The sequence below is a fragment of the Anopheles ziemanni genome, chromosome 3, assembly GCF_943734765.1.
Source record: "Anopheles ziemanni chromosome 3, idAnoZiCoDA_A2_x.2, whole genome shotgun sequence".
NCBI classification, from domain to species: domain Eukaryota; kingdom Metazoa; phylum Arthropoda; class Insecta; order Diptera; family Culicidae; genus Anopheles; species Anopheles ziemanni.
Window position 1 is genome coordinate 82,690,106 of NC_080706.1, and position 144,179 is coordinate 82,834,284.

Genomic DNA, 144,179 nt, shown 5'->3' on the forward strand with positions numbered 1-144,179 from the left:
AGATATAAGTATTGGATTAGTTAAGCAATTTGCAGCAAAAATAAGCAAAACAATAAAAAAAATTGTCAAAGTCGAAAATGAATAATTTATGTATGACTCCTTTCATAAAATACATGTTGCATTTCTGATCAACTTTAGTAGTTTTAATTTTCTAGTTCATCTTTTTCCGATTTTTAATCTATTATTTTTTATTAATTTTCATCTCTTCTTCTTTTTCAGATTTGTTTCTTCAAATCTCCTATGAAGGCATATCAAATGCTGCCAAAACCTTGAGCCTGCCAACATCAACAGTACCCTAACGTCTTCTGCGGCCCCTGCTCATTATGGGACTGTAAATTGAATAAAACCACCCTTGTGCATGTGCGTGTGTTTGTGTGTAGGAAGTGGCTGGTGCGAATGTTCGCTGTTTAAGTTGCAACCGCCCTCGAATTCCACTGCAAGAGTGCGAAGATACACGGTCGGTGTTGTAATTAAATTTTAATTCGCATCTCTCCATGCGGGTGAGGCCACCATATGAAAAAAAAAAATGGGAAAAGCTCCGGTGTTGCGGCGGAAAGTGTTACCATAATTTTGATCCAGCAGCCCATAAGTTACACCAACCGGCGAGAAACTTATTGAAACAACACACGAACCGATGGCGGTGACGTGAGTAGTGCACACAGGTAGTGTGGCCAAAAGAAACCGTGGAAAGCCCCAACAGCATCGTTCGGTTCGGAAGTGCTGCGGTTTGGAAAAGCTGCGGACAGTAAAAATTGCCTACGATCGTAAAACACACTGTGTATCGCCTTCCCAGGAAAGGCGTAGCAAAACGCCGGCTGCCCGCGAGAGAAAGGGTCAATGCGGTGGAAGCGATATTTAATTCGTCGAAATGACTGTTATTTTGAAAAGTGAATCAGTTTTCCACCGGAACCTACACCCTCGGTTGACCAGGGTCGACCACTGCTAACCTAGATTTCCGTCCACGTGCCCACGACGGCACACGTACTACACACATACACACAGAGAGAGACTCCAATGTCGTCGAGTGGTACACGATTGGTCAGTTTTGAGGTTAACATCGTTTGACAGCTTCATTAAGGAGAAGAAAACAGAACGCTTTAGGAAAATGCAGAAAATGAAAACGAAAAATACTTGACAATGGAAAACAAATAGAAGAACTAATCCTTGTTTTCATTTGCAATTTCTCGAACGCAAGAGGGAAAGTTATTGACATTTCATATGAATCATATCTTTTATGGTTCAAGACCAATTTGGATAACTGTTTAGCCCTATCTAGTTTAAGATAACTTTAAAGCCAGTTTCATATCCTTGGAATCCTACAGTTTAAATTTTTCCTTTTTCTTATCATCCTCGAAATGGGGTTTGCATTCTTGTGTTCACTTTTTGGATATCCCTTCCGTTCCTATCTCTGTTCCGACTAACGTTATCTTTCCAATCGCCGTTCGGCAAAACTCTGACGTTTCGGTCCGGTGGTTTTTCCATTTTTCCACAGCATCTGGCACCCGTGATCTTCCATCAAGAACAGCATCTCCGCCGGGCTGAGGTGTGGTGTGATCGATCGAGAGTGATGTGCGCGGTGTACTGAACGCCCTCACCCATTACCCCCTCCCTGCAAAATTCTACCCTACCTGATGCGGCCGGCTGCCGCACCGAAAGTGCCCAAGCGGTGGAAAGCGGTGGAAAACGCTACAGTAGTGTGTGCGCGGTGAGGGCAATGCGCAAGTGAAGCGGTGTACAACTCCCCCGACGCGTGTGTGTGTACGGCGTCAACAGTGGCGAATTCGGTGTGGATCGAGGCCAAAACGGGAGTTGGTTTTCCACCCACAGCTTTTGGGGGGATTTGGGGGAAACCGGGTGCGGGGTCGAGTCGGTGTGGAAAATAAAATATAATTGGTAAATGCAGCCTCGTTGTGGGCGAACCTTACCTTCGCAGCCGTTACCACCTACACCGAGTGCAGATGGAATCGAGTGAAAAGTGCCCCATGAAAAGCCGCACCATAGAAGTGTTGTTATAATTTGTTGGTGCCCGTGTACGTGTGTGTAGGTGCATGTGTTTATTTTTTATTCTGCGCGGGTAGTTTGCGGTTTCGGTTCTTTTTTTTTCGCTAATTGAAACCTACTCGGCGGATATTCCATACTACGAACTGATCTCTCCCGGCCCAGCTTAGATTGCTGGAACATTCTTCGAAGGAACCGGAACATCATCAAACCGGCAAGGTAAGAACCCTAGCGATAGTGCTTTCGCTCATTCGAGATTTTGTTACATGAGATGAAACTTCAATTTCAATTTTACGATATAAACATTTCTCTGCTTCGGTGAATGAATGACGTCAACGCTACTAAATTATCAATATTACCAAATCAATAAAGATGCGAAACTCATGCTACGGGTCACTTCAGATGTTGGAAAAACGAATATAACTCTGTTATGCAAGATGCTTTTAATCAAATAATCCTTAAAATATAAAATTGATTTTAATTATTTATTATTTCCAATTTTCTCCTAACGAATACCGTAGGATGGAAACATCTCCATGTGTTTCTCTATTGCGTCATTTTGAAGGTAAATGGTAATGTGTTAAATCATTGGCCAGGAAATGATGACGTTTGAGAGCGTAAAACCTACGATGAATATAATGAAAATTTCCTCCAGCGAGTTAGTTTATCATTAGTTAGATAAAATTAGTTTAGTGACAAACATCAATGGTAGGTTATGTCACATGTTGTTGTATGGAATCAGTTCAGATCCAGACTAGGGAGTGTCTTCGGTAACGAACGGTTAGCGGTTCTTCCTGTTTTCGCTCCAAAGGGTACACCCTTCCCAGCTCGTTTGTTCATCCATTCGTTCTATGTATGTATGTGCGTGTGTGTGATGTGGTTGACCATGGATTTCCCTATTGTGTTTGCGATGTAGTTGCACTTTGACCGAAATGCAGTTGTACGGTGCTTTCTGAGCGCAAGTGGAACATCATAGAACACGGCCGGTTGAGGTGCGGTCTCGAATACAATGTCCCCGATACAGTGATTGATGGTCGTGGGATGGTAGCATACGATGTTGACCCATTCAGTGTCACCGACGATTTGATAAACCAGAAAGGAGGAGTTAACATTGCCCATCGAATTGAACCTGGTAATTGAACTCAACGAAGAGAGCAATCGTGGTCGAAGCGGAGATGTAGCGATTCGAGTTGACCAGCATCAATTCATCGATGTTGAAATAAATCTGATTAACATTTGATGTCATCTGTGACCGTCGTTGTGTTAGTACAACCTATTACACACTTTGTTTGATTTTACGTATGATTGTTTTTTGATATAGAAACATAACTTCGATAAAATTTTCGTTAAAAACAGAGGTAACATAAACCATCTTGCAGTATTGTTGACTTTTTTAAGGGGTGAAAGAGGCCAAACGGCTCAAAGTCGCTATAATCCTTTACTACTATTGTTTACTTTTAGATGGTAAATCTTAAAAGAACCGAATGAAACTGTGTGTTGGATGTGTATATTTCTGTCACATTCTCCTAAAGCCATTATTCTACAGACACATGCAAATTAGAATAAGCAAACGATGTGGTCGGGCAAGATCATCGAAATCATTGAAGGTCACAAACATAACGTAAAAAACTCGTTGGCAACACAGCGATAGCGAGAAAACCACGTTTGATCAAATCGGAGGCAAGAAACCGTCTTCGGAAATGTTAAACACCATTGTGGCGCCAACGAGTTGGACATTACAGGCAGCCAGAGTGTCTTTCCTAGAGACTTGCAAAACGTGTCTCGTCTCCTCCATTTCATTGTGGCTCCTCTCTCCTCTTCGCCGTGGCCTGGTCTTGGCTTGGTTTCGCGTGCAACTTTTCGACACCGTGTCCCATCGCTCAAACTGGCTCGAGGTCAGTTGATGGTCCACCCGGATTGTGCAATCGGTCCATCCGGTTGTGCCGGGTTGGCTGGGTCCACTGGTGTTAGTGACAAGGTTAGTGTTTCCAAACAACCGTCGGAACTCTGGTTATGGCTGCGGGAGAGTTGAATTATGTGTTGAACAGTGCAGTCAAAACAGTGAAGATGGATCATAATCTGCCCGGAATTTTGTTTTACGCTCGTTACATCCAACCATTCACCAAGCGACTGTTTTTCACTTTCGTTGAAGTTGACAAGGTTGGCAAGACGAAAGGCTGAACATAAAGATTAGTTATTTTTAAAAGATTGCGAACATCGCGGAATTAAAACAGTGCACAGAAATACAGCTTATAAATCTCTGAATTAATTAACCTAGTACACGATTGCCTTTGACCCCCATCGAATACTGTTTGACGCGAAATGTGTGGAATGATAAATCTCATGTGGGCTTGATGGTTAGTTTGACGAAATCTTTGATCTTGATTCATCTATTTCGCATTAGTACTGCTACATGAGTCGATATTTGAGAAGCCTAAATTACATTTTAATACCTTCAGACAAAGGTTTTACTAACAAATTTTCAAAATCATTTTTTAATGCTACATTTTTTCCCTATTCGGTTGTTGGGGAAGCTTTACATAGGAAGCTTAGCATAGAACTACACAGTGTATGATAAATCCTGTATTGTGACTGATCTACGATCCAAGGATGAGACACAGGATTAAAAGAGATCGATTTTGCAGAAAACGATGCATTGACCCATTTGAAATTAGTTTATTTCAGTAAATTTAAGTACATTTAACATTTTCCATACTCCAAAATTATGGAAATAAATTAGACTAGCAAAAAAATCTATTCGATGTATGTATCGTTTAGTCAAAGTTCCCGAGTGCCTCGAAAACGGTCATGTAATGAACATTTTCAGTAATTCTCCAATCAAACCAGCTTTTTTTACTTTTGAAAGTTATGCATCGATGGAAAGTTTGATTCACCTGGATCTTTCAAATTTCAACGAAATTGTGAAACTTCTACTACTAGACAAGAACTGGCTAACCGAGCTAAATCTTTCCATCATTTCTGTGGAGTTGTTAGAGGTAGATGTAGCGCATAATCTGATTGCTCACTTTGATGTAAACATCACATCTTCAAACGTTAGCAAATTCTTTGGTTGGTAAGTAAATTGGCACCTCATACCAAAATGGTTGAGTCGATTTTCTTGCTTGTTGGCTTAATTTTACACTTTTCATAATATTAAAATAGATCATGTTTTTGCTAAATTAATAGTTAACTAGAGAAACAGATTGAAAATTCTATCTATTTTCAGCTATATTTTACTGAACTATATTATTGCAAATGAAATGTGTTCTTGAGAGCACAGCAATTGATTTTCTATGACTAATAGATCATTGATATGGTCAGGAATAGGATACTACTCCATCAAGATAGCTAAGCTTTCATTGGTACGGTTTACTTTAAAAGTTAAAGCATATCTTATCTCTGGTTTTGTCAAATTAAGCATTTTCGGGTTTTCTCCGTGCGTTTTTCTTTTGTTTTGTCTATTGTAAACTGCGACTTTTGTAGATCATTGGGCCAACCCCTGAGTCATGGTGCCACTGTGTAGATCCGATTTGCATTTTCTCACGGAACACATTTTCTTTGTCAATAATGCGCGCGTTGGCCCACGCACAATAAACCCCCTTTTGTCTGGCCTTCGAGGAAGGTGGTGCCGGTGGGAATCATCAGCTCTTTTTTATCACCTTCCCCCTGTGCGTGTGTGCGAAGGGCACGCATTTAAAACTGCTTAAGAAACCGTAAGCACAACAAGCACACACATATACTCACACACTCACAACCAACACGAGAAGCAACATTATCTTACCCGATTGTGCAATTGTGTCTGTCTGTTCCTCCCGGCTCGAGAATGCAACCTTCTGCATCGCATGGATTATGCGAAATAATAAAAGTGAGATATAGGTAAGCGGAAAAGCCTACAACCGTCAATTCCCTGCAGCCCGCAAACACCGATGACGGAACGACAGAGCAATTATTCGATCATTATTTCCTGGCTGGCAATTTACGTTCGTGAAGGATGAATGCTGGGCTCGGTGAGGTTTTTTTTTATGCTTCGTGGTCAGTGGTCGATTTGCTCCGTCATGCTACTCAAACCGGCTGCTGCATGTTGGGTTGGCGTCTAGCCGGAGTGATGTCTGTATGTGAAGCAGACCGGGAGGTGTTGGCCTTTTGAGGAAAAGCTTCCAAGGTCGTCACGAACGGTGGCTTGCGGAAGGTGGAAAATTCTACCTCAAGAGGCACAAGAACAGAAAGAAGTTAAACCAAATGAAGACAAAAAAAGAGTCGAAGACATAAAATCACATTCCTCCGAAATGGCGGCTCGAAGGGAAGGAAACCTAAATCACCACTTCAAAAAGCCGGCCAGTTGTAACATAAGTTTATTCGCTTCGTTTTGTTTATGTTGCTGTTGTGGCTTTGGTTTATTCGGTTCATTTTTACTTCATCGTTTTGACTTTTCAACCCTCTTATGAAACGGTGGAAAACAAACATTCGACCACCGTCAGAATCGTTCCACTGTTGCGTCCAACCCGCATCCCGTACCGTTCAGGAAGAACTCAATCGGTGGGGAATTATTTTTCGATTTGAAGCTGCTGCTCATCTGGCAAGCCTATCGGGTTCGGCTGCTTCTAATGCGTGTAAAATCGTACCGCCGCCAGCGGAAGTGAGTCGCAGAACATCGTTGGTACAGGTGCGTTCGCCCGTTGAGCCGGATGTGGTGGTGCCGAACCGGGGGCTGAGTGCTGCTGGGACTGGTATGTTTCTATGCTGTAATTTTTTTTTGCTTCGGCCAATAAACCAAACCAAACTTTTCCCACCGACATTTAGGTGCGGTATGTGCCAATGAAGCAGCATGGAAATACAGAATGACTTTCGATTTCCAAGGGCACCCGGCAACAAGTGGCGGCTGGATGTTTTGACGAAACCCTCCAACCATGCTCGGTGGGTTCCTGTACATCTTTAATTACACATCACTTGACCGGAATGTTGAAAACAAAACAGTTTTTATTTCTTTTAGTCTGAAATACGATGGATTTCAATATTCGAAACATAGTTACCATCAAGGAGATCTGGAATAATATCCAACAGTTGTTGTATGCACAGCACAACGCTGGTTGTAAACATTTATATAATGTATAGACATAATATGCTATGTTGAGCGAATGCAATCCAAAATGTACAAGGAACAAAAATAAAAAAAAGTTGGTAAATGATTGATTCGCGTCTTTGTTGCTATCTTTGAATACCAGTAAGAAGGCCAGACTTTTTATTTCTGATCTAATATAACCTGGAGGAAATAAGAATAGTACCACCCTGGTTTTTTCCAATTTTTTTTTAAATTTCCATAAAATTTGACCTTTCTCCAGTTTGAAACGTTATTACTATCAGTTTCACAACTTTCCTGTGGATTACGATCGTATTAATGTGGACTAGTATCGTTAAAGTCAAATGAATCATAAAAACGGGGAGGAAATAAAAATAGCTCAATCACTTATGTTTTGGTACCGATGTATCAATTAAATGACTCACAATTTCATAACTTAATATTCCTTACTTATTTAAATTTTCGTATAGTTTCGAAAAAAGCGTGAAATTTATGTCTAATGCTTTCTGTTTTTTCTTATAAGTTCAGTAGTTCAGTTACAAGCTAATATTTGGTTTTGGCCGTCCAAATATAGGTATAAAAAAAAAAATATTTGGTTTGCTGAATTATCTCGGTTTAAAATACAAACAAACCCGCGTCAAATTATACATAACATAAATCGTAATAATTGGAAAACGATTGGTGGAAACGATTGGCCATGTCAGCATGACCGTGAGCTGGTCAGAATAGAAATCATAATAATATATGAAGATGGGTAGGAAAAAATATAGAATAAGAAAAGCTGTCTTCATCAACGTTTTAAACGACTTGGAAATTTCTTATATCTTATCTTTCTTATCAATTTAAATAATTTTAAAAATTACTTTTCAAACCCTTCAATTTAACACCCATGCACGCAATAGATCGTTTCTAATAATCACCTTTAAGTCTCTTCAACTGATACTTTCCATCCATCCAGCTAACTGTTTGATTTTTTCCCCAATTTTCGATTGAGTTAACATTAATTGCTTAATATTGACGTATTACCGCGGCGCAACTCAATTTTCACGTCGTGCCAAACAGGCAGCAAGTTGAGCAACACCATTAACGGTACCGAAATGAGTAGAAAAAAAAATAAACCATCCCTCAAAATGCTTCGCTTCACTCAACTGAACATTGACACTCCCAATCGCAACGTGCCAAAGCCGTCCATAGTACAGTAGCGCACCTCCTCCTCCCCACTGAACCGGAATCCAAAATGTTTCCGGTGCCGGACTTACTCTACCCCATCAGCTTCAAATCGATCTTCGTCGCTGCACCTTTCGCACGCACGCTTTGCCGATAGTGACGATTTTCACGTCAAGCAACGTACCACTCAACTGTTTGGGGTCTGTTTGGAAGCGACGTGTGAACCTCATTACTCGGCCCAAAACAACGATCTTAATCGGCAATCCGTGGTTGCTGGTGGGGAGATGAAGACGAAACGGCGAAGATGACGATCATTTCGCGAGAGGGGTGTGTTACTTGCGGCTAAACGAAATTTCACGGCTTTCTACGATCGTTTGATTGTCTGCTCGTTCGCTTGGTGTTGGCAACACTTGTGCACAAACTACTTTGTTATGGTTTTCCGTTAGCTGCTGTTTGATCTGCAGTAATCTCGTTCGGCGTTAGTATCAATTCTATCGATTTACAAACACAACAATACGCGTTTTACTTTCCTTGATTTGTGTAGATTGATCGCGCTGGTGCGGGGGGAAAAGTAGCTGGACGAAAGTGCTATTCGAAATTTCCCTCTTTATTCATGTATCACGATAAACAAATCAAACTTTATCAGAGTCAATCAATGGCGATGGTGAGTTCAACAATTGGGGGTATTTTGTTAAAATTTCCACCAGCGGTTTTGGTTTCCCTTTTTCTTGAAATTAAACCGATGAAAGATAACAACGCTTTTCGGTTGTTCGGGAGTTCATAAAATACAAACATTGGTCTTCGATGAACTGTGGAAGAATAAAACGCTACGGTTTTGTCTCTCCACCGTGGCTCGACCACTGCTTCGTTAGCGCTGGAAAGATCCTCGCCAGGCGTTAATCGGCCCTAATCAGCTTTCACCCGGTGCTCTATAGCGTGCTGCAGCGCGTTCCGTACGTTCGTGCGTGCCCGCGACGCGCCGATCTCTTACTTGGAAAACTCCTTCACGGCGCAAGGGAGAGATGCGATCGCGATCGGTCCGTGGTAACGTTTTCCCTCCCGAAGAAAGACAGTGGACAGTGGAACGGAGTGGAGGGAGTAGGTCGCGCTTCCCTAATTGGCGCCATCTGCCGAGACAGCTAAGACGTGCGCGTTTGAGTGCGTTTGCTGCCGAAGGGAATTTGCAAAGCCGGACGCAGCCCTCGAGGCTCGAGAGTGGATTGGTAAAAGCAAGGCAAAAAAAAAAAAGAACAACAAACGAATGCGTCTTATAAAATCTCCCCAAAGGCCAAACCGAAGGAAGGGAAAATCAAGCAATCGAGCGGGGACGAGGAAACCCCCTATGAACTGGGCAAGATGGAAGCAGTCGTCGAAATGCGAATCAGTCACGTTCATAATCCGGTGTCCGTTACTCCCGTAGCCTTGAGTCTGTCGGTTGGTTTCGTCTGCGCGTTTAAGGGGGAAACCGACGTGCTGTGCCTGATCTGTATCAAAGTTTGCCAGCTGGAGAAGAAGTTACAGCGAATGGCGACCACCAAAGTGAAAGCCTTCCTGCATCGATTGCTGAATCGAACCCGATCGCAAAAATGTCGAAGTGAATCGAGAATCACGAGAATCGAGTCCACGTAGCGAACCGGGGGCTACTGCTTCAATGGAGGTTTATTAATTGACCTAATTTAATCAAAAACATCGCTACGGGTCAATGTTGGCCCGATGGTGGAGTAAAAGCGGGAAGGGAAATCCATCGACAGCACCACCGGATCGGAAAGTAATACAACTCCGCCAAACCGAGCGATCCAGGGTCGCCAGCTCAGGTCTTGTTTAATTTTTTCGTTTTGGAAGGAACGGGTTCGTCCTGGTTCGTCGTCGCGCCATGGCCCGTTTTCGACCACCGACTCACCACCGGACACCTCTCTCCGGTGTGGAGGGCCTTCTTGGGCCGGCAGCTTGCGAGGCACGGTTTTCTGGGTCAAGTCGCCCGGTCAAGCAACGAGATGAAAGAATAGGAGCGCAAGAGCAAGAAGCGGAATGACATCATTTCAACCAGACGGGAACCGGTTGCGCATGTTGTTCGCGGTCGTCGTAGTGGACGATCTTAAACAACAGTTTATACACATTGCATCGCTACTGGACATCGTTTAGAACTGCACACGTTATTATCATAAACAAATGTTTAGGTACAACACATTGAAGCAATTCAACAGGCAAGACTTGTAAAACGACGAAACGCTCAAAAGATTTCTTTGAACGGTTCAAGATTAAACGCAAACATTAAACTAAGTGAATTAGGATTTGTTAACTCTTTTCCTCCTGCTGCACCAAACACTCGACGAGAAACACAAACCAACAAAATAACTATAACAACGGCTAAGCGGGTCTACGCTATTTTAAAACTAGATAATTCACGCTTGTTTCTGTTTTTCTCTTTACTGCGAATGAAACATCGCTCATCTTTGTTTTATTTTTTTTTTTGAATAATTTAATTATCGCACATCTTTGTTTGGTTTTAGTTTTTGAATTACTTATTTATTTTGTACTTCTTTGTTTGGTTTTATTTTGTATCAATAATGATTATTTCTCAAAATACATTACAATAATTTAACTTCCATTGCTTATTCGTTTTGTTGATTATTCTTTATTGTAAATAATAATAAACAAATGTTGTTTCAAGTGCAATTCATCCTTGTTGACGATCTGGTCATGTTGCAATTTCGTACTCAAAAAAACACATGGATTTAACCACTTTACCACTTTGCTTCACTTCACGCCGCGTCATTCCGTTTCGAACGGTTTGCGGTAATTTTTGCCGACTGTGCGTGTTGCATCAAGCATTCCCTCCAGCTGAGATCCATCCGACGCGCGCATCATTGGCGAGAAATGACGAAAAGCGAATCTACGCGCATACACCACCCGCAAATGCATTGCTAAATTTTGCCAATCATCTCGCACCGCAAGAAAAAGGAGAGTCGGTGTCTGGCACACATGCAACTGCATCATGATTTCAATTTCGCAGCCAAACCTTTACGATCGAAACCGAAACTCATTCACCGACCCTCCAAATTGGAACACAAACTCACACACGCGGTAAGCAGATATTCGGCAAACGAAAATGATTCCGAAAGTGGCAGATCGCATAATGTGCGATCGGGCGAACAAGCGATCAATGGTTGCTCCGTTATGTCTCAAGGTTTCTTGCCCAAAACCTGCTAGGGCTAACGTTTTTTGGTTGGGTTTAAATATTGGACCACAGCAGCATGCGCAGACAACGTCATTCGAGTGTGTCTGGCGTAAATTTTCTTTGCTCCCAATTTCATCCCTGGTTAGGTGTCGTTGCGTGTTGCTCAAACGGTTGTCGTCTTTTTTTAGCCGTAAACCATCCTATTATCCAAGTGTCAGCAGAAGTTGCTAAATTAATTAATTTTTGGAATAAAAGGAACAGCAAGAAACGCCTTCCTATGGCGTGTAATGAGCTATTTCATGTGAGTCAACTGTTGTTTCTGAGTGCCTATCTATACTTCAACTAACTTCAGTGAAGCATAAAGAGATTTTAAGATTTTTTAAATTTCATTCAATCACTTGAACGAGCAAAAACACTTTAAGAAAATTATAAAGCTATGGAATGATTTAAAAAAAAGTTGTGTAATTGTTTCATTTATTCAAACCTTCTATAATGAACCTCCAATATTTGTTTTGGTTGAAAAGAAGACATTCTGAGAAAAGATTTCTCTTCTTCTTCTTCTTCTTCTTCTTCTTCTTCTTCTTCTTCTTCTTCTTCTTCTTGGCGTAACGACCTCTTGGTCATGCCTGCCCGTTAAGGGCTTACGAGGCTTGTTTCCCTGTTGTACGTGGATAGTCAGTCCTCTCGTACAGGGGAGGGTACGATCTCGGTTGGGATTCGAACCCACGCCGTCGAGGTGGTGAGCCCCGGCGCTCATGGGCCGATTTTCTAACCGGCTCTACCGGTCGGCTGTCGCGGACTCCCCAGATAATTTTCTTTTAGCTTTATTTTCTTTTCGCTTGGATTTAGATTACTTACTTAACAATAAATTATATTTTTGAAGTTTGAATCACCCAAAGTATGCTTTTAACTTTAGAAGTTCCGTCGTAAAAGTAAAAAATACATTTCAGGTGTCATATCTATCGTACAGATTTCAAATCAAATGTTAAATTTGTTTGTAAGGCCGAAAGCAGAGATGAAGGGTAGATATTCTTTGTATTGATTAAAACTGCAAGTTAAAATAATATTTTTAGCATTCTTGCATGCAGGTACTGTGTATATAAAAATGGGGACATTGTAGTAAATTGACGGTAGAATTTTTCATTCGATACTTGTTTTTTGCGCCTTCGTTCTTGGAGTGCGTTTATGTTTACGTCGAGCTTACACCGCTTTAAAATATGACGTTGGGAAGTTGTGAGTCGAGGCCAGCCAGATTGCGGCAGTAATCTAACGTCACTAGCAAACTACGTGGAGTCGTTTGGTTGTACGGCTTCCCGGGTGAAGCACACACCTGCTGGGCGCCCATAATCAACTTGGAGGACGTCACACCCGCAGCGCTCCCACCGCTTGAAGCCTTCTCGTTGATCGGTTTAGAAGAATTGTGAATCATGGCGTTCCACAGCCATACAAACTGACACACACACACACACCCCATCCGAAGGAGTGACGCTTTCGGGTTGGTGGCATTTTGCAAATGCACAATCGAGGCACCAAGCATCGACGAACCGTGAGCACATATGGCCCATGTACTGTAGCGATCCCACCAAGTACTAACAGTGCTAAAACTTCATTGCCATCCTGGGGCGCGGGTTTGCACGACTGCCTTGACGGGCCGCGACTTACGTAATAACTATCTTCGTTGCATTTTATTACTCCCCCGTCTCCCGGACGACTTCGCCCGATGCGAGATGGCTGTAGTTTTTCATTTGAATTTCCTCCTCGTTTGCGATAACGGAACGCGCCCGGTTTCTTTCATCCGGGAACGGGTGTTTCAAGCTCACGATAAGGGGCAAAGGCAACGAGCAGCAGGTTAGAGAAAATATTGGAACGGGAGATTAGCATGTTGGTTTTCGCGGCGACCCGTGTTCACATTTTCCCACTCTGTACCGTTGCCCGCACCAGCACGCCCTTTTTGGCCGGTGGAGTTTATGGGAGCTGGTGTGTAGGTGCAACACGACGTTGGAAGGAATACCCGTTTGGGTGTACTTTCGATTTTAAACATGCTGTACAGTTTTCCTACCCGGTGATGGAATGGAGCAGGGGCTAAACAGGAAGGAATTATAGTTCTATTTTTAAATTTATTTATTTTGCACAAAAACCTCTATGCACCAGCAAGAGTTGCATCCGGTTTGGATGTTGCGACATTTATTTAGTGGAAACTTTCTATCCCTCTGTAGGCGAATTGCAGAAAATAAAAGATAAACAACAAATGGGGGATATGAATTATTACAGTATTACAGTTGAATGTCAAAATAACGCATGATCGGTGAAAACCCTATCAACAATTTACAAAACTTGTATTAGAAATATTTTCAGAGAACAATACGGCAATATCCGTAATATCATAACAAATATTATTTGTTGGGTTTTCTCTTCTACAAAAAACTAATAGTTAAAGTATTTCATAACGAAAATGACATTTTTGGTGATTTTCAATGACTTTTATTTTTTAATATCACGTGTTTTTATTGATTTTAGTTTTATAATTCTCAATAACATGGCCTCCAGCTTATGAATACTAGAAAATATAAGCAAATTAATTGTAAAATTAACTACCATTCATGCTTTTTTAGTGGCACCGTTAAATTAGCTTCTGCTGCAAACGCTAACCTTTTTCTCTTGTGCTTCCTTTGGTCGACTGTTTGAATCCTGGTGCCAAATGGCGTCTCGTTGGAAAGAGTTCCTGTTCCAGCCCCGCGGTTGCTAATGCACAAAAATGGAAGTTCATGTTCAGTTTTCATGTGTTTATTTTTAACCATAAAGAGGCGGGGGAGGAAAAACGTTAAATGAAAGAGAAAACGGACGTGCAAGTTACACAATCCGTGAATCCGTAGAGATAGCTAGGATTAAACACGGCGTTCGGGTGTCCCGGGATCGCTCGTTGCGCGAGATGTAGCTTGTACGTGCCTTTTTGCCCGCATGTTCGCTCCGTGCGGATGCTAGCAAAAGTGTGAGGTTCACCTACCTAAAGCTAAATGCCGCCCGGGTCCGGTTTAGCGGTTTCATTCGCGAAATGAACCATTACGTTTTTTGCTGCTCTCCGACGAACTCCAACAGCGAAACCCACCGGAGGCAAGATGCAGAGACCCTTACCACCCCCACTCGCCTCGCCGGTAATACTAGTGATGATAAATTGCCGATAGACTAACTGGTGCATGCGCCCACCGAATGGGCAACCTTTTCCTAGTTCACACCGTCGGCAGAGATGGAACCGGCTGTCCTGTGGTAAGGAAAAATTAACTCGACACTCCCTTGAGGGGTGGGAGGGAGTGGCTTACCATCGGTCCTGTCGTGTACCGCAAGTCATTGGCGCCATGTTGGTGAAAGGTCAACCGCGCCAGGTATGGTAATGTGCGATAGTTGTGTCTTCGCAAATTGATTAGCAGATACTCCCCTTTCACCGTAAATGACGATATGGACGAGTTCTGTTGTTTGATGCAGTGTGAAATTGATGATTTGTAATGTATTTACTTTTTCGAGTGACATTAAACGTTAAACTGAATTCAAATAATGTTGCAATATTAGTTTACAACAAACGTACATCAAAAATAAAACTGTAAAAAATTCACCACAAATTGGCAAATTTTCATCGGCCATAGATACAAATTTAGCAAAATAATTGGTTAAAGTCAAATTTGTGTAAAGCTATATCACTTCAATCATTTAAACAAATATTAGAACGACCTTTGATTGTAGTGGCTTTTAGTTTGTCATGTTTTTTGGCTTTTTTGTGATCTTCATGATAAAAACGAATGTTGTTTTTTTGCTTTTAAAATTGTTCGAATAGATCCTACGTTTAAGGTTTCTTCATTGCTTTTCGATTGGTCATTGGCAGGGTGAGCAGTTCTTGGCGTATCAATAGTATTTGACCGGTTCATCTCTTCTGATGATCTTTCCTGATTAAATGTGGCCAGATATGCCTAAAATATTATACACTCTTTATGATGATTTCCGAGACAGTTAGCCACTGTCGCAACGCAATACGTACTATTTATTTCTCCATACACCGCAAACCTAAAATAAAATTATCAGAGACTTGCCTTTGGAGTTGCCTTTCACTGATTGTCAGTCACGTTATGATATTCTCTGGAAATTAAGGGTCCCAAAGAGATGCAAAGCGCCATGATGGTCGAATTTTCCGTAAACATGTTCCTCCAGAACTTTCATCCGTTACTTTTAGGTGGCTGTTCTAAATCGACGCTTATGTATAATAATGTCCGTCTTTCCTAAGTTTTTCTTAACTATTTTACCAGTTTGTGGTAAAATCCGCCCGACGAACGGAATGATTAATCGTTTTTTAATACTTCTGTCGGTTGCTTCGATCTACACTTTTGGGTCCCGAAGCACGATCCGCGGCCAGAATTGGATCTCCAAATGAATTTTTAATCTTTCTCCATAAGTAATCGAATATTCCACATTAGTCTAGTTGAGTGGACCCGAAGTGTCTCACACTATCAAAATATTTTATTGAGCGATATAGCTGGAAGTGCGAACACTTAATCAAACGTAGTTGGTAAGCTGTTAAACCGATAAAGCTCTAAAACTTGTTCTGAATGCAGAACCAATGCTGCCTTTGACGATACTTCCTAAATAAAGTCGCTTGCGTTTTTCGTTTTGGCATAAACATTTTTTGAAATTTGTCCAATTCTATTTAATATCACCTATGTTAAACATGTAATTCATTGTTTTATTAAAATGTTTAACAGGTTCTAGTACAACAATATGATGAAATAACCGAAAATAAGTATTCCCAGTAAAAATAGATCTAAGTTTTATTAGTAAGCATTCGAATATCGTAAATAATGATTAATTTCAACAACCAAAACTTTCTGTTAAGTTCGTTTAATAATTTATTTGTTTCTCTATTCAATCGATACAATTTCTTTACATTTGTTGTGCAACTTTTTTTCAATAATAATTTTCAATATTGGTTTCCCGCTCCGTTGCTTCAACTTTTCGATGCGGCAAGCCGATGCGTTCTCGTAATAGCACCAAATTGATAACTTTACCAATTTTCTAATAAAGAAGGCCTCTGTTCAGCTTCAGTTACCAATCGGATTAACTTTAATCATCACATCGGATTGGCACATTTAACACGCGAATCGCTCGCGCGCCGACAGTCGGAAAACCGATCCGACCATTTAACATTACTTCGCTCCGCCTCGCAAACCTCCCTCCCCTGCCATTCGGCTGCTCGGTGCCGGTTTCGGTCCCCTGACGATCGGTCCCAACCTGGCTTCAACCTTTACCGCACCCCCAGCATTCGAGCGACTCTTTATCGAAGTGCATCCGTGAAAAATGTGTGTGCGTGAAAAGCTGATGCATTGGGAGGGAAGGGAAGAAGAAGTAAAAAAACACAAATCGGAACGAAATACGATACCACACCCACCCGGAGATAGAAACTGGAGCGGAAAACTATGGTTACCTACTGATCTCTACCACCTCGGTTTAATTGGTGGTTCAGTTTTCACTGTCAATTGTACTGCTTTCTCGGTTGATCCGATGGTACTTCTTCTTGCTTTTTATTCCTGCTGTTGAATGCAGATTTTGTTATGTTATTATCTCATTTGCCATCGAAATTAATTACCAGACGTCATTACATCAAAACCAACTGAGAGGTTACCATATGTTTTGGGAGGTTTCTTATCGGTGAGGTGCAAACGCACACTAATTAACGCTTGTATTCTGCTCTTTTCCGTCTACTTTCAGGTAACCATTGCTTTCTCCAGCGTTGTGCATGAACGAGCGCTCGAAGACCTACCGGTGAAGTAAGATAAAACCTCCGAAAGGAGGTGGATAAACCATAGCTCGAACACACGAACACACAGTCTAATAAGGTTAAGTGTTTATGACACCTTCCCACCCACTCTTCCACTAACTTTCAATTGGCGGTGTAAAGATAACCTTGATACTGTTCGTACTCTCTTAATATCTCTACCCCTTTTTCTCTTTATCTAATCCTTTCTTTACATGCTTCTGTGTCTAAACAAAACTCTCTGCGTGAGTACTTAACATCAAATATGTTTACACGGTTTTCTCAATTCGTTCTGTTCTTCCTGAATGTTTTTAGTACGTTATTTTCAAGTTCTAGTTGGTTTATGTTACCAAAAATGTAAAGCGGTTTTTTAATTGAAACTTAAGTATTTCATCATCTCAAAATTAAGTTGCGTCGTTCTGTGCAATGATTCAAATTTTATTTTTTCAATCGATTGGCTAACGAAACAATTCTCAAACAATAGTAGTGTTGAAACTTTTTGTACCTACATTCTTTTTTTCCTCTATATCCATGTGGTGCAGTGGTAGTTTCGTTTAAAATTCTTTTCCATCAATCAGTTTTCTTATCTAAATTTCTCATTAATTTCAAGTTCTAGTTGGTGTATGTTACCAAAAGTGTTAATTTGTTTTTTGAATGAGATTTAAGTATTTCATCATCTCAAAATTTGCAGTGTGTTATTTTTATTCAAACTATTAAATTAAATTGCGTCGTTCTGTGCAATGATTCAAATTTTCATTTTTCAATCGATTGGCTTCGAAATAGTTTTCAAATAATAGTATTGTTCAAGCTTTTTGCACCTATATTCTTATTTAATTTTCCCTATCGTCATATGGTGCAGTGGTAGTTTTGTTTCAAATAGTTTTGTTTCAAATAATCACTTTCCTTATCTAAAATTCTCCATGTTGGTTTCGGTGAGCACATTCGACCGGCCATTAAAAAAATGTCGTCAACAAGTAGACTCTTTAGCATGTTGTTATCATAAATGCATTTCCTTGTTTCCATTTGCCACAGCACCGCACTTGCTTACCCATGATTGTCCTTGTTTAAGCATGAAGATCAAAAATCAAAACACTGCTGACCAAAGCATGTTTCTTTTGTTTTGGTGTAACATGGACAGCGGCGGCCAGCCGTACACTCATATCAATCAAATGCATGCATGTCTGCCTTTCCAAATTGGCTCACCCCTTCCTTCCAAGAAACCTTGCCAAGCAATCAGAGACGATGACCGACGCCGGGAGTCGCCTCTAGCAGCGAGTAGCGATACCACGCACAACCGGGAGTTTCGTTCTAAATTGACCTTATCAATCAACGGCAGCGAATGTGCGCTGCACTTGCAACTAGCTGCATGACGCATACACCCAAGAACAACACTCTTTCAGCATCCGGTCGTCGGCATTTCTGTTGCGCCACTTCTTTCCTTTATACCCTCCTTTTGCCAGTAACACTGACAGTTTTTCCCTTTGTTTTTCGTTTTCTCTTTCCTTTCTTCAAACAGATGTCAGCGGGGTTGATGTCGTGTGTGCGCGAAAATTCGCCACCACTGGAAAACACCATCGCACAAGTGCAGGATACACCAATAACGATCACCACTCCAGAAACTGCAGGTGAGATTTGCTTGAACGTCACCGTTTTTGTTCCGCGAATACTAGTTTGGTGGCAGTATAAGTTAAAGACTTACGGTAGTACAACAAACCTCTTGCAATCGAGTAAAAATGCTTTGCTCTGTTAAAAATAACCTGATCAACTGTCCAGTTGAACACGAGAAATCACATTGCTTTGTTCGCCCCTCGTAGATTGAGTAAGCCCCTAAAGGTATGCTATCCGCATAGCACAACGCAACGAATGTGTCATGTAGCTTGCATACATTGAGGGGTTTATCAACGTCGCTATGGATAGTGATGGGTAAGGTAGCACAGTCCGATGATTCCGGAGTGAGTGAGTTGTTCGCTCAGTGGACTGTGGCACATGATTGATGTAACGGGAGTCATTGTCGTTTTTTCAAAAGAATTTTAGTTGTTTCATTCATTAACACTTGATAAATCAAAAGTCAATAGTCTGATATTATAAAGTCTCACAGAATAATAAAAAATTAATAATTAATAGTATAATAAGGTCCAAACGAGCTTAACCATTTTTGACAAGATAGAACATTTTTTTCAAAAACGTTGCTTCCGCAAAACTAAAAGTAATATTCATTCCTATGCTTTATCCTGATTCATTCAATTTTGTTTTTTTTTGCTTTCTTGTGTACTCTTCAATGGCCAAAGCATGAAGCCTTAGAAAACAACGTTTTTGAAGCACCTCTCATTGCCAAACGCATGTTACTTGCTTTCGTCATGCTTGCTACGCGCCAACTTTACGGTACGTTGAAAAGCGAGCAAAATGGCGAGAGGGAAACCCAAAACGTGTAGTAAACTATATCAGCACGTGCGTCTGCAACTGGAGCAGTTTTCAATTTAACTTGGCGCAATGGGAGGGCGGAAAGGGCTTTTAATTCCAAAAAAAAAACAAACAAACCGCGATGTTAAACGGATGATTTTGAGCGCACAAACACACTCATGTTCCGTACATGTCATAATTTGGATAACGGTTCTGTAAAGCTTAAGTTGGCTTCACGGTAGATATTCGTTGGGGGTTTTTTTCCGCATCTATACCGCATGGCGGCGCTTGGTTCACGAATTTGGTTTCTTATCCTCACATGTTCGGTCCGGTTTGGACAGTGTTTTGAAGTTTCTTGTCTAGAAAAAAAACGTTTGAGCAAAGTTTAACACTACATATGAAATACAATGATTGAAAGAGAGAGAAAGGCTAGGAAAATTGGAGCACGCTTGATAGTTTTATTGGACACTTTCTCAACGCCGAACCCCGAACATATTGTTCGCAATGTGTGTTCGATAAAACCCATTCGAGCGCGAAGGGCATTTTGCAAAACTGGAGTAAGAAACAGGTGAACGATCGGTTTGCCAAAACCCGTCAGTTGGTCAGTTGGCACAATGGCGAAATCTTCGCACGCCAAAAGAAACGAAAAAGAAATCCCAACAGTGGAAGCGAGGACAGTGGAACTTGTCAGCTAGCTGCATCCGGTTTGGGAGTAATTATAGGAGCAAACTCTCTCACTCCTCGTATTGGTTCCGATTACGTCAGCACGCATCGTAATCGTTGCGTTAAACGGAAACGGAAGCTGCAGCACAAAATCGCAGTACACGCAGCGTCTGGATGTGCGTGAACCACGATAAGACTTTCTTCGGTCATCTCGAAAGGCCAAAATCGGTGAGCGGTCATTGCTTTCCCGCGGCGTGACGTTCCGGGGCGTCTGCAGGAGGTGTGAACGTCCGCCGAAGTTTTTCGTTTAAAAGTGAGAAGCATTTTCGCTGACGCTGATGAGCTCGGCCAGAAGAAATGGGAGGAATCGAAGAGAAAAAACACAGCTGATTCAAAATTATTTCTGCCTCTCATCACGAGCTGCCTAAATGAGGTGTAATTATTTCGATCTTAATGGGCTGGTCAGGCGTGTTCCGGGTTTATTGGGTGTTTCTTATGCTTATTTTCTACAGTTTCCTCTGCGAAGTATTTGTTGAATTCTCGCGATGCTTTTTTCCAATTTCCGATCAGCCTCAACAAGAGCATATCAAACGTCCGCTGGCAACGTGCCACGGTTTTCGAGCCGAACGTCACCTGAAAGCTTTCCCCTCGCATCTGTTTTTCTTTGTGTTTCTAATTTTTCCCTCACGCCGGTCAAATTTTTGCATACATTCCTGCAAAAAGCTCACCGATAGCATGCAGCAACCTGCGAAGGGGGCGAAGCAAAGTAAACGAAAGACACTGCAAAACCTTTCGCTCAGTTCCGCCGTTTGATGGTTTTGCATTAGCCATTAGCATCAGCCGGCGATATGCTCATGCCGGGGGGAAATGCACCGGCAGCTATCGACAGTTTTCCACATCGTTTCAACGCCAGATGAGTGTGCTATTCGGGGCTAGGTTTCTACGCTTTTCGTTCGGGGCAGGAAAGGTCAACGGTGAAGGCCTCAAAATCAATTCCATTGCGCGAAAATTTCAATTACAATTAACAAACAGAGATGTACTTTCAAGTGCGTAATGATGGTTTCAAGTGAAAGTTTGTGAAGCAGACGAAGATGCGATCACGAAGAAGAAATGGATAATCTTGTTTATGCATTTTGATAGATGACTTTATTCTAGAAAGCAGTTATTTTATCTGGTGTTTATCTTCTTTAAATGTTGCTCAGCTACAATTTTAGCATTTTATTAGTGTTTTATGATATAATCTATTTGTTTGCATCCATTGGATATGCTATTGCTGCATTTGTGGTTGTTATACAACACGAAATAATGTATATTTAATCATTTTGTTTATTATATACTTTTGTTTTTAAATGTTCATTGATTCCAGATTAAAGATCCAGATTGGTTCGTATTACTATTATCCGTTTTAATAAACCAAACAAATAGAATAAAAAAAGTCTCAAAATAAACTAACCCACAAATATTTGCGACGATACTGAAATCCTTTATTAAGCATCCGATTTAGGAAATAAGTAGTCGTGTCAGAACAAGATTGTAATTTTCCTTTGACCGTATTCTCAATGCCTGTCTCATAGCTGTTCAATACGTTTTCATAGTAAGGCTTCGTTGTTCATTAGTACCCATTAGTTTTATTCTTTGTTGTCCAATGTTTCAATTAAACATCAATTAAAATTGTCATTTTGTTTGTTTAACAATATTTATTGTTATTTTTCTTCGTCTGATTTTTTAAAACAAAATATGAGATAAATATTGGAAGGCTCTAATATTTTTGGTAAACGATATTCAACTAAATGTTTTCAAAAGGTATAATAAAAATTTGAATTGTAGACTATCATGTCATGGTCATGTAGACTATCAATTATGATATAATTTAACAACAATATAATAGATTTTATAAAATTAAAAGTGAATAGCCATTGTTTAACCACTTTTATACGATATTTCCACATGTCAATTCTGGGTTGTTGCTAATTTTCAACGTTTGCTCACATCGTTCTGCATGATCAATCTTTTGATATATTAGTCCCAGCGATAATTTAAATATCAAGCATAAAGCAGAAAAGTAAAAGCTTCGCATCAATTTGAATACAAACATGATTTTGTTTGGCTCGAATGCAATTAGGAACCATTTACACACGCGTGCGGTGGCGGCACGGGGTGCGAATCATTTTGCTTGCATAAATAATTGTTCGTTTAATGCACCCGAAACGCCACGGAATCTGCTTCCCAGAGGCGAACTTTAGCGCAGTAGTTTTACGGTGAGAACTATTACAGGCGTAAAAGTCGCGTAGCCGCATCGGGACACGATCGACAAAGATGATCTCACCCCGCTGGCTGGCAGAAGGGGTTGTGGGCAGCCTTAAGCCGACGCCGATAGGATTGTGCGCCAAGGCGGCCACCGCGTCACGGTCGCGTATCGCGCGAACTTCCACCTACGAGAACCAACCATCATAGCACAAGCCTTCCCAACACCCATCGGAAAGGGGAGCAAACAACGTCGAAGCGAAAAAAAAAGGCAGACTGCGGTGCCACCACCACCTTGGACGACCCTCTAATGGGGCTCCATCACATCTGGTCGTGTGTTGTTGGAGTGGCGGGTTCGGCTGATGGCGAACCGCGAGTTGTTGGAGTTCGCGTGCCATCGCTCGCCTTCGCCACGCTCATTGCCGTTCGATTGCTTGCGTGTAGCGGACGTGCTGCCGGTTGTTCGCGGGACTCGCGCGCGTGTGTGTGTGTGCTTTTCCACACTTCCAAAAACGAAGATCGCGATCAAGGTTTTCTTATCGGTGTAGCACCTACTCCCAGCCTCAGTGCGGCAGTGTTTCCACTCCGTTAGCCATTTCGGCAGCTTCGTTCTAAGTGTGACCCACCCGACCCGGTGTTGATTTTTTTTTGTTTATTGCTCACTCAAAAGCACAGCTCCCCACAGCTTGCTTGAGTGTTCCAGTTCAGTGGTTCAGTGCATCACGCAGCCCGACGAACGACGACAGCTGTCAGAGTTTGGGCAGAACGGGCGAACCAAACGTGCGGATCGGAACCGTTAAGGGAGATTTTCCCTTTCCAGCCCCCGGGGCGGAAGAAAATTGGAAATTGGCTGATTAGTTGTGGTTGACAGCGTTCAATTTGTGGTTAGTAGTAATATGCCGAGGCTTTTTCGTTATTATTGTTATTGTATATTGTTGAATGATTAGCGGTGTGTTTGTGTGTGAGAGAGTGTTCTTGTTGTTGTTTTTGCTTCCCGTGAAGCGTATCGTCTTTGACGAGCAGCTGCTCAAACGTGGAAAACCCACGGTGTGAAGTATGTGCCTCATGGTGTTGTCGTTTAAAGCAGGCACTATCTTATGCGTGTGTGTACGTGCTAGTATGTTTATCTTGTTCGTGGGTGCACCCTTTTGAAGGTTTGATTTTCCCATGTGAAGCCTACGAGAAAGTAATGCAAACTGTGGTCGTGCTTAATTGTTTATGCTCGTATGTGTTACTTGTTACAGATTCAATTGTTTGTGTTATTTTTAGCCATTTCTAAGTTTCTAGATATACAACTTTGAAATATTTGCTTCAACTCCTAAACTTCTGTATAATCCCCTATCTGTTGAGTTGACGGATGGATCGAGCGTCACGAAGAAGGTCAAATGGGAAACTCGTTAGCCGCGGAACCATTCTGCGTCGCTATATTCCCGGTCACGCCGGGCAAAGATTAATTAATCAGCTGAGATTTTGGGCTTTGCGGGGCTCAACGTCGAGCAGCGAAAATAAGTTTCCCCACTCTCAACTCAAAGACGGTGCGCCATGATCGAGTTTCCCTACGCATCAGGTCGACATCGAGGGCTTTTCCTAGCCAACCGCTTCTCGCGTCTCGAAAGCGTGCGTCTTTTGTTGTTGGCTTCTACGACGCAGTCAAACTGTGCCGCTCCAGACTGAAGACGCCTGGAGGCTGAAGAGAACGCACAAAGGAAATCAACAACACAAAAAAAAAATGGGTAGAAAGGTTACACTGACAGGCAGAATGACAAAGGGAAAACACCTCGGATGCCTCGGTCGAATCTCGAGAAAGAGGCTGAGGGTGAGCAAATTACAAAGAAAATGAATAAATTCGCCTTCCCTTTCCGCTCTTCCACCGTCGGGGCTTCCGCGTGCTTCCAAACCACGGAGTGGAAGCCATCGGAAGAAAGTGTGCCATCCGGCCATCATTCAATGGTAATGATGTGAAAAGTTCCCAAAACAGTCTTCGCGGTCGCCGGTGGAAAAACTCTTGACCGGCTTCTCGTGATTCTCTCCCACGTGGGAGCCTTTTGTCGCCGGAGGGGGGGGTGGGTGGAAAAATGAAAAGTGTGAGTGAACAAAATGCGATTGTGTGGGGGGCTCTGAACGCTGAAAGGGAGATTCCGTCCGAAACCCCCTTTAGTCAACTAATTGCCCGCATGTCTATTCTGCGGGCTCAGTTTGTGTGCGGGCCTGTTTGCGTTTTTCGGAATTAATAAAAGGAATAAAGTGTTTAAATCTCGGCTTGACAGCGACGAGACTAGGGCGGGCGGATAGCGAGCGATAAGAGAAGCAAAAAAAATGAAAGATGCATATCTTAACCCAATCTGTTGGAAACCCGGGGGAAACCCTGCCAAATGGGAGTTCATATTTAAAACGAAACTATTCGAGGTTGCTCAAACTAGGCCTGGGGCAAGAGAGGGAGTAATAAGAAGGGGGGGGGGGGGGGGGGGGGGGGGGAAACGTGAGCAGTGCACTAATGTCGGTAAAGTGCACGAAAATGGTTACAAAGTGCGGCTCGGTTTCGGTTCAGCTCGTCATAGCAAAAACACGAAAAAAAAAGAGATAACAATAACCTACAAAGTCAAGCTCCCTAAGTGGAGCTCCCAAATCTTCCTTCCCACCCGTGTTTTTCCGGCCAATGAACGTCCCGGTTGGAGGCAAACCGAAAAAAACGCCAGAAACAAACGGAAAAATCACCACCAGGAAGCTGAGAAATGATTTAGCGTAATGGTTCATGGACCCATCTCTTCGTCTTCGTTTCGGTTTTTTGTTACCTTTTCGCGGTAAATACATTTCGCATACAAACTTGCCCCCCGGAATCGGGAGGTGGAGGGATGCGGTGGGGGGATACGCGCCTCCGTATGATAATGAGCGGTGGAAGAGATAAAAACCGGGAAAACAGGAGCACCACCCGGTAGCGTTCGCTACGCCCATGAAGGCGAAAAAGGTTAAGGTTTTCGCGCGAAAAAGTGTGCCGCCGAGGGAGAAAAGCGTAGCTTTAAGATTTGCGGGCAGCTTTTCGGACACACAACAAGTCAGAAAACCAGCTGGTTTTGTTTGGGGGTACTTTGCGTTATTGTTTGTCGTTCGGGGAGGAGTCACACGCGGACCTGATTTACCACCCCAAACTGGGTCTATGTTGGGCTTTGGAAAGGATCATAAAAGAAAAAGCAAACCCTTTTGCGATCGAACGCCAGTCACGGGGCGTTGGAGAACTCCGAATTGAAAAACCTCTTCTCTCCCGCGAGGTTCGGATCGGGGTGCGCCCATAATCCCGCATAGCCCACTTTTTCTGGCGCCTTTTTGGGGAGGAAGGCGAGAAAAGTTTCTCGCTGATCGTTGTTTGACGTGCGCGCGATATAAAAGGCAGGGTGTATAAACGTATGCGGCTCAAAACGGTAACGGCGGGTGGCTAGGGGGGCTTTGCGATATAATGCAAGGCTGCTTGGCACCAGTTGCTTCAAGGTCGAACGCCGCCTCCAGATTTATGGTGTGTGCGATGTTGTGCCGCACCCTCGCCCAGTGTTGAATTGATCGACCAGGGAATGCTGATCGCGTAGCGAACGGTATTTGAACGGTGAGGTAATTGTACCGAACGGCTGGATACGCAAGCTAGGTATGAAGGCCATTAATTTGGTTCGAATTATATCTGTGTTTGCAAGCACAGTTGTGCGTTCATATAGAAAACGTAGTATTTTCGGGTGCTCAACATTATCAAAATATTTTTGACCTAATCTGCTGAAGATGTTTTGTTTGGAGTACCTAGATTGATTCTGAAATTGTCTTGATTTGATCAAATATTTTAAGAGAAAGTCTCGTAAAACGAACCAGCACGTTTTTATCAGAATTAAGTCATTTAAACAAAATGGCATTATAGAATATGTTCATTACAGTGTCTAATATACCCTACGTGCATTTATTTCACAACTCAAAAAATTTACTATAGAAAACAGGATAAAACTGATTATGCCTGAAATAATCAAAGGTTTCTCTACAATAGTTTAAACTATTGGAATTGTTACGAAATAATGGATTCATAATCCTTGCATTCTGGTTGGGAAGACAAAATTAAAATTATCCGCATCATGGGGTAATATGCTTAAGTGCGACAGAAGAGTTTTCCTATATCCAATTTGAATATTCTTTTCGCTTTTAGAAGCTAAATTGATACTCTTACCACTGTTTTGCTAATTCCCACTTTCATCGTTATGAATTCATTTTCAACTTCAGTCAATTTTACTTATTCAACCTTAACTTTTCAAACTTTTCAATTGCTTGATTTCACACTTTTATATGATTTGACAATATTTTTCAATGTCTTACAACCATTTGCGTCTGATCTAAGATAAATTTTAAAATATTTAATCGTTGATGATGATAATGGTGTTGTAATCGAGAGATTAAAGTATTTTATCATTTACCTGGCGTTAACAAACTCCTGAAATTAACTTTTTCCATGCTTCTAATCATTATATTATTAAAATTATATTATATAAATTACTAACATGTACTAGAAACCCCACACGGTTTCTTGCTTTGATTTAGAGGGATAATTTTATCGACCGTCCGCATTTAGAACTTCGAGAATTTTTCCTTACCTAACTCGAGTACAGTACGTTGTGTTTCTTCCAATTGCTTTGTTTAGCAAGTTAAAAGCGGAAAGCAACCCTTTTTCTAGCCCTCTGCTAGCCTAAGTTGTTTCTTTCTTCAGCGAACACGCTTTATATGTTCGCCTTTACAACTGCGCCCGCTTTCTTACGTCAAACCTCTGGCGCCATGTGATTGCCGTACGAAGGTTGGCAGTATGGCGATAGGTTTGGCCTCGTGCCGGACCGTTCGGCACGTGCACGAAATGAACGGATTGTGGCCACCGACGCTTGGAAGGCAAGAGAGCAACAAGGCGAGCGAGGCGTCTTGAATCAGATAGCGAAATCTAATCTAACATCATTGTTTTTATTTCACCTGCCCTGCAATTGCACTTGCTTTGCTTCGTTTTTTGGTTTTGTGTTTGTCTTATTTCGCTTGGAAATTGTCTTGTTGTTTGTTATCAATTGCAGGTGTTCAACATGTGTTTCGACAAAATTATTTTGTAACAGTTGAAGTTCTTAAAACGCTTAAGTGATTGCTCGAGTCGACACTATGGACGTGGAAGGAAAAGGAAATGAAAGCATTCTATTAATAAAACATTCGACATCTTTAAACAAAAAACAGAATTCACCTCGTAAAAACCATAAACGCTCACGTGGGCCTCCGAAACGGTCCACATATGCACGAACTCACGCAATTGTCATCGTATTCGAGCTGAATTTAAGATGCTGTCAACTGCCGCATCCCGTGACTGATGGGTCGACTGCATTACGGTTACTTTTTAATCGTTCACTTTGACTGACATGATTTATCGGGAGTAAGGAAACGCTCGGTTTTTTCCTGAACGATTGTACCTCTATGGGGTGAGAGCTGATAAACGTCACACTTGTTATGCGTTGAGGATCCATCAAATGTGTTTATATTAGACTTGTAACGATATCCGTTCGTTATCAAATCTTCCACAAATTGGGCTTTTATATAATTCCGCTCGTTGCGAAACGTGGCCAAGGTGCGAACTTTCGTTCAGAAACCGCACCGGATGGTTCTTTTAAAGGCGTGTTTGGTTTTTTTTTGTTTTGTTACACTCCCTTGACGTGCGTGTGGCGCAGATAATTTCTCCGAAAACTTGAATTTGAATGTTCGCCTTGCGAGTTGGTTGGTAATCATGCTGGAAGGAGGAGACCCGATAGAAAATTGGACAATTTTGACGAGGCTGAGGCTGTGATGCCGCCGCCACCTCAACGAGCCACTCGTGTACATTAATCAAGATATTAAACAACGGCGCAAAAGTTTCTCTCCGGCTGCGGAAATGCGGTTTAATATCGTGGTTCGGCGTCATTACCCGAAACGTCTTCGGGTACTGCAATAAAAGGAAAACAAAAGGCGGCACACGTGTGTTCGAGTGTGTGTGTATGTGTTGCCGGAAGAAGGTCGGCCAAGATGGTCGCTACCGAGGCACACCGGGTGGTTCGGCGGTCATTGCGTCGGCGAAGTTAATAAAACTTAATAACAATAATGTAAATAATTAACTCCCTCCCCCCTTCCCTCGACAACAACCTCTCTGTCCCTTCCGTTTCGTCCACGTGCCATTCGATGTACGCACGGGTTGTGATAAGAAAACCCCCCCGGGTGGGACCGGAGAGTCATTGGCCGTTTTATATCGTGACTTCCAACCCTGGTGGCTTCGGTACGCGTTAAATCCGAATTGGATTCGCTTACGATACCCTCCGACATGGGCCCATGTGGATCGTAAGGTTGATTTTGCATAATTACACCATTTTTTGGTTGGGAATTGTAAAAGAAAACAACAAAAAACAAACATCCTCCACCACGCCATTCATATACGTTAGGGTTTGTTTGAATCCACCGTAAAAACACCGTCTGCCATCTTTGGTGCGCTTCAGATTGAAAATGAAGATAGTATTGCGGCTTCGAAAAATATAAATATGGACACTCAAAGCACACCGTCGTGTTGGTGGGTTTTTTTACCCTTCTATTTATTCCTCATTTAACCCCCATAAAATGTGGAATATGAATGAATTTCTCACTTGTCTTTCGATTCGCTTTTAGAAACGTTTTTCTTCACGTTTGGACGTACGTGCGGCTTCAAGAGTGTCGGCAGCAAAACCGAACCCAACTGACCGGTAACGGTTACCGACTCGACCGGAATCGATGATCGTTAGCCGACAAAGCTTGGACGCTTGGTAGTTCATTTATTTTCTATTTTGTTTTGTTGACATGTGCCCTTTCGTGAAGCCCCATTTCTTGTGGACGCAAGGATGCAAACAAAGCACACCCACATCAGGATCGCCAGAAGATCGGAGCGTTTTTAGTTTATTGACCATATTTTTAACACCCACCAGAAGCTTGATCCGGAGATCCGAACGCGGCGGAGGTCATTTGAAATATTTATTTCAGCTCGATCAGCTCGATTCCATTGTCGGTACGACACCTCTTCGTGTGACACGTGTGTGGTTGGTGATGACTCTCCTCGCGAGGTCGGTGAGTCAATCGGATCGGATCAAATAGCCGCCCCGTCCTCCCCCTCGCCCTCCCTATCGTCGTCGATGACATGTTGTTTGACAGCTGATGTCATGATGCGTGATCACATCACGGAAGGTGTGAGCGTTTGCTCGGTAACTTAGAAGGTTATTGCGGTGTAGAACGGCTTTACATTAGTCTGATCGATGCGGTGCGATGTGATGCGATGCGATGGTTACATGTTTACCGCTTGTTGGTTGTTCGCACATTTACGAAATTGAAACTGTCAACAGCAGGTTCGATGGATATTGGTAGACACAATGAACGGCACGGTAGATATTGTTTTTCTTCCATTTGATATATGGAATATTCGAGTGTCTTTTCTTTTCTTCATATTTTGAAATCTGACCCGATCGTCAGGAGGAAAAATGAAAAACTATAAGATTCAAATATTTATTTCGAGCGGGATTCGAGCCCCTTACCTTCACCTCATTATCGTATGGATAAACATATCAAAAAAAAAACCTCCACACGACGAGTGTGGTATGACAATATTAAGTCCACCTGACGTAATGTTTGTTGACTCAACTGGTGCTACGCCAGCGCTAGAACAAACGGCATTTTGCGTCACTCTCTTGAACAAACCACTCGCAAAGCCTAGGGGTCGGTAGCGTACAACGGAAGCAAAGATGCGATGCACAACAGCCCGGTCCGCCCTCAATGCATACAATTGGAACAGATTGTTTGCCAATAGGGTAGCCACGCTTATAGCCATAGCATAATGGCACGGCATATTTGCATCGGTTAATCTTTCGAGCTGCTTATCGCACCACCAAACACCGCTAGAACGGTGCAATAAATGCAATAAAACACCATAATAACCATCACAATATCAACCGATAAGCCAATGATAACAGGGTTCAAGATAAAACGTTACCTATCTCGTGTGGTAAATATAACTCACATCTACTTGTTTTATTTTCAGATTATGAATATATTATCTTTATCTTTTCGAAAACAAAACTCCCTTTTACACACAACGAATGAAGCGAGTTTTGGGGGTAATTGGGTACAGTTTGTAAATGAAGATAATCCACATACAATGTTGCTATATTGATTCTGTTGGTTAAGTAATGGAGAAGTGTTAAAATTAAAAAAATGCATATAGATGTCAAGGAAAAAATGATTTTTAAGCCAATTTTGTTTTTCAACACATAAAACATTAAATTTAAAGGAAAATGTACTTTAAAACATTAAAAATGGAAATTCACGTTGAGGCGGTTTGAATACATACAACAATTTTTTAAATAAAAAACACAAAGAATTAAGATTGAGGTTGAAGTAAAATTTTTCAACACGATGATTAAAAACTGTTTAAAATATCAAATAGACCAAATATTTAGAGGAACAGTTATCTTGCTTTTGGTTAAAAATACATGACAGAACACTTCTAATATTAATCTATAAAATTCTATAAAAAAAATGTTCTACTCAAACTAACTTAAATAAATAGAAAAACGAAGAAAAAGGTGTAGATTCCAATCTGCAACTCATTTTAGGGGAATCGATTCGAAAAGTTAATTAATGAGAGCTTTTTGCGATGGTACAGGAAACAAAACATATTTACCCATCCCGAAACCCCGTTACAAGTACCTTCGGTAAACGACGCATTGAATTTGGCGTACAACCAATCAATTGAAACCGACAAGACTGAGAAACGATTACCTTAAAAGGCAAAGTCGGCCTCAAATAACGCGGCGACGACGTGTGCTTCTTATCTATCACCCAGAGCCCCAATCACTTATATTGTATGTTTGGTTTCCTCTCTTCCCGCTAGCACCAGCGAACGCCGCCGACACCACCAAACGGAAACGGTTCCACCCGCTGCGCAACCTCCGCCGTATCTTCCGCCGGCGAACCGTCGCCTCGGCCGACCGCGCGCCCGGCCAGCTCGGTGCCAAAGGGCAACAGACGCACATCCACTTCGCCACACCCGGCTGCTCGACGACCGATGCGACGCTTCCGCGCACCGGCTACGGTCTCCCGATCACGATCCGCGCTGGTGGCCCCGAGTCGGCGGGAGCGGTGCCGGGCACCTCGCAGGCCGCTGGGGGCGGTGGAGCGCCGGGCGGGTACTTCAAGCGCGAAACCTACCGGCTGCGGAACTCCGATGATCTAGACAAGGAGATGTCCGACTACCAGCGCAGTCTCAGCGAAGGTCGACTGGTCGATAGGTAAGTGGTCGTCCTCCCGCGATAAAGGCGCATCGCCCGGGTGGGGATTCCTCGTAAATCCCAGTCACTTTGCGCCGATTGATTTTCTTCCCACCTATCTTATCGCGCCCATATGGCCCGAATGACAATCGTTACGTGGAGCAGGAGTTCGTGCCATGCCGACCGTAGAGGCACCACCCTTGCTTTCAATCCGCGCGATAACTGCGAATGCGCAACACTCCGGCGAACTTCCCGAGCGATTGTTTTCTCTGCCTTCTCCTTTGGAAATCCATTCGAAACGCGAAGGTATATTCCCTAAAGCAACCGAGGTGCCTAGGTTAGTCTTATCGGAGCAATCAAAGCGTCCAGTCGGATTTACGCGTATGGCCAATCGAACCGGTCAACAATGATCCTTCAGGTCGATAAAGTGTCACCCGCTCAACGGTACCGAACGTTGATAAGATCGACTTTAATAGCGTAGGTGGTTCTTCTTCATGTACCATGTGTGGCTGTTGTGTATCGTATTCTAATGTTAAACACGCTGATTCTATTGGGAAAACATGATTTTCGAACGCATTTTAGATAGTTCGCTGTCAAGTGGAATTGCTTGTACACATGTGCTAAACTGTTTCTTATCGTTAGCGAAACTTTGTACAGACATTCTGTTGTGTATAAACACATGTAGCAAAGTGTTCTATAACCCTCAAAGAAGAGGAGTTCGCTAAGAGCCGCAAATGAAAGATCGACATTGTTTCTTTTTTACTTTACGTGAACGAATATTTCACGGGTTTTCTGAGTGATTGAAGGATCAAATATCGAACAACAGCAATAAGCAAATAAAAAGGGTCACGTGTAGCGTGTTAAAAAGTGTAATTTCGAACAAAACCATATCTTTTCAATCATGAACAAAGGTACACACGATGCCAAGCCGTAGTCTTTTTGATTTGATCAAACATTGGACTTTTGCTCATGTGGTTCAGTTTTACCGTTTTGTTTAACCTAATATCTGAATTACTGATCAAGGAGTTGGTTTAGAACATGCTTTAAAATGTTTTAATGTCGAATTAGAGAATGATCAAAGGGTACACATTTTTATTAATTGACTTTGATCGTAACAAAGTTTAGTTTCAATAAATTCTCTTCAAATTTATAGGAAAAGCGTTTAGAGGCAAAAAGATTAATTTGCTGTTTCATTACTGTTGAACAGAGATTCAATTTAATTTGTCCATAGTGTTAGTGTTCATAGTACTATACTAAGCGCCTTTAATAAAGTTCGCAATCGGCTTTGAACCAATCTCCAATGTGAATCCAGCTTAACCCGAAATCCAACTCCCATAACCCTAGTTGCCGTAAATGCAACTAGACCATCACTTATAAGGCTTCTTTTCCTCTCCCTCCGATCCTCTTCATAGTGACATCAGCCGGGATGGGCTTTCGCAGTCACACGATAGCGTTTTCTCCGAATCAGCCGGCACTGCCAGCAGCTTATCGATTACACTGAAGGTAAGGTTCCGTTACAAATCTGGAGCGAGTTGAGTTGGCGTTCATGAACCTTATGCTTCTCTGTTTCGTCTGCACAGAATGAATTAGCAGACGTACTACGAAAGCGGAGAAAGGATCGCCAGGAGGAGGTCTCGGACGAAGATCTCGGGTTGCCGTTAAGCCCGATCACGCCGCAGCGTAAGGATCGCGGGATGAACAAGAGCGAAGGATCGCTCAGCATACTGAGCATGACCAGCTCCGATATGGACGATGACCGGTCGGCGTCCAACATGAGCGGACACAATCTGCTCCGGCTCGAGTCGTCCACTTCCGGTTCGGTCGGCATGAACCGGTCCGACAATATGGATGAAAGTGGTAAGAAGTGTTGTCTTCGGTTGAACAAGAACTTTGTATTTAAATAGCGTTTCCTTTTTCCGCTTCAGGTGACTCCTCGAAACTTTGCCATTCCGCAGCGAAACACAAACTTGCCGTACGACCAAAGAAGAAGGGCCCAACCAGGGCACGAGCTCGCCCAAGAGAGGTACGGGTGGAAGTCCCCGGGTACAGTTGCGAGTTTCGCTTCAATCTCATCAATCCACTCTACTCTTACAGACCACTCTTTTGCCAGCGACACCGGAAGTCAACGAGGAGTCGTTGAAACTCTCGTCCACCAACATCGCGGATTATTCGCCGACGAAGGAAGCGGAAGAGAAGGCTCACTCGTTGCCGTACGGTATACTGCCGACCGTGGTGAGCACACCGCTCTCGGCCCACCATGGACCGGTGTCGAAAGCATCCTCCAAAGAACTCATCTCCTCCTCCTCCTCGAAGCTGATGTCGGTGAGCGTTGGCGATGCTTCGCTCGGTGCGTCATCCGTGTACGTCAACAAGAACATTTCCAAGAGCCACGAGTTCGAGCGCACGTCCGAGCATCTGCTTGCGGCACCGGACGGTGCGGGTGGCCCTGCCCGCAAGGAGGATGATGGGTTCTTCAAACGAATCCTAAATTATAGCTTCAAGAAGAAGAAACACGAATCGGTCGGTGGTGGTGGTGGTGCCGGGAAGGATGAATCGCATCCGGTCACGCCAAAGAAGGAGGACAACAACACTAGCAGTGTTTATATCACGGCCGGGGAACCAACGGCGACCGCCGACGCTGGGCCGACGGAACAAATCATGAAACTGTCGCTCGTGGTTGGTGATTCCGAGCTCAGCGAGCTGAGTGGCTATAAGAAGATCAAATCGGGTCCGGCCGCCCGGCAGCGCATTTTCCCGAAGGAAATTTTCACGGGCGACGAGCAACGCGAACGGGAAATTGCGACTCCAGCCCGATACTCCTCGAACGTGGAAGTGAACCGGCAGTCGATCGCATCGTCTGGAAGCGCGCATTCGCTAGCGATCGGTGCAGCGGAATACAAGGCACCACCATTGCACAAGAGTGAAGAGTACTTGGTAGCGAAGGCACGCAAGTTCTCCGAGCGTAGTGTGGACGGCGGTGAAGGTGATGACGAGGAGAGCGATGGGCGGAAGTATGTGAGCCATGGTGAGCGGATGAAGAGCCCGAAGGCGTACGGTACACACGGAACGTCGTACCAACAGAAGGCGGCAAAGGTGTCCAACGGGGGACAACACCCGGTACTACAGGTGGGACTGCAGGAAAGTCCGACCAAGCGAACGAAGGCGGTGGAAAAATCGAAAAGCTTCCGCACGTATACCGACAACGTATCGAACAATTTGCAGGCGGGTGGAGGCGGCCATCATCACCATCACCATCAGCTGCCGAGTCTGCCCAACCTTAGCTCGTCGCTGTCGGTGGGTAATTTCAGCCAGAGCAACAGTTTCCTCGAGACGGAACACAAGTTCTTCAGCATGACGGAGAACATGAACACGGGCAAGCAGCGGGTGTTTAAGGATTACATTAGCAACGCCGATGAGGAGGTGGTGGATGCACGGTTGCTTTCATCGAGTGCGTCATTGCAAAAGTTCGAAATTAACGACAACAACCTGTTGAACCCGCGCGAGGAGTACGTCGATCACCAACCGAAGAGTATCGTGCTGACGACGAACACACTGACGCCACCGGAGCCGACGAGCATCCTGAACAAGTCGAACCAGAACATCTCGCAAATTGAGGAGAACATCGATAAGCTCGTGTCGTCGCAATTTGTCAGCATCATCCGGAGCTCGGACGAGGGCAGTAGCAACGAGCGGCTGGATGATATTGGCCACGCGGGCACCGTGCCAGAGTTTATGAAAATCCAACTGAACCGCGTCGATGCCGCAACGGCGGCGATGGCGATGGGCCCGACGTCTCGTCCGACCATGAAGACGAGCAGCAGCATCGTGCTGACGACCTCACCGACACCGGCCCCACCAACGTCGCCCGCCGTCGCTAGTCCCACTGCTTCCGCCGGGCAGTATCCGGTTCCGCCGGCGGACGATGCCATAAAGATGCGCCGGTTCAGCAACGAGAACATCGAGATAACGGAGTCGAAACCACCGCTCCCGCCGTCGGTGGTGGCTCGCACCAGCCTTGTACTGGATGGGCCACCGAAGAGTCCGCCCGTGTTCCGAAAGCAACACGGGGGCAGTGGAGGCGACATCAACGCCGCCGGTGCCGGTTCGAAGCGCAACTCGATGAATCTCTCGCAGGACCTTAGCGACGACCGGAAGGTGATCCTCCAGCGCCGTACGTCCGTGACGGAGGAGAAGATCAAGTACGAGCGACGGATATCGTCCTCGTCCGAGGATATAAAGTTCGAGAAGAAAAAATCCACCTCCGAAGAGGTGCTGGAGAAACGCGGCAGTACCGGGAGCAATGCGGCCACCAACTACAACAGTGGCTCGAGCAGTGGCGACGAGCTGGTGGTACTGCGGAAGAAGCTCGTGCCCGATAAGGAACCGAAGGACAAGGATGGTACGCCCGAGCTGATGAAGGTGTTTGCCAGGCGATCGCTAAAGTTGCGCTCCGACGATGACTACAAGGTGCCCGGTACGGACGCTGGTGGGAAGCCACTGTGCAGCATCGACAGCGACAAGGAGAACCAATCGAGCGAAGAAAAGTTGGACAAGGTGGGCGCTCCACAGCAGCAGCAGCAGCAGCCGCAACAACAACAACAGCAAGATCTCTCTGCTGCGATCGTGCAACCAGCATCGATACCAGCACCTCCATTGAAAAGTAGTGCCGCTGCGCCTCCACCACCGTCCGAGGTAAAAAGTAATGGCACCGTGGAAAGCAACGGAACGAGCCAAACGATCACGGTTGATCCGTTGATCGTGCGGAAAAGTGTCACCAGTAAGCCGTTTGGTGTACCGAACAGATTCGGTACGGCAGCCAACGGGCAGACACGAAATACCACTTCGTTCGTAGACGTCCGCAAGACGCTCCTGCCCAACTCGGCCGCGGTTGTGGCCCAGGTGAACAACAACTTTGTAAAGCCGGACATCGCGTCGGGCGTCGGAGAGAATCAAACCGTAGTCAACAATAACAACAATAACAACAGCATTAACAATGGCACTGGTAACGCTACCAATCGCCATACGATCGCGTCGTTGAATCAGCTCAACAGCGCCAATGGGGGCATTGGTGGTGGGGCAAACAACAACGCTACCATCATCGAGGCCGCCGGTGGCAATGGGGAAATCAACGAGTTCAAGGGCATACTGCAACGCCGGGCGGAGTGGGAAAAGCGAGCCAAGGAAGGATTCAAGTAGATCGTGAGCTCTTATGGTGTGACACGTAGCTTTGCAGTGTTGCAGTAGAGACACAGGCAGATAGAGAGAGATAGATGAAGGTCCTGCAGTAGTCAAGGCTCCTTATCTTCTCAGCCCCACCGAGAAAATTTCACTCCATTCCATTCCCGCAAATTCCGCGCAAGGCGAAAGACCCACTCGGCAAAGTGGCGGTAGATGAACCCCAGATAGGAGGCCAACAGCATTCCTTTCGCTTTTACGGCGCACTAGAATGCGCACTAGGACCCAGTTATGACAACATACTTCCGGAGGAAGCTATGCTTTTAATTTGAGATCACTCCGAGTAAACGACGCCTTTATTGGTACGGATTGCCGAAATCCCATTCAAAAAGAGTGACCGACCGTACCGGGATGCTAAACAACCAAGTTTATATTTCCTTATGTACGGACTTTGACAAGCCGCGTGCGTCGAGGAAAGGCATCATTTACTTGGACTGCCCTCAATTATCTCCGTGTTCTTTTGCGACCATTGGTCGGACGATTTCGAACGGACCGCAACGTAGTGTGGTCCAGTGATTGATTACTACAAAATTATCATGTAATGCAAACACCACCAACAACCACCATCATCACCACGTGCATAGATAGGACAACCTGAGTCGTTAGGACAACCCCGAAACTACGTGTTATAGAACGCCTTACCAACTACTAATTATCGTTACAAAAGCGACGGGTCGTTCCCACGTTATGTTTGCGTGGTTAGGATGAAAATTCGTTGTTGCAATATATATATATATTTTTTACAATGCTGACGACATCTTTTGTGGCCGTTGAAAGAGGCGTTATTTTTATGATTCGTTGAGCGAAGCGTCAGCCACAGTTACTTCTTCTACGGACTCTCGGAAAGGTTATGCGATGAGGCATCTGTACGGGCCGATCGCAAGCCGCAACCAGATTCCGGCGAGCGATTCCAAATGTGATAGAAAGTGTATGATAAATAAAGCAAACAAATATTAATGGAAATCGAGCGGGATGCGGAATACTTTTGCAAATGGAGAACATGGAAATGCCACGGCGTAGAAATTGAGCACGCAACGGATGGCTGAGAGGCTTGGGTGAAAGAGATTGTTCTGTTGTAGAATTGTTTCCTTTTTGGATGAAGAAGATCATTTAGCTGACCGTCTGTGGATTGATACTCACTGGAAGAAATAGCTTTCTCGTTGGCGCCGCACTTGTGTGTATGTGTGTTATAACCTATAGCATCTTTTAAGGAAGTTTTGTTTGTTTACCGTTGCTATACTTTACCAGAAAAAAAGAGGTAAAATCAACATCATCCCCCGTTGATTATGCATTTTCCTGTAAATAAATCGTTGATCTTCCTAAATTACCAAACTTGGCTGTAGTTAGTTCGCTTCTCAAGCGCTTCTCCGACGCGAGTAGCGATCGGCAAATAAAGCTTTTCGGTATCGTCCGCTTTGAACCCCCTTCTATTATACCCGACATAGCCGTAGAGTTTAGATTTGATACTGACCGCGTGACAGCATTCCCCGGAGGACGTTCTAACGTCATAAGGGACGAGGGCTTACGGTCAGCCTTCATTCGTTAGAGGTTAACGTTAATGAACAGATTCGCCAGCATTCTACGGAGCATTCATTCAGGATTCATATACTCTCGCTTTCGCTATGACTAGATCCTGCCGCAACCCGGACATCTATTATCAACCACGCTAAAAATTGACGGATTCAAATCGTAGGGTAGCGCCGTCGCAAAACCGTGCATCGTCGTATCTGTGTAACGGATGGGCGATTAGTATGTTTACATATACTTATATCATCAATGAGATACATTAAATGATGTCGTTTAAGTCAGCTCAACCGAAACCGAAATCAAAAAAACAGTTTATTGCTAATTCGAGGCGAAACGAAATCAACGTTATAACAAGTATATTGAAGAGATGAAGATCGTTAATATTTTGTCAGCGTAGCCTGAACGATATTTTATATAGGCAAACAACAACAAAAATAAATAAAAAGTACCGAAACGTATTTCTGCTGCCCTTTTTGTTACTTTTTTTAATGGTTAAGAATTTAAGAAGCGAGAAACTCGCTCAAACGGACGTTACGTGAAACTATGTATTACTTATGGTTGGGCAATTGCGAGACGGATCTCGGATAGCTTCCGATCCTTGGAGGAGATTGAGATTAGAGTGCGGAAAGAGAGAAAGATAGAGAGAATCAAATCAAACTTTTTTCGAAATTTGATGTATCTGTAGCACTCTGAAGTGAAATAAATGCAACTTCCTGAACGTAAATCCAATAAAATGTGTATGTTTCTTAAAAAATCGTCCAGAATGATGACTTCAAAATCTCATTGTCTAAAACAAGTGTAAATTTTCTCAAAATTTACGTATAATTTTTGAAAAACATGAATGAAAAATGAAATTCCTCTCAGTTATGGACAATTCTATTGAAAGTAACGCAACAGGCATTATACAAATGGCAACCTGAAGTCAGTTCTGTTTTCTTTCCTTGATTTATTTAACAGTTCTTTGATGATATGTGATAGGATCCTATAACCTTTGCTTGCTATATGCTAACCAATTCCGAGAACCAATTATTTCCATTTATTCAATATTAAATCGAGATATTTCTAAATTTTTGCATACATACTACATATGTTGTCGATTTTCTATGCTTTATCTTTGAAACGCTATCTTAATAAAAAATCAAATATTATATAAATCGTAATAAAATTGCTAATCAAAATAGCATGATGGCACTTTAATGCTGATTTAAATGATGTTTGCTTTGTCCCTTCTAATGAGAAAAATTTATATTGAGATAGTAAAATTTACTCGCTCTTTAGATATGTCTGTTTGCAAAACAAATCGGTTGCCTCAAAATACAATCTACTGCAAACAAACTTCGGCAGCGCACGTTCAGAAGTATTGATGACATCGTCCGACATGATAAACCACTCACCGGAGTTTCCGTGGAGGCGCATTCCGGGACGCATTTTGTCGCGGTCCACGCACTAATGGACATTTTCCCTCCCACCGAGATGTCACCGACCCTTCGAACGGAGGTGTCCTAAAAATAACATGGTCCGCTGTAGAATTCCCTTCGAACCTTCGTGGCCCAAGTGAGGGAATCGGTTTTCCACACACCCGAAACATGTCCAACCGCGCGTAATTAGTGCGTTACGGTTCAGTTTTCTTCCGTTGGCGATCTGCGAGGAAGTTGGAGCTCCACGGCCGATCGAAACTCATAAGCCGATGATCAAGCATGAGTCTGAGGGCGCGACCATTTGGGTGTCTTGCCGTTCCTTCCGAGGAAAAGTGTGACCCAGTGATATTATTACACCCTTCGCGCGATGTTCGGTCTGCTTCGACTGACTGAGTCACCCACAGCATAGGACAGTTGGAAAATCTATGAATGGGTAGCGGGCATGTGCTTCAGCAGGAACGGCGAAAAAGAAATGGTTCGGTCGCTATTTGTGGCGGGTGAGTTAAGCGAATTTTCCAGTGCACTTACGCGTCTGGTGGACGAAACTGAGACCATCTTGATCGCCGATTCTATTTTTGCTGATGTCCGTGCTACAAATGCAAGGAAAGTGTCATTTGTGGTACGTGACGATTTTTGCACGACCCAAACGGGCTTAATAGAAGGTGACGAAGTTTTTCTTAAACGTTATGACGATGTCTTCCTTGGTGTTTTGTAAATAGGATTAACTTGTCAAACATCGTGACTAAACCCCGTTTGTGCCGAAGGAGGCAGCAAACAAATTAATAAAGTAATTTCGTACGAACGATTACTATCCAATCTACCGTTTTACTTTCGGCCAAAACTTTACATCGTCAAAATTATCAATGATTCTTTTAGCCAGTTTTTACCTTCAGTAATACACAAAAAAAAAGCTAGTAGAACGTAGTGGCAGACAACGTTCGGATCCATTACATGTTGGATAAGGGCCAAAAAATTGTACAAATGAAATGAATCAGCTCGAGCTAGCTATTTACGGTACTTAAATTGGTCGTGATATGCATCGATGAAAATGTGGCGAATCGTTGGGTAGCATTTCTAATCTTCTTTTCATATTTTAGTTACAAAAATTCAATACATGTATTGTTTTTGAAGCAGGTTTTAAAATATGTTGATACCATTTAAAAAAACGTTAAAATCTTTAGTACAAGCATCATTATATTGGTTCACAAAGGGAGCAAATTTTGCCGAAATAATTACTTTTTATATTAATTTATATCTTTTTAATTTAATTTAATTCGTTCCGTGAATAGATGAAAAAAATGGAGATTTTCATTACTATCACATCAATAACAAAAAGATATATTTTTTGTCGATATAATCGAATAATCGATTGCATAAAGTTGTTTTGCAATTTTCGGTTTATGTTTAAATATTTCGGATTTCATACAAATCACCTAGTAGAACTACACCCTTACCGTAACCGAGGTAACGCGTTGAGTTTGTTTTTTTCCGGCGTGTCGCAAAAAAACGCGTATTTGCGCTTGGCCAAACTCCCCGAACGGCTCGGCAGCTGCTGCATGGTGGTTGCAATGGCGATGGCGCACCGGCATTTCTTTGGCCGTGGAACCAGACGCGTGAGGGAAACTCCGATGCTTTTCCTTTTCTTTCCAGCATGTCTTGCCTTTCGCTGCAGAAGAAAAGTTTACGCGGCGTGGCGCGACCCCTTCGGCACGGAACCCTTTTTGGAAAGACCTCAAATTACAATGTACCGCGAAGGGTCTGACAAGACAATTGCGGAAAGGGGGGGGTCAGGATCGTAGCCGGAAGAAGGGAGTGTCGACCAGCGGGGGGAGGTCAGTAGAAGATTCAGATCTCTGAGCTAGAGAGAGATGGGGAAATTGCTAGCGGAGAGTGTAAACCAGTTGCTGCGGTAAAAGAACGACGTCATCATATGAACGCATGGTCGCCGTATTTGCTCATAGTTAAACGTAAATGTTTAATTTTTGTTTTCCTGCACTGTGGTCTAAAAGTTGAGTATAGTTACAAATTACAAAGTGTAGTTTGAACATTTGTTAATAAATTAAATAGACTTAAACATAAAGAAATGAAAATTACGGAAGATTTCCGTGATTTTCTTAATATTTTAAATTGCATCACTAGCTAAATTTCACACTAGCGTACTGTTTATTTATTAAATATTCGATAAAATATGTATACAAATAACACATGCAAAGAATTAACACTTTATTCCTAACATTGATAATATTTTTTCATAATCTTGAAAAAATGTTGAAAGGCTACATGTACACATTGAAAGGCTGCAGAACTTTGTTCATTTGAAAAATTAAGTTTTCTTTTTAGCACCAGTTTAGTGACAATTTGATGTTTTCATTTATCTGATACTTTTGTGATTTAACCTTTTCTTTCGTTATTCGCTTCTTTTATGAAACTTGGCATGTATCTTATAGAATGAAGCTAAAATAGATTCTTAATTCTCCGACCGGTTGGATGTATGTCATTTAGCATAAACATTTATAAACTTCTGTAAAGGTAAAGAAAAACATGAAAACCTCTTTCAATGATTGTTACATTTTTAAAGTATGTTGATTCATCACAACCATGTTAAAGAAGTAAACTATTTTCTAATTTATTTTGATTTCGCATATGGTCTATGCCTATGCGCACTGTCTTAAATATGATGTTTAATTTTAATCATGTCCCCCGACGCGCACCGCACAAGACCACCGTGCGGCCGGCTGATCCCTGACTCGTAGCGGCCCATCTCTCGGCCGTGCTCTCGCGAAATCTGCTCTCAGTCAACCTTTAACCGGCATTGGTGACGGACCTTTTTGGCTCGCTGTAAAGCGCTGCTCCGGGCATCCTCGAGAGGGCACGGCCACGGTCTACCGGCTGGCGTCGTACGTTCGGTGGAAAGTGAAATCATACCCAGTCCAGCGACGGTGCCCACGACGGGAGTCTTTTCTCCAACGTGTTCAAGTGAATTGGTAATTTTAATGATGCTCGATGGAAGTACGCGGAAGTGTCGTTTATGGTAGCGATCTGTGGAAGTGTAGAAGAAAATCAATCATCAGGAACGATCACCAGTGATCGAAGGCCAGGTGGTGTTTGTTACTGTAACGATACGAACGGTCAGATAAGTGACAGTGGCTCGCTCGACAATGCGAGTAAAATCAAAACGATCTCCATCTGAACCGATTACGGTGGCGTTTCCATTTGTGGAGCATGATTCGTTGTCAGACAGCACTAGCTTTTCCATTGGTTTACATTTCATCTCGAGCCAATTATTTCTACCGACCTGCTTCATTTAACTCAACGGAAAAGAATGCGGGCTTTAAGGTGATCGTCCTGACGAGCCACACAAAGCATTGCAAATTAGAAGATCAAAGTATAAGTAAGGTAAACAATAAATGTATGAAGATGAAAAAAGAGAAATAGCGCCCTTTACTTCCTTAGAAATTCCTTGCATTTTTAATTCAACCAGTTAATTCTCACAAATGAATTTTACTCACGTTATTTGGTTATTTGGTTTTGACTTAGTTGTTCGTATCTTTGAAAGCAATATCCCGCTTATGTTCAACTCAAACGTACATTACTCATCTCGCTTTTGGATTGAAAACCATCATTACACATTTCACACAGTCTTGGGCACAGAATAGTGCTTCCATTCGCCGTTTTCTCGTTACGCCTGGGCAAAGAAGGATAATTCACGCTCAACCATCGGAATGCCGAGCATTTGCAGGGCGCATAGTTGGCCACATATTTGCCCCTTAGACACTGCAACCGTCCGTTCAGATGCCCGGCAGTAAATAAAATATCGATCCAGTCCGGATTCGGATTATTCACCTCGACGACCCTGCGAACGAAGGCAAATGTAAGACGATGCTGTGCGAATGATGTGCTGCTGTGGATGTCGCTCACGATTTCGATATGAATTGGCAAACGAAAAGAGACAATTTCTCCACTAACAAGTCGTAAGTTGTTACTGCTGTTGAAAACAGTCGAATGCTATAAAAGCGTCTCTAAAGTTTAAGCATTTTTTTCTTTAAATAAAATCGAATTCTATTGATCGCTTTCTTGTTGCTGCAAGTGCGTAGGTAATTGTACCCTTCTACAATAAAGTTTTGTTTGGTTTGAACTTACTGGCCAGGGAATTTTAAATCAGTGGACTAATTTGTAGAACAACATTAGCAGAAAAAAGTTATTAATGTGCTTTTTTTATGGTGAACGAAATCAAATTTTTCCATAAAAAAACACAAAATGGACTTTTCACTTCTTCTTTTTGGCGTAACGACCTCTTGGTCATGCCTGCCCGTTAAGGGCTTACGAGACTTGTTTCCCTGTTGTACGTGGATAGTCAGTCCTCTCGTACAGGGGAGGGTCCGGTCTCGGTTGGGATTCGAACCCACGGATTTTTCACTTATTACTCACAATATTCGTTTAAAAAAAATGTTTTTTATTTTGGCTCCGATGTTTGATTAGTTTTATTTGAGATGTTGTTAAACCGAACTGACGAAAACAAACATGGGACAATAAACAATTATTTACAAATCAAATCAAGATTATGATTATACAAGAAAATGGTTTCAAAAGTTAGCTCAATGTGTTTTGTTTGGATATGAACTACAAGCCCTAACATGATGTTTCTTGACGTAAATGTCTTAGCCGAAGGGGCACTCGTGGGATTAACTTTCCTAGCCCTTAGCACCATCCGGATGGAACAATTAATCAGCCGGGACGAATGTAAAAAAGTTCTAAAAACGACGCGGTGTAGAAATGAGTCGAGAGTATAATAATAACGGAAAGTCTAAAAAAAATAAGGAGATGCACACATGCAGAAGAGAAGAAAAACAATCGCGCAATAGTGGAAGGGAGTCATAAAAAATAAGAAAAATGCTCAATAGGTGAAAAATTCCCATTAACGACGCGCGTTCGGCCGTTATTTGACAGTTGCGTTAATTGTACACGCATTCTCTGCCGCGAGAAATGGCCGAACGAACAGCTTTTTGGGTTCGTTTAGATGTTTCCCGTATTTTCGAGCAGAGTAAAATAGGTAGAAAAGAAAAACAACACTTCTGCCCGAGAAACATCCCACACTTTGTGGTAGAGAGGTGACTGTGGGCCGGCTCTGTTGATGCATTTTCACTGTCATAATGGTTGTGTTTTTCCCCAGTGACCAGGAACGGGCGGATGGGGGCGGAAAATGCGGTGACCGAAAAGCTGGTGGCATACGCGGGCGTTATTGATAGATTGTGGCCAAGTGTGTCGCCCCGAGGGGGTTTCCGTGGGCCGTGTTTTCCGAGTGTGCCGCCCTCGGTTGCATCAGTGCGTGTGGAAAATCGGTGAAAAACACCGACCAACTAATTCTCGGCGGCTGGACAAAAGTGTATTAAAGTTGTACGCGCCGCCAACGGAAAGATTGAATGGGAAAAAACCAACGAAGGTGAAAGTGATTCGATGTTTGCCAATTTCTGAAGTTCGTGAAAAGTGTCCTCCGGAGCGAAGCAAAGACGCTCGAAGGCGTGAATTTTCTTGGGAGATAATTTTAGAAAACAACCCAACCAGACGTTTGTTTCGCAATCGTGCTTTCTCTCGTGCGTGAAGATAATTCCTCTTGCAAAACGCGGGTAAACCTAATAAACGGATGGCGCCGAAGGCGACCGCGTGATATGTTTTCGAAGGTGAGGAGAAAGATTCAGGCGGCAGTTCGTGGAAAGTGTTTCATTAGCTGGCTCTAAGTGCGCCATCGTCAAGGACATCCGGTGGACGTCTGTCGAAACGTAATAAAAGTATATCAAGTCGTCAAACTCTTCCGCGAAAAAAATGACCCAAGCATCCGAAGCGTCGAAGACACCTCCGGCGACCGGGGTAGGGGCCGGAAGTGCGGCTACCGGACGGCCACGCATCACCATGCCCCCCGTCTACGTGCCACCGGCGGCGGCCGGCCATCCACAGGCCAAATATTCCCCGGCCCACTACTTCCAACAGCTTCACCATCAGCAACAGCAGCAGCAGCAACTTCTGCTCCAGAACCCGCTGTACGTTCCCGGATCGGCGGCCATTCCGGTGACGCCCGGTTCGCCGACCAGGATCTCGCTCGGAGCTGACGGCACGGTCGAGGCGCCCGACTACACCGACTACTACTCGATGTACCCGGCCAAGGCGGGCGAGTTCATGTTCAAGCAGTTCGAGGGCTTTCGCGACTTCACGGTGAACACGGCCAAGTCGGGCCTGGGCGTCGGCGAGAAGTCCGTCTTCTGGATGTACACCAAGATCACCCGCTGGTCCCGGAAGTGGTTTACGCACTTCTTCCTCTTCCTCATGCTGTTTCTCTACTCGGTGGCCGGGGCGGCATTATTTATCGCGGTGGAAGGTAGGTCATGCCGATGGTCTCGAAGGGTTTGTAAAATTGGCAAGGATTCCTGTCGAGTCTGGGGTTTTTTGTCTATCACTTTTTGCTTATCTCACATCTCGGATGAGCTCATCCTTCGAGAAGTTAAATATCGGTTAGGTTAGAGCAAAAGTAAAGATGGAAAATTGTTAATTAAGACTAGGATTTTTATGACAGTTCTGCATTTTATTCAACTTTTTTTTACATACCAACATTCAATCGGTTGATTTGAAAATGATGTATGTTTATAATAAAACTTTAAATATGTAATCATTATGCAAAAAATCTCGTTCTCTTGCACGATAATGTGGTCTCAAAACTAACGACAGTTATCTACAAATACTAAAAAAACGTTCTAACAGATCTGTTAGGAATTTGATTAGAGAGATGGGACCAGAATGGGTCATCAAATTAATAGAATAAATATATTAATTCTTTAGTCAATATAAACCAATGTTACTTTTCCCAAATTTTCGAGGAGAAAGATTTGTCACTATTTTGTTTTAATTTAATCGAAAAGAATTGATACTGATTTTTGGATGTTCGATGAGTTTCCACGAATGAATAAGATGATATTTTAAATTAGTTTTTCTTATATTCATTCTCTTCTATGAAGCGCTCTTTTTTTAAGTGTGTAAGTGTTAGTTATCCCTCATTTTCTTATTTTCCTACTTTGCAATTGTCTAAATAACGTGTTCCAAGAGAACTACGTATGGAGCTTTTCTTAGTCATTATTTTAAAAAATGGTAGCAATTACTGTAACATAATTACAGCTTTTTAATTTGTTTAGTTGTGAGGAGTTGTATTACATCATGCGATGTGATTGGATTACATTTTTAAACGGCGCTCTCTATCGCTTCGATAGTGAACGTGAGAAGAACGATTGAATGAATTTATTAAACATCATTATGATGTTTATGGATGACACCGTCGTTTCGTAAATATTTTGATCTCAAAATCATCCGACATCAATCGACTGTTGACACTTTCGCATCTAGTGGCCTTTTGCTCCAACCTTACCGTTCTCGTCGAGCAGCTCGAATGACGACACACACGCCGTCATCGTCTCCATCGTCATCAACATCAGCATTTGCCGCAGCACATCACGTTGAATATCACCGCGTTTGAAAACCACCGTTTCTGGTGGTTTTCTTTTCGTACTCGGTCTATGTCCGTGTGTTTGACGCTCTTTTTAAATGCTTTTATTCATTCGTAATCCTGCAATCTTGCATGCTCGTACACGGCGCCGTGTGGCCACGTTCGTACCGGTTCTGCCTTCTTACCCTACATAAATCCCTGCCGATCTTTAGTCTCTCCGAATCCGCCGGCGGCCGGCCGAACTAAACACAACAACGGTTGGCCATCATCATCCCAGATGTGTCCGAAGGAAAACAACGGGAGCGCGAGAAGGCAAAACCCCAACCCCATCGCCGAAATCGACTGTCGTTAGCGCAGTGCGCGGTCGCATTTATTTATTTTTATTTTCCCCTAATATTTTTCCGTTAATCATCCGCTAAAATTATCTTCACCCGGCGTGTCCGAAGGGGTCACCATGGTTGCCCCCCACCACCCTCCCCCCTATCATTGAACGTTCGGAGAGGTCTTGTCTGCTGGTGTCATTATTTTTCCGATGCGCTTTTCTTGTTCCAATCTCACCACCTCATGCAGACCGACGGAATGGTTTTCCATTTTCCACACCATTGCGTAGCTCGTGTTCCCATTTCTTTTCGCGACCCGAGGAATTCCGCGCTGTCCGCTGTCAAATGTCATCGCTGATCCGATGACGGACGCCCAGTGTGGTGACAAACGAATCGAATGACGCAGGATGTGCTCCGTGGGGCAAAAAGGATTCGCTCCGAGACGAACGGACGCGCAGGTGGTTTTCATTTACGATCGCGATCGCAAAGTGGACCTGTGCGCGTCTGGTCGCGGTGTTTCCCCCGAACGCCCAGTTTCGTTTATTTTATGTACGGAATGGACTCTTCGGGCAGCTCGCTAAACATGGGTCGTTCGTAAACTAAAGGCAGTAAAAAAGAGGTCTTAGATCGGAGATTACGTTTCAAAGCGCGGCTTTTACACGCCCTCATCTTTAAACGGGATGATGGTTTCTTTGATATCGTTGAAAGGAATGTGATGCGTGAATGCGTTGGATTATGAACATGTGTTACGTTCTTTCTAATGACTGTTCTATTTTCCATGAGTTGGGGGAAATTTGAAGGATATTTTTAAATTTTGATGTCCAATGCGCAAACAAACATCCTTTTTTTTAACGATCGTCTCCAGTAAATAGGCTCTAGAAAAGTTTAGCTACTTTTCATTCGAATACTTCCAGCTAAATTAATAATATGAGTAAAGGTAGAGTTAGTAAAAATATTAAATTTCAAATTATTCTCATCATTCTCATATGTACGGTCAAACACAAGATTGACACAGTATAAATGTCACAAAAAAGAGAATAAATTTATTTACTTTTAATTTGTTTTATGAAACCTCTTTTTGATGCAGTTGTTCATATAATTTTTATAACACTCAAAGTTGCATCAAAACAACCAGTTATTTCAGTTTTAATGTAAATAGATTGAATTTGTTCACTTTGATTTATAGGTATAGTTTTTATTTATTTTATTTTTGTTCTAATCTCATCGGTTGTAACAATCATTGTTTGATCTTGCGAACTTGTTACAACAAGTTTAAAAAAAAACAATTGATTGAAATTAGTAGAATTGTTTGACACTTCTAAAGAAAATGAAACTTTAGTCTTCGTACTTCAAAATTAAACCGCTACAGTTATTTAAAAATAAAATTGGCTCTTCAATCTCAACTTGATAATCAATTATTTGATCTCACTATAATTTTCAAGTAAATTAAAACCACATAACGAAAAATTGCCCCAACTAAATAGTTTTTCGTAATATGGGTATTCGGTTATATTACTTATTAGCTCATGCAGAGATAGTAGCAAGCTCTTGATCGCCTTTCATAAGCTAACAACATTAATATTATGTCTCCACATTTTCCTGCGTTATGCAATCTCCCACTCATTAATTTAGGCTTCCCATCTTCTGCTTCGATATGTAATGCGAATTTTATAAATCTTTATAAGCTAGCTGCCGTCATGTAGCTTTCTCCGTACCTCCCACAATTATGCATACCCCGACCATGCAGCTTTGAACTTTCTCACTTTCATTAAAGTGAGTGAACTTTCACACTTAAAATAAAGCTTTGATAACTTATCCATAATACATCAGAATGCTTATTACGAAATCGAGCCCGCTAATATATTAGTCCTATATCACTGCCTTGCGGGCGAACGGTGACTCGTAACTTGTTGCGTTAACCTTCGGTGGAGCGCCAGAGACTAAACATTACGATTATTCCGCCATCCGCAACGCCGTCTGGCTTAGGTGAGGCCGACAATCAGCCGGAAGTAGATGTTGCTAATACCGTCGGCATCAATGATGCTGCTGCTAGTACTACTACTGCTGCTGCTGCCGCTGCCGCCGCCGCTACGACTACTACCATCGCCGCTGTCAATATCAGCTTTGAACCGGGGCCGGCTAGCGCCTTTGGTAAGTTAGCCATTCCGTTAGCACTTCATCTAGAACCGGTCCGGGAAATGTTGTTTATTAATCGATCGTTCCCATTGCCGCGTCACGGAAGATCTACGCTGGTGATAAATTAGTTGTGCGAGCACTGCAACTCCAGCACCGGAACTTTGATCGTGATTTTCCAACGTTTTTAGTTGGTTGATTTCAAACTCCGTTTTTTTTTTCTTTTCCCTCTTTCGCGGAGATGATTAAGGAGGGTGTAGATTGTGTGAATGGTTTTGATTTTGGGTTTTACTAACTGCTTGCTAATGGCCACTAATGAACGCATTAGACTCCATTTCGATCGGTGTAATATTATGGTTTATCCTTTAGGTCACGTATCGGATTGCTCCTGATTCACACTTTCTGCTTTCCGAAGGCAAATGAATGCGATCGGCTAACCCAGTGATGTCAAACTCAGTTTACCTCGCTGCATTTCGTCGCCAAAATAGGTTTGCGGGTAAAAACGTCACATTTGTTGGATTTATGAAAATAGGTTCTTATTAGTATGCTTTTAACTTAAACTTAAATTTTTTTTTCGGGGTATTATATTAGTTCTCATAAATTTGCTATCAATTATATATAACTTTTCATTATTGCGGTGAAAAAAAACAAAGGTTTTACACATATGTTTTGAGACAAAAAAATAAGTAGTGTTCATGGAAAACGAAGCTGACGAACTGCATACTCGTTCTAAATTAAATTACAGATGTCCAGCAGTCAGTTGTCTGTAGTAATTATGCACTTTTACTTATCTAAACTCACTACCAAAAAGCACAATAGTGTTGATTTGCAAAATATGTTTAAAAAAATATTTCGTCAGAATTTGGAAACCAATTGCTTACAATGGAGTCCTAGGAGAAGTTTATATAAGCTGGTTGAAGTGCATTCTATAAAAAAATTATTCTGAATAATTCCAACTTGACTTAAATCGCCACAAATATTTCATCAATTTTTGTTACAGCTTTTTTTCTCGCGCAATTTAAAAAAAATCATAGATCACCAACGATCATATTTGTTGTAAAGAACACAGATTGAATATTTAAAACGCGCGAACTGGGATTTGGTATCACTTGGATGTCACGTTTTAAAGAACGCGGTCTTTATTCTCCGTTACAACAGTGGTAAAAAAAGAAGGTAATCAGAAAAACAAGAGCAAAAGCACGCTAAAACACATTAATTATGAAAATATATCTGTTCTGATCGACTTTCTGCAATTCATTTCAATTGTAAAGTTGAGGCAATTCAAGACGCATTCTCTTAATCTCAATAATTCAGGTTTTTGAAACGTTGCTGATTATCACAGTTTACGCCATTCTTTCGTTTATAATCATTTACACTGCTACACATCTGTAATTTAATTGCGAAAACTTTTGTAGATTTTTTCGCTTTTCTTGAAAAATCTGTGTAAACCCCTTACTCATGTCCACTACCAAATGTATGTCCTTACTCATGTCCTCGTGCTCGTATGAAATTCACAGCACGTGGAAGCACGTTCACAACTTTTTGCCATTCAAACGAAAGCCAATAAAACTCTCCATGTATTGTTTCAAAGGAGTCACCGACTGCATCCAACGTTCTTCCGGGCCTCATGTTTGACATCCCTGGTCTAACCGATCGTGTCCTCCCATCACTTTCGCAACACTTTCCTCCTGTCCCAAGCAAAGGGGTATGCTCAAATCAACTTCCACCTGCTCGGAAAGTAGCTCGAATTTCATTACCACCCACCACCCATGGGTGGGTGCTGTTGTGATAGATTTCGTTTTTCTTTACTGGTTGGTGTTCCTTTCCCCTTCTTGTTGTTTACGGGTAGGAAATAGGCTTAAAAATAAATTTCCACCCTCTTGCGAGACGCTTTTCGTTTCACTGACGTTGGAAAGACGGGCTCAACGCGAAACGTCATCGATTCGGAGACGGACGCACGTGTATGTGTTTGTGTATGTTTATGTGTGTTTGGTGTGATATGGTTTTCTTTGTTGATTCGCAGATCATCGTTTTCCTCGGGCGGGATTTATTACGATCTTCTTGCTCCCGACCGATATCCCCGCCTGGGGGAAACGCAACGCCAGCTGACGGAAAAATCCACCGCAAGAGTGGCGAGTTTTCCAACCGGCCGTACGGGGGCTTCTAGCTAGAAAAGAACCGACCGAAACCATTACGTCACTGTGCGTCGGTGGGATTTGATAGTCGTGCGTTTTATGAGCTAGCCTCGTTTATTGTTAAACAAATAGTGCAATCTCGTTGGCTGGGATCGGGTTGATTTAGAGATGTTTTTTTCGTTTTTGTTCATTCTGCCATCGATAATTCCCTCGGAAAACCCCTCCCCCTGCACCAGTTATCCCAAGGGTGGTGGGACATCAGTTTGTTTTGTTGTTGAAATCTCTTCTTCAAACCGTCATCCGTCCGATCGCTGTTCGATCGCGTACGAGGAAGAGTCGTACGCCTGTTGAACGGCGTTTGTGTGTTTATAATATTCGTACGACGGAACGATGGACGCACATTTTGGTACTTTGCGGAAATGTGCGGCCACTGTTTACTCGCTTCCAGCGTGCGGAAATATTAATTCCCGGTTGCTCTTTTATTGTTTCCTCCTTGTTGTAATAAAACGTAAAAATCACACACAAACACACACCCGCACATCCTAACAAACCATCTCCGGCACCATCCCCGATAACACGCTGCTTCCGGTTGAGGCTCGCTAGGAACGCACGAGAAGCTGATGGAAACCAACGTGAACCACGCGAAGCGAGAGCTGGCGAAAAATTTACGCATCTTAGCGATGGATCGTGAAAAGTTGGAGGTTTGTAAAATGCACGCTGTTGAACATTTGGCCACATTGTAAATTGAACTTTGTTGTTTTTTTTTGGTAGAATCCGGATCAGGACCTTTGGGAGGGGCAAGCCATCAACCTGGTCGAGCAGTACAGTGCCGTTTTGTACCAGTCGTTCAAGGAGGGCTCGTTTGAGAGCAAGCAGACGAAGAAGACGTGGTCCTTCTGGAATGCGGTGTTCTACTGTGGCACGATCTACACCACTATAGGTAAGGAATGGTAGTGCGGTAACATTCTAAAGTTTGTCAAAAAGTAAACTGAGCCAAAGAAAGCGTGCTACTGTGGCACCTCAAGTGGCGGAAGCCGGGAAGTAAAAGTTTTAGTAGTTATAGTAACTAATAACGATATAATCATTAAAATTGCAGACCTGTACTGCTACCTTCGTTAAATGTCTTACAATAGAAATTGAACGTTCAAAACTCACCCCGCACATGTAACTATAGCACCGGTTGACCGATTGACAAGGCCTGGAATCCATACAACAACAAAAAATGCCAAGTTGTTTTTTTTTATATCAATGCATAGCGTTTATTATAAAAATAGCTTTTAACTAAATATTATTCCTTGGCTCAATTTAATTTTGGACAAACTTTATAGAATTTTGTACACTAAATATGAATTTAGTAGTGTTAAGTAACAAGCGCTTAACTCTCGAATTTATATAAAGTTTTACAACAGTCAAGTGCAACAAGTAGTTCCTGGGCATTCTGAGGCAATTAATACACATAATTTTAATAAGTAATCTATTGAATTTTCAATCTGTCAAGCATTTTTGTTTTAAACTTAACACTGCCAGCTTAAGCCAAAAAGAAAGTATCAGTTTTTGTTCAACAGGTGGAGTAATGCTGGAGAAAATAAGCATGATTTGGGAAAAGTTACAAGACACATGCCTTTTCTCCATGAATATTCTCCTTCTACAAGAAGTTTTAGCTAAATATCAGTTACACGACATTATTTTCAAACGAAACCTTATGAATCCGTTTGGTTTTGTGGCTTGTTGTAAGTATAGGTACTATGAATTTCTAAAAAGCTATTATGATTCAAAAATCAAATTTACTTAACACTGCTTAGTGCACCTTCCGAATTCCATTTAAAAACACAACATCTTTTGATAGAAAATCATCATTGTCAATTAACCAACGAAAAGAAATAATTTAAATTGCGAATGATTGCAACAAAATGCGAAAGATTTCAAATTTGCTCATTGATATTTGTTGGGAGTTGTTGCTTGTATGAAAGTAAGGTTTTCGTTAAAAAGGATTATTTAATCTGTAATAATGCAAACTATCGTCCGTACTGCTTTCAATTGAATTATATTGAATCGATTGTAGTTAAAATCAATCAATTGAATTGAATTGATAAATTTGAAGACCTGGCATTGTCAAATTTTCCATCTGAACTTCATGTTCAATACTGAAAGTTGTTAGCCTGCAAAAATAAAACCTTAAATCCGTGTACCATCCCCACACTTAATCGAATGCCCACTCGTGTGGGAAAATGTCACGCAACACAGTTTTCCCTCATCCGTCGTGGAAAATTGCACTGCGACATAACTTACCCTTCCGAGAGGCAGATGTTTGTTTGTTGCAGGCCCATGTTCTCCTACGGCCAGTGGAGGTAGTGGTCGGTAGTAGTGTTAGTAATCGTGTCGGTTGCCGACCGTTCGTGTGTTCGGAAAATATCTGCATTCGTGCAGGTCGGCACCGCGCGGGTTGCACATTTGCGATGCGTACATTTTCCAGGATGCGCATTACGGTGACGTGTGCGGTGTTGTTTTTCACGTAGGTGGAGATCGTAGGAGAAAAATAAAGTTTTTCTACCATCTAAAGTCAGCTGCTTGAATGTTTCACAAGAATGTTTGTTTAACTGACTTTTTTATAAAGGCAGGAAAAGTGAAGGCTTCGTGAAAACAGCTGATTTTCCGTCGTTTCGCCTTTCGTCGCCACTTTCGAGCATATATCGAATCAAAACTGCCGGTGAAGATGATCTGTTCGTGATGATTGGCGAAACACTCACACCCTAGGTTCGTCTCGACCACACACACAAATGGAACGACCCCGCACGAAGGAAAACCTATGGCCGTGTTGCGTGACCGACCGACCGTGTTCGATGTGGTTTCGCTTATTTTTAGCCCCAATTCTGACCAACCAGAATACCAGAACACACCGAGCGGCCGTCCCGAACGGTTCACCAAGGCGGGCACGTTTTTCCGTACGCGCGAGTGGAACGATTTTCCACCGGACACCTGGCGTTGCGAGTGCTTTTTCCCGTTTATTAACGCAAGTGATTATTCGATAATTGCTGTCAGCTGATAAGTGAGCGTTCCCGGGTGGCGGTATCCGTTTTCCACCCGGTTGGAAATGTGGTGCACGAAGTGAAAACGGGGTCATATTTCAGCGCGAACGTCGGGGAAGTGCTTCGGACGAGGGAAAGCGTGGAAAATTATTTTTACCATCGACGGATCGTTTTATTTCTGTGAGTGAGTTAGTGACACGCGCGAACCAACACCATCCCGGGCGTGTTAGCGATGGAGGCGAATAAAACGGCTGGCCAGCCGGGTGCGGGTGCGGGTGCGGTGCCGGTGGTGGCCCGACGGCGCCGGCGGGTGGCTCGCCAGCTGCGCGAATCGACACCGGATCCGGCCCGCGACGGCAGCGTCGGAAGCCGGTCGAACTCGTGCGACGACCAGAGCGGCTCGGACGAGACGCGCGGCACCGGCCGGAGCACGGTCGAGAGCAGCCCGTCCTCGTCCAAGAAGAGCCTGATCGAGCGGGCGATCGAGTACGGGAGCGCGCACCGGAACAAAATCCTGGCCCGCAAGGACAAGAAGCTGACCATCGTGGCGCCCCGCAGCCGGTCGGTGCCGCGCGACGAAACCGAGGTGCCGAGCAGTCCGGAAATATTCTCCCTGCTGCGACGAGCCAAGCGGAGCATCTCGACGGCACGGTAAGTTTGGCACCGGTTCATTTAGCGGCATGACAGATTGCATTGATTTTCGTTTTGCTATTGTGTTTAATTTTTATTTATAACAGCAGACCCCTTTCTAACTACGATTTATTACTGAGGTCAAATATTCAAATATGTTAATTGATTATTGAGGATATTCAATAACCGAAGACCTAATTTTTATGCTTGCGCTTATCAATGCTAGCAATCAATTTTAGTTCTTCATAGATATAGATTAATTTACCTTATTGATCTTTGATTTGAAACAAAGATATTTATCATCCCTAATCCATGCCATAAGAGCATTTGTACACAATGCTCGTGGGTTTGTAACAATTTTCTGTCACTTTAGAACTTCTAAATAAAAATCTAGGCTAGTTTGAACAAGGTTTTAGATCGATAAATTTTTTACAAAAAAAATTACATAGTTGAAAATTTGTGATAGTGATAAACAAAAAATAACATGGAATATGCTTGTATAAATAATATTTATGAAATGCAAATCGCGGACATATAAAAGCCGGATGGAAAATGTGCTGTTATAAACATCATGCAATAAGATCTAGAGGATGATGGTTTTAATGTCTAACGATTAATATTTTGTTTGAAACATTTGTTGACCTATTTTTTTATTATTTATGATAATTCCTCCTTATAAAAATATTGGGTTCTTTCACAGGAGATTTTTCGCCACATTAAGATTGTTGTAAAAATTGTTATGCTCCTGATGAACACAGCAAGTTATCAGCAATCGTTAATATCGATAAAGATTCATCTTAACCCCTTCACAGTCTCAGTGTTTTTTTTTAATTTTTGTTGTGATTTAGATCAGTACTGTGTTAAATTTTGTTTAATTTCATCGATTAGTATCGCATAAATAAGTTAAAATGTACAAACATGTAATGACATGTTTTTGAAACAGGTGTACTTAGAATCAACGTCACACAACGAAAATAGAAACAGAACAGGCGACAAAAACTGTCAGGCTCGGGCAAAACTGTGAAGGAGTTAATATTAAAAGTTTCGTATCGGTTTGAATAATACAATCCATTCTCCAAATGCTTTCTTTAATGTTTTGAGTTTGAAGTTAAATATTTATAGATTTTACAAAATTCTTCAATATGTTTTTGGAGGTTAAACATACAAATGCTCTTTGCATAAGTGTTAAAAATACGAGATAACAAAATAAGAAGCTATACAATGTCAAAAATGTAATCGATTTTCTAACACATCAAGTGCATAGTTTAATGTAAATTTTAAGTCTTAAATGTTAATGAAAAAGCTCACTCAAAGTGTGGAAGAATTAATACAAGAAAATCAATTTTGTTTTCAACTTCTATCCACAGCAAACCAAAAACCGATGATTCCAGCGACGGTGGGCGCATCTCGGACACGGAAGTGCGCCAGCGTCGCGAGCGCATCGAACGCTTCCGAAGTGAGCGGGCGGGGGAGGGCGGTGCCGAAGGAAAGCCGGCCGGTCCCCAGCAGGCCAACCTGCAGCGCTTCAACGAGGAGCGCCGCCGGTTCGAGCTGGAAAAGCTAAAGTTCCTGCAGGAGAAGCGCGAACTCGACCGGATGCGGCTGCGACGGTTCGAGAAGTACCGCGAGGAGATGCTGGAGGAGCAGAGCCGCAAACTACAGGCCAAACTGCAGCAGGAGCGGGCGCGAAGTATCGAGGCAACGCCGATGCCCCCGATGGCCCCGTCGGCCGCACACCGCAGCAAAACGCCGACCCGGGCGGACACACTGTCGCCGCCGACCACGAAGAAGAAAATTCTGATCGTTCCAAAGGCTCCACACCGTACGTCCAGCCATTCCGCGTCGAGCAGCGAGGACGAGGGTCGGCTGTCGTCCGACGAGGAGAAGAAGGCACAAATGACCGTGCGGCGTCGCTTTTCGCCCCGGAAGCCCCCGAAGCGGCCCCGTTCGACGAAGATCGAGCCGATGAAACCGATCCCCGCACCGGACACGGGCATAACGTCTCCGGAGTCCGAGCTTCCCTCCGATTTTCAGCCCGAAGAACCGGAGGCTGGGACCAAACCGAGTCAAGAGCAGCAGGAAAAGGTCGAAAAGGAACCGGAGATGGTGCTTACGCAAAGACGCGTTGCTGGCAAGGAGCAGGGAGACAAAACTGAGGAGAAAAATGAAATGATGGAACGGTCGAAAGAGATGGAGTCGAAAGGTGAAGCGAATCCTGTGGAAACCATCGACTCAAAGGACGCTACGGCGATCGTGAAGGACGTTAAAGGAAAGTTACGACGCAGGCCACTCGTGCCGTACGTGGAAAAGCCGGGCGAAGTGTTCGGCTGGGGCGAGATTGGCAAAGAGATGGTCGACCTGTGGCGGGACTTTCTGGACGATCATCCGGAGGATATCGTTCGGATGCGGGTGCAGGTGAACCACTGCCTGTTCTACTTCGGCGTAATGGTGTTGCTCTGCGGCATCGGCGGCATCGTGTTCCGGCTGACGGAGGGAACATTCGAGTCGCAGTACAAATGTGGCGTTAAGCGCGTGAAGCGGGAGTTCATCGATCACCTGTGGCTTTCCAGCCACAATCAACGGTAAGGGCGCGTGCTCTGGACTCGTGTTTGTCAATGATGGATGGATGTAGTTTAACAATCTCTTCACTCTATGTGTCCATTGCCCGAAGGGAAGAGGACTGGAAACTCTCTGCTCGCAATCGTTTGCGTAAGTTCGAGGAGGAACTCCAGATCGCGTTCGAGGCCGGCATGAAGTCGTACAGCGGCAACACGGCGTGGAATTTCATCAACGGCGTCATCTATTCGCTCACGGTGGTGTCCACGATTGGTAAAGCGCACTCACACAACGAATTCCATTTTCTGAACAATAAAAATCCATTCTCTTGTTTTTCTTGGTTGATGTTTTATTGATAGCGATAGTGATAATTATTACGCTTGGAGAATTGAATGAAGCAATTAATAAGATGTCTCCTTACTTTCTTTTCTAGGTTACGGACACATATCTCCATCTACCACGACGGGACGAGCGTTGACGATTCTGTACGCGATCATTGGCATACCGATCTTCCTGATCGTGTTGGCAGACTTCGGTAAGCTGTTTACACGGGGTATAAAGTTCGTTTGGTCCTATGTGCGTCGTCTGTACTACACTGGATCGTTCCGGAAGGTTCGAAAAACAGCCCAGGTTCAGGTGAGTAGCGGTGGAAGGACGACGTCGTTCGGTGGCTTACGACTAAAATGCGACTCAATTGCAGGAAGTGATGAAGGGATTAAATGTCGTGTACGATATGGTGAGGCGACCGAGTGCGGACAATGAGCTGCAGGGAGCTACGACGACGACGGCTACCACCATCCCTCAGCCGCCAACCGCTCCGAGCCAAACGTATCGAACGCAGGCCGAAAGCCAGCCGGGTGCAGCAACGGGAGGGGGAATTGAGACGGTTCCGGTACCGGAAACACCTACCACGCCGATCCCAGAGACGTTCGAGATCGACGATGAGTTTAACCTACCGATCTCGCTCGCGATCGTCATCCTGGTCGGGTACATGCTGTTCGGAGCAACGATCTACTGCACCTGGGAGAACTGGAGCTTCTTCGAGGCGTTCTACTTCGTGTTCATCTCAATCTCGACGATCGGCTTCGGTGACTACGTGCCACAGCATCCGATCTACATGATGTGCAGCATCCTGTACCTGATCTTCGGTCTCGCACTGACCTCGATGTGCATCAACGTGGTGCAGCTGAAGCTGAGCGATAGTTTCCGGCAGGCCAGCGCAAAGATCGGTGCCACCATCGGGCTGCAGATGGCCGAAGCGGAGATGGCCTCCCAGCATCACTCGCCGGTGCAGACACCGATCGAGATGGCCGGTGTCCACACGTCCACTCCGACCAGTGCCGCCAACGTCAGTCTCAACGGTACCGTCTTGAGCACTCCGGCCCTACCAGCCCGTCCGTCCAGCTCCGTATCAAAACCGGAAAAGAAGGAATGATCGATGTCCTGCGCGCGAACGAGGCGACGATCGCTTCCGCGAACTCGTTCACCGTCCATCCAGGGGTCGGAACGATATGCTCTGGATGAGGTTCCCCTCGGGGCGAAGAAACTGCGCTGCACGCTTACAACCACTGAACGCACAATCGGTTACACGTTCGGTGCCGGGACGGCTCGTGGACGGATGTCGACGGACACGGAAACCGCTCTTTCGATGCATCTCTACTAGCTAGGTTTTACAAGAACTATATAGTTACTAAATTATACGCCGACTCAGTCAAAAGGTCGCTCATGAACGTAATGAACGGAGAAGATTGTTATTTAATGCTGTAAGTTTAAGGACGATTGGCTAGAATGGCCAAGCCAGGCGAACACCGAACGCGGGTGTGGCTATCCGTGGCCGTAAGGGTTGCGAAATACTTTATAATGCGCTTCAAGCAAGGAGCTTCCAGCTGTGCTACTGCAAGACACAACAAATGGTACATCAAACAAAAAAACTGTTTCAACTGTTCAGAATATGTATGATCGAAATAAAAGCTAATATATATTTTTAAACAATAACATAAATTTTTAATTTACTAGTTTAAAATGCCTAATTAGTGGAATGCACAAAGAAATTGCAGAACGTGTTCATTGAGGGTGAGCATGGCACCGTTGCTGCTTTTAGTTTCTTATAGGTAATCGCTTAAATTCTCCTACAATACATTTTCTATCGTAACTCGAGTAAACATTAGCATAATGCAATATTTTAAACGTACTGCAGCGATGTGCTATAAAGTTCAATGGCAGTTGGTTCAATGGCAGCATGCAGTTCAGCGAAACCGTCGAGGACAAAATGGGTTATTTGAACATTCCGAAACATGACCAATAACCTATCGTTAAGAAATTAATCTTACTTTGTCATTACTGTCTCCAGCAGGACAACGATTTAAACCTCACTTAGTACTCTATTCGGTTCTGATATCGTAAAATGTCTTTGTAATCCCCCAGTTTTGGTCTTAGATTGTATGCACAGTATTGTATACTCAACTTTGCGTTGATGAATAAGACCTTTTTTCACAAATTATCGTATTTTAAAGAAGGTAAAACAAGCTATGCAAAAAGGAATTGTATATTAGTTTTGTCTGATAAATAAAAAATTAAATTTGGTTATTGTTTGAGGCGAGTTAATAAAGAAAAACCAACGCTCCTTTAGGTGTACGCTTTTAACAACAATTTTGATTTTTTTTTCTCCAGATTATGCTTCACTACTGCAATATCTCGCAGTATCCTGAGTGAACTCAGGAAATAATTCTCTTTCTTTCTATTTTATCCAACATCGCCATGTTTCAAACAAAATCGGAATAAACTTTCCTTATGTTTTTGCACGTGGATTCGCACTTGAACAGTTTTTGAGATTCAAATGACTTGTACCTCCTGGCAGCATGTTTTTTCGATATCAAAAGAACGATTAACGGTTTTCTTTGTCAAAAATTCAAACGTAACACGTGTAACACGTCCATGAACTCAATCCGCACAATGCGCTATGGTGGATAAACGAAACTTCCCTAGCAGATGGACAAAAAAGCTTTGAACCACTTGTTTGTACAGCCAACAAACTTTCTGTGTTTTTATTGTGTGTACACCAACGTCACACGTTAGAAAGATATGAAAGGACAGCATGATAAACAGAACGTTAGAACTGCAACGCGGCGAAAAGAGAGAAGCTCAAATCAGGAGAATCCCGCACCCGAATGTCCTTAAGGGCCTTCCCCATCTGCCCTCCGGCACATGCGCAGTCCGTGAAAAACAAACTGTCGATGGCTCGAGCACGGTTGGGGAAAATTTGTTGTGATTTTTTATTCCCCAAATATCCACAAACCTCCCCCTTTTCCGTTGCCCCCAGCCCATCGGTCATCGGGGCTTCAGTCAAAAGTGAGCGCTGCCAACCATGCGGCAACGATGGGACACCAGCCTAATCGATATTTGTGTCAGTGTGGGGCGACTCGCTGGCACTTGGTTCAGCCGTTTTCTGGTGAGGCTGCAGATTGTGTGTCGTCGCGGGTAGTGTTTTTCCTGGTCGGTCAGGAAAACGGTCGAAAAGGCTTCCCAAAAAGTCCCTTTCCGTTGGGGGACCGGATTCTGGGTGGAAAGAAAATTTAGAAATAGCGTGAAAGTGTCCGGAAAGCAGTGGGAATTGATGGGAAAAATCCTGTTCAGTTGAAATCCTGCGTGGAAGTCCTTGTCCAACGACGTTGACATGGGCGTGTGCGTGTTTGTTGTGTAGTGTGCGGCCGTCTCGCCGTGTGTCCGTCGCGTCCGCTGTGTGAGTGCTGGCAGGTGTGCGAAAAAGAGAGCGAGTTGGTGTGGGGGACTACTTTTCTGTCCGATCACCGTCCCACATACCCATTACGGGAGCAGTAGTGCCAAAGGATACGTACCTACCGCAAAAACACACACACGGGGAAGCGTGTGGGCAGGCGAGTTTTCAAGGCGAAAGCAGCCCAGTTTCGGTTCGGTGCGGTGCAATTGTTTGTTGCCAACTGCGGAGTCAAGTTCTAGGTCTGCTCGACACCCCGTCAATGATGTGGGGAACGCTCCAGCACCGACGGATATGGATTACGACGAGGACATCGGTGGCAGTTTCCTGCTGGTGCGAGGATTGATGGGTTCCGTCACCAGCCAGCCTCCGTGGGCGACCGTGCGTGCGTTCGTGCGTGCGTCCGTACCTACTCCTCCATGGCTCCGTGCAGCCATTGGGACCGTACGACATTCCGGGGTGTGTTTATTTTAGCAAGCTTAGCCATTTTGGATAACAGTAATCCCAAGCACTGCCTCGATGCTCAGAAACTGTACAGTGGAAAATCGAAGTAGCCATCGGAGCCATTCGTTGTGGAGGACAATCGAGGTTTGGAAACGCAAGGGCATCACACTCGCTCACACTCACTACGTTCGGTAAGGATGGCGGAACATGCGAGTCTACAGCTGCTGCCTCTGCTAACTGCTGGCTAGTGGTCACGGATGGTGTTTAGTGCAATTTTTATGTTAGTCAAATTGAATCCTGATCTCAATCCGGAACGTTACGAGTAAGGAAGGGTGAATCGTAGTAGGCTAGCACAATTCGGGAGGAGAAAAACAACCGCGCCGTACCTTGAAGGATCGATTTTTGTCGTCGCTTGCATTGCGCTTGAAACCCCTATGGGCGCATGAGTTGGTCGCCTGCTTTTAGTCAAATAGAAGAAAGCAAGACGCGTTGTTAGGGAAAAGAAAAAGAAACCGAAGCGTATCCTCGTAGTTTCAATCGACCTCTAGTTCTATTTTGTCGAAACCCTCGCCTCAAGTTAGGTCGTATTAGCAGGTTATCAAAACTGCACGAGCAGGAAGGGAGGAGTTGCACTTGGTCGAATCGAGAGGCATCAGTTGAGCGTCCCCCTGTGTTGTTGATCGGAATTGATGCACTCGGTTGGTGCAAGTTTCACACACGGAAGGTATGAGCCGTAGCCGGCGGTCTTCGTTTGGCCATCAGCACTACCAGCAGCAGTTCAGCGTCACCTCCACTATCAACTACGACGATGGACTGTGCGACGGGTCCGGACCGAGCGGTGGAGCGGGCGTGGTGCAGACCGGGGGTGCCACGTCTTCGCCCTCGCGCTTCAGCGAATCGTCCTACTCGAACCTGGGATCCCGCCTGACGGCGTATGTGGCCGGGCAGGGTACACTGACATTGCCGCCACCGCCATCACTGTCATCCCATCCACCCACACTGCCCGCCTCATCCTCGTCCTCCGTGTCCTCCGTAACGGACCGGTACGGACCGGGTGAGGAGACACCCTTGCGACCTTGCTGCATCTCTCCGGCGTCCGCCTCGACGGTCTCCAACGGTCATGCCGTCTCTTCCGCCAGTGATCGCTACTCGACCAGCTCCGCTCCCAACTCCATCATGTATCCGGAGGCGCGCAATGGACCACACCATCGATCTATGTCGCCGGGATCCAGGTTAGTTCAAAAGGACATCAAGAATCATATACGGAATCAAGAAAAGTAATCTGGATATGTTTGGTACTCCAATACCAATGGTTTGTAATTAAAGACCCAATTCCTAACACTCGATTGGAGAATACGACAAATAGACAAAACATTAAATAAATAATGTTAAACTGTGGAATCATTGTGGATTATCCTCAATTCTTCAATAAAATTCTTTGGTAGTAACTCTGTTTTTAAAGGGGTCTTGGTAAAGTTCGAATTAGACTATGGAATATTTCCAAGGCACTCTTGATAAATCATGAAAATGACAGATTCAATCTACCCATTCTTTTTCTTACCTTTTGTAGGACCCGATATCCTGTTCCGGAGCGTTTTCGCGACCCGCCTGCGTCGGCACCTCCACAGCAAACTGCCCCGTCGAAGGTAGACCAGTTCGGGAACTATCTGATGAGCAATGCGCCCCTTCTGACGACGTCCGAGAGTTACAACTATCTCACATCGACCGTGCATACCCCGGTGAAACGGTACATCCCGACGCCGCCGCCACCGGAGAGCTTCCAGCACGAGCCGACCCCGCTCGGGCCCACCCTGATGGCCGGTCTGATGGCATCCGGCGGAGGGATCAACATCATCAACCACTCACAGACGAGTGCGTCCTCTGGACCGGCGTTGCTCAAAACGCTTCAGCCGTACCGGTTGAAGACGAAGCCGGACGGAGGCGTTGGAATGATGGGGGATGTTGACACCACAGACCATTACGCCACACCGCCCCGGGCACGCCCTGTCACCGGGGCAAAGTGTCAGCAGCAGCCGATCTGCACCTTCTCCGGGCAAACGACGGGCACCCTCGGACGTCAATCGTTACAACCGGAGTACACCATGTTACGCGCGACCACTCCAGTTAGCATCATGAGCGAACCGATGGTCCTCGGCCAGCAGGTATCATCGGACGAGGAACAATGCTATCAGTGCAACAGCTTGCGCCAGGCTACCGGTGTCCACCAGACCACACAAACATCCGGAGGGCCCATTAGCCCTCAGCCACTGTCGATTTCCTCCGTGTCGATGTCGGACATGGAACGCCAGTCACCTCTCAGCCCACCGTCACTTGTGTCACACGCGTCATATACCCACCATCATCATCACCATCATCATCATCAGCATCATCATCAGCAGCAGCAGCAACCGCAGCAACACTACACACTGGCAACTCCGGGCGACGACGGTCGAAATGGACAGCAGTCGCTTATCATTGCTCAGTCACATACGCTTAACAGCTCCTGCAGTAATCCATCGATCATCATCCAATACCAACATCAGCAACACATCCAAGCGCATCAGCAGATCCAGCAGCAACCATTGTATCAGCAGCTGCAGCAACTACAACAGCAACATGCCCAGCATCAGCAACAGCAACAGCAGCAGCAGCTGCAAATGCAACACGCTCAACAACAAGCTCAACAGCAGGCTCAACAGCAGGTGCAGCATCAGGCTCAACAGCAACAACAGCAGCAGCAGCAGCAACAACAACAACAACAGTTGCAGCATATGCACCTCCCAAGACTACAGCCAGACTCGACACCCTCGACGCTGCAGCGCAATGTTCAGGCGATACGTCAGCAACGACTGTCCCACAAGCAGCGTCTCAAGGAGTATCTACGACGCAGCACATCCCAGTTCTTCGGCGTCGATCAGATGAACGAAGAGTACGAGCAGCAAAAGTGGGAAGATCGACAGAAGCGGTTCGCGGTTCGTCGCTTCGGATCGCTCAAGGACGAACTACCTGCCGTCGCCCGTCCGAACGAACCACATGCCGACATTCCGCATGATCATCTCACGCACAGCGATCGACCGGATGTGTTACCGGCACAAAGCCAGGATGAGCCCGAAACGGAGCAGAACCGGCGTCAGCGATTCAACCCCTACTATCGGCATGATGGTTCCGAGGAGCACTTGGTCGAACGGAAGCCGTCCGTCTCGCGCATGATGGCCAACGGGTTGGTGTTTGTGGTGCAGAGTTTACGCAATCGTGTGCCACGGCGGCAGAAGCAGTGGTCCCGTAGCTTCGCCCCGGCCCATGTTGCCCTCAACAACGATGACAACGATATCTACGATGGGCTGACACCGGTGCAGGAGGACGAGATGTTCTTTGACATACTGGGAACGGGTCCCGGTCAGCAGCAGCCGGGCCAACAGCAGCAACAGATGCAACAGCAACAGCCGGAGCAGGACCTGGGAGGCATCGACAATTCACATCAGATTTACATGCTCGAGACGGACCGGGCGATGGTCAGTAACGGTGGGTGGAGGACACGAACTGCCGAACAGCAGCTACTACACCTTCAACTGCAGGACCGAGATGGTGTAGCTGGCCGGGGACGTCACGCAATGTTCCAGTTCTTCTACGGGCAGCGAATCCCCGGGTCGATCCTGGAAAGTGTGCTCGATAACTCCCGTCGGCCACCGCGACATTGTATTAAACTGTTGCGTCCAAATGCACTCGACGAACGGTACGACTATAGACCGTTCTTTACGTACTGGGTGAATACAACGCAGATATTGGTACTGCTGTTGACCCTGTTGTGCTACGGTGTAGGTCCAATCGGTATAGGAAATGAACAGAAAAGCAGCCAGGTGTTGGTCACCAGCTTGAGCTTACAAACGGTTAGTCTGTGGCGAGTTCTATAACGCACCTTGCTTTTGCTAATGCATGTCTTCTTTACGTTAGGTTCAACATTATGAGCAGCGAAATATCTGGATAGGACCAAGACGTGACGATCTGGTGCATCTGGGGTCCAAGTATGGCCCGTGCATGCGACGAGACGCAAGGATTATGGATCAGATAGCGAAAACGCGTAAACAAGAGCGTGAAACGGCCTGCTGCATCCGAAACGATGACTCCGGTTGCGTTCAGAGTTCCCAGGCGGACTGTTCCGTACGTGGTTTATGGCCTACGGTAATTCAAATCAGGTTTTTCGGTGGCTATATCCCTAACAAACTTATATGAATCTTTCTTCTTTCGCAACTCCATCACGCTTCAGACCATTTCGACGTGGAAAAAATGGTCCCCCGGTGACTCTGGACCGGGCGGGCGCATCTCCGGCAGTGTCTGCGGACTCGATCCGAAGTACTGCGATGCACCTGCCTCGGTGGCACCGCACGAGTGGCCGGACGACATCACCAAGTGGCCTATCTGTCGGAAGAACAATCAGTTCACCCAACGATTCCGCTTCAAGGACCACACGGCCGAGCATATGGTCTGCGAGGTGATCGGCCATCCGTGCTGCATGGGCATCTCGGGCGAGTGCCGCATCACAACCCGCGAGTACTGTGACTTCGTTCGGGGTTACTTTCACGACGAAGCTTCCTTGTGTTCACAGGTAAGTTGGTGCGGAGAATTTCCAACTGTAAAATCGAAACGATTTCATAGTCTCAGAGAAGAGTTAAAGTGCCTTATAAACACTCTTGGAATCTCCGAAAAGTATGATAGGGAAATGTTTTCGTACTTCAATCCAATCTTATTCGTTCCACCTTCTTCCAATAGGTTTCCTGCTTGAACGATGTGTGCGGTATGTTTCCATTCATCGTCACCGACCTGCCCGATCAGTTCTACCGGCTATTCACGTCGCTCTACATCCACGCCGGTATCGTTCATCTCATAATCACTGTTGCCTTTCAACACATTCTCCTTGCGGATCTGGAGCGTTTGTTGGGATCCCTGCGGACGGCGATAGTCTACATTGGATCGGGCATCGTTGGCAACCTTACCAGTGCCATTTTCGTACCCTACAAGGCCGAGGTTTGGCATTCTACATTGCGAATAGCCTCCCTAGCGTATGGAACAACAAGCTTAAATCGTACCGTTCCGTTGCTCTTGTCTTCTTCAGGTTGGTCCGCTACCATCGTTGGCGGGTACCTTGTCATCGCTACTCGTACTACTCATCCTGTGCCACTGGCGAAACCTGAAGAAGCCACAGTACGCCATGCTGAAGATGCTCTTCCTCGGCTGCCTGCTCTTCGGCATGGGGACGCTACCGTGGCAGCAGAACTTTACCGGACTGATATCGGGACTACTCTTTGGCACCACGTTTACCCTAGCTCTTACCCCATACCTCAGCTTTACCAAGTACAGTAGGAAAGGCAAGGTAAGATCGGAACGTGGGACCGTACTCTGGTTTCGGAACCACCTGTGTACTAATAAGTGCCCTTTCCTCTGTTTTCTCGTCCAGATAAAACTAGTGTGGACCTGCTTCGTGTTGCACTTCGTGATGTACGCGTTCATATTTCTGGTGTTCTATCTGTTTCCGACCATCTTCTCGCTCAACTTTCTCGACGGTAATCAAATCGCTAGCATTAACGACAACAATGGTATGCACGATCACTTCAATCCGTACGATACCTTTAACTACTTTAACGGTAAGCACCCGGACGGTGGTTCGGCACTGCCGGGCAGCGATGGTGGTAGGCACGGTGTTGGTGGGGGAGATGTAGGTGGCGGGGGCGGCCGGATCAAGGAGTATGATCGAGGCGGAGGTGGAGGAGCAGGGGGTACCGGGGGAGGTAGTGGAAATCGATACGGTGGTAACGGAGGAGGTGGGGGTGGCGGCGGCGGCGGAGGTGCTATTAGCATGTCGGGCGGCACGATAAAAGCCATTAATCCCAAATACAATAATATAAATAGTAACGGTAATCTTAACGCTAAATCCAATATTCATAGTTATAAGATGGTAGCTATATGTGAGAAGGGACAGTGCAATCCGCGTCCGAACGCATGACGTCGATGTATTTTATGCTCGGTTACCACATCAATGCAATTGATTTCTGTATTATTCATCCCTATCACAATTATTGTACCGTTACTCGATAACGAATATATACCGATATACCCCATATACTACGTGAAAAATGTGAACAGATGCAGGACATAGTAAAACTCGAAGGAGAAAAACCAAACGAACAAAAAAAAAAAATCATTACCAAAACTTTAGGCAAATCGTCTGCGGAAACAGGGCAAAATCGTCTACACGTGTCAGTGGAACGCTGGAAAGGAAACGCTAAGGATGAGCGCATGGAAAATCGCAAAAAAAAATACGAAAATTGAATGAAATATATAATGAAGAACGCATGGTGTTTCATTTCCATACAATGCTTTAAGACTTTTTTGACGAAAGAAACCATCCACCATTTGAGGCTGCTGGTTCTGATAGGACATGGGTAATTTTAAAGTAATCATCTGACTGAAGTTATCTTACACGGAAAAGTGTTGCATGATTTTAGCTTATTTAGCCGCATGCGGCCCGCGAGACCCTCTCCTCCTTGGGTAAATGTGGCCTAACGCCATATTCCACCCAATGCGGCCCGCGTTAAAAAAAGTTTGGAGACCCCTGACATAGATGAATAGGTCTTTCATATGGTAGGTGTATAACCCCTTGATGGAGTCTTAATACACTTATTAGACGAGAGCTTTTACTGTCATTTTTGCCTAGAATTTTACTGCCAAAATAGGCTGCTGCATCCGAAACGATGACTCCGGTTGCGTTCAGAGTTCCCAGGCGGACTGTTCCGTACGTGGTTTATGGCCTACGGTAATTCAAATCAGGTTTTTCGGTGGCTATATCCCTAACAAACTTATATGAATCTTTCTTCTTTCGCAACTCCATCACGCTTCAGACCATTTCGACGTGGAAAAAATGGTCCCCCGGTGACTCTGGACCGGGCGGGCGCATCTCCGGCAGTGTCTGCGGACTCGATCCGAAGTACTGCGATGCACCTGCCTCGGTGGCACCGCACGAGTGGCCGGACGACATCACCAAGTGGCCTATCTGTCGGAAGAACAATCAGTTCACCCAACGATTCCGCTTCAAGGACCACACGGCCGAGCATATGGTCTGCGAGGTGATCGGCCATCCGTGCTGCATGGGCATCTCGGGCGAGTGCCGCATCACAACCCGCGAGTACTGTGACTTCGTTCGGGGTTACTTTCACGACGAAGCTTCCTTGTGTTCACAGGTAAGTTGGTGCGGAGAATTTCCAACTGTAAAATCGAAACGATTTCATAGTCTCAGAGAAGAGTTAAAGTGCCTTATAAACACTCTTGGAATCTCCGAAAAGTATGATAGGGAAATGTTTTCGTACTTCAATCCAATCTTATTCGTTCCACCTTCTTCCAATAGGTTTCCTGCTTGAACGATGTGTGCGGTATGTTTCCATTCATCGTCACCGACCTGCCCGATCAGTTCTACCGGCTATTCACGTCGCTCTACATCCACGCCGGTATCGTTCATCTCATAATCACTGTTGCCTTTCAACACATTCTCCTTGCGGATCTGGAGCGTTTGTTGGGATCCCTGCGGACGGCGATAGTCTACATTGGATCGGGCATCGTTGGCAACCTTACCAGTGCCATTTTCGTACCCTACAAGGCCGAGGTTTGGCATTCTACATTGCGAATAGCCTCCCTAGCGTATGGAACAACAAGCTTAAATCGTACCGTTCCGTTGCTCTTGTCTTCTTCAGGTTGGTCCGCTACCATCGTTGGCGGGTACCTTGTCATCGCTACTCGTACTACTCATCCTGTGCCACTGGCGAAACCTGAAGAAGCCACAGTACGCCATGCTGAAGATGCTCTTCCTCGGCTGCCTGCTCTTCGGCATGGGGACGCTACCGTGGCAGCAGAACTTTACCGGACTGATATCGGGACTACTCTTTGGCACCACGTTTACCCTAGCTCTTACCCCATACCTCAGCTTTACCAAGTACAGTAGGAAAGGCAAGGTAAGATCGGAACGTGGGACCGTACTCTGGTTTCGGAACCACCTGTGTACTAATAAGTGCCCTTTCCTCTGTTTTCTCGTCCAGATAAAACTAGTGTGGACCTGCTTCGTGTTGCACTTCGTGATGTACGCGTTCATATTTCTGGTGTTCTATCTGTTTCCGACCATCTTCTCGCTCAACTTTCTCGACGGTAATCAAATCGCTAGCATTAACGACAACAATGGTATGCACGATCACTTCAATCCGTACGATACCTTTAACTACTTTAACGGTAAGCACCCGGACGGTGGTTCGGCACTGCCGGGCAGCGATGGTGGTAGGCACGGTGTTGGTGGGGGAGATGTAGGTGGCGGGGGCGGCCGGATCAAGGAGTATGATCGAGGCGGAGGTGGAGGAGCAGGGGGTACCGGGGGAGGTAGTGGAAATCGATACGGTGGTAACGGAGGAGGTGGGGGTGGCGGCGGCGGCGGAGGTGCTATTAGCATGTCGGGCGGCACGATAAAAGCCATTAATCCCAAATACAATAATATAAATAGTAACGGTAATCTTAACGCTAAATCCAATATTCATAGTTATAAGATGGTAGCTATATGTGAGAAGGGACAGTGCAATCCGCGTCCGAACGCATGACGTCGATGTATTTTATGCTCGGTTACCACATCAATGCAATTGATTTCTGTATTATTCATCCCTATCACAATTATTGTACCGTTACTCGATAACGAATATATACCGATATACCCCATATACTACGTGAAAAATGTGAACAGATGCAGGACATAGTAAAACTCGAAGGAGAAAAACCAAACGAACAAAAAAAAAAAATCATTACCAAAACTTTAGGCAAATCGTCTGCGGAAACAGGGCAAAATCGTCTACACGTGTCAGTGGAACGCTGGAAAGGAAACGCTAAGGATGAGCGCATGGAAAATCGCAAAAAAAAATACGAAAATTGAATGAAATATATAATGAAGAACGCATGGTGTTTCATTTCCATACAATGCTTTAAGACTTTTTTGACGAAAGAAACCATCCACCATTTGAGGCTGCTGGTTCTGATAGGACATGGGTAATTTTAAAGTAATCATCTGACTGAAGTTATCTTACACGGAAAAGTGTTGCATGATTTTAGCTTATTTAGCCGCATGCGGCCCGCGAGACCCTCTCCTCCTTGGGTAAATGTGGCCTAACGCCATATTCCACCCAATGCGGCCCGCGTTAAAAAAAGTTTGGAGACCCCTGACATAGATGAATAGGTCTTTCATATGGTAGGTGTATAACCCCTTGATGGAGTCTTAATACACTTATTAGACGAGAGCTTTTACTGTCATTTTTGCCTAGAATTTTACTGCCAAAATAGGCTTTTGGCATAAAAATTCTGTCCGCTCGTGTAGTAACGCAAAGTTCCACAAAATGGATTTTGCAGTAAATTGATCATTTTCATGTTTGAATTTAGCGTATTGTTCAACCTAGAGTAACGAACAAAATCTGTTGCAAACAACAACCGAGCAAAAAGTAAACAAATCGCCACATTGACATAAAAATTCTATTCGAAAAAAATCGGAAACGGTCGTGCCCGATCTTCCAAAATCGACGGACAGAAATATTCCTCGTCTAATAAGGGTATAATGGGTTGGTAATTGAGCCACTAATTCACCGGTGCTTTACATTTCCTTTGCTCGTTGGGATATGGAATTCCAGTATTAACTTAGTTCCAAAAGAGCTGGCGCTTTTCAAAAGTAGGACCGCATTAGGAGCTGCTGTCAGAAGCACGTTGGAATTCCCAACTCTAGTTTGTTGTTGTTTTGGTTTATCATAGAACAAAACTGACCGGCTTTATATTTATAGTTTTCGTTTACAGAAACGATGGACGTAAAAGTGAAAAAGAAAGTGAACTTATCAACAACTGAACAATTACAATCACTTTCAAAAGAGGTAAGCCTGTTTCCGAACAAGAATTGTTTGAGTGTAGAGAAGACTTAAGACAAGTATATTTGCAGGAGTTGGTGGAAAAAATTCAACAACTGGAAGCGCACAACAAGCAGCTTAAGTGCATCGTGCAGAAAAACCTAACAACGGTGAAGGGTGCCGATGGCAAGGTCTCGAAGAAGCGCCCTTTCGATTTCAGCAAGTGCTTCAAACGCCACATTCTTCTACGATTTTACTACCTCGGGTGGGATTATCAGGGCTTTGCAGCACAAGAAGATTCCCTCGATACGATTGGTAGGTTAAAAAAAGCTTTTATTTCTCGATACGAACTGTTCTGATGTTATTTATGCTATCTCAACCGCAGAGTATCATGTTTTTACTGCGCTGAAAAAAGTTTGTCTGATCGAAAGCCGAGAAACCTCGAACTACAATCGATGCGGTCGTACAGATAAAGGCGTTAGCGCCTTCCATCAGGTAATCAGCCTGGACGTACGCTCCAAGTTTCCCCCCAAGGAGCAGCTGCTCGAGGAGAACGTAGCTGCTGAGCTCGATTACTGTGCAATGTTGAACCGTGTGCTGCCGGAAGAGATCCGGTGTCTCGCCTGGATGCCCATGGTGAACACTAGCTATAGTGCTCGGTTTGACTGTCGTTCGCGCACGTACCGCTACTTCTTTCCCCGGGGGGACCTGAACATAACCGCGATGGAGGAAGCAGCCGGGCACATGTTGGGCTCACACGATTTTAGGAATTTGTGCAAAATGGACGTTGGAAATGGGGTGGTGAATTTTGTACGAAGCATCGAGGAAATCTGCATCCGACCATCGCAAGCGGACACTACGGACGATCGGAGCTACGACATGATGTACCTACAACTTCGGGGCAAAGCCTTCCTCTGGCATCAAGTGCGTTGCATTATGGCTGTATTATTGCTAGTTGGCCAGGGAAAAGAGAATCCAGCGATCGTGCAGGAACTGCTGGACGTTGAGAAAAACCCCTGCAAGCCTCAGTACAGCATGGCCAGCGATGTTCCCCTGAATTTGTACGAATGTCAGTTCAACGAGAAAAGTGGTGAACCTAACGAGGGTAAAACAGACGACGAAAGCGAGTTACGACCGTGGATTTACCAAGAGGACAATCTATGGCGTACTATTTCGGATCTACAAACCCTATGGACGAAGCATAGCGTAAAGTAATGATAGTATAGCGAAAGACATGATAGATGTTGTTTTTGCCGATTCAAAAATCTAAAATCTCATTTTTTTTCCTCTGGTTAGGACTACGATGATTCGTGAAATGTTGGCCACATTGCAGGGTGTATTCCAGGAGAACTTTGGAGTCGGCCGTTCCTTATGTAATCAGGCTGACTCACTGACACAAGGCGTAAGAAGCAGAGAGTACTGCCCTTTACTCCAGCGACAGCGATGTGGTAAGATGCTATACTATAAGGAACCATGTTTATCTTTTATAAGCTAGCTAATTTCCATTCTTTTATTTTTCTTTTTGGTCGCAAAGAGAGCTTGGAGAATCGCATCGAACATTATTCCAAGAAGCGACGCATTGAGGTTAGCGCTAAACCAATCGAGTCCGATACGGCCCGCACGGACGGAAGCGTCCCCTCAACGCAGACCGCCTGCAGCACGTAACACGGGAAAAAACCATATTCGATGGCGGCCTTTTTGTAGATCGGTGGGATTGTGAGTACCGTGCCGGGAATATAGGATGAAACGGAGAGAAAAAAAACAGTAAAACTAGCGTTTTCCTTACGAATGTTTTATCTCATTTTATTTTTGGGATATCATTTACGATTTGTACAAGAACAGAGAGAGAGAGGAGAACAATGTGCTAAAGAAGGAAGGATGGAGAGAGAAAAGAAAAGCCCTTAACCTAAATGTTTGTCAATTTCTTACACTAGAAGATCCGATCCGTGCCGTTAACCGAACCATCCGGTTCGCGCGCAAGTGAGTTTAATGTCAAGTGGCAACAAGTAGCGTACATTGCCATTAGTATGCGGTTGCGTGTGCCCGATCTCTTGTATCGCCGATGATTCCGGCCGCGTTCGCTTGCTGATTTGATGCATAAACACGGGACAAACGGGATGGAGCACCAGAAGGGCTGTTGAAATCTAAAGTCTCGTAGGGTTTCGGTTCATCTAAAACCCCGGGCGTGCGTGCGTGCGTGTCGTGCGCGCGCATGTTTGCAGAAAACTATACAGAAACAGGTGACTAGAATTGACGTGTCCCCAACCCAGGCCGGAGGATAGACGTGGGTAGAATAAATAATAATTATGCCGTCGATTGTGTGTTTCGTGATCTTCGTGATCGTGTGCCTTCGAAGTCGCGCATAAATGAAGGGGGTGTGTTGAAATCGTTCACTTGACACTCAGTTCGGTAGGTTGTCCACGGACTTGGCGCGATGGTATCTGCAAGAGGAAACGATGTAAAATTATTTGTTTGATTCGGAAAAACTCCTCGCAAAAGAGGTTTGGTGAATACCGGTACCGTACCTTCTTCTGGCTAGCTTCAGCACCACCGGTCCTTCCTTGACGTTCTTGAACAGTGCGATCGTCTCGCAGTGGCTCATACCCTGCACGGCGACGTCATTGATTGACAGTATTTCATCTCCTACACGAAGGAATGGACAATATTAGTAACAATGCTTTGAATTGAACGAAACGAGTCGTTTAAGGAACCTACCCGCCAATAACGTCCCATCCAGAGCGGCTTGTCCGCTCGGAAAGACCGTCTTCACGTAGATACCCATGTTGCCACGTGGCGAGTCTCGACCACCGACTATGCTGAAACCGAGCGACTTCATGCCGGCTCCCTTGTAGAAGGTGACGGTCAGGTAGGTACACTTGTGTATTCCTGTCCAAAGGAGAAAAACGATTATTAATACTGGAACTCAAACAACAGTCATTTTGATCGCTGGGAAATTTCCGTTTTAAATATTTCGAAAACGGCTGAATATTTTTTCAAAACAAATAATGCTTATCGATTTTTCTGTTAAACCAGTTTCGAGAACCAAATTTGCCTGGCCCGAATGAGTTTTAGTGGTCATTTTTTAACTGCTCTTTTACAAACGGTATGACTTCGTAATTGTTTTTGTCGAATCCCCAAATGGCTACTTTTTAGTGTATTTGTTTTAGTGTATCTGTTAGCGTTTCTGGTTTTTTTTCGATATACCACTTGATTACTTTGTTAGCTTGGCGTTAAGGAAAAAGGGTAATTTTTTATATTTTACAAAGAAAAATATATTAACCCAGTTAATAAGAATGCGTTAGAAAGCAAACATAAAAGTACAGCGAAAATATATTTTCTTATTTTTAGGATAAAAAATGACACCATAAATGGACCTCAAGAAACGAAAGTAACGCCAATTTCCATGACTTCAAGGTCAATTTGTAGCGTCATTTGTAATCGTAAAAACATTAAATAATGTTTTAAAGGTGGATTCATGCATTTTCTTTGCGCTTAATGTACTTCCCTTCTATCGTATTATGTTTTCTGAATTAACATTTTTATGAAAATGTAAAAGTTGAAAAAAATGCGGCCTTTTTTGTTTTGCACTGAGCTAGCGGAATGACGCGGGAAAGGTGCATCACCGAAAATTCCAAAGTAAAGATAACAAGTATTCTTGATAAAAGCCATTTAGAATTCCAAAAATCTTAGAAAATGACGAAGTTATAAAGGCCGTTATAAAGAATTCGGGCAATCAAATTATTCTACCATACTTTATCCACCCGGGGTTGGGAGTTTATCGGTCTTACCCTCGATGTAGGACGATCCTTCCTCGTTGATCAGTATGCGCACGCCCGCCTCGAACTTGGTACCGTCCAGCGAGCAGTCCAACTCGTCCCGCGCACCACTAATGTTGTTCTCCGTCTTCGAGCGTTGCAGTGGATTGCCTTCCAGCGATGGACACTCATCTGACACACCTTCGATCCCGTCACCACCGTCCGACTGGAGCCGTATCCGTTGTACCGATCGGGGGATGTCTTCTTCGCTCTTCAACGCCTTCGCCGCCCGGTACGCCTTCGTTCCGCCGATGGGCACATTCCGCCGGATCGTGTCGGAGATCACCTGCACCATCACGGTGGGAGCTCCGCCATCTCCATGCGTTAGATGGCGTATCGCCTGGTTGATACTACCGTGCGACACCGGCCGATACAGCGAGTACAGTCCCGTCTCGTTCGGATCGATCGCCTTGTCCGCCGATGACGCAATCTCTTCGTCACTATCCTTGATGAGCCGCTTCGAGCCCAAGATCTGCGAGTAGCCGTTCTTTGCCAGTGCCTCTACGCGCTGTTTGCTGATCATCTGCCACTTCTCGTCGTCGCAGATCGTGTTCGAGATCGAGATGCGGTTCGCGTACACCGGCACATAGTCCGACGGGGCGTAGATCGGTGTGAGGGGGAACGGTTTCGCGGGTTGACCGGAGACCGGTACCGGGTTGCCGACTCCGTTGGCCGTTACCGTGGGCTTGCCGGGTGCTGCTCTCGGCGACGACGAGGTTGACGAGGACCCGGACGAGCCGGTCGACGACACGTCGGAAGTGATCGAGATCGCACCGGATCCACCGCCACCACCACCACCGCCGCCACCGGTCGCACCCAGCAGCCCGATCGTCGGCCGGGAGTCGATTTTGATCTTTCGATTGCCGTCAGAGTTGAACGTAGTTAACTCGTCATGTGCGATGACAAGGTCTACGACATTGTTGACAAATGTCGATAGGATACGCTGGACAGTGCTGGGAGACTGCAAGCCACGTAAATGATGCCCGTTTACGTTCACAATCTCGTCGCCGATGCGCAATCGGCCATCCCTGGAAGGCAGAAACCAAACAAAAACAAAAACGACGTCGAGGTGTTAGGAAAATTCAAATGAGTTGTGATGAAATGATAGCGCATGTTGAGTTATTCAATGCGTTTATATCATGTGAATCACGTTTTGTATGCCATTTTCGTGCCGGTTGTCTTTGGGTGAAACCGAGCGATACTCGGAGTGGGGTAATCGTTTGAAATACGTAATGAGATATTTTCCATTCAATTTTAACCCGGAATGATCGCCAATTGGAAGGTGTAAATTACTTCGTAATGTGATTTTTAATTAATCGTTAGTTAACTAATGCAACTTTAACGCAATTCTCATTAAGTATAAGCGCTCAGCTTCGCACAAGTCGAATTATTACAAAAGGTTCAGCCCCGCTGATTGGCTTTGTTTTTTGAAATATTGAACGAAAAATACTTGTAAAGCTGTTAAAGGTAATTTTTTAAATATTTTTGAACATACGGCGAGTTAACTATCTATAACAAGTAAACAATAATATAAATTAAAAATTAGAAAAACGAGAACGGATTCTATCGGTGCGTACTGCTCGGATAAAACAACAAGTATGTAGTGAAGTTTTTGTCTGATGTGCAAACCAATCATTATGTTTTGTTGGTAAACTTATTTTATCCGACACAAATCAACAACTTTAATCTGCTTCGTTTATCTGATATCAATTCGTTTCTGAAGATGTACCAAAATAATATAACCAAACTATTTTTATCTTATATCTGACATTTACAAAAACAGTGTTAATTTCACAAAAAAACATTTCAATCAAAATTCAAATGTTTCAGGTGAAATCGATCCATTTCAGAGGAAAGCAACATTAAATGACTCAAATATGTAAAGTAGTGGACAAGAATTGCTGGATAAAATTGATCCAACCTACAATTATCTCAGAATCCACCCGAAAACTGGTTGATTGTAGTATAAAAAAGTAATTCACATTAAATTTGTTAAGAAATTAAATGAAAAAGATGACAATCAACGACCTTTTAGCAAATCAGTTTGGTCTGCTATATTGCATCATCTTCATTCGATAAAAAGAGCTTTTTCTAGAGCCCGTCCAAACCCGCCTGATTTGCTAGTTTTATCCACTTTTGTGCCTTCGATGTTGCCGGAAGCATGTTTAGAACCAAAACTTACTTGTAAGCAATGCCTTCCGGGTCGATCTCGGTGACCAGATAGCGCGTCTCGCACTCGCCCTCGTCCAGCCCGATGGTTTGCGGCGTCAGCTCGATGCCGATCGTGTCGTCAGCGTGCTGCTTGACCAGCTTGATCTGCCGGAAGCGCCGCCGGATGGTGCCGCAGTCGAAGTTCGCGCCCGATACGACCGACGACGAGGACGAGGACAGCCGCCTCCGGCTGCCGAAAACGTACGACTGATCCTTGGTGCGGATCGCGTCCACGTACGCGTCACCCATGTCGCGTGACCCTTGCCCTTGCGTCGAATGTTGTTGCTGCTGGTGGTGCTGATGCTGATGATGGTGGTTGGAGGAGCTAATGCTACTATTCAGCGATATGTTGCTGCTGTCGTCGATCTTGTCCTCTGCGTGGCGTCCATCGCTATCGTATCCGGACTCGTTGCTGCTCAGGCAGCTGCTAAGCCGCTGGTAGTTCAGCACGAAGCTGTGCTCGGTGTCGGTGAGCGTCTTGATGGAGTTGTTGCGGGACATGACGCCCACTTCACTGCTCGCCGCGATCGACTTGGAGTCACCGGTCCCGGTCAGAAAGCCTTCGCCGTTCTCGCCCGTCGAGATGTTCAGCTGCGAGTCGGTGATGGAGACGCTGTCCAGGTCCGACCGGAGGCTTACGATCGATCCCCGGTTGCCGGTGCGCAGGAGGTTCTCCTTCATGCGGTTGTAGTTGATCACCGAGCCACCGTTCTCTTCTGGCAGAACCGACAGCTTCGAGCGAAGGAACGCGTACGGGAAGTGGTTCTTTTTCGATGTTGATTCTTGCTGCTGCTGCTGATGTTGTTGCTGCTGGCCAACGTTCTGATGGTGGTTGGTTCCAACGCGCGCAATATCGTCACAGCTAGACGACTTATTGTTGTTGGTCGTTGGAGTACTCGCCCCGGACGCGTTTCTATGCTGGTTGGTCTCGTTCAGTCCAGTTAGGTGCAGCTGGGAAGAGCTGTTGCTACCGACCGTTCCCTTCGCGTGCCCATTGGCAAGATTGATGCCGTCGGTTGGGTCGTCGCATTTGACGTATGACGAGCTGTTCAGCTGACTGGTGGAGCTGCTGCGGTACAGTATCTGCTGGTTGTCCATCTTCCCGTGCTCCACCGATGGCGACATTTGCTGGAGCAAATGCTGCTGCTGCTGTTGGTGATGCTGCTGCTGCTGTTGCTGCTGCTGGTGCTGCTGCTGGTGTTGCTGCTGAATGAACTGCTGCTTCTGATAGTGGCTCGATTTGTGATTGAGCATTCCGGTGGAGCCCATTCGGTAGAAGAAATTCCGAAACGTCCCCGACGATCGTTCTGTGTTGAGCTTCACCAGCGGGTCGGCGCCATTGCTAGCATTTGTCGCGCCATTTCCTGCTCGTGTTCCACCACCATCACCGCTGCTACTGTTACTACAATTACTACTGCTTTGGTATGCTTTCTGAAGGGCCGGTTTGATCCGGTTCTTAGCCCCGGCATCGCCCGTCAACGTGTTGATGCACGGCTCGGAGGAGGACGCGATGGACGCCGCGATGATCGATGACGTCGTACCGGTCGACGATGACGTTGGTGGAACGACCGGTGGAGCGACCGTGACCAACGCTATGCTGCCCGGTATGGAGGCTAGCTTGTGGCTAGCGTCGCTACCGCGCCGAAGGAGATCGAACTTTTTGCCCATCTTGCGACCCCATGTGAACACTGCAATGAAAAGATAGGAAAGTTTCGTTCAATAAAAAGTTCATACCTTAAGGAAAATAGCATTTATAGCACTTTTGTAAAAGATTTAGTTTTTTCTCTGTTTTGTTAATCATCATGTTTTTTTTTAATCATTAAACATTACAATGGAAACTAGACTCCTGTGGAAGTTTTTCAGTGAGCTCAATTGGTAGTGTTTTTACTGTATTTTTCTTAAATTTTTTGAATAGTTGGGATTTTATTGAACTTATTTAAATTTTGTTGGCAACGAAACCTTAATATTGAAATTATCATGACATAACGACGCGATCTGGCAGATTTCTCGATGCGATCTATCCAACCTGAATACAAAAATTAGAAAGAAAAAAAATAGTGGAAAGAGATCTTCTCGATGCCTCAAAACGACGCTAGCTATGCGTAAGATTTGGAAAATTGAAAACTGGTTTTAAAGTCAATTGAAAAGTTTAACGAAAGAAAACAAATTAAATGATTCAAGTACATTGAATATGATAAATTTTTTAAATAAACTTGTTAAGAAACACATGCTAAGATGCTGATAGTAAAAAAACCCGAAAAGAAACACTGACTGACTTCACAATAGGGAAATCGCTTCACAATAGAGAATAGATCTAATAATATTCCATTTTTCTTTCTTTATTTAAGATTTACTATTCCTTGATACCTGGTTTGTGTCTAGTTAAAAAGTTATTCAATCAATTTTTGATTGCTAGTTTTTTTTACTATTCAGTGTTTCAAATTGATGGTTCTGAAAATAATTTTCTTGCTAAAAATATCCCACTTGAACACTTCGCAGATGCTCGTAATCGTTGAAACCCGATGAACGGCATATGTTCATCACATGCTAAGCTATGCTTTAAAAATGGTTTGAAAAAATTATTACATCAGTTTTATGTTGCTAGTTTTTTTTTATTATTCAATGTTTTAATTTGAAGCTTCTGAAAATAATTCTTTTGCTATAAAAATTCCACTTTCAACATCCCGCACAAGCACGATATCATCGAAACCCGTGGAACATAATCCCTTTAATCAAGTGTTCGCTTATTCAACTGCATCGTGAATACACATCAATCGTCGCCTCCTGGTTTGCTGGTTTCGAAAGAGGTGTTCTTCTCTTAACAAATTGCACTTCACATTGTTTTCCGCCCGTGCCATTCCCTTAAGCGTTCCATTGCAGAAGCTTCGAAAGCTTCCCTTTGTGTGCCGGCTTTATGTGCATCTTCCGCCGTCGATTTGTCGATTTGTGATTTAAAGTTGCTCTTGCGTTCGCCATTTTTAAAGCATATACGCTCATACGTAGATGCAGAAAGTGCACGAAAGTGCAACCGAACGGCGTCGAGCAAAACCCGCAGTATTCGGATAATGTATTTGTGTGAATTCCGCGCCGAACAAAGGCACCCCTTTCTCGCGGCGCGCCAGGATGTTGCCGCCGGGCGTTCGAGATGGGTTCGGGGTGGGTAGTGCTTTAGTGACTTGCTACCTTTGCACACCCTTCCTCCCATCCTCCAAACCCACTCCGGGGGTGCAATCGATGCATCCACGTTCATTTCCGTGTTATGCCGCGACGAACTCTCCACGGTTCGTCCGCAGTTACTTGGAGAATAGACGCGCTTGCCTTATTCGTAGCATAAGACTTTATTCTTCCTTTTGTCCCCTCTCCTCCCATCTCCCCACCCCATCTCATTTTACTGCAGCACGGGACCTTGAACCAGGAAGAATGATGCATTTAATGATCGGTAAGATTATTGGCACGGATGCAGATCCTGCTTCGCCCTCGGGTTTGGAAGGTGAAACCGTACACTTCGGGGGCGCCATTTGGCAGACTCGAGCCTGGCAGCTCGATATTGGAGAACTCGGGATTCCCCAACTCTCCGGGGCAAAGTAAGCAATGCCGCACACGGGATGCCGCCGTATGCTCAGCGCCGATTGCGATTCTTTTTTGTGGATTTTTTATCCCCGCCAGCAAGAACCGAGCTGGATGGTGGTAGAATGAAATAAAAATAAGCCAACGAGCAGACGGCGCAACGGGCGTAAGGTGTAGGGTTCCTAATGCGCTCAGACATGTGGAAAAATGTTTCATTTTCTTAGTACAACCCCATCGTTTGCGGGGGAGAGCGTTTTTGGGACACGAGGAGGCGGCCGCGTATTGTATTTCGCGATGTACGGCTCGAAGCGGGAAGTAAATTGAGAACTCATGCTGCCAAGAAGTACTATGCACCACTGCAGCATCGCTTGTGAGGCGCACGGAAGAAACGCTGCAGCAAAAGCGATCCCGATGCCGGTGGAGGTCGTCTGTTTGGTTGACTTGCCGCAGAAAGTACTCTGGCATGCAAAGGCGTCCGAAGGGAAGCACCGTTGGATTGAACCATATTGGCGAGTGCAAATTTATAAAAGATGGAACTGAACGACCGGGCACAAATACCAAATGCCAATCGTTGTACATTACTGGACCATAATGGCAATCGGAGGAAGGAACGATGGGGAAGGAAAGGACCGTTCTCTTCAGGTACGTGAAAGAAGGTTGACTGATGTCATTTGGCCTAAACGGGGCAGTGTCCAGTGAAAAAGCACCGTTAGAACGGTTGCAGCCTCCATATACGGAGGTGCATCGGAAGACATCATCCACATTGAGATCGTACAATTGAATTGTAGCTTTTTAGATGGACTAAAATTAAAAAAGTCATAATTATTTTAAAAAAATCTTCTCACTTTTATACTTGAGGTAAATTAAAAAAAAACAATAGTTCACTCCTTACACAATGTTAAATCTTAAATCAAAATACACTATATTTAGGAAACAAGTTCATTTCATCAAATAGATTAGATAAATCAATCAAAAGTATTAAAAATAACAAAAATCGATACGCTGAAGAAAAGAGTTGCAAATAACACATTGAACGGTGTAGTCATAACTTTAAGCTATTATTAGATAACGAGATCAAAGAGATACAACTGAAACCCAAAAAAAATATTGTTATACATTCTTTGTATGGAATTTGACAAAACGAATTGATGTAGGAGAAACAAGAACGTTACAAAATGTAGCTGATTGCAAAATCAGCTCATGAACTCGATTAATGACATTCCACGTAATGTTAATCCAATTTCCTTTGTTTGAAAACTTACAAGAGAGAAAGGCCATCAGGTCAGGTTTTGTGAGCAAAAATAATAATTTCGCAACAAATGCTTATATTAGAAATCAATTTTTGTTTAAAAAATTAACCAAATTAGCAACAAATTAGTTAGTAAACACCAACTAACATATTGAAAGCAATAAATGAACGTCCACCAACTGTAGAATCAAACACTAAAAATAATTCATTCCATTTGAACGATCGAGCAGCCCATTGTGCGACCACGCTTGGAGAGCGCAAAAGTGGTGTCGCGCTGGAGGCTGCGTTCCAATAAATCATTGCCGGTGATATCACCTATTTGAGCTATTACCAGGGCACATTTGGAAAGCATCCAACCGCGGCATCGTGCCCATTAGCGACAAACATCACCGTCGAAAGACCTCGAAAGGCTCGAATGACAAACTCTGGTTCCGTTTCAACAGAGGCTGCTGCTGCTACACGGCCACGCACTTTGTAGGCCTTCCAGCTTGATCGATGGACCAGACCCAGCTTGGGCCTTTGCACACTGTCCAGCGGTTAGGTTAATGATCCTGTCCAAATAGTGTCACGCACGATCGCTGTGGCGTTCCTGGCGTCCGATAAGCTAACACGAAAAGTAAAATCTGTTAACGATCTCATTCCCTGGAGCTGCCCTTGGGCTCCCGGGAGCCAGTCCCGGTCGTCATGTTACCCGCTTACTGCCTACTCCCCCGGTAAACACTCCTACGGCCACCGTTGGACGTGTCCGTGTACCGTGATCGATATCGGGACCGGTTTTCTTGATTACCAAGAATAGAATAATTACTTCTTGGACAACCCGATGCCCGGGTTCAGTGGATGCGCTTGGGCCCGGAATGCTCTCGTCTTCGACAGGGCGTTCGATTTATAGTGCTCAAAACGATCCGTCTCTCTCCCCCTCCCCCTTTACCCTCTCCACCCGAGGCAGAGGATGAACCGTATGGGCTGGACGTGCAATTAGGCGATTGATTTTATTGGCGACGGTGGGTTTAATTATGATTTAGGTCGCCACGGGACGCAATGTGAGCGGACCGGATTTATCACCTGCTCCGCCACGGGAATCCCTGTATGGTTCCCGTTCGTTCCGACGCACGATTTGTTCAAGGAAAAAGGCAACAAGTGACTGAAGCTGCGGACAATCCTCGGTCGGCATCCGACCGGTAAAATCCTTTTCTATCTTTCCCCTGATCGAGTGCCATTGTTGGATAGTTTAATTGTACCCCATTAATTTTCATAGCTGCATCTTACACCGTGTACATTTCTTTCCGTCATATTGTTTTTACAAACGGTAAAGACAGCGGAACCTTTGCTGAGTGATTTGAAACGTTATAAATATTTTACTTTTTACTGAAACAAGCTTCTTTTCGAAGCTCAATCAGGCCAACTTGCAATGGGTAGACTACTTTTCCAGAGCACAAAGGTTTTCGTTTTCTCCAAAATAAGAGGCATTGAGTATACTAAATGAATATCTCAAAATAAGTCTCTATGCCAATTATATAAGTAACTATCAAGTTTCTAGTTCTCTAGAGCAAATGCTTGAAATTTGGACACATAAATGTACATGTGAAAGTTTTTTCATTGTTTTATTTTGCACCAAAACATCGACCACGATGTGCTAGAATGCGCCGAAAGTAATCATAGAGAACTTTTTTGAAAGAAAAACATTAAATTCCACACTGGAAAAACATACAGATATTACACTGAAGAAGAGGATGGATAGGCACAGTAAGTATGGACGTGCGTTGGCTTCAATATAGTGCTTGGACCCTTTTGCATGGTTTAATTGACGTTTTTTGTAGCTCAAAACAATCGATGGTATACTGAACCGAGAAAACACATGAAAAGCTTGCATAATAAAACGAAATAAATTTGAATTGATAATGGAATAGTTCAAATAGTAACTCGTATTTTAAATAAAGGACTCTTCAGCGATTAGATGACAAATGAAACTATTTTCCTCTACCCTTTGGTTAACACTTTTCCACTACTACTAGAATGGAAATGCTTTTTCGCGATCAACATCAAAACCCAGTTGGGTTTCGTTCGAAAGGGTTTCACTCTGAAAAGGCAAATAGAAAAGCCATTCGGTGGTTGGCTCGTGTTTGGTTCTTGGAGTGGTGCCATCTGAATTCGTTTTTTTAATGCTGGTCAATCGTGCGCCCCCTCCTGCTCATCGACTTTGGAACGGCTGGAATGCTATTTCTTCCAAAAGGCTGGAACTAAAAAAACTTAGAAAAAAAGGCCTATGTAATGTTGTGCTGGATTCGATAGGCGAAAAACCCCGCGACATCAACGAAGGCGCCGAGTAGCAAGCGGCAGCGGGAAGTGGATCGTGTTATAATTTGTGCCGCTTTGGTGACCACGTACCAACGTGTTTTATGTTGAAAAGCGAAGCAGATACAGCGAAAAAAAACGGCCACTTCCTAACGCAACCACCAACCCACTGACCAACGCGCAACACGCATCACTGTTCTTCGCGCCAAACGTTGAATCGTTTGAAAAATTGAAATAACATTCGAAACCACCATCCGAATGCGTGGTGCGTGAAGTTGGGCAACTTCACAGACGGAGAGAACAAAAAAACAAAGAAACAAAACAAAACAAGACCGGAAACTGCTGACGACACGACGCACCCAGAAGCTTGCAGTTGGAAAAACGGTTTGTTCGAAGGTACGAAAAATAAGGGAACCGGTTGAAGAACGCAAGCGAGCCCTAAATTCTGCCCGCGACACCGCAATTCGAGCGCAGAACGGCAATAACAGATCCGAATGGATAAATTTGGGCTGGAAAGTCTTTCGTTTGACTGGTCGGCGGAACTACCGAACCGACGGTCATTTTTACGCAGCGTCCCCCGCTTTGACACCCCCACCGCAAAAGGTTCGCTCTTCAGGGGCAGGTGCGCCTTTGAACTAGCAAAAACTTAATGCCTCGTATGCCCATCCAACAAAATCCACATTTGGGACAGACACACACACACTACAAACGCGCTGCGTCGTTTGAATTAGCAATGTTGTTACACCGGGAGGTCCAGCGACCTCCCAGCGCGCGCCTGGGTGGAAAATTTGGCCTCGGTTCATTAATTTTCACCGGAACTCTCGGGAGCCGCGTTGGTTTTCCACTGCGAGGGCCTCAACGATCAGTGGTTGGTAAACTGTGATCGGCTGTCCTGTTTGTTGCATACCAACTATAAATTTTTATTTTCATACAAAAATTAATATTAAAATCATCATTTTCATTTTCTCATTTTATAAAGTAGATTTGAAGTGAAATAGATTTGAGAAAAATATAATCACTTCCGGAATAAGGAATATCTTGTTTACACGCCAACAAACATTGTTCTTCTACGATGTAATGCTTTTGTATTATACAAAAGTCTTCCGTTGGATTATAAACGTTGTACACTTGACCTGAGATAACAAACACGCAATTTCGACGAAATTACATTGTCTTTTATCCAAAAATGACAACATGCGATTCAAATGTATCTTCTTAGTACACTGAACTCTCTTAAACAAATTCAAAATATGTTTTATACTATTAGCTTTCGCGCTAGGTACGGAAATTTGATTGATTTGTTCTTCGTTTTAATTTTTCGTTAGGATTTCGTTTGATGCCTTTTCAAATTCCCTGTTTATTGAAAATTAACTGAAAGTGTTTTATTGTACGCAGATACATTTAAGATCAGATTTTCGTCGGTCAAATCAAAGCCTCTTTGAAGCTTCCACAATGAGTTCGATGTTAATGAAAATTTACACAGTCAATTTGAGACCTATTCTGGATACAAAAAGATATCAAGAAAATTATTTGAATTAAAACAAAATTACAAAACCTTTTTTTGAAAATGTTCATAAAGTCCAGTTGTTAATACAAAGCCGATTGTTAGAGGAGCTAGCCAATTTCGATTCTTCTCTACAAAAATAAATTTAAAAAACTATTTATTAACTTTTCACTTTCTCTTGTTGATGACAGTCCCAGCCGGCAGTGTGGAATAAGTTTGGCGACCCCTGCTGTAGCGTTTGATGCTGTGGTTGGTTTCTTTTTTTTCCAATGAGTGTTATTACATACAGGCAACCCATGGTCAAATAACCTTCCGTTCTTCACCGTCGTGTAAAAAACCTGCTAGCATCGTTCCATGGGTGTTGTTCGGTGAGCAACCATCCACATTCCGAGACCGACCAGCTCTCGACCAACAATGGCTACAGGAACGGTTCACGAGTTTATTAGGCAGCGCGGCTGATCCCGGAGTCCCGGCGGATGGCAGACGTCAGGTCTCTTTTTGTTTTTTTGCTTGCAACTAAACACGGGACGTGGCGCTTAGCACATGTTTCCACTCACACACACGCACACACATCGGTGGAACAAATGGTCTGGAACCGATGCGATTGGCCGCGGTCAGCAGCGACGTGTGTGCGCGGGGATGACTTCTGGCTGACCCGGTTTTTGCATGCTGTTCCGGGAATGTTTTGAAATGCACAAGTCGAACTGTCACAGTGGCAACAGTGGACGAGCCACGTTGGGCCCCTTTTTCGACGGATGCAGCCACATAACACACACACACACACCCGTTAGCAGCTGGTCAGGGGCCATGGGAGGATGTGCTCGTTCGGTTGTACAGCTTCCGAGACCATCGCAAATCGGGCTGCGCTTAGCCCGTCACATCATAAACACTCACCTCGGGCCTGCCCGGTCCGACGACCACCGAAAACATTATCCCCCGTCCCGCGATTCCCCGGCGCCCACCGGCTGATCCGCGGGTTAGTGTAATGGGCCGAGGCCGGGCTCTGCCTCCGTAGTGGTTTAATTGATAATTAGGAAGCGAATTGTTTGCCACGTACAAATGGCCGTCATTACGATGATATGGCCGCTCTGGTGCCGTCCGCCCATGTCGACCGAAGTATAGGCAGCAATTAGCCGAGGCACCACTACGTGTGTCTGTATGAGTGCATGAGTCCCGTCCCGTTCGTCCCGGGTGGTGCGAATGTTTTCGGGAAAACTGGCGCCCAGAAGGCCAAAGCTCTCCGCTCGCCGCTCCTAGGACTCCACCACGCCCTGGATGGTTTCTTTTGATGCGGCTAATTGATGAGTTTTCCGGAATGTTGGACGCTCGCGGAACCGTCGGTCGGTGTTACGCACATCGTGGCCACTTCCGACGCGGTTCAAAACGGGAGCCCTCCCCCGACAGCCACGGCCAGCTTTGAATGGGGGAACAACGTCGTGCTGATGCGAAATAATTTTACACGGCACCGCCATTGAAGCACCGACGTCTCGGTGCGCTCTAGTTCGTAAATTAAAAGGCACTGAAAGCTGCAATTAATTGTGCAGCGGTGCAACCGTCGACTGCTGGCTGCGTCTTGCGTGGGGTCAAAGGGTGGCTGGCTCGTTCTTTGTTTGCACGCCAGGTGGACTACGAATTGTGTTTACCTTCGCGGGTTGCAGTGCCTGCGTTTTTCCAAATGGTTTGAAATATTAAGAGTCTGCTTTTACATTCCACTTTGATTGTCGTTGACTCGTTAGTACAACATTCGTCTGGCGGTGGTGTGCAAGGGCCGTTAATGAAAGCTTTAAACTCGGTCCGTTTAACAAAAAAGCATGCTTTACCTTATCACGGAGTAAATGCTTTAGAACCACGGGAATGTGTCGCTTGTTTGCTGGAACTGGAAACTCGGCATCTGTGAGTCTTGGGTTATTATATTTTTTCATAATCTTGTTCTTTTCTACGAACAAGTTATTACTAATCAGTTCGAATCAAAATAAAGGGGGTAAAACGATTGGCTTAGTATATCAAAAATAAAAACAAACAAATAGACATAACCTAAACCTGCTTCATCTCCAACTACATGCCAATATAAGACTTGTTTCTTTGCGACTACCTACCAGGACAAATTTATTTTAAAGGATTTAAAACAACAAAGCACACCGCCTTTCCTGCTCTCCCAAAGAATTGGGTATATGCCTGTTGGGTTTTCGAATGGGATGGTATTGGAAACATCTCACCACTTGCTTTTCCTGTGGTGATTTCCACGTGCAACCGATCGAATTGTTGACAATGATAAGCCTAGTTACATTCGTTGACATCCGGATTGCGTCAAACGATGCAATGGAATTATCTTGTACCGTCACTTTCAACAATGCTACGGGAATAAGCGTGAGGTTAAGCTCTTGTTAAGCGTGAGGTTAAGCGCTCTCTGCTTGATTGTTTCGGTCAATCTTCAGAAGTATTAGATGCGGCGGGAATTGAGTGGTGTTAGGACTATCGTGATCATGTTGTTATCATGAAGTAAATATGTTTGTCAAACACAACATTGGTGTTTCCAAACTCTTGGGCACGTTGGTTGGCAAAATGTTTTCCTTTACCAAACTAAGTATCCAAGAGAAATTCCACTTGCAACCGTCAATCCCCGGGAAATTATTGATAGGAGAATATTTCCTGTTTACTTCTTCGATCCGTTATGATTCAAGTCACACAATCACGATCTGGATATTGAAAGCGTAGTTAATTTAAATCGTAATCAAATACCACTTCATACTATAACAAATAACGAAGCGAATCTAAAAATATTACAACAAATGACACCTGCTTTACTGATTTTAGCTAACAGTTTTATCTAAAATTCCGAGTTGAACATTTTTTTTTTAAATTCACAACAAGACCATGGACGCATAGCTTGGTTTGAAAAACTACTAAGTCAATAAAATTCGCAAACATTTACATTTTTCGGAAGCAGCAACAATTTTAAATTCGTTGCTACAATGCGTCACACATATTTGAGAGTTAACGCGACATTGAGCTGTCATTAAGGGAAAAACCAGAAAACTGAACTAATTTTAGAGTCGGAGATGGCGTCGTAATTAACTGCCAATGTAAAATGGCCGTTTTATTGAAATTATATTCGATTGTTAGTTGTGTTCATACATTTATATTAAAGATGTTGACTAGAATGTCCAGCTATTTAGCATTTAGTATGTTCTTTGAATCAGAATAAACATACACATTAAGGATTTTAGCGAAAATGTTCATGTAATGTCCGATTTCACACACGCTTATTGTTCTTTCCTCAGGTGAATTCCACGAATAATCGATTGAAATATTTTCCATGACCATGAGGTGATATTCGGGGAGGTCTCATTTGCATTAATGTTTGTGATCGAATTACATACGATTTGCACGAGTAGCAATGGTACGGGAATGCACGAAAGATAAATACTTCGAAGCTGGTTTGGACTAAGTGCTACATTGATAAGGTTTGGCAGGAACCGAAAACAACTGATCGCAAAATCTGTCGCAATGCTACTTGAAAGATAGATTGATTTCAAGTTCACGAGGTGTGCATCTCGAGTGCAAACCTCATGGAGCATGTTATTTGTCAGCTGAAGACATTGTATGTTGGAAACTGCTCCAACGTTGTGCAAAGCAAAGAAAGAAACAAGAAATTTCTTAGGTACCGCTGTGGTGCGGAACCAAAACATTAGTCTTTTATTAAACGCTTATGTTTGCACACTGGCTCATCGCGCCCAAACGTGCCTTATTTAAAGCCTTCCACCGGCAAAGCCGACGCCAAGGGTCATCGCTCCTCTCGATCAGCCGATCCGTCAGTTGATCGATGAAGTTCCCTTTTGGCTTATCAATATCATTAGGCTGTCTGTTTTTAGCCGAATTGACAGCTGGCGTTAGAAGCAAAAGTGTTTCTAACATTGTAGATGGTCCAACTTCTCTACGCGCCCCAGACCACCGGTAAATTAGTTCCGGATTAAAACAAGCTCATTTAGATTCGGTGTTTTCCATTGCATAAAGTCTACCGAGTTCAAATTATTTTTAATTAGATGCATAAATCTGAGCGTATTGGAAGTCAAGAGCCCGGAAAAACTGTCTATATTGTTTGCATTCTGGTTAATGCCTTTAAATTTTCGATTCTAGATGGTACAAACGTGACGCTGTTAAAGATGACGTTAAGGGTTTTCAATTTGTCATTTTCTGCAAAATTTCGTCGCTTACTTTGCCCTATTCTGCTCGTGCCGGAAATTATGCGCGTTTGTTGCGTTGTGCATGAACATCATTTCATAATTTGTAGGTTAAAACGTGCCACCGACAATGCGAAGTGTCGATTCAGGAAAGTGACGATAACAGAATGGCTCTGCTTGGATCGAAGATCATCGATCGTACATTTTACATTGCTACACTGGAGTTTGAAGTCGTTCAGAAGTTCTACAATCGCAAAGCGCAACTGCATACTGTAATTGGTAAGAGAATTGGTGAAATGCTGTGGTAAAATGGTGAACAAACTATGCTTCTTTGATTGTGTCATCGTGAGAACGGTTTTACTTAAACGTATAACTAACTCTGCACTAAGCAACAAAATAATGTCTTGGGTTTTTAAAGCTTCAATTATAAATCACTACCATACGTAAAAAAACAAAATCTTCTTCGTTTGATCGAATTCTAAATTATGCAATGCAGTTGACTCGGCACGTTAAAATATTTAAATTTGCATTTCTTTATGAAATGCACGTTAGTTATTTCAGTAGAGTCGTTATTTTATTGCTTGGTGGTTTTTGTTATTGTGATAAAAAGTTGCCTTGAAGTAAAAGAGCTCCTGGTCCTATCTTTTTTTAAAGCGGTAAAATGCCTTTTTTCCGACGCATAATACTCTCCTTCAATAGCATTGCACATTTAACTTGTTTTATCTTGCTTTCTAACACATTCTACCGTTTCCCTTTCCTGCGGAGCTGTCCACGTACAATCGATTGGGTTGTTTTCCATTAGAAGAGCGATAACAGCAGGCGAAGTGGCATTAACATCGAAGCACGTGATTGAATTATTTCGCGCATCAACCTCCAACGATTGCACGGGAATATACGCTAGATTCAACTGCGTTATACGATTGTGGTGGATTTTCAAATATTTCAGTTGTGGCGGAAAACGTGTGGTGGTGACAAGAATGTCTGTCATATTATTTCCTCCAAGATCTATCGAACGCAACATCGACAGTGGTGCGAAATTACCGATGGATACGTATGGTATGCGGTTGTATTGCAATTCCACTACGGTCAAGTTCGTTAGAATTTGCAAACACTGCGGCAAGGTACGTAGATACAGCCGCTACCGGCCAGCTCTGTCGTACGCTCCTCGAACCTTGTCTTGTAAGCCCGATCGTTGGCTTCTGTGCCAATACGTTCAGCTTTCGCTCCGATTCGCTCGTCTTGTTCGTTGCTGAACAAGGTGACTAAACCAAGCTAAACAACTCGCGAAGGCTTATAGAGCATCACAGTCAAGGTGTATAGTTTTGGTATCAAACAAATAAAAAATCAAAGACCGTCGTAATGGCAGTAGAATTGACCAAATTGTGTATTTGTTAAAGATTTTTTCAAGTGATTAATGATGCGTATGAAAATTATTACTTCGATCAATTCTACTGCCATTACGACGGCCATTATTTTTTTATTTTTTTGACACCAAAACTATACACCTTGACTTTGATGCTCTATAAACCTTCGCGAGTTGTTTAGCTTGGTTTAGTCACCTTGTTCAGCAACGAACAAGACGAGCGAATCGGAGCGAAAGCTGAACGTATTGGCACAGAAGCCAACGATCGGGCTTACAAGACAAAGTTCGAGGAGCGTACGACAGAGCTGGCCGGTAGCGGCTGTAATTGTATCCTACTATCAGAGACGCCAGGTTCGGAACACGCCAATCGCAGAAGTCTAAAGAGGTCAGCCTGTTGCCGTTTAGATTAAGATATTCTAGTGTAGGTGAAACCATATTTCCAATGAGGTACTGTATTTTGTTTGATGAGAGATTTATGTCGTGTATTTGTGGAAAGATGTTGAAATACGCCAAATCAATCGCAGGGTAAAGATTGTGCGAAATATCTAAGCTAATCATGTTGATAAAGCAATCCGTGAGTTTTTTGTCAGTGTACATGAATTGAAGCTTGCTATGTTTAATGCTTAGTTTGTGCAGTTCCTTCGAGTGGCAGAAAGTAGCCAAATCTAAGTGTAGGATTTCTGATTGCGCAATATCCAGCGAGAATAGTTTTGTTAGTCGACCGACCGTTTCGGGTACGCTCATAAGGTTGCTGTATTGAATGTTCAAATGAATCAATTCATCATTTTCCTCGAAACGAATTTCTCTCAGTCCAGTGCGCGATATCTGAAGAGTGGCGATACTGCATGCTCGCGTAAGCGTGATTTTCTGCAAGTATTTCGATTGTTGTACGTAAACCCATTGTAAACGATGTTTTCTTAACCCATCCAGTATTGAACCGCCGACGTGCGGCACCTTTAGGTTTTTGAAGACCACGGTTTGGGTGTCGTCTGGTAGGTACTGGTACAGGAAGGTCTCAGACGCGGACTGTAGATCACTTATCGTGCAGGCGGATAGTTCACACTTGAGTCCGAAAGCGTTGAGTGGTTCGGCATTGATCAAGAGGAGCATCAGGCTGTAATCGTCGGACAAGATGTACATTGGCGTGCACATAACAATTTCACTCTTATATTTATTACCCGAAACGAACCATTTTAAAGAAACGTTCAGACACTTCATTGTTGAAACAAGTAGAAACAGATATTTCACGAAGCACGGTTAAGGACATACGATTGGATGCCAAATAAACGTCCTATATATAAGCTGTGACTGTTCACTAAAAAAGAAGGATTTTGTGTGATTAAAAAACAATTTGCGGCTGATACATATAATCCCAATTAGAAAGATATGATGAGCTATAGGGAAACTAGTATAAGCGAAATTTAATTTAGAAAATGAATATCATTTCCTCAATATGAGAATTTAATTTTAATGAGATTGAAGTTGTGGGAATTTCTAGTTAATTTATCAGACGTTCCATCTTTTCTCAGAGCTTTGCAGAGTATGTCAGAAGAGTAATCTAACGCTTGGGTGATTGCCATCTATGTTGTTCGACATTAAGTTATTTTGGTAGGTTTGAGGAGAAACGTTCTGTTAGCAGAGGCGGATCATAGAGTAAGCAAACTAAGCAGCAGCTTGGGGCTCTGAATTTTCGAGTGCCTTGTACTTTTTACTCGCATATTTTCAAATATTTAATGTTTGAATAGTTTAGAGATCAAATGCGTGATGAGTAAGTGAATTTACTTTCAAATGAAAGCAAATGAAGAACATGAAAATGTGAAAATTATGCAATTGAACTATCTTAATTAAGTTTTGATTAAGAAAAGGACATCAAACGTCACATTTTTTTTTGTATTAAAATATAAAAAATTGCTGTATTAACATGTAGAACAGAGATCAGTGTAAAGATTGAATCAAATGAGAGGAAAATTCTCAGAAGCGTTTGATGATACTGGCCATGGATTAGCAAAAGTAATGCTCTACACATTTCTAAATATATTTGTAACGTTTGCGTTAAAGAAAATAAAAAAAATTCATCGGTAATAAGACAAAAGTAAGCCAAGCTCATTGAATGAAATAAATGTTATTGTAAAATTACATCTTTAAAGTACCTCCAAAAAATATTCCGACGGCCATTAAGCCGACCTTACGGTCCTTGGCCAAAACTTTAGCCATAGCCGACAAAAACAATCATGTAAGGATGTTTTTCAGTTTTTGTGAGGCATTCATGACCAAATATTACTCCGTTTGGACTTTAAAATATTTGGATAGGTCCTACCTTTAAGTGTTGTCAATGTTTTTTTGATTGGTTGTAGTTGAGAGGCATAAGGAGGGTTAGCAGTGTGGGGTATATCAATTATATTTGACCCGTTCAACTTCTCCGATGCTCTTTGACCATGATTTACCGTGGCCAGGTATGTCCAAACCACTGAATCGTACTCTTTAAGATGTTTTCTCATAAAACATCTCGTTTCTTAATTCCGGAAGGCACTGAACACTATAAATTCTCCATACGCCCGAAGTCTTGACAGTAAGAACAGTGACTTTGTGAAAATCCTTCTCGCTGGTTTTCAGCCACGATATGGCGTTGTGTGGAAGTTTAGGGACCCCAAAACATTTTAAATATATTGTAACAAGCTTCAAGAGCAACATAAAGTACCAGGGTTTTTTACTACTTGTCGCCGTCTGGCTTTAACTAATCTTTGGTCACGGGGTCCACGTTAAAGCTGGATGTTTGAACATATAATCAAACGTAGTTGGTTTTATGTTTTAACTACGGCAAATTCAATTTAAATGATCCAGTTGTCACTTGTTCTAAATTTAAAAGAAATGCTACTTTTTATGTAGCTTTCAACAGAAAGTTGCTTGTGTTTTACATTTTTGCATGATAAGTCGTTAAAATTTGTCTATTTTTTAAAGCAAACTTTAAGTGCTTCATTGATAAGGTTTGGTGGGAACCGAAAACAACTTATCGCAAAATCTGTCATAGCTAATTGAAAGATAGATTGATTTCAAGTTCACGAGGTGTGCATCTCGAGGGCAAACCTCATGGAGCATATTATTTGTCAGCTGAAGACATTGTAGATGGTCCAACTTCTCTAGGTCTAAGTTGAAGCTCACGATTTTAATTAATTTATCAAACATACTCCCGTTCACCAATTTTACCAGATTGTTTGACACGTCTAACAGAGCTATTTTTATATCGCGAAATGCGGTATTCAAAATGTCCATTAAACGAATTTTATTGTATTTTATTATTGCAGTGTCATCGTGAATTCGTGAAAAATGGGTTGTTTATATGTGATTGAACGATATTCATTCTGGTTCTTTTTCTTCTTCTTCTTGGCGTAACGACCTCTTGGTCATGCCTACCCGTTAAGGGCTTACGAGACTTGTTTCCCTGTTGTAGTACGTGGATAGTCAGTCCTCTCGTACAGGGGAGGGTCCGGTCTCGGTTGGGATTCGAACCCACGCCGTCGAGGTGGTGAGCCCCGACGCTTATGGGCCGATATTCTAACCGGCGCTACCGCTCGGCTGTCGCGGACCCCCTTCTGGTTAATGCCTTCAAATTGTTCAACTCCAGGATGTACGAACGTTCGGAAATTGTAATGCTTAGCACAGTTTTAGCGTTGTGCATGACATTATTTCATAATTTGCAGGTTAAAACGTGCCATCGACAATGCGGAGTGTCGATTCAGGAAAGTAACGATAACAGAATGGCTCTACCTTGGATCGAAGATCAACGATCCTACATTTTACATTGCTACACTGGAGTTTGAAGTCGTTCAGAAGTTCTACAATCGCAAAGAGCAACTGCATGCTGTAATTGGTAAGAGAATTGGTGAAATGTTGTGGTCAAATGGTGAACAAACTATAAAAAAAAAACAAAGTACAATTATAAATTAATTTGATGTGCTCAACATTGTTAACGAAACAGCAAAAACTGCACATTTAAACGATGGCTAATCATTTGATCAATTTTAAAATTTTGCAATGCAGTTGACCCAGCTATTTATTTCATTAGAGTCGTTCGTTTATTGCTTGATGGTTTTTGTTATTGTGATAAAAAGTTGCCTTAACGTAGAAGAGCTCATGGTTCTATCTTTTTGTAAAGAGATAACGTTTTTCCGGCCAATTATACTCTCCTTGAATAGCATTGTACATTTAACATATTTCATTTAGCTTTCTAACACATTCTACCGTTTCCCTACTCAGCGGGACTTACCACGTACATTCGATTGAATTTTTTTACATTAGAAGGGCCAAACCAGCAGGCGAAGTGGCATTAACATCAAAGCACTCCAACGATTACACGGGAATAAACGTTAGGTTCAACTGCGTCATGTGATTGTGGTGGATATTCAAATATTTCAGTTGGGGTGGAAAACGTGTGGTGGTGACAAGAATGTCTGTCATATTATTTCCTCCCAGATCGAACAATATCGACACTGATCCGAAATTACCGATGGTCACGTAGGGTATGCGATTGTATTGCAATTACACTACGGTTAAGTTCGTTAGAATTTTCAAACACTGCGGCAAGGAACGTAGATAATTGTTTCCTACCAAGAGCATTGCTAGGTTCGGAACATGCCACTCGCAGAAGTCTAAAGAGGTCAGCCTGTTGCGGGCCAGATTCAGATATTCTAGCGTTGGCGAAACCATGATTCCAATGAGGTACTGTATTTTGTTTGATGAGAGATTTATGTCGTGTATTTGTGGAAATATGTTGAAATTCACCAAATCAATCGCAGGGCAAAGATTGTGCGAAAAATCTAAGCTAATCACGTTGATAAGGCAATCCGTGAGTTTTTTGTCAGTGTATAGGAATTGAAGCTTACTATATCTAATGCTTAGTTTGTGCAGTTCCTTCGAGTGGCAGAAAGTAGTCAAATTTAAGTGTTGGATCGCCGATTGCGCAATATCCAGCGAGAATAGTTTTGTTAGTCGACCGACCGTTTCGGGTACGCTCATAAGGTTGCTGTATTGAATACTCAAATTGATCAATTCATCATTTTCCTCGAATCGAATTTCTCTCAGTCCAGTGCGCGATATCTGAAGAGTGGCGATACTGCATGCTCGCGTAAGCGTGATTTTCTGCAAGTATTTCGATTGTTGTACGTAAACCCTTTGTAAACGATGTTTTCTTAACCCATCCAGTATTGAACCGCCGACGTGCGGCACCTTTAGGTTTTTGAAGACCACGGTTTGGGTGTCGTCTGGTAGGTACTGGTACAGGAAGGTCTCAGACGTGGACTGTAGATCACTTATCATGCAGGTGGTTAGTTTACACTTGAGTCCGAATGCGTTGAGTGGTTCGGCATTGATCAAGAGGAGCATCAGGCTGTAATCGTCGGACAAAATGTACATTGGCGTGCACATAACAATTTCACTCTTATATTTATTAACTGAAACGAACCATTTTAAAGAAACGTTGAGACACTTCATTGTTGAAACAAGTGGAAACAGCTATTATACGAAGCACGGTTGAGGACATACGATTGGATGCCAAATAAACGTCCTATATATAAGCTGTGACTGTTCACCGAAAAAAGAAGGATTTTGTGTGATTAAAAAACAATTTGCGGCTGGTACATATAATCTCAACTAGCGAGACATGTTACGCTGTAGGGAAACTAGTATAAGCGAAATTTAATTGAGAAAGTTGACATCGTTTCCACAATGTGAGAATTTAGTTTTAATGTGTTTGAAGTTATGGGAGTTTCTAGATAATTTATCAGACGTTCCTTTCTTTTCTCAGAGCTTTGCGGAGTATGTCAGAAGAAGAGAGCTACTACAGGGGTATTACGGTTCTGAATACCGCGTACAAAATATTCTATACGCTGACGAGACCTATACGCTGACGAGATAGTAGGAAACTATCACAGAGGATTTCGCAGAGGGATCAACTACAGATCAGATCTTCACAATACGACAAGTCCTGGAGAAGATGGCAGAAGATCAACAAAATATTTAAAAACTCTTTATTAACTATTCCGGCTAAATTAATCAGACTTGTAAAAATGGCCAAGACCAACGTCAGGTTAAGGTGGATGGAAATCTCTCAAGTTCCTTTGCTACCACCAAGGAACTGCGCCAAGGGGATGGATTTGCCTGCATACTCTTCAACCTAGCGTTAGAGAAGGCCATCCGAGACTCATAGATGGAAACTTCGGGGACCATCTTCTATAAGTCAATCCAGATCCTGGCATATGCTGATGATATTGATATTATTCGCAGAAGATTCTCCTACGTAGAAGAAGCATAAGTGAAATTTCAGCAGCGACAACAACATTAAGAATGAAGTTCGCACTAGGTTGCTGACAGACAACCAGTCATATCACAGCCTGAGAATTCTCTTCCACTCGCGATACCTAACAAGACAGTCGAAGCTGGGACTGACATTCATAGTCCCAAATCTGACGAAACCCTCTTAGCCGTGTTCGAAAGAAAGATGCTCAGGAAGATTTCTTTGTTGGTTATGTAGTTCGCTTAATACACTCCTCCTTTATTACATGTACAGAACAGACCTTAGACTGGCCTAACTAGACTAACACAATGTGTTGGTGACTTTGCCGCCTTTCTTCACAACGAGGCCATTTTTGTAAAAAGTTACTGTGCCGTCCTTACCACACAACTTGCTTACAGACAGGAGACTTCCTATCAGTGATGGCACATGATACACATGTTTCAGCCACACAAAGATGTCCTTATCATTTCCATTTCTGGCACGAAACTTAGCAGGTCCAAACCCTGCTGCAGATGTTTTCACTACCTGAGATGAGATGTTGCTCCTGAATCGAAGATCCACGACGCAGAGCAATTCTCCTGTTCAGATCTAGCTCCCAAAAACACTTCTACTTCTGCATTTCCAACCACCAAAAGCGTCTTATGTTCAAATGATCTGCTTGTAGATTGGTCATCCGCCTTTTTCGATAATCGATCCTTTTCTAGCTTCCAACAGTAGCGCCGAATATGCCCTTCTGTACTGCAATAATGGCAGAGATTTTTCTTCTTACATTCTATAAGCTTCCCTTTCACGAACTGCAAGTTCAAGTCCTCTTTTGGTCGGCTTTCTAGAGTGGTGATCAAAGCGACATACATCAGGGATCAGGCTTCTCATTTTTCACAACGTCGAGCAATCCTTCCATGGTTAGCAACAACTCCAGTCGAAAACGCCAGATTTCATAATTGAAATCATTCAACTTTTGAATCGAAAAACTCGTGTCCACCATTTTTACGCTCGCGATCCTAACTAGACTGACAGACTACAGAAGAGGCCAACAGACATACGGGTACAGCACGGACTACGATCGGATAAAATCCGTTCGAATCGAGTTGTCAAAGGTCACTCACGTTGAAAAGCGCGGGCAAATCTGGCTGTCAAGTTTCACTCACCTCCTCTCAAATGTGTTCATTTTACCTGCCATTTTGAATATGAACGTAATGAACTCTTTTCGCAAATCCGTTCGTTCCCGTTTGTATGGGAAGAAATCCGCGAGGTTTTAAGCCGCGGATTCTTAACGAATTCGTACATTTGAGGGTTCTTATTGAAAAAAGAGTGTTAATCGCTTTTCTGAGGATCCTGTTTGTAGGTTTTTATGAATTTATCATCATTTTGTGTAATTATTGTAATAATTACCAACGAATTCGTTTGAAAAGAAACAATCATCCACTTCATGGAAACACTTGAGCGCCTTAGGTATAAACGAAGCTGGAGGCTTCAAAGGAACCTTTGAACATATAAGGTATAAACGCACAGAGTTCATTTTTCACCGACCGTCGAACGGATTTTATCCGATCGTAGTCCGTGCTCTACCCGATAATTATAAAACAGACTTAGAATAATACTTGCTGCATTTTCAGCACAGTCTACTAGATAACTATAGACTACTAGATTGTTGAAAATGTAATCGATAACTCCACATTCTGGCCCCGTTTGTGACGAGGAACAATGGAGGAGCCGATATAATGACGAACTCTACTAGCTGTACGGAAACCTCAGTGGATTAGACTCGTCAGACTCCGGTGAGCTGGCCATGTCATGCGAATGACACCGGACGACCCGTCCTTTGATGCTGTCCCCAAGGACAGAGCAGGCATGGTAGACCTAAATTGCGCCACCAATAAAGTTGAGCGATTTCGGATGGAACTTCGTGAGACCAAGGTCGCTCTGCGATTGTAGCGCCACATAAGCAAGTAAGTGGGGGTCCGCGACAGCCGAGCGGTAGCGCCGGTTAGAAAATCGGTCCATGAGCGCCGGGGCTCACCACCTCGACGGGGTGAGTTCGAATCCCAACCGAGACCGGACCCTCCCCTGTACGAGAGGACTGACTATCCACGTACAACAGGAAAACAAGGCTCGTAAGTTCTTAACGGGTAGGCATGACCAAGAGGTCGTTACGCCAAGAAGAAGAAGAAGAAGAAGAAGAAGAAGAAGAAGAAGAAGAAGTAAGTAAGTTTATAAAATGGACATTAGTGTCGTTATTTTATTGCTTCATGATTTTTGCGATAGTGATAAAATTTGCCTTGACGTAGAAAAAGTCATGGTCCTATCTTTTTGTAAATTAATAACATGCTTTTTTCCGATGCATTTTCCTTCAATAGCATTGCACATTTAACATGTTTTATCTTGCTTTCTAACACATTCTACCGTTTCCCTTTCCTGCGGAACTGACCACGTACAATCGATTGGGTTGTTTTCCATTAGAAGAGCCATAACAGCAGGAGAAGTGGCGTTAACATCGAAGCACGTGATTAAATTATTCTGCGCATTAACCTCCAACCATTTCACGGGAATAAACGTTAGGTTCAACTGTGTTATGCGATTGTGGTGGATTTTCAAATATTTCAGTTGGGGTGGAAAGTATGTGCCGTTAAGAAGAATGTCTGTCATATTATTTCCTCCCAGATTGATCGAATGCAACATTGACAGTGATGCAAAACTATCGATGGATACGTAGGGTATGCGATTGTATTGCAATTCCACTACGGTAAAGTTCGTTAGAATTTTCAAACACTGCGGCAAGGTACGTAGATAATTGTATCCTACCAAGAGCATTTCTAGGTTCGAAACACGCCAATCGCAGAAGTCTAAAGAGGTCAGCCTGTTGCCGTCTAAATTCAGATATTCTAGCGTTGGTGATACCATGATTCCGATGAGGTACTGTATTTTGTTTGATGAGAGATTTATGTCGTGTATTTGTGGAAATATGTTGAAATACGCCAAATCAAACGCAAGGTAAAGATTGTGCGAAACATCAAAGTGAGTCACGTTGATAAGGCAATCCGTGATTTTTTCGTTGATGTATATGAATTGAAGCTTGCTATGTGTAATGCCTAAAATACGCAGTTCCTTCGAGTGGCAGAAAGTAGCCAAATCTAAGTGTTGGATCGCCGAACGAGCAATATCCAGCGAGAATAGTTTTGTTAGTCGACCAACATTTTTGGGTACGCTCATAAGGTTGCTGTAATGAATGTTTAGATAAATCAATTTATCATTTTCCTCAAATCGAATTTCTCTCAGTCCACTGCGCCGTATGCGAAGAGTGGCGATACTGCATGCTCGCGTAAGCGTGATTTTCTGCAAGTATTTCGATTGTTGTACGAAAACCATTTTTAAATTATGCTTTTTTAACCCATCCAGTATTGAACCGCCAACGTGCGGCACTTTAAGGTTTATGAACATCACGGTTTGGATGTCGTCTGGTAGGTACTGGTACAGGAAGGTCTCAGACGTGGACTGTAGATCACTTATCGTGCAGACGGATAGTTCACACTTGAGTCCGAAAGCGTTGAGTGGATCGGCATTGATCAAAAGGAGCATCAGGCTGTAATCGTCGGACAAGATATACATTTTCACACACATAACCATCTCACTCGTATATTTATTAACCGAAACGAACCATTTTAAAGAAACGTCGAGAAACTTCATTGTTGAAACAAGTAGAATTGAAAAAAAACGAAGCACGGTTGAAGACGTACGATCCCTACGAAAACTCCTATTTATATAATCTACGACTGTTCACCAAAAAAAGAAGCAAGAATGTTTTACGTGTTTAAAAAGCAATTTGTGGCTATTTCAGATTATCTCAATTAGAAAGAGATGATGAGCTTTTGCGAGAAGCAGTAGCTAAATTTAATTTGCTAGGTGAACATTATTTTAGTAATAAGAGAATTTAATTTTGATTTCACAACCGGAAATGTGGGCATACCTAATTCAGTTATCACACGTCCCACCTTTTCCCAGAACTTTGCAAAATATTAAAAGTATTTTAAACCCTTGGGTGATGTCGATCGACAGTATATTAATTTGGTAGGTTTGAGGTGAAAAGTTCAGTTGCGTTTTATTTGAATAGAGTTATATTTTCTATTGCAGTACTAGAAGAAGGTTTTAAGAGCGTTTTAGGTGACGCAATACGATTCGCCCCTAGAACATTAGCGTACTTGTTTCTCCACAGAAACACATGCCTGAAGTTTTATACTTCTTCTTGGCTTCAACTTTGGAAGTAAATTCATCCTTTTTTCGACAGCATCGATTCCACACACACAAACGTACTCATCCGTCAATGGGTACCTAAGTTTGGTACGTGTCATTGGAGATGGACACGTCCGGTGAACCCGCGCGAAGTTGTCACTATCGGGCCGTAGATAGGCAGTCCCCGGACGACACAACATTAATCTTATCGGGCTCACATTCGCAGCACGCACGTCGCGCACGCCACTACTTATGCGAAAGTGTTTTTTTTTTGTTCTCATTCCCACAAGAAACCTAGACATCGACGAACAAAAAAGGCTATTAAAAGTCCCCGAACTTATGGCCCCGCAACACGATTTTGGAAACTCAACCTCATCAAGCCACTGGGCTGCACTAATTGGATCGGATATTGAGCAGTTAATTGGTTTCTAGCGAGCGCCAACTTTGTACCTGAAGTTAGTACTATCAAGGTGGCCATTTTGTGCTCACAGTTTGCGTCGGTCTCCAGGACACGACTACTTAAGGGTATGACCTTGAGCGCGTGTTTCACGAACCTGCACTTGTCGTTGCTGCTCGCTGGACATGTCACCTTTGCCCACGTCCCACGTCCCCGGAACACCGCGTTTGGAGAGCGACAGAGGACTACCACTCTTCGCCACCGATGTTGAGTGCCGCCTACATTCACCACCCCGTCGAAGGTTGATCGAATAACTGTCCTATAACACCTAATTACTTTAGCTTCACACAACCGATGGTGTTGACTGAAAAACTAAGACACATTTTCACACGCAAAACACGAACACACACACACACACATACCGGAAGCAGATTCTTTCCCGAGTTCCCGCCAGTGTTGGCCGGAAGGAAACAATTACAACAAGTGCAATTCAATTGTGCCCGCGAAGGAGTTCTTCTCGCGGAAGACGAACCGGTTCGCTACACTGATGAGGGTGCGCGCGCGACGAATCATAACTTCCCTCTTTTTCTTGTGGAGGTTTTTTCGGCAGCAGAAATTAAGAAAACGATACACGGTACGATTTTTGAATGGGAAAACCCCCAGTGTGGCCCTACGGTGAGTAGTGAGTCGGTTGAGCTACTTGAGCAGACTGGCCCGCGGACCAACCCGATCGAAGTGCGGATCGGCTTTTGCCAAACCTCAGCACCAAAAACCCACGGTGCGAAAGTTTCTGCACCGACGACCGATCAAAACCGGACTGGCGTACTCGGGGGGCAGGCAGTGGAGGGTGCTCGCCAACAACGGAATCTAACCGCCCAACGCCATGTTCCGACCGGCTGGACGAAGTTGGCTCGAAGTCGGCTGCTATGTTTTGCTGTAATGTTTGCGGCTTTGGAATGTTAATCAAGCCTCCGTTCGGCCTGTGTTCGATATGGAAATCGTACGCGAAGGCCGTCTACGATAAGTAGGTTTTTTTTGGTTCCGTTTTCCCTTTTCCATTTTCCACGCTGTGCACTGCCGTCGGAGGTGCAACAAAGAGTGGTATGCACTTGCAGCCGATGCATCGCCATTGAAACTCTCGTTCCACCTAATGACCGTCTGAGCCAGTGGTGTCGTCTCGTCAAACAGGTGCAGCTTGTTCGGCGAGGGACTGACACACTCGGAAACCGGGTGGGAGGAAAGTGAAATTATCAAATGAACCATGCAGTGTACGGTGATGGCGGCGGGACTGTGGATCGGTCGGCAAAACACTCACCGGACACGTTTGACCGGACCAACGAAATTACCGGCACACAAGGGCCGAAACGCACGCAGCCAGTCTCTGGAGAGTCGCGTGGATGCAACCATCAGTGATTGGAATTATTGCACAGTGAGCACAGCGTGAGGGATTTTGTGAGCTTTTTTCTTCGTTTTCTTTGGGAGTATCTGATATGAAGGTTCGTGTAATGTGAAGTCACGAACAACATTAAACAGCACCAATTATTAAGCAGAATTGAAAATGTACTTACGCAATATGCAAAAGTTTAAGTTCAATTGAATTAAATGTGCGTAACGTTTACTGTTTATTACTAATATCCACCACAAGGCAGATGTCACGCGATTCGACCGGTGAATCAAGTGTGATAATTTTTTTTTTTTTACATATGGTAGTGATGAGAAGAAGGAATAGCTTCTCATGAATCCATCTGCTCTCTAGTTCATATGATCTGATCTGATCCGAAAATATGAGAGCAAATGCTCTATTGTGATGCTACTGACGCCATTACCCATAGTATGGTATTGGAGTATAATTATGCTCGATCTGAACCGTTCTTTGGCTGAGAGCAAATGATCCAATCTGTTCCCGAAATTTTGGAGTTTTATCATAACTACATTGTGGTACGTGTTTATAATGAATGTTTCTTCATTTTGTTGCAGTTGATACCCATGCGTTAACTTTCAATTTGATTCACACGGAACAACCATTTTTTTTTTTTTTTTTTTTAAGTGGCACGACATCCCCTAGTGGGACAAGGCCTCCCTCCGAAGAGAGTTTGTGTGACCGAAAGACGGTATATTATAGATCGGTGGTCAGCCGTTCGTAATACCGGAGGGTGCCAGACTCGAGATTCGATCCCACACCTGTGGTGTGGTGTTTCCTCGCGCTACCGCTGCGCCATGGACACCCCCAACAACCATTTTAGTTAAGTCAACTTTTTCAATTTGTTTTTGGCGATTATTCTAAGATGAGCTCTATCGCCTCACAGTGGAGTCGGTGAGGTAATAATTTGAATTTTACCATACGGAAAAAGTCAATTCTTATAAAATTGGAGTTATATTTATAAAGTTGCTGGTTGGTTAGAAGATAAACAGATCACATTGTTACATTGTTTTTAATGTCTGATTAATAATGATTGAATACTTGAACCAGTAGATAAAAAAGGAGTCAAATATATTTTACCAACGTTGAGCTTTTAATTTGAATCCAATTTTTGACATAAACAAAACCAAATACCCACCGTTGCGCCCATAGTGCAGTAGTATCTCTGCGATTGCACCGCGGGAGCTCGCGGGGTTGGCGGGTAATGGGCAATTAGATGTGCAGCAGATCGAATGGGATCGAGTATGAAAGGGGGAAAAGATAGAAAGGGAAAAAAATGTGGAAAAACAAACGCAGAGATCCCAATTAAGAGACCCCCTCCACCTTTCTATCGACGACCAGAGATCGTTGGTGAAAGGCGCCCAATCATGGCTTGATTTGAGCCTATGCAGATTGATCAGCGATGCAGTCAATTATTAGTAGCCGCGGTAGCAGCGGCACAAAGGGCAGGAGAGCCGGAGGCGGGAGGATGAAAAGAAGTAGCGAAACGGAAGGCAACCCCCGGCGGTGGGTGAAAACCCGCACACGCCGAGCCATTTCCATTTCCACTTTGCCGCTTCCTTCCCGGCGGTGGGGTTGTGCAATCATAATGTGAACCATTGCCGGTGTTATTAGTCAGTGATTAGAAAGCTTCCATTCCTCCGAGAGCAATGATATTGGAAAAAGTGTTTGAAAGGTGGAAACCACGTAGAGCACGCAAATGAACTCATACGGAAAAACTGGTTTATCGCCTGATACCATCGGACGCTGATAAGCGAACCGCATATGCAGATAAACGTTCCGGTTGATGAGCAGTGGGGCTTTAATCGAGCTGAAAAAAGTGGCCTGCATTTCGAAGCTATCCTCGAGTCATCAAACAGGTCCAATCGATTCGTCCACAGCGCAGTCAATGGAAACAGTCGACTCGGGGATAGTTTTTATAATAACTTATCGGTTTTTTTTGTTCGCATTCGTACCTGATTTGCATCATAAAAGAATCGTGTTTACTGAATGTCGACCGGTTTCGCGTTGTAAATGCGTGAACCAACACATCGGTCCGCATGTTTTGGGAGGAGGAGAGGCCCGCGTTCTTTCCAATATTTGCCACCGAGCTAAAAGCACTTTTCCAAACAATGCCAAAACCATTTATGTTTATTTAGCGAGCCCATTGTCATGTGGAGTTGCTGTGCGCAGAGAGTGAAACCGGTAGGCGCCAAGAGCAGTGAAAGGAAAAAAAACCGAGTGTTTTCAATGGCTTTTATTTTGAAGGAATTTTACTGGTTTGATGTGTGGATGTTAATGAGCGCTACCATAGAGGTATGTAAACTTATCATTTTACTTTCACTGAGTGTTTAATCTGTTGGGAATATATGTGATGTCCTCAGGTGTTTTATTTGAGAAAACGATAAGATTGATTTGAAAAATATTTATAGGCTTCCATCTTGCAAATAAAGGTAGCCAACAACAATGAGATTGTTTGATCATTTATTTATTAACATGTTTACAGTTTAGAATATAGGTAGGACAGCTTAATAGTGTACACTCAACACGAGATTGATAGTTTTTTTTCCTCAAAATTTTGCAAACTTAGTAGATAGCTGTTGATAGTTTGTTTAATCTAATGTAAATCAATAAGTTTCATTTTATGTTCGTTTTTTGGCCTGAAAGGCATATAAAACGAAGATAATATATAATCAACATAAACATGGTGGGCTACTTTTCTTTGTTATTTTGCTCCAAACAATATAAGAAAGGAAAGAGGCAAAGAAGAAAGAATAAAAGATCGTTATAACCATGATTTATCCTAATCTATTCCCGGAGATTTATGCCATATTGCATAACGTACATTACACGGTCTTCCTACAGGCCGGCACGTTCTGCGGAGTGTATCTTCCAGAGAAAGTGTAATTTTGTTATATCTCCCTGCCTTCCTGTCTTCACTCATCCTTTCCTCCCTGTGTTATTTTCTTTTCGTTCATCCCGGCGAATTTTGTACTTCTGAAAAAGTTATTGATCCCCAAACGACTAAGACTCCAATTACGAAGCCGTATCGCTCTTCGACATAAGGTGCTATGGTGGTGGTGAATCTTTGCCGACCGATACCAACGTATGGAAAATCGCTGTACGATTACGCTATTATTACTTTCATTTTCTTTTTCCATAGAAGAGTAGCCTCGCTGAACCTTGGGATTTTGGAGAGTAAAGAAAGAACGTAAATTATAATAGAAAAAAAAACGCTTCCTAGGCCCAACATTAGTTTGGACAAGTTGTAGCGGGAGGATTACCACACGATCAGCGCATGTAGGCCTTGTCAGTGCAACTCGTCTGGCGAGCTGTCAAAGTTACATGTTGTACGGCTACCCTTTGCTTTCTGGTTTCTTGGAGCTGAACTGCCGTCTTCGAAACGCCGCAAACGAAAAGTTGTGCAACGAAGGTTAGACTCTGTATGGCAGGAATAATCTTCTACGCTGTAGCAGACCTACCAAAGGGGTGTAGGTGTTAACGTTGCTTTTTTTTTTTAGTAACGTTTGAATATGAATTTTCTCTTTTTGCTGCAATCGACTGGAATGTCGGATGTTCAAGCCTGAACCACTTCAGGTTCGCGATTGCGCCCGAGTCCGGAAGGTGGTTGAAAATACACGTTTTGCAACACTTCCTCGCCGTGTCGATCGATCGAACAGACCTGGTACGCGTGCACAAAGAAGGAACAGCTTAGCATGCCCACGCCTAAGCAGTCTCTAGGCGGCCACTTGGAGGCGGCTTCAAGCAGTTTGCGGGAGGTCAACCTTCTTCGAGCTCTCCTTCAAAGGAGGTTGAATGTTTTCTATTGGCCAACTAGCGATGTCTGATTGATATTTACTGAGGCATACGCACCGAAAAGCGGAAGTTGATTGACAAATGAGCTGTGAGACTCGAAAATGTCACCACCAGCGTTCCCAGTTTGCCGGAGGTGTTTGCCCAAAAACTATCGTGGCGTTTCTCGAAATTGGCATGCAAATGAAGATCGTTCGCCTCTCGAAGCGGAATCCCACGTAATCAATCAGAAGCAGGTCCCAAGCAGGTCCCTCCTAGCCAAAAACGACCGTGCGATCAATCTCGCAGCATCGCCGTAGTAATTAAGACGTTAAATGGCTTCAAGCGCACCTGCGTCGGTCCCAAAGAGGCGTCGTTTGGCCGCACTCTCGGGCGCCATGTTTTTTCACGTGAAGGTCACCCGCGACGCGCCAGAAGGTGGGCCAGTTTTAATTGGCAGCTAAATTGAAAACCAACGCGTGCAGGTTGACTCTTTTTCTTTCCAACTTCGGGTGTTGAGCTTCGGATCCTATGTCGATGGACTGGAGGTGGTTGCCGTATAGTACAAAGTATATGCTGAGGGCAGACGATGTCAAACCCGATCGTAAGAGTAATCAATTATTCTGCCCACTCAGTTGGCGGAGATACCTTGTTTAGAAACGGCAAACCAGAGTTCGATTTAAAAAGGCGTCTAAACGCCAGAGTTTGATGGATTGCGCTCCACGCAGCCTGCGTGTGTAATTAAATAAAGAATCTTAAATTGAATTTGATTCTCTGTGATTATTTTGATCGAATCGTGGGTGGAGATTTGGTTTCACTTCAGGGATTTCGGAAAGGAATTCATTGTGAACGTTTGTGGGGGATATGTCTGAATAAACATAACTGTTCCAAAATTCGGGATGATTTTCTGGGAAGAGCTTTGCTAGTATGTATATCATATTTACTATACCGGTTAGCAGGTATTTTATCTCGAAATGTGCCATGAAATATGTGTGGAACGATATTCAAGAAATAGTTAAAATAATTATTTTACTGTTTTTGACAAATATTTTGAAGAAACAAGGATTTGAATAAAATTTTATATTATACATATGAAGCCTACAGTTTGATTGCAGTCTGCATATTATTCGTATATTCTGTTGCACAAGACGATAAAACAATCTCAATGTGTTCATTGGCAATTCACCTTTGCGTCAAACTCACTAGTTCGTTCAAAATGATAATATTGGACTGCATGTACCTTCCCTGTCCCTACACATGGGACAACAGATCTCACCACAGAAAGCACAAGCGGCCCAACGTCTGCGATGCATGTGGCTTTCAATTGCGTTTCATCAGAGTCAAATGTGGTATATTACTTCCACCAGGCTCCAGGCGGCCAGATGGCCAGAGATGTACGCCTCGGAGCTTACATCGTTGGCAGACAATTCGATATCCAACGCTGCCCACACCGATGTTTCATCCCGGCTGGCCAGCATTCCTAAGCGGCTTCTGCCCCAAACAACCGCCATACGTGCGCATGCAAATGTCGTAGGTTATTTGTGTAAATTCGTTATGACACTTGAGCGAACGGAATGGGCCACAACATTCCGTCGTGGCTCGGGGTGCATTCCGAGTGATTACAAAATCGAATGGCAACGGTGTGCGCCTTTCGCAATAACTGGCGCGCTCGGGGAGACAGAACGGACAGCCCATGTGTGGCCGGGTCGTCTGGGAAATATAGCCTATCGGTGTTGGACGTGCGGTCTATGAGAACAAAATTCTACGAAATTCAATCAAGATACATGATAGACAAACATTCATTTCAAAGCAGTACACGCCGCGTTGTTTCGCTGTTGAACCAATAAATTCAAATTAATCTTATGATCAGATGAATGAAATGTAACGAATTTGATTCAAATCTCATCAACAAAGGTAATTTTCGATGACCAAAATGGAACACTTAGCAAGTAAATTTGTTCATGAACGGGGAAAATAAACTGTACTGATGATAAAATAAAACCTCGTGTAACAAATTACAGTAATTAAATTGTGCCTAGCATCAGAAATTCATAGTAAACATAATAAATTTGATGAATTTTTTGGTAAAAGAATGAATTAATATTAATTCTTGCTGTGGCTGAAAATTGTATTGATAATTAAAAAATATCTAGATTTTAAAATCATTTGTGTTTGAATAGCCCCTTACATATTCCATACATAGTTCTAGTGTTATAAATTATCCTGCTTGAATTTTATTTAATTTTTGAAAAAAAAATCATTTCATTTCATTTCATATTCATATTTCTCCGTTGAAACGTTGCAACATGGTACAAAAGTAGTAGAACTTCAATACAAAAATCTTTATAAAGGAAAGTCACAAATGTCTTAAAATAACTCGATGATTAATTGGAAGATAAGAACTCAATAAAAATTAAACTTTTTTTTATATAATGATTTATTCCTCAGAACTATGATTGTCGTAGTTTGACATCTTCGAGGGATTTTTCAAAACTAACGATATTTAAACACGATCGGTGTTTACGAAATGTTAAGCCACCCTGAATCTCTTCAACTATGACGTTAAATCATGCTAAGTCATGCGGTTGGTCCGAAAACCGGAAAATACATTGTTCGCCTTGCGGCAAAATGCAGCAAGCGATCGGTCAGAACGGCTGCTCAACCTGCCCTGATGCAAACGAAACTGGCCAGCACCACCACCACCAGCACCGCGAGGAGGAGAACGTCGAACAGAAGCACCACACGCCCGATTATCGCCAATACCAACCAACCGAGCGCATTTCTGTAAAGGTCTACCGCACATTCCGCGGCGGAACATCCGAAACCGGTTAGCTTGGCTGACGTCTGGTGCTGGTAGGTTTCGAAATGAGCCCGTTAAGGGCAGAAAAAATCGCCCGCGAGTGAAGGAACCTGCCCCCTGCGAGTGACCTTGAACGTTTGGACGCTGCGGAACTTCCGTACCGTGAAGGCGAAAGAAACAACGAAACCCTTGCGTGGGGAAGGCAAAGGAGTCTCCACGGGACAGCCAGAAGTCACTTACCGTTTTTGCTCTCCTTGCAGGCAGCTGGGCGCGTGCGGGGCGGCGGAGGCGACGGGTCGTCCTCGAGGACCAGCGCCGGTACGGCGGTCACCACCCGAAAGCCGCCACCAAGCGTGGAACCTAGGGGGTGAAGGGTGAAACGAAGCGTGGTGACAAAACGGAAGGAGGTGTGCAAGCGGGTGCGCGATACTGTTGGCAGAGGGACAGGTGTTTACAGGTGGTTTGCAAGAGGTCAGAGGAAAAGCCAAGGAAAACCAACTCTAGCGAGGAAGCATGACTAAGAGGGTGTTTCTACAACTACTATTTCTACTGACAAACATCTGGAGGTGAATTAAGGGGTGGAAAACAGGCGGTGGTCAGAGCGCGGTGCATATGTGCGTGCTGGAGTTGCATAACTGGGTGGAAGTGTAAAGTGCAAACATCGGAAACCACACACATACACATAATGAAACATGACGCGCCCATTTGGAAGGACGCCAACTCTCGCGCGTCGCTTTTATCAAGATTTTCCGTTCACGCCACGAGCGCGAGATCTTTGGAGGCACCCTGCAACGATCGCGAGTTCGCGATAAGAGAATCAAAACGATCGTTAAAGGAAGACGTAAAACCGAAAGTGAATTTCAGTTTTTGGAGTACTTATAACTCGTTTTTCACGCCTGTTGAACAAAACCAAGTTCAAATGGCATTTGTCTTCACGACATGGCGTGATCCACCAAAGTTCGATGGAAAACTTAAATTTTTAGTTTCTAACTAACATATCTCTATTGCCAAATGTTTTGTATTTTTACATTTACAATTTAACATTATTTTCCCAACATTTATGTTGTTAAAAAACTTGTTTATGTTTTAAAGTTGGCAAACTATTTTGTTTGTATATAAAATGTTTATTGAACAGATCTTATCTAAATTTTATTAAACTGGTATCCGAAAAACCGAGATCAACCAAGAGACGATTGACTTTTTGTAAAATGGTTGTCCAACAATTATTTCAACAATTTAAATGACCATACTTGATTGTAATATCAAGTAGGTAAACAACAAGTATCCAAATTGATAATAAGGCTAAAATACAAAAAAAAAAAACTTACATTGAACCATCCCCAATCTTAAGTGACAGCTCCTACTCTTGTGTTATAAACATATTACAAATAGGGTAACGTAGTGTAGAGCTAGAACAAGTTATTTAATAGAAAAGAGATTAGATTATATTTTAAGATGTCAAAGAGTCGAATTTTTTATTCGGACGAGCACATTTTTTAAATATTCTAATAAACATGATTATAAAGATTATCTATCTATCTAGTATCTGGATCGCCATAAAATAAAATCAGTTACTATTTCAATAAATTGATAAAACAAACACTTTTTTAAATTTGTGCGTTTGAAATAATAAATTTTTATCAGTATTTTCCCTGTTTGGATTGTCTCCGGATAACCCATAGCGAGCAAGAAAATCGGATTGTGATAGTGAAAGGTAAAAACATGAAAACCTTGTGCGTCTGGTGTTTGGTGTGCTGTTAACGGCCACTCTCGCTTTCCGCGGTCGTTGGTTCACCGTAAGACTTTCCATCACAACAAACTCCTTCGGCACGATCGAGCGGTTGGGATGAAAGTTACTCCGCTCAGCTTCAACCGGGTGGAAATGATAATGATGATGCTTACGACCGCAAACGATCATCATAATCATCAGCTCGATGTGCGCGTACTAATGCTACCACGAACGATTAAGGTGACGAGTGGGACGTTCATTTCGATTGGCTTGATGATTGGTGAGCATTTTCTGCATATTGGAATTATTCAAGTGCACTGGGAAAAAGAGGGGAAATAGAGAGAGGGAGAAGAGGAAATTGCTGGGCGTCGATGATTAACACTAGAATACATTGCTTTGGAATATTGCCCGAATGCTTTTTAGCGGTCTTTTTAACCGCTTTTTTTAACACGCTATTTACACTTCGTTATTTATGAAGATTTTTCAAATCCGTTAACGGTTACTTTTACGTATATTTGTATGAACAAATGATGCCACAAATTGACTTTGAAGTTGAGGAGTTTTTAATTTTCCATAAGTTGTTTCTATCCTGTGCTTTGTTCCATTATTCCTTACGAGAGCGTTTCGATACATTACTATAAACATTGAAATTATGTTCATTATTTTTGAGGTTTATTTATGACATTATTTGTAATCAAAAAAATATTACTTAAGCTTTTAAATGTTGCGTGATGTATTAGCATTTCAGCGCACATGGTGTTGGGATTTGTATAATACATTTTGAAAAAATAAAAGCTGTAAAAAGAATTTAATTTTTACCATTTTGCTTTACGTCGAGCTATAATTATGAAGAGGTGCATCAAAAAACCAAAATTCAAAAAATATAGTCAACAAATATACTGAAAAGCAACCGTTTACAGATTAAAAAAAATCTTTACAAATAACGACGAGCGGTCAAAATTACTGCTGTTTGATTTCTAGTGTTAAAGCTCGTGTCGAAAGGACAACCCCCTCCCCCAATGTAACCACCGTGAAGCCAAGCAAAATGGCCCGTGGCACCCCGGGGGTGTCCGGGGGCGTCGGGAGCGAACCGAAGCAGATGCGTTTGCAGAGTTTAATCGGTTTCGGAAACATGGAAACCTGGCCACCCCATCGAAGGTGCGAATTGTGTGCGATGGAAGCGCGCAACGCGTTTCGAGTTTTCGTTTGATGCCAATTTTCCAAAGTTTGCCCCCTCGGGGTTGCTTTTCAATTCACCGTGGAAGTGAATGGATGTGTTTTTGCGTGTGTGTGTGTGGGGGGCGTTTAAACGGTGCAGTGATTGATCACGATTTTGGGTGCATAATAATGTTCATCCTCCGCCGTACACGCGGTCGGTTTCGCATGCTTGGGCTGGTGGTGGGCTGCGTTAAAATTAATCCTAACGATTTTATTTCCACCCACTCGAGCACTGAGTGGGTTGCATTGAGAGGAAGGAGGGAATTAAAAAAAACATTAAAGAGCGGCTGCTGTTGCAAGAGGTTTCGTCGAATTCGGTCGACTGTGTTATCGATCCCGTGATTTCTGTGCGGATTTATTCCGCTTCGGTAGAATAATATTTGTTGCATTATGAATGAGGGAGCTTTTCCACCAACAAAACCGGTGAGGGGCTGATGTAATTTTTTTGTTTCTGAGCAGATTCGCTTCCGTTTGGAGCTTTTGAAAATTCCGACGATTGATATGAGCACGTTTGATGTTCAGTTTTTGTGATTCAGCATTTAAATGAAATGAACGAGTTAAAACGCATGAAGCGAAGAATGACAAGTGCGTTCCTTCAGACGAAAAACGGCTTTTCGATTTTTATAATCTACAATTGGCCTGTATACAGTTTGCAATTGCCTACTTTACATACAAATTTGATGATTCAAACACTTAAATTTACTTTCAATTGCTTCGAGAAGCTTGCAAACAGAATCAGCTGTTTTAAACATTGGCAGTAAAGAACGGATTTTATTCATCAATCAATCAACTATCAAATATTTTAATTTATCGAACGAAAACGTGGTTGCATCAGTGATCTGAACCAAAACAATCAAAACTATTTTAATCTGTGACTATCTATCTTAAGATAACAATAAGTATTTAATTTAATTAGGATAGCTAAATTGAAGGATCTTGCATTTGAAATAACTATTTTTTAAGAACAATTTCTTTTTTTTAAAACAACTTAAATTTTATTGTTTCAAGTAATGTTTATTTTTCAACAACTTTAAAAGTTTTTTACTTTGTTATCCTCAAAAACTGGTTTTAAAATTTTGTATGTTTTTTTTTAAAGTTTATAAAGATTTTGAAAAAGAATTACAAACCATTTTGTCAACTGAATTTTCATATCTTTCGCGTGAGACACGTAGTGTTATCTAAAAGTGACGAGTAATTGATGCTCCATTCTCATCTGAAATCGGATCTTACGAAAGTGATTCAAATACATCATTTCATGATGATGTGCGAGAAGAAGTTGTATAACATACATCCGCTTAGAATCAACATTCCGAAGAAAAGGTTACAGCCCGACTCATGGAAAAGCCTACCTTTTGAAGCTCATCACATTCTCGGTGAATAATTACATTTCCCCTGTTTGCATTACGAAACGGCCCGTCCGTCTGTCGTAACGGTGCCGGGATAATGACCAAATCTCTTCCCACTTGGCAACCTGGTGGCAACATTTGCACCCTACCCCCCCTCAGGGAAGTGGGTTCGTTCAGCAGCGCTTCCGTTTGGCGAGCAGGTGCCATTTGTGCATCGGGTCGGACGTAATCTGACGAACCAATCAATTTGCCTTTCTCCCCATTCCTGGCATGGTGCGTGAGAATGATCGTTCTGACAGTGCGTTATAATATACGGGGCGTAGCCGATGCACGATAAGATTGATCTCGGTATCATCATCGTTAAAAGTACCGGTGCGTTCCCGCCCCCAAACCTCAAGACGGCTTCCGCGCTGTCCGATAAGGTTGTCTGATTGTGTGCGCCGAACCGCAACCGAACTCCGCCCGGTAGCGTACCGTAGCCCGGGAAGGTTGGCGTTCCGGTGCGATTTATGTATCGAGCACCGGGCAACTTTTCCTCCCCACCCGTGCCCGGTTCGTCCCAGGGGGTCAGATAATTGGTGTGTCCGTCTCCTTATCCCGTGCCCGACAAACGACACGCGGCCGCTACGGAGCGGATCTTTGGCCCCGCGGGGCAGACGATGGTTCGCTATAATCGTTTCTTAATTAGAACCTACACGAAACGCACCGGTATGGCCACGGCGTCTTGGGCTTTTGCGGAGGAAGAAAGTTCGGCGCCCCATCGGGACAGGGAGGTGGCGCACGGGGCGACGTGATTGTGGATTAATTTGTACACACATTCACACACATTGGCGTGGTCTCTCGAGAGGCAATGGTACCGTACCGTTGCGATGTCGTTTTTGTCCCGGGCTCTCGGTGAAGATGGCCAGCTAATCTGTGCCTCTTAAGGCAAAGGACGCCCAAAGCACGGTGAGAACACTGGCGCAGCTTTTCCCGACACCAGCCCACGGCGGCGAGCGATACGGCAGAAGATGGTACTGAACACGATTAAGACATCGATTGAGTTTTATCTGCCGAATCGTGTTACTATTAATTGATCCTACTGTCCAAACGACTGCCTACACTTGCATACAGCGATACAAGGTGGGCGTCAGCGTGTAAAAGATTTCATTTGATCGGTGGCGACGATTCGGACGCATTTCAGTAGCAAGTGTTTTGCCAATTATTCTGATCCTTTTGTAATAGACATCTGAGGGAGATTAGATGCGTATGACCGAAAATTAATTTGGTTGTCTTTTTCGTTCATCTGTTTGTTTTGCTTTTGAATATTTCATGTTGTGGTATGTTGTTTTAGATATTTACGACTCATTTCAGTTTTATTTTCTATCAATCCATGTAATTTTTGTGGTTTTCTCGCATAAGTTTTATTATTGCAGAATATATTTCATAGTAATACTTTCTTTGAAAATGTTGATGAGACTTCCCTGAACTTTGGCAGCACATAGTTTCAACTCGGATTTTATAACAACCGTTGGAAATATTTTAATGTGCAAGTATGGAGAAATGCTGTACAGCTGTTTTAAACAATCGTTTACCGCTAGATGCCGTAAACAATGTATTTAATAATTCTTTGTGTTTTAGATTGGTTTTAATTTATTTCTCTTTCTGCTGTCTGAAATCAATACAAAAACGGTTTGTGTTTTGTCAAAGGAAAACGAGTTTTTGAATGTGCAAAATAAACCCATAATGAGATAAAGAGATGTAAAGTGGAAAGTAGAAGTTTATCCAGTTAACATAAAAGACAGATGTTTTTTGTCTCCCTGAATTTGCGTTACCTCAAAATTTCTCATTTGTGTCAAACGAAAAACGTAAATCGTCCGGATTGTTTAATGACTTGAGAGTAAACTGAAAATGTATGGGTTGGCATAACTAACGATTGGTGGTCATCAGTGCGTATTTTTCCCTCAAAAGGAAAGTCTCTCCAGCTTCATAACATAGTATTTCCCATGCATCAGTAGGAAAAATCCAACTGATGGTTCATTAAGCAATGGATAATAAACCAATCTCCTGTGTTCTCTTTGTAGATTTGTGTTCCAATCTCTTTCCCCTTTCCGATTCGTGTGTGTTGTCTGATTGGTTAGGCTAGAAAAGGTTCGTTTTGTGAGGGAAAAGGTAGTTGGGAGCAAGCGCTACTCGGCGGGGGGAAAAACAGGACACTACAATTATCAAGCCTGGGTGGGGGCACGTTCTCGGCGCACTCACGTCGAGTGATCGATCGGGTTCGACTTACCGATGCCTCCGTTTCGGCCGATCGACGGAGGAGGACCGAGTCCGTTGCCGGTGACCGTGGGGGTGGCCGTTGTAGGGAGGCGTTGCATCGACGTCCGGCACTCGCCCGCTGCACTCTGGAGCGTCGGCAGCTCGCCGTAGCACGTCGCCAGCGGCAGTTGGTGGGCTTGGAGCGCTTGATTGCGTGCATTCTGCTGCTGTTCGGCAGGCGTTAATCGAATGCCATTTTCGTGCTTTGTACCGGGGGCAGGGGCGGTGGAGGAGGCGCCAGCGGTGGCACCGATGCTGCCAGGTGCGTTATTAATACTGCAAATACTGTTATCAGTCGACCCCACGGTGGTCCCGCTCACCACCATCGATGCGGGATGTTGATTGGGCTCGCTCGGTTTCGATGCGGTTGCGGCAGCATCCGGTGGGACAATAGTGCCGACGGTGGTGGTATTCGGTGTGTCAGTGTTTGGTGCCCCATCACCCACGTCGACATTCGTCAGTGGCTCGCCAATTTTGTCACCGGTAGGGGGCACGATTTTCGAATGGCCCACGAGGAAGCTGCTGACCGGACCACCTCCGACCGAGGCCGGATGCAGCGCTGATTGGGTGGCCGGGCCGGGCACGACCACGATAATGTCATTATGCACGGGTGGCGGCGAGCCGGCCACGTCCAGGGAAACCAGCGACGGTGGGGCGCTGCCCCGGCTCAGCACTTGGGGGCCGTCGAGTAGTTTTTTCGTTTTGAACAAACGCATCCTCTCCGACTCGCTTCCGGGGTTCCACAATTTTCTGGCGCGTGCCGATTGCCAGCACCGGTGTTTTTGTTCCCACCCACACCCCGATCGTCCTTCCGTCCTCGTCTCGGGTGACTTTTCAGTCCAGCTGGACAGCGGGTCGTGCTGCCATCGTCAGATCGGAGCTCGCACTTCGGGAAGGGCTGCAAATAAAACCGGTGAAGATGAGAAAATTATCATTCATTAGTGAGTGCAGCTGATTGATTGAAGTAGTTTCTCTCAAGTGCACCGAGGTTAGCTTTGTTTTTCAAAACACGAAGGGCTTTAGAGTTTAAGGTTAATTCTAATACACTTAGCATAATTGTCTTCGGGTCATTTATTTGGGTTTTCGTTGATAATAATCGGTAACACGTTCTATCAAAAATTTGATACAAATTTGCTCAGATAGATTTTTTCTTTGATGATACATGATACATGATGATGTAGTATGGACTTGGGATATAGAAAAAAGAGGATATGATGCTTCCGAGTGGATATATTATTTGAAAATTAACTAGTTTGCATAAATGATGAAGATCTGCAAAATTTGTCATGTTTTCAGAATTTTCAGTCAAATACTTTATAAGCCAATGTAAATTTCATTTAGTAACTCGAATCACGAATTTAAAACGTTGTTAATATTGCTCAACAGAAGAAACCCAAACATAAAAATAATCCTCCCCCAGCCAAATACTTAAAGTTATTAGCTAGCAACATAAAAATTAATATTGATATCGATTAACAAAAATGATGAATACGGCATGATTTCATGGACATCCGTATTGTGAATAAATAAATAGAACAAACACATGTTCAACAACAAAGGAATACATGATTTATGATTTTTTATTGTCAATGAATATACCGCATGCGTAATAATGTTTGCACCATCGTACTAAATAGTAATAATACGTAGAAAATTTGAATTGCTTAAGACGAAAAACTCTCGTTATCCTCTTTGATGACAAAAGCTGGTAAACAATCGTTCCAGTATTTATTTATAGAGTCGGCTGTTTTAGTTTTGTCGCAGAAAAAGACGTCCACAAAAAGTGTAAAAACGTCTGTCGAACCAATCAACCTGCTAGTGTTATGGTGTTTGGGATGGTTATGAATTGATCCGTTGTTCATTCCACATGGATAATAAAAATCAACAGAGGTCTGGCACTATATGAAGGCCAAGATCAACTTTTGGAGAGAAATGGATCCAACCTATATTTTTAGGACCTGCAGTGCATTCCGAAAGTATATGGAGACTATAATGGCCACAAATATCAACTCAATCGAAGATATACTTGTTTGAAGGTAATTCAAATTTTGTTATTGCTAAATGGTGCAAATATTATCACGCATGCGGTATTATTTGCACTCAACTTTATAACAACGCACATATGAACATATTTTCCCTTTCGGTTACTAAACGCCTTTGATGTTCTAACGTTTGAACGAATCAACCTTCTATAAGTTGTGCAAACAAAAGTCGCGCTAGATAGAAACGCCACCACGCGGAGAGACTTGGCCTTCCTTGGCCTTACGCTACCGAACCGGCGCGTTACTTAATGAACTCTTCACGCTGTTTTCACGGCAGCCAGCCAAGTGTGACGCGAGAAGGCGCGCATCCGCGCATTAACCACGCCCCGGAAGATGCTATATCCGCAACGGATTCGGCAGATTGCGGTCTCTTCGCGCTGCAATTTCGCACCCACTGACCGGCGGCCCCTCCGGACACCGTTTGTGTTTTTCCTCGCCGGTTGAAGATTTCGCGGGAAATCCTTGAAGGGGTGCGTTAGCGCCCTCCCGCTGTTCGGTATGGAAAGTTAACGAGCTGGATCGAAATAATTTACAATCTAATCGGTTTGCGGCGTTGGATTTTTGTATGCTTTATACTGCTTTTTTAGGTTTCGCTCTTTTATTTGTTGCTTTTAGAAAAATGGCATTCGATGTTTGTGCGTTTGCCCAAACCGCGATCCTCATAATGGGCCTCCTTAGGCCGGCTCTTTGTGTTCGGTTACGTAAAACGATGACAGGAGGCAAACATATCATCATTTCGCGAGCCCATTGCCGGCGGCAAAGCAAAGGCCGTGTTCCGTGTTGCCGTTTTCCGCCGAGGGTTTGGCCCTGGCAAAGAATGGCACCTCCGGTGGTGATTGTTTGTTGCGTCTTCGGATCGTTTTATGGGCGGCCGGCCCGGGGCTTTTGAATGTAGCATTGTGTGCTCTCGAGCATGGGCGCGGGGAAAACAATAACGAAGGAAGGAGTCGGTTCGCTGGGTGATAATTTTGTCACCCGTCAATCCATCACGGCCGAAACGGACAATTATGTTACTCTAAAAATGGTTTAATTATGATTTATTAACCCTTCATGGAGGAAGTGAGGGGCGCTTGAGTGTGTTTTCCGAAAATGTTCTGTTGGATTGTCCGATTTGTCTTTTTTGTTTTTAAGACAATCCAACAATATTTCGCAACAGATGCGAAGTAATAAATTTCAAACTTTACAAGTTAGTGCTAGAAATTAATTTCACAACAAACCAGCAGCAATAAATAATATAACCACATAGATGAAGTTATAAATATTAATGCTTATTCTCTTTTATCAACAAGGAAGTTAGTTTTGGCATGACTACAAAACAATCAATTCAAACTGCATTGCAAACCAAGCACCTGTTTGAGCCAACGAGTTGTCCAGAGCCCCGTTCTTTTTACGCCACTTTTGTCAAATTTCAAAGTTTGCAGAGAAGGATGCATCTGAACTTTTAAAATTGTGACTAGAAAATTGACATTAATTATGCTGCACGAGAAAATTTTAAAATAAAATCCTTTTTTCCCAGTTATATGCGAAAATAACAGTATTTATCTGAAACAACGAGGAGAGTGTGTTTTTATAGCAAATAGCAAGATTAATACCCCGACGTATATGAAAGAGATCACTTTTGCAAATTTATTAAAGAAGTGGGAAACTGCCAGAATGGTTTCTGGATTATGAAAATAAATCGATTACAAAAAGAAATCTCATGCACATTTCCGAACAAATAATAAATCCTCAACATTTTCAAAATTTTGCCTATTTTAACTGGTTCAGAGAACATGAAATAACGAGAAACTAAGTTAAGAAATAATATGCACAAGGAAAAATTAAATTACTTATATTAAAATAAGCTTTGTACAATGAACATACATGTTCAAAACGCTCTTTGAAAAATATTGATGAGAAAAGGCACATACATAATATTTAATGTAAAATAATAGAATATAAGTGCGGTAAAGTGTCGATTTTTAACATTATTACACACTTCAAAGGTAAAAAAGTTACGTAGAGTTAGTTGGGCTTTTTTCCCCTAAAGCCCTCTGCCTTTGGTGCAGAATGTCATTTGTAAAACAACATTTATCGCTAAGGAAATATTGAAAAAATAAATGTTTGGTCCGGAGTTTCTGAATATAACAAGATATAAAAGATGTGTTTAATAGTTAGTTTCTTGAGCATGTTTGCTTAGTAAAACATACTCCTTTGGTTTGATTCGCGACGAATGACATTTAACTCGACAAAAAGGGTGTTTGTTTTCGGTTCCCTCATATCTTTAGTGGCACGCTGGTAAGCCGTGCTCATAAACACTACATTAAAAGTTGGCCATAAAATAGATCCAGCTCGTAAAGTTGTCCCCGCCGCTTTTTAGCCTTTCCATCCTCGATGCGTTACTGCCGATTCGAGATTTAAGCTTGGCGGTGCATAAAAATAAAACATCTACTAATTGAAACCGACAGGTTCTCGGGGGCCCATGTGAGAGTTTTGCTTTCAATGCACGGGGCGATCTGGAACGAGTTATTTAAAGTACCACCATCTAGCCGACAACCACGCACGGAACCGCTTTTTCCGTGTTTTTAACTGATGGCCGCCATAGCCCCTCGTTGGAAGTGATTTAGCAACAGGCAGAAAACGGTTCAAAGTGTTCCGTACTAATAATAATAAAAAAAAGACTGCACGTGAAACGGGGTTAAAGCGGTAATCCAACGTTCGCCATATTTTCCTAGCACTGGCACACGCTGATCTGTAATTTTCTTTCCGGATCACCGATACCGCTTTCTCCCGGTGCCCGGCGAAATGGCACGCAGGAGCGCCTATTCTTTTGCTAGAGCCTACGATCGTGACACGCTCGGGTCCCGGGGATTAAATCAAGTATAATTTCTCCGCAAACGTCATGTCTTCGCATTGGCGAAACGGGCAAGCAAAGGGTAGAACGGAAAGATACACCACCGTAACATACCGGGAGGAGCTAAGGAGCTCGGAACTCGCAACCCGGCGGAAGCATTAGGGCCCTGCTTCCCATTTGCGCTCGTGTAGCATTATCTTTGCCAATTAATTTAAGCCTATTAGGGAGACGTAATTGGGAACTGCTTTCGCTCGCTCTTGTGTGTGTGTGTATGTGTGTTGGAGTGTGTGTTTGGAGGACTCCTCAGCGCTGAGCTTAACCGGTTCGGAAAAGGATCCCAACCAGCGAGCGAACGGAATTAAAACACATGGCCAAATTTTCGGAGCCTCCCGCTAACAAGGAGAGTATATATAATAAATTATTTTTAAATCCACCACTTGACGCAGGGTCCCATGGGGTGCTGTTTCTCGGCCAGAAGCGATCGTTAGAGGAGCCGCTTAACAAATCGCAGGGTGTTTGGGCGAGTGCTGCATCGAGTGGTTGGCATTAAAATTCTTTTATGGATGCTCCACAGTTTTCCAACCCAAGTGCAATTAATTAAAATAAACTGATGCGAAATTCGGGCGTGTGCTTTTTGCATCGCGCGCAAGGACACTCCGGGGTAGCTGAGAGCATTTGAAGTGATTTACCGTGGACGCACTCCACCGAAGCCTCATTATGACGGCCCGGTGGTTGGGTAAAGTCGTGTCCAACGGATTCGTTGCACCATTGCAGGTCTAGGTCGGTCGGAATAACAGACATTCGTTGACCCTAATGCGTTGGGCTCATAATGTTCCAAGTGGCCGATGAAAGGACGGGAACGGCGCAACTGGTGGTACGTTCCTGATGGTTCGAATGCTGTATGAAATGATGAGCCACCAATAGCACCCAATCCCAAAGCGCCTGCCGAAGGCATCGTATTAGCCCCGTTAATGGTGCTCGATCAACCCACACATACATGATCGAGCCTGAACGTACCAAAGCCTGAAGTTGACGTTAAATATTTTGCTTGCAGTGTCGGTTGCCGTCCGTGTGTTTAAGGTGCACTCCATAGCTCCCTCCATGTGGCCAACGGGTGCGTGGAGTGACTAGCTGTGAGCCACTTGCACCGTCACTATTATTGTTATTATGAAGTTGATGATTTTACCAACGAGAACCCCTTTAGAGGGTGGGTTCTTTTGGAGTGAGGCACGTGCAGAAATTCAGCACTGCACAGGAAAACACACACGCCTGACGTTCTGCTGTTTAGCACAGGCGATGTTCAAGGGCAATAAAGGGAAAGTGCTTTCGGTATAAACGCGTTAAGTGCGCACCGGAGAAAGTTTTTTTCAAAGGTCAAAGCATGTTATGTGCTTGAACGTGTTTGTACTACGAACTTGTTAAACATTATTTAGAAATAAAGTAGCAAAAGAACTTCGTATGAAAAGGCAGGAGGTAATAAATAAAAATAAAATAAGAAATTAGGAAAACACTTCATCACTAACTTGATTGAAAGTAAATGAATTGAACTTCAAATTAATTTCTCTGAAATCCCGGTTCACCATCGTTGGATCATCACTCTCCTTTAATGGAGAGTACACCTCTCATGCACCTTGCAATTGTGCCAACCGTTAGATCTGCTTTTCCATTCCCTTCTTCGGCCTGATTTTACTCGCATGCACGATTGGCTGAAATCGAACTGACAAGCTGCCGATGGAACGTATCATCTCTGACGGATGAGGACGGAAATGATGATGATGATGAAGACGGTGATGCCCGTCGTGCGCTGATAATGACAGTTATAGCGTAGTAGCTGTTACGAAATTGGCGTACGAGCCGAAGCCAAGCGCTAATTCTCTCTTGGGCGGCGGGCTCCCTTTGGTCGGGTATTACTATTATTTATTGCCATCGAAAGTGGCCCCTTTGCGGCGGGAATGGAAAACTTTCGCTTTTCTCCGCTAAGCCCTAGGTAAATATGACGTGAAAGGGAAACGGCGTGTTAGCACCTGAGCTTGCTCACCGCGACCTGCCCAATTACTGCTCGCTGCGGTTGCAATTACTGATAGCCGTGTGTGTATGTGTGTATGGAAGATTTTTCCAAATGCCTTTCCCACAGCGCAACTATCGGCCCGGAAGAAGATTAATGCGAAATGTCAAATCCCATTGCTATCTAATTGCAAATCAAAGAAAAAAATAGGAAACACATTATTGCTTCGTAAATATTGACGCAAAACGTGCGTCTCACGCTGGGCGATTTGAAAGCTATACAGTTTTGGGACGGCACGGGTGTGGCCGTGCCATTACGAGACTGTCATAAATCAAGCAGATTTAAGATTTTATTCTTTCCCACCTTCGACTATCGTACAAGCAGCAGCGCTTACCGAGTCCGTTACATACGTTGGTGTTTTGGGGAATTTTTTTTATTGAAATTTTGTTATTCCTTGAATAACAGAGAGGTGTTGATGTTATTTTTGCTTAGCAGAAAAGCTCATACACTTTATATGTGCGATGAAGCGTGCCTTAGCAGCTGAAGAAGTAAAAATCATCAAATTTCACAACGCAATGTTCGTTGTGGTGTTTTCGATAGAATTTAAAAATTGAAAAAAATAGGAAACGAATTTATAGGTAACATACAATTTTATATTTTGAGTATATAGTAATAGGAATAAAAATCTATATACATAAAAGATAGAATAGAACATTTAGTAAGCACTGAAATTAGCAAAAGTAACCACCGGAATCGGAAAAAGTAATCTTATAAAAAAAAAAAACTATTCAGATAAGGTAACGGTACCAATAGTGGCGCAGTTAGTCATGAAATTAACTGTATGGTGTAATTTATAAGTGTCAAGTGTCAACACAATATTTTACATATTTATACCAATTATGATCGAAACACGGATTTTCTTCTGAAAAACATCTATTTTCACCGTAAACAATAAAAAATACATGAATTTTGGAGCCTTAATTTATTACGTGGTAGATCTATGATTTTATTCCTATTGGTCTAGCACCATAATGGGAGCACTTACCCTATTGCCTCATTGAATGTAGATCGATTTGAATTCTAATTGTAATCAATCAGTAATTTTTAGTGTACCATTTTTTAACAACAATCTCTTGCATCGTTTAGCCAAATATACTTTCAATATATCGTGATTGAATTAATTCCCTTCCTTTTTCTTCTTAAAACAATTTCCTTATTGAATATAAAAAATAATAATCGCACCATCGGAAATCGCCCCTCCTGCAATCGAATCCTAAGAGTAGATCACCACCTTCAATTTTGCAACGATTCCAAAACAGCTAACGCGACGCCATTAGGACTGGCATGGACAAACAGTCCGGTCGGCCCGGCCAGCGACCGGCCGTGCGGTAACAGGTTTTCGATGTTTCATAAGTCCGGCCGGTCAGTTGATGCGATGGAGAACGCGCTGGTTGATTCGATTTTGGGCCGAGATTTTTGTGTACGTTTTTTTTTATTTTTACTTTTATTTAGTTTCTTTCATTTTCCCTCTTCGTCCGCCGGCGTCGGGGTGCGTCCAGTTGATGATGTCATACCGTCGGCCGGTGGCAGGCTCGTAATAATCTCCCGACTCGTCCATCTCGCGTTCGGCCCCGAAGCCATCGCACCGTGGCGAAGATGATCGTCGTCGTCTTGTCGCCCGGGCGGAAATGGGAAGCTTTCCGCAAAATCGCCCCAAAATCGCAATTTCATTACGAAACCCGATGGGCTGGGTCGCGCAAATGATTTCGGTGCGCAATCAAATTTGCCACACCCGGGAACGGGCACCTGGGTAGCCGGGATGGATGGAACCAGCAGCCCTAATGTCTCGGTTTTGCAAAGTAATAGTCCATTTATTTGCTAAAAGCTTAACGCTCGCCGGCGACGATGACAATTGATATTCGAAGCAGGTTGGCTTGGTCGTCGTGTAATGGGTCCCAGGCACTCACCGGCAGAACCTAGAACCAACCCGAGGTTCCATCACGCTCCCCCCCGGGGCGGAAAGTTAAGTTTTCTCGGTTGAATTGCTCACCGGACGCAATGGAAAAACGACAACGATGGTACGGGCGGGGGGAGAGGATGCCGCGGCCGCGGGACGGAACTTCATTGCGCCTGATGGGACCGACGATTTTCCTTAAGGACACAACTTTGGCTCGCATAATTAGGTACCATAAAAGACAATGGCACTGCGGTGGTGGCGAATCGTCGCTCAAGAGGGCGTTCAGTGTTCAACTGTGTTCAAGTGTGTTCAACTCGGTGTGTGTATGAGAGTCCCCGAGGGGGGGAGGGTATGGATGGTGGACCAGTGGCGCCTGGTAATCGTAATAATTATAGCACTAATTATAATCATCATAATGGCAACTATTACGATCGGGAGCATCTTGTTGTTGCGTTTGTGCCTCCTCCCTCGCCCGCGTTTGCTTATCGACGCTCGACCAGAACTTCTTCCAGAACCAGCTCGTTTGCTGGAAAGCCAGGAAGGGCAGGGAGGCGTGCCTGTTCAGGGCCCTTTTAAAAATATAAGTTCTTTTTCCACCGTACCCGGGGAGGAGGAAAAACGGAAGACCACGGGACGGAATCGCAAAGCGATGGAATCTTGAAATCATTCGCGCCGTCGATTGCAGCTGACGATGATGAGTGGCATTTTGTTGGCAGCATTTTTCACTCCCTTGCGCTCCCTTCCGAGATTAAGTGGCCGATGGTAACGTAGAGGCATGTAGGGGAAAGCGGTCCCGTACGCATCAGAGGGGCAAACGATACCGGCAATTGTTTAGTGGATTGATACAGTTAAAGAAAATACGAAATCAAAGAACTGTGTGTGCAATTCACTAAAACATGCATAAGAAAACATAGCTTTTGTTGCAACTTAAGAATGGGTTCCTTGCTAAACACTTAATAAAAAATATGAAGAGTATACTTATCATAACTCAGATTGCAAAAGAATTAAAATTTAAATTGTCAATGTTACCACTGAAAAATATCAACCCCCAACTCTTTCGACAACCATTTTTAACAAAATAAAAACCGTGAAAAACTAAAAACAAATTTCTTTAAAAATGTGTTCATAGCTAAACCTTACAATAACGAATGATTTGATGTGAAATTAAATTAAAACCCGGACCCGGTCTACCTGCATATCGTTTGTATAATTATTGCGCCCGTACACGTTTAAATGTGACTCCGAGAACGGTGACGAGAATGGCGTAAAGAAAGCAGACTTTCACACAAACACACAACGCGATAGCGATGCGGAAATAGAAACGGCAACCGGTCGAAGCAACAGGAAGGATGCCGACGAATGGAAACGAAAATGAAGATCGTTAGTATAATTTTCTGTCACATTCTTTGACGACCAGCGCCACCCTTCCTATCCACTCGGAGTCGTTTTCTGAGGCGCAGCATCAGCTCCTTCCCTCAGAGTGGGTGGGTTTTTGCAATTTGCAACTTATTTCGTCCCTCTTTCGCTTTCTTTCGACTCCGTCCCGTTCTTAGCTTTCTTACGATTTTATTTCCCTCGCAATTTAAAACTCCCTTAGAACGTCATGAGTAAAATTGTTCATTAGTACGTCATTCTCACTGCTGGAGCACTTTCGTTCCGGACGAGTGAAAGAAAATAGCCGAGCACGAAACTGCTCGAAAGCTATTTTCACGCTTATACTCCCATCATAACAACCTCCTTCCTTTAAAAGTATCGGCCTCCAAATGTTTGACACACGCAAAAGCACAACCATCCCAGCTCGAGAAGCAATTTTGATTAAACATTGATGACTTTCAATTCGGTTCCACGCGCAGACGAGTCGCTGCTGCAAGTCCAGAAAAAAACGTTGGCCGGTTTTTAATGAGTCAAAACCGGTTTACTCCACGAGCCGAAGAACGAAACATCTTTTCTCTTCTGGATTAAGCGAGTCAGAAGGGCTAGAGCATAATGGGAAAAACACGTCGTTTGATGTTCGTGGCTGTTCGTTGGAATAGAGAGGCAAGGTCTTATCTAAAGCTCTTCCTTGTGCGAAAGATTATGCCAGTTGAACTAATGTTTTGCTTGTGTGTTTCTTGTATTTGTTTTCGTTTTTCTAGATAAAAAGCACTGTTGAGCTCTTGTAAACGATAACGTTTTCCTTAAGCGCTGCCGGTGATGCTGATGTTTTCTGCGATCGAGTCGATTATCATTTCTTCGTACCGGATTTAGGTTGTGTTTGTTCGGCAACATATTATTTTCGAATCATGATTTCGCAAGAAATTGTACATGGATAGAACTAAATTCGCTCTCAAATGTTCTGTAAAAAAATCATCAGATGACTTGGAATTGTGTGTATGTCTATTGATGGTTCATTCGTAGACATTTATTTTAAAGGTAACTAATGAGCTCATCAAACCTCTTATCTAAACTTTCGTTTGATGAAAAATGTTTCCACATTGCTCACCCAAGCCAGTATGTTGTTTCACGTCAATTTAAGTTTCTAATTATGATTTAAACGGTCACTATTCGCGTGTTTTCCAACACCAACCCGGGCGGACGATAAATCTCTCCGATTCCTCCTTCCGTTGCTGGCACGCAGGTGAAATCTCGGCCCGCTGATTAACACATCATTCCCGACGGAAATGCCTCATTTGACGAGTCGTGTGTGATGCTGCTGTTCGTGATAAAATGCAGCAGCAGTTGTGCATCGTTCGCTGGCCACTTACTTCGTGCTTCATTCTGGTAAAAGTGCCCCCAACCCTCCCTCTCTACATGTTTCCGCACATGCCATGCGACGTTCCGGTTGTCCAAAAATGTCCGAACCACCAGCTGCAGCTCATTGGTTTCCCTTGTGAGAGCAAATTGTTCCACACAGCCACATACATGCACGTGAGATGCCAACGATGACCTTGACCATGTGGCTTTCGCCGCGAGTGTGTTATGTGCATGCGGCTGATAAAGCTTTCACTGGGTCCGAGCCCGAGATGAAACCTTACTTTCCGTTGCGAATTGAGTCACAATGGTCACTCGTGGGTTGTCTTTCACCGGGAAAATTTGCCAGTTTTCTCCGCTCAACGTGGCCACGCGTGATAACAGACCCTCACGGTTTCTATTCGTAGTGGCACTTTAGCGCGTTCGGTTGCAGCGAGAGCACGATGCATATCGCGTACGAGCGCCGATCTTTAGTGTGGATTTCCATGTCGAACCGTTAATTGAATTGTTTTCACTTTTCAGCACCAATTGGCGAAAGAAGTATGCTTCGCCGTATGTTTGCGTTTGTTTTCCGAAGAAGCAAGAGAAAAGGAGAAAGGGCGGGGGGACGCTTGATTGGTCTACAATCAGCCCGCGGACGTAAATATGTTTGTGTTTGGAAACACTAGCGCGCGCGCTTAAACATTCGCTGTTTCCCGGAACCGGCGTGTGCGGGCGGGGGGGAAAAAAGACGTGGAAATCGTCTGGCGTGTCTCTTCTCGCGGCGAGTATCTGGCAGTATGTAGAGTAGGAGCATAGCGGAAGAGCGTTTCGCCCCTCGTTACGGTGTCGATCGACGGGGCGCGAAAATTTTGGCGAAACACAAATCAATCAACATCCGCGTTGGGTGCGAATTTTCACAACGCCATTGGGAGGTGAGTTTTAGCGGAGCCTGTGAAAGGATGGTATCGGCTCCATTCCACATCTTTGTGTGGATAGTAATGATGATGATTGGACCAGAAAAAGGATCACCTGAGTTGATGGACAGTTAAAATAGTGTTAATCGGCAAGAATAACTAATTTCGTGCATAATTGTTTTTAAAGTATCCTGGCTACTAATTATAACATGATAGCTTTTTTGAACATTGTCCGTAACGGCTCATATTAATTCGATCCCTACAAACAAAATAACAACAACTTTATTCTTTAAGTAATATTTTGTGAATTTCTTGATATCACCAGCAGCATACAAGTGAACTGTTATATTATGCAGACTTTTTAGAAGCTTCTTGTCATCCGGTTTTGAACATACAACACGTCACATTTGCATTAAAAAAATAGACAACTATTATCAATCAGACAAAACGAGAAAGCTTATTAATTTTGCTCGCTCGATATTGCCTACAACAAATTATTCAATGTGATCTCTTTAACGATTAGTTTCAAAATGTTGATGTTTATGAATATTATAATTTGGTGTCTACTTTGCTTAGCAATAAATGCAAACTATTTTGTTTTTGATGGCTCTATTAACAAGTTAAGGGGGTCCGCGATAGCATGAGCGCCGGGGCTCACCACCTCCACGACGTGGGTTCGAATCCCAACCGAGACCGGACCCTCCCCTGTACGAGAGGACTGACTATCTACGTACAACAGGGAAACAAGTCTCGTAAGCCCTTAACGGGCAGGCATGACCAAGAGGTCGTTACGCAAAGAAGAAGATTAACAAGTAATGTAATTTGATTTGATTCTTTATTAAAAAAAAAAGCATAGTTCCGATTTTTTCTACCTCTTCTGCAACTTTATGAAGATTTTCGGTTAAAAATTTGGGTCGTGTAAATAAATACGGTCATTTCCTAGATAGATTTAGTTCAGATTATACACTTTTTAATCGCCCTTGTTTGATTAATATTACAAAGCCTGTTAAATTCATATTAGTTGTAAAACATTTTAAACAAAACCATTCCTATGCATGCATGACCAGTGCAGGAACATAAAAACTTGTACGTTGGGTAATTTTTATTGCGCAGAATAAATTTGTCTCCAGCCATGCGTCAAACGACGGAAAATCACCCCATAACCGTGCCACACTGGTTTCCTTTTGATGAGTGCAGCAATGTGCAGCCGAGCATAGCAACATAATGGCAGTCTAGCTAGAAAATATAGAAAGCCAACCTCGACGGCGGACAGCGCCGGGAGTGGACGATGAAAGCAAACCAGCAACGCCCTACACACACCGCCAATAAACTGGCGATGGGTTTTACTGTCCGGAAATGGGTCCACGGGTTTCATCCGACCGGGCGAGTGGAAGCATACACACACGGCCATGCGGTGGCCAGTCGCCAATGAATGTATTTCACTGTCGTGGAGTACACTGAATAAAACCGCGCGAGGAGAAGCTTTCGCCGCGTTATCGATTGGCCGGAAAATTCCGGTTCCCTCGCACGATCTGTGTCGGGTGTCATTTTTCATCGCGACTGATTACATCAGTTTCTTTAATCGGATTTAGGATACGGGGTGCAATTTTCTCACGCAAGTTTGCCGGAAACAAACAAACACATTAATAAATAGCACGAAAAAAAAGGGTTGTCTCCGAACTGGCATTCACAGACCGGAAGAAAATAAGCAACACGGTTCAACATGGTGCAGCATGGCGGTGATAACGAAGGATGGCGCTGGTGAACGATGATGGGCGGAAAACTTGCCCGCACCGCTCTCACCAACTCATTGGAAGATTTTTCCCATGCGGGGCGATAGGTGGTGAAAGAAATCGGTTCGTTAACCATAATTAGAAAGTGTCTATCGATTCCATCAAGGCTCACGTGAAGCATGCAGCTTTTCCTTCCACCTCGAAGGGTGTGGAAAACCACCACCCGTTTCCCCTCCTCCCCCGGTTGTCGGAGCCGATAGTACCGGTGCGGGAAAAAGTTCGGTGTCGATGCGGAAAAGTTCACTTTTGATGAATGATGATAATGAATAACGGGTGGAAACTCGACGGGAGTTCGACGGGCGAGTTCGACGAAGGGTCGCTGATGGTCGCTCGCACTTAATTATGTTATAATTTATTCATGGCTAGAGCGCTTTTTGTTCCTCCCGGGTAGTACTTTTTCCACCGGCCAGGACACTTGGGCCAACGCTCCACCAAATGGAACTTCCGGGAAGTTCTTTCCGGCGTCGGGCGTCGAAAAGGGGTCGAAAAGTTGCAGGCCTTAATTGAGCAATCGAGCTAGTTTCACTCAAGGAAATTATGATCGATAGGGCCCGGAAAAGGACCGCCCCGGGGGGAGGCGATCAGTGCAGGATAGTGGGCGTAGGCTTAAAAGTTCCTGCGGTGACATCCGAACCACTTTGCTCAAATGACCAATAAATAATTGCTGCACATTAATGCTAATAGCATCTCAAACGGCGTTGATGAAGGTCGACGCGGGGGGCAGCGGGAAAACGGTGGGCGGGGTGCGGTGGGGGGGGGATGGAATGCAGGCGAAAATCCATTTTCCCAATCCTTTTCCGACGCCGGCACTCGTGGAAGCTGTAGTGTTCAATTATTATTGCATCTTCCGCAACCGCAACGGTCGAGTGTTGGCCGGAAAAACTGTACCGACCATACCGACCGAACCGTCACGCACTTAAGTTCTTTCGGAGGCAAATACCCATTTCCGCCTATAAGCAGGATAAAATATTGCAGCACTTTTCCCCCCGCCCAAGCCCGCTTCGGCCGACAATTGCCGACAATCTGCACGCTCGGGAATGGCAATTGGGAAAATTGGGAATCGTTCTCGCCTGACCGCAGCACGGCCAGGGGGAAAATAAAAAGGGAGTTCCGATGCAATGCTGAATATTGCCCCCGACCCTCCGGGTCCCTGCCCGGAGTGCAGTAGGTTGCGGTGTTAGAGCAGGAATTAATCTCGTTACGGTGGCAACATTCTTTGTCCGGAGAAAGGGAAACGGGAAGATCGTAAATCTGACCAGGAGGGCCGTTTTACTCGCTGGGTGGCGGTGGGGATAGATTGGGAGGGCGTTTGGAGGGTTGATCCTCGGGGAGCGAATGAGCGCCTCCGGGAGGGCATAAATCATACCACCTTCGATACAACCACCTCCCCTGCAGCGGGGATCCAAGTTTGGGATAGAAAATTGTAGTCAAGAATTGAGGTCGATTGTAAGGATAGGAGTGCAGCTATTGTGGAGTTTCGAAAACAGCATGAGGAGAAATGTTCCACCGTATGCAGCGAAGAGGAAAGCCGGGCCAAAGTGGGCTTTTCATACACACTTGTTATTTATTTTTTAATACAACTTATGTTCTTTATTGTGTGATTAACATGGTTAAATAAAGAAACAATACATTTTTCATTGGTCTAAATTCATATTTTTAACCTCATATAATACAACACACACAGCAATTAACATTTTAGAGTACTTTTAAAATTCTAATGTTATCAAAATGTTACATGTCATACGGAACCAACCAGTGTCTCTTATTTGAATTATTTGTCGCGCTTTTTTATCAGAAAACGTGGTGAGCACATTCGTTGTAACTTGTTTAGAGGTATCATTGAAAGGTTAGATTAAACTGTTGTTTACCTTGATGTTGAAGAGAGCTGAAGTTGTGTCTAAAGGACATAATTTAATTTTCTATTCTGCCTTACTACAGAAAATACTATTGTAATCTTTTTCAATATTTAAATATAATAATCAAATTTCTATATAGATGTATATATTGTGCTCTGCTAAACAAAACGGTATTTATTTTTAACAGCGCTAGCGAAGATAGGGGTATGTGTTAATAAAACCAACAAAGAAAGAAAACGTATATGGGTTTTAGCAATTGGTTTATCAAAGTAGTCTCATAGCAATAGTTATTAGACGACATAATAAACGTATTCTTGTTACAAGTGAACGGTAAATTAAGAAAAATTTTAAGTAGTTGTGTCAATGGTGGTTAAGGAAACAACTAAAATTTTTGACGTCATTTTTCCCGATGCTTGCTAGTAACAACAAAAGATCGTTTTCCACTATCTGCGCAAATCGATCTCTTTTCCTCTTCTCTAATAATAACTTTTTTTCCTATTGACAGGTGCTGTTAGAGGGAGTTCGGACTCGCAGTTAAGGGCTGTCTCTAAAAAATCCTCACTGAGGATGAGGTCAATTGAATTGGTTTGTTTCACAATATTAGATGTAATTTTTAATGTTTCCAAAATAAACAAATTTTTATAATTTTAATTATATTATAATTTAATCGTAGTTATTTCGAAGTGTTTATTGTTTTTGAAAATATTTTGAATTAACAAAATTTGATTTGCCTAGATAGCAAAGGCTCTCTTTACCCTGCCATACTTTACACTTGCGTAGGCCAGTTATGGACACTACCGGGGGCTTATACGCCGACGAGGGAGCAATGTTCATCCGAACACGTTACAAACTGCCCGGAAAAGATGGGAAGGCCATACCCAGGGAATTCGATACACACCGGCCACGCACATGTGGAAAGCGCCGCACGCCAGCCCCAAACGCAACCGTGTTGGTGTTGCAACCGATTACCATTAGTATCGAGGCATGATAATTCGGGCAGCAAATGACCGTAGCCGGGCACCACCGAGGTTGGACCAATTTCTTTCACTAAATCATCAATCTCTAGTCTCTCTCGGGGCACGAGAAGGGTGCGAGGGAGAGGGAGAGAGGGGTGACATGAAGTGGAAACTCTCACTCCCGTGGTGTGGGCAGGTAGCCACGGGCACAGTTGGCGTATTGTAACACGAGACACCCTTCCGGCGACGGGTGCGGATCTCGTCCGGTGCATCGCAACACGGCTTCCGAACAAGCTCGCCTCCGGAGGCCCTCGAAGGGCTAATTGGATTAAACTCGCTGTTCGTCGGCTGCAGTTGTAGCTGTTGTTGTTGCCGCTGTTGCGCTTTCCACGCGCCACAACCCCCGCCTTCCAGCCATGCTCCGGATGTTTTCATTTTGTTCGGCATCACTCCCCGGTTTCCCGTGCCGGCAAACCCCCCCGGGGGAGTCGAGTTTTTCCCGAAGCCGAAGCGGAGTTTTAGATTTTGGCAAAGTGGCCGCACTTCCTGCCAAATCCCACGTCCGTTCTGTTTTCGGTCGGTGCGCGTTGGCGTGTGTGCGGGCTCGTGATAAAATGCATGTTGCAACACCTTCGCTGCACCGGGTGCTTCTCCACCGTTTCCCTATGAGTTGGGTGCCACGCCTCTACGACCCACGTGATGTACTCAAAGCCCGAACCCGAGGGCGCATGCATGGATGGAGGAACTTGCTGTGCGAAAACCGGCGGGGTTTCATGGTACAGTATAATCTTGTGGCTTCTTGAGGAACGTGCGCTCTAAGAGGCTAAACCTCTACTGGAATGTCTATCCACTACTGGGTATTTAATTGGGATCCAAATAGGGATGGAGAGGGTAGCATTGACGAACCAAATAAAAAAAAAACCCAACGTACGAAAACGTTCCAGCTGACCTAGAAGTGCGCTCTGATGGTGCGCATGGAGGACACACGGAGGATTATGCGGTGGCTCAAGACGGTTGACTTGTGACCAGGCGGGAAAAAGCTTACCCCGCGCGGTAGTAGTGGTGGAGTGCCAGGAGAACCTCCCCGGCATAGTCCAGCATTAGCATCACGCGGCCCCGGCACTCTAACACACACTAACAATCGAAAGGCAGCCCCCGGGAAAGCTCTCGTACGCTCGGAAAGGGTAATAAAAGATAAACCGTTTTACCACTAATTATCACATTTGTAACTGTAGCCTCGAGCCGATTTTTGGAACCAGCCATCGTCCGGCTCGGGCCCGGGGAAGCCTCCAGGAGGAGGAGGGGCAGGAGGTCCGAAAAAATGGGCAACCTTTGCGTGCGCCCCCGGGACCCTGGCGCTGGGAAACCGAACAGCTGGACCCGAGTACGTAAATCATGTCGGTCGTGGAAGGCGAATCGCACTCCGGATGATTTGTTGCTCGCTGAGCTGAGGCGCTGATTTCGGGTCATTTTCCGTGAGTGAGATGATTACAGTTGAATTATAACCGTTCTGCCGACGGAGAACTTTCCAAGAAGGTTAATAAACGGGTAGGTTTATCACGAGTGTGATTATTTGAAGATGTCTATTGGGTAGTTTCTCGCATACTTGAGCATTTAGCCTATGCAGGCTACAAGAGGAATGTTCAAAAGCAGAATTTATTTTCACCCAATATATTATTCAAACGAGGAATGGTTTTCATGCTAACTGATACTAAATAGTCGTACAAGTATGCAGAAGAGGTTTCATAATGATTGAAAATTTAATTAACAATTTAAACTGCATACATTAGTATTTGTTTTCGTTACGCGAACTTCAAACGAAATAAAACCATATTATTTTTGTCGTTAACTCTACAATTAGCTGGAAGATTTATAAAAAAACAAGTACCATTAACAAATCTAGTGCCAGTAAAACTTGTTTTCTGATGAATAGTTTAAATTGGAAAAAAATGAATTTTACATTACATTTAAAATTTAATTAAATTGGTTGATGCACTTAACTTACATATGGATTGCCTGATTACCAAAGTTTGAATGATGAGTTCAGTTAAGCAGGTATCGATATTCTGATAAACGGATGTATAACTTGACTAAGACTTGTAAAAACGGCCCGGTTACCAATCAAACCACTTTCTCCAGTTCTTGCGTTGAGATTTTGCAAGCAATCTTGTTAGACGTTTATGAGGTTGGTAGTTTCTGCAATGACAACCTGCATCAGGAGTGGAAATGGATAATATCTTTTCATTGCTTTCGCACAGCCAGATATACTGGTTCCAAGTTTCTATGCTCGTAACAATTTCAATATTAGCTTTGATGAAAAGATTTAGAAACGTATTCTTTTGCAAAGACTTCAATTAAGGGTGTGAAGATAAAGTCAAACATGAATATGTTATAGTTTTAATTTAAAATATTTATGTTAACAACTGACCTTATGCATAGATGGTACTTAAAGTTGCAATTCACATTTGGATAGGATAAAAGTAGATAATTTTTCATGTTGATAGATTGCTCACAAGGCAATGAACGTAGTGAACTAAACATAGGTTGGAAAATTATATCAATACAAGTATATTATGAATTGATAAAGCTTGTAAATCATTCTGAATGATTATTTATGATGCACTAAATTTTTCTTGAGACTGTAAGAAACATTTGTTTGGAGAAAGGTTTCCTGTTGGATTCAACATTTTTCTTTAATTTTATTGTCTGCTAGTGTATGTAATTTAATTTTCCCCAGTGTATGTTTGTGCAGAAAACATCCCACTCCAGCAACCTACAGACCGCAGGTAGTCTTCATATGTAGAGAAGTCTTCCACGGCGAACCGGTCGTGGAATTCTTTAAATTTTAATTTATTTCTTTATATTGCCGATAACTGTCCCTCGGCGATGGGTCCCGGTTTGGCTCATGAAAATTCATCACGCGTTTATTGGACGGAGCAGTCCGGACTACCGTATTCGGGATGACGTAGGGGGCACCAGGAAGCCCTCTCCTGCGGCACGGTTTCGGATTGGTACGAACTCTCCGTTTCCGTGCCGGTGGGCAAATGTGTAATAAAATAAAGCAGCGCACACGTTTCCACCTGCAGATATGAGGCGCACCGGTACCGGACGGGCGCAAGGGGCAAGGAAAACCCTCCCCCAAATGAATCGAGCCCGCTGAACGGACCAGAAGTGAAGCGAAATAAAACATCATGTCAAAATGCTCACAACCTGTGCGTCTATGCCGCCGGCTAATGCTATATTACAACGGTTGTACAACAACAGGGCCGCATGTATTTATTTGCCACCGGCTGCATATGGCCGCCCCGCCACGCTGCTCGCGTTGCCCGTTGAACCTTTGGCTTCGGGCTTCAGGCTTGAGGCCGTCGCGAGGTAGCCATAAACTGTTAGAAATAGAGCACCGCGGGCAATCGGGTTGTGGTAAGCGCGTTGGAGATAAAACAAAAAACAATCCGAAGTAAATTCGCTAACGCCACCGCAACGAACTCCACCACAACGGCAAGCTTTGGCCACGTGCGTATAAGCTTGTGTTGTTTTTTTATTTCTTAGACTCCCCAAGCTGTACGGCGTTCGAAAACGTGCGCATTTATATATTTAGTATAAGTTTGGTTTTTGACGCCGGTTGCGGTTTTTCGTTTTCTTTGCACCGCCAAAGATGGTTTATGTCTTGCACACAACAACGCATTGGCCAGCGCCGGTGACCCACCACCGTCGCCACCGAATCGGATTGCACCTTGTGCAATTATGGCAAATCGATTAGTTCGTTCGCAGTTTCGCAGTGGTTCGGTTATTGCTTCTCCTACGGGCGCCATCGCAGCAAAAAAGAAAAACAAACCCCGAGTTGGCAACCATCGGTGAAAAACGAACTTTTTGACGGTGGTTGATCTGATTTCTTTTATTGCTTTACAGTCAGTTTGGTGCCGGGGTAGCCCATGCCTTGAAGGGACATCACACACGGCCGATAAGAAAACTTTGAAAAGTAACACATTGGTATTCCAAGGTGAATCCATTTCCAGCGGAAAAGGACCCGATGGAAACTTTCATCAACGGTCAACTAATGATGAAAACGACGGGACATCCATTTTTACTCCGCCTGTCAATGGATTTAACTAGTGTTGTGCTTAATGAATCTTTTGGCGAGATTCATTCATATGAATCTTTTACCTAAGATTCATTCAGATGGATTCATGAATCTTCGCGGATTCGAATATTCAAAGCTTAATGAATTTTTCGAAACCTTAATGAATCTTCATGAATCTTGAAATCATGAAAAAAAAAAAAAAAAGGTGGTCCCTCAACCGACTTTTGGTTGGTGACTTTACACCATTTGGTGTGTCTTTGGGATTCATGAATCTCGCGGCGAAAGATTCATGAATCCCTTATAAGGCAGAGATTCATTCAGATTCATGAATCTGAATCCGATTTACACAACTCTAGATTTAACCATATTCGCCTATTGTGGCAATAAATCAAATGTTCATGAAAACCGTTTCCGGCATGAGAAAAAACAAAAAGAGAATCATCGTAGCCTTATTTGCGAAGAAGACGATTTGTGTTTTTACACAGCGTCGTAAATTATTTTATTTCTGATTGTGGTACTGTTTAATGAAGTGAAACAAATAGGTCACTATGTTATTCAATTTCAGTGGAATTTGAGAGGGAAAAATTCTCCTTATGGCGTATTTTACAGTATGTTTAACATTTAATTTGTTTGTTTGAGTTTAGTTATTTTTATTTAATTAAAATTTCCATTCTTGCTTCGTCATGTTTGCCTCGCGATCTTTAAATTATTCATGGTATTTAATTTGTGCTATTTCTTTTATAGTATTTATTCATTTAATCTAAGTATTTATTCATTTCATTTGAATTGAAATATTCGAAAATCCATATTATTTAACAAATGCTTTACCTTATTTTGGAGGATTACAGCATCCGATGTTGCTCTGGTATGTCGGATTATTTTTGTCAACCTTGTTTCCCAAGCTGTGAATACACAGACCTCTCTAAGCCCGCACTATTGGCAAATCTTGTTTTGCAAAAAAAATAACACCACTGAACGGGAGCAAGGAAAAACGGCTTTTCCCGGCCGATGACACAAAAACCGTCAAATCACTCACGCAGCAAACAGGATTTAGATCTACCACCCGGACAAAATCGTCGACCGCAGAATATTCGATGAAACCGATATGCAAGCTTAGGCGGAAAGCAAAATTTCTTTTACTTCCACCCTCCACCCCTACGCCCCGTGCTTTCACTCGCAGCCGCGTGCCCTCGTGTGTTGCGTAGGGAAATTGGTGGACTTTCCCGCTCACTTCACCGCACTTTTTATTGCGCACTGGGAATCACTCTCACTCGGCCGTATGCCGAGGGTTGGAAAATGCAAGCCAGTTGGCTTACCCCGAAAGGAGGCGGGAAGAAGAAAAAACAACACTCGTGAAAAACGCCCGATCCACGCATAAACATCCGCGTGTTACAATGCGCGCCGGGTATGGAAAATCGAACGGCGTTTGATGAAGGTTAGGGGAGAACGAGGGAAAACCGTACCGTACAACACACTCGTAAGCTGCCCAACGCACCGAAAATAGCTAAAATGCCAGCGCTTTTCTTCTGCTGCCCGCGGAGGCTTCGCGAAATGTCATCGAAAGCTGGTGGCTCCGTGTGCTGGTAGATGTGTGTGTGCGTGTGGCGACTTTGGGGGATGCTATTTATTGCCACGCGTGTTACGAAACATTCTCTTCACGCACAAATCACTGCCGGTTGGGGAAAATATGCTGCACGCGCTTAGCTTTGCCTCAGAATAATGATGCTGAACGGTGGAAAAACGGTGCGTGGAACGGTGCGAAGGAAGGGCAAGAGAAAGGACGCGAAAACCGCGTTGTCACCCAATTCTTGTGTGTGTGTGTGTGTTTGCTTCGAAATTCTATCCAGTTCACGTAGGGGTTCGTTCGTAGCTGCGCCCGGCAGCGCGTCACTAAAAGGCGATGTTTACCGTCGGAGGCACAACCGCAGACTGAGGCGCGATGCAACGCAATGGCGCAGACTGTGGCGGTCCGCGATGTGATCCCGCGATCAGTTCGCTTAGCATGCGGTGGTTTGAGGGGGAGGCCACCTGAAGCCGGCGGAGCTTTCGCGCGCCGCCAATCGATTCTGAAGGCACGCGCACCCGCCTTTCTCTTCTCTTCTCTCTGTTTCTGGTTCCCGCTTTACGTTCCTTCTACCACCACCACCATCATCACCCCTCGTTACCCGGCTGGAAGATGGCGAGAATGGAGGAAAGCGAACAAAACAACCAGCAGCGCGATGTCAATGTGCTCCACGCTTGCTCGGATGCTGATGTGTTTGTAAGCACAATCCGCGGCGCGTTGAAGCAACCGATCTTCATTCTCATGAAATAGACCAATTCGGCAGGGGGAGGCGGGTTTTTCGCGGATCATGAACGCATGGCGGATTGGGTTCATGCGCGCAGTCCTTAAAAGCTTAAAATGGCGGATGGAAGCTTGGCCGAGCTTTTGGAGGTTCGACGGCTAGCTTTGGAAACATTTCCTTCGCGACTCAAAAGCTGTGGTTTAATATAAGCGCAAACCTCATGACTCCAAATGTTGGTCGTATCATGTTTTCAGACTGATAAAATCGCAAAATTGTCTTGAAACCACTTTACAGTTTTACGGGTTTGAATACAAAAATAACATCTGCTTAAGCAATACATGTTTAAGAACAATAGATTTATGTATTTGTGTTTTACTTTTGCATTTCTAGGTTGCATTGATGCATACAAAATATCTTTAATTTTTTCAGAGTTGATCACAGCCGATTGATCAGTTTTTTTAAATTTGTTTGATTTACAAAAATAAACAAATTAACGAATAAAGGACTAATCAGGGTATAAACAATGATTTATTGATCTATTCTGTTTAAATATTAAGTGTTCGAGGATAGTTCTAAGTAACAGTGAAGCATAAACATCCCCAGTCGTTTGGGAAAGCATAAGGAAAAGTTTATAAGTCTTGCATGCCCGAAATGTGTACATTTGTTTAACGTTTACGAATTTCTGTAATTGATTGAATTCAACGAGCAACATTTATACTCAACCTAGCGTGAACAAAAGTCATTTGAAATTGCAACCACTGCAGATAGATGTTCTTTGCAAAGAATTATTAAATCTGACTTGATTTTAAATTTCCCTTCGCGAGGGGCTTTTAAAAGTAATTTTTTTAGGTTTGTTTCGTTTATGTCTACATAAAAGTAATCTTTAGTATAATGTTACAACATGATTTGACTAGACACCAATCTAATAGTATCGTTTTGAATACTAAAATTTGACCCTTTAAAATGATTCCTACATGAAAACGGTTTGTTTGTTATATGTTTGTCGGAACAGATTGACAGAAGCAAAAAAAGAGCACTGACATGCAACGACGAATACTGATTTAACCTACTGTCTATACTTGAGAGTAGCTGTTAAAAAATTTCGTGATTGCTAGTTGAGGTTTTTCCCCTGAAAATGGTGACTAAAATTGAAAATCAAAATGTGTTTCTTTTAAGAAGTTCTATACCCCTTACTATGATTTTTATCATTTATAATCTTTTACGATATAGACGATGAGTGATAATAAAAAGGATTGAATATATTTTCATATCTTGCAAATTATACTTAACAGGTTTGAGTTCATACATACATCAATTGAAAATACGTCTTTTTCGATTATTTTAAACTTTAACTTTATTATTGAACATTTGCACTTTGCTTTACGGTAACTAAATAACTGATTTCTAGAGCAAGCCCCCCTCACTTACTTCTAGTAATCTTGAGCATCGCCGTCGGCCTCGCTTGCGTACTCATACTGTCGATCGTCACCGTCCTCTTCCTCCGAGTCCTCCCCTCCTCGATACTTGTCCTCGTTCGCCGACTCATCCACCTCATCCCGATCGACCTCCTCGTCGTAATCGTAGTCCTGGTTCTGTCGGGCCGCCGTCCTGCCATTACCCCGCTTACCACCTTCGCTTTCCTCATCGCCACCCTGTTCCTCACTTCCGAACGACCGCTCGAAATCGCTGTCGAACCGAACGCCTTCGTAGTTGTCGTCAAAGTCGGACTCGCGCCCAGTATTTTCATCGTATTCGTGTTCGTAATCCCGCTCTGATGAAGAATTTCCATCGCGATCGTCCCCCTCGTTGCCCTCGAACCCTTCCTCATCGACATCGTGGGCGGCCATTTGCTTTGCTGGCTTCTGGTCCGGAAGCTTACCGCTGGACTTGCGCTTTCCGTAGCCATGCTCCGAGCTGTCGCGTTCGTTCTCATGGTAAACGATCGACTCGTAGCCCTTGTCGTTTTTCTTGTGATGCGAACGATCCTTTGGACCACCGGCTGCCGTTTGCCGAGAGGACTTCTTTTCCGGTACCACACTGGTTGCCTTTTTCTTGTCCTTCTGGTTGCTTCCGCCGTACTTTTTAAACTTATCAGGGTTCTCAAAGTCGCTAAATGGGGATTGAGAAGGTTTGTTGGTGAAAACTATTTAAGGTTTCAAGGTATCTTTATATCAACCTCTGTTCCTCGGTGACCTCGTACGTTGGTTCTGGGCGGTAGTGATCCGCGTGCACCATCAGACGCCCTTGTTCCTCCTTCTTATCGGCCGCCTTCTCCCCGGTGCGCTTCGACTCACCGAATCCCGTCTGCTTTTCGTGCCCGTACTGGTTGCCGTCCTTTTTGTGAAAGTTTTCCCGATGCCGATAGCCCCCTTTGCCCGATTCGCTGCTCGATCGCACGAAACCCACCTCGCCATCCTTGAAACCTCCGGTAGACTCCGCACCGCCCGCCTCCCCCGGGTAAGCGCTCCGTTCACTGTGAGCTTTAAGGGGCAGAGGTCGCTGCAGGAACCGGGCCGGATCGAATATTTCCGGGTACATGTGCAACGCGCCACATTCCACCAAAAGAACCACCGCCAGAACGATCGTTTCCACTCGACACATGATTGCGGGGAAAATAACTTGAACTGCTGTCTAAAGCTGCACTTTTCACTCGATCGATCGATTCACCGTCGGTCGCACAATCACAATCGCTCACGAAAC

General features: G+C 43.7%; 7 protein-coding genes across 7 annotated transcripts; 5 read left to right on the plus strand and 2 right to left on the minus strand.

Moving 5' to 3' along the window:
- The first annotated feature begins 18,730 nt into the window (after positions 1–18,730).
- On the plus strand, positions 18,731–37,016 carry LOC131287805 (uncharacterized). The gene is made up of 6 exons (XM_058316888.1): positions 18,731–18,839; positions 31,445–31,841; positions 33,233–33,323; positions 33,401–33,677; positions 33,746–33,843; positions 33,915–37,016. Exons 1-6 carry the CDS (start codon positions 18,731–18,733, stop codon positions 37,014–37,016), a joined length of 4,074 nt encoding a protein of 1,357 aa, XP_058172871.1.
- Positions 37,017–42,828: 5,812 nt separating this feature from the next.
- On the plus strand, positions 42,829–53,193 carry LOC131285635 (uncharacterized). Its single transcript, XM_058314493.1, has 5 exons — positions 42,829–42,984; positions 45,602–46,370; positions 52,678–52,775; positions 52,846–53,014; positions 53,171–53,193. The coding sequence occupies exons 2-5, from the start codon at positions 45,821–45,823 to the stop codon at positions 53,191–53,193; spliced, it is 840 nt and encodes a 279-aa protein (XP_058170476.1). The 5' UTR covers positions 42,829–42,984; positions 45,602–45,820.
- Positions 53,194–55,332: 2,139 nt separating this feature from the next.
- Positions 55,333–60,253, plus strand: LOC131285636 (uncharacterized). The gene is made up of 5 exons (XM_058314494.1): positions 55,333–55,751; positions 57,098–58,312; positions 58,402–58,559; positions 58,720–58,922; positions 58,987–60,253. Exons 1-5 carry the CDS (start codon positions 55,333–55,335, stop codon positions 59,719–59,721), a joined length of 2,730 nt encoding a protein of 909 aa, XP_058170477.1. The 3' UTR covers positions 59,722–60,253.
- Positions 60,254–63,189: 2,936 nt separating this feature from the next.
- Positions 63,190–71,090, plus strand: LOC131287777 (inactive rhomboid protein 1-like). Its single transcript, XM_058316861.1, has 8 exons — positions 63,190–63,695; positions 64,034–66,350; positions 66,415–66,642; positions 66,728–67,066; positions 67,231–67,485; positions 67,574–67,831; positions 67,916–68,383; positions 70,992–71,090. Exons 1-8 carry the CDS (start codon positions 63,190–63,192, stop codon positions 71,088–71,090), a joined length of 4,470 nt encoding a protein of 1,489 aa, XP_058172844.1.
- Positions 71,091–72,278: 1,188 nt separating this feature from the next.
- Positions 72,279–74,239, plus strand: LOC131287388 (tRNA pseudouridine(38/39) synthase). The gene is made up of 5 exons (XM_058316433.1): positions 72,279–72,395; positions 72,461–72,683; positions 72,754–73,579; positions 73,665–73,816; positions 73,903–74,239. Exons 1-5 carry the CDS (start codon positions 72,327–72,329, stop codon positions 74,031–74,033), a joined length of 1,401 nt encoding a protein of 466 aa, XP_058172416.1. The 5' UTR covers positions 72,279–72,326; the 3' UTR covers positions 74,034–74,239.
- A 530-nt stretch (positions 74,240–74,769) lies between these two features.
- LOC131285637 (uncharacterized) lies at positions 74,770–118,761 on the minus strand. The gene is made up of 8 exons (XM_058314496.1): positions 118,017–118,761; positions 111,695–111,814; positions 79,810–80,082; positions 78,366–79,758; positions 76,157–77,211; positions 75,084–75,254; positions 74,894–75,011; positions 74,770–74,809 (listed from the first exon to the last, which is right to left on the minus strand). Exons 1-8 carry the CDS (start codon positions 118,759–118,761, stop codon positions 74,770–74,772), a joined length of 3,915 nt encoding a protein of 1,304 aa, XP_058170479.1.
- Positions 118,762–142,909: 24,148 nt separating this feature from the next.
- Positions 142,910–144,080, minus strand: LOC131288813 (uncharacterized protein DDB_G0290685-like). The gene is made up of 2 exons (XM_058317989.1): positions 143,656–144,080; positions 142,910–143,588 (listed from the first exon to the last, which is right to left on the minus strand). Exons 1-2 carry the CDS (start codon positions 144,078–144,080, stop codon positions 142,910–142,912), a joined length of 1,104 nt encoding a protein of 367 aa, XP_058173972.1.
- Between the last annotated feature and the right edge of the window lie 99 nt (positions 144,081–144,179).

Bases quoted from the DNA above. Each gene is read 5' to 3' on its own strand.
- LOC131287805 (XM_058316888.1), top strand. From the start codon at position 18,731: ATGTCAGCGGGGTTGATGTCGTGTGTGCGCGAAAATTCGCCACCACTG. The intron at 18,840-31,444 runs GTGAGATTTGCT...TCTTCCCGCTAG, and splicing joins CACCACTCCAGAAACTGCAG to CACCAGCGAACGCCGCCGAC. The intron at 31,842-33,232 runs GTAAGTGGTCGT...TCCTCTTCATAG, and splicing joins GAAGGTCGACTGGTCGATAG to TGACATCAGCCGGGATGGGC.
- LOC131285635 (XM_058314493.1), top strand. From the start codon at position 45,821: ATGACCCAAGCATCCGAAGCGTCGAAGACACCTCCGGCGACCGGGGTA. The intron at 52,776-52,845 runs GTTTGTAAAATG...TTTTTTTGGTAG, and splicing joins TGGATCGTGAAAAGTTGGAG to AATCCGGATCAGGACCTTTG. The intron at 53,015-53,170 runs GTAAGGAATGGT...TTAAAATTGCAG, and splicing joins CACGATCTACACCACTATAG to ACCTGTACTGCTACCTTCGT.
- LOC131285636 (XM_058314494.1), top strand. From the start codon at position 55,333: ATGGAGGCGAATAAAACGGCTGGCCAGCCGGGTGCGGGTGCGGGTGCG. The intron at 58,313-58,401 runs GTAAGGGCGCGT...CATTGCCCGAAG, and splicing joins CTTTCCAGCCACAATCAACG to GGAAGAGGACTGGAAACTCT. The intron at 58,923-58,986 runs GTGAGTAGCGGT...ACTCAATTGCAG, and splicing joins GAAAAACAGCCCAGGTTCAG to GAAGTGATGAAGGGATTAAA.
- LOC131287777 (XM_058316861.1), top strand. From the start codon at position 63,190: ATGAGCCGTAGCCGGCGGTCTTCGTTTGGCCATCAGCACTACCAGCAG. The intron at 67,067-67,230 runs GTAAGTTGGTGC...TTCTTCCAATAG, and splicing joins AAGCTTCCTTGTGTTCACAG to GTTTCCTGCTTGAACGATGT. The intron at 68,384-70,991 runs GCTAAATCCAAT...TACAATAATATA, and splicing joins ATAGTAACGGTAATCTTAAC to AATAGTAACGGTAATCTTAA.
- LOC131287388 (XM_058316433.1), top strand. From the start codon at position 72,327: ATGGACGTAAAAGTGAAAAAGAAAGTGAACTTATCAACAACTGAACAA. The intron at 73,580-73,664 runs GTAATGATAGTA...TCCTCTGGTTAG, and splicing joins TGGACGAAGCATAGCGTAAA to GACTACGATGATTCGTGAAA. The intron at 73,817-73,902 runs GTAAGATGCTAT...TTGGTCGCAAAG, and splicing joins ACTCCAGCGACAGCGATGTG to AGAGCTTGGAGAATCGCATC.
- LOC131285637 (XM_058314496.1), bottom strand. From the start codon at position 118,761: ATGCGTTTGTTCAAAACGAAAAAACTACTCGACGGCCCCCAAGTGCTG. The intron at 80,083-111,694 runs GTAAGTGACTTC...TTTTCATTGCAG, and splicing joins CTGCAAGGAGAGCAAAAACG to TGTTCACATGGGGTCGCAAG. The intron at 74,810-74,893 runs GTACGGTACCGG...TTCCTCTTGCAG, and splicing joins CTGAAGCTAGCCAGAAGAAG to ATACCATCGCGCCAAGTCCG.
- LOC131288813 (XM_058317989.1), bottom strand. From the start codon at position 144,080: ATGTGTCGAGTGGAAACGATCGTTCTGGCGGTGGTTCTTTTGGTGGAA. The intron at 143,589-143,655 runs GTTGATATAAAG...ATCCCCATTTAG, and splicing joins GAGGTCACCGAGGAACAGAG to CGACTTTGAGAACCCTGATA.